This window comes from Rousettus aegyptiacus, unplaced genomic scaffold (genome assembly GCF_014176215.1).
Source record: "Rousettus aegyptiacus isolate mRouAeg1 unplaced genomic scaffold, mRouAeg1.p scaffold_m13_p_3, whole genome shotgun sequence".
In the NCBI taxonomy this organism is placed as follows: Eukaryota; Metazoa; Chordata; class Mammalia; order Chiroptera; family Pteropodidae; genus Rousettus; species Rousettus aegyptiacus.
This window is the reverse complement of record NW_023416306.1, coordinates 151718202-151820237: the sequence shown is the minus strand read 5'-3', so window position 1 is coordinate 151820237 and position 102036 is coordinate 151718202. Positions and strand designations below refer to the sequence as shown.

The following is a 102036-nucleotide window of genomic DNA, read 5'->3' as shown; positions in this document are numbered from 1 at the left end:
GGGTCAAATGATGAAAAAGCATATTGGTTTTCTGCCAAATTTTCATAAAATTTTATAACAACTTGAATGGATAATATGGATTATCTAAAATTTCCAAAACTGAAATTAGGCTATGGGCAAATGATGACCGCAACCCAGAAAGTTCATGCAACTTAATAGAATTTTCTTATGTGCATTCTCCCAAACACTAGAATATGCCATTTATACATGTCTAATTTTTTATATGCAAATCTGAAAAAACAAACTCAGAAAACCTTAAAGTTTAAGGTTAGTGGCAAAACCTGACTTGAACTGACATTAAGCTATTAATGTAAGTAATGGTGTTTAGCCCAGTGACTGATCATTCCTGCTCTGCTGCAGAAATGTTAATGTATGAACTTGGGATCCTGAGGCAAATCTCACTGGAGGTGTTATGCAGTAGATGATGTACGTCCTCAAGGGTTTCAGATAGCGCCCTATAAGTTACATACTGCGAAAGAACAGAAGAGAACAAAGCAAGGGAAATTAAATCTACCTGAATAAACCTTCATGCTAATTTTGGTTAAACAAAAACAACCTAACATGCTTTAGAAGCAGTAATATGGTAAGAGAAGACAGGCATGATAAACTGCTCAAACAAGGTGTTAGGGTGAGGATGAATCTGATAAAAGGCTAGTAAATTAATTTGTAAATGGCAAAGAGCATGTTTCTGAAATTTTCCCTTGAAAAATCAGAATTTATATTATAACACTAAAAGGAGTTATCTCCATAGACATATTGAGTAATCCAAAATAAGGTAATGTCCTTTTTGCCCTTCAGTCACTAATATTCATAAAAATTTAGCCCATATTTTCAAGTTAAGTTTCTAGTATGCACTGCACAATTATAGCATGATGCCATTTATTTAATAAGACTCTGAAAGAATGAGTCCCCAAGATCAAATATATACATTTTTAATATTTGAAATATTTACATAATAGAACCATGTCATGGTCCAATATTAAGAACAGTGTTTTCAAATGTCCTCTTAAGATGTAAAAAAAATCTAGTAACTCAAGCTCAGTTATGCTTTTTAACATCCCCCCCCCTCCACCACCAAATCTTTATTTTTCTTTTAAATAAATACTCAGACATGGTAATAGCCACACCTACTCTGTGTTAAGAACTGTTTAAAACTCATCACGTTTTCAGGTAATTTTGCTCCCCTGGTGAAGTTCTGATCTACAATAAAGAAATGTATGTCTCTAACAACATCAGTATATTTTCAAACTTTGATGAGCAGAGGTAAACATAGTGTGTGTGTATTCACACAAGCACAAGTTATAAACCCTTTATCAAAACAAAAACAAAAAATTAGTGGTAACTGCCTTAAATGATTTACTTTATCCTTAGAAATAAGATGTAAACGTAAAATGCCATGCTGAATTCCTAGTGTATTTTATCAAATTTCCCTAGTCTGTCAAAAGGCCTAATTTTATTTTTTGTTTCTCGAGTTTTTTTGTTTTTTCACTTATGCTTTTCCATTTTTTTTTCAACAAAAGGGGTACACCAAAATTAAGCTAAAGACCAATTAGTGCAAAAATGCATTAAATAAAGCTCTCCGGAATCTAAGGATCTGACTCATCTCTGCACAATGAAATTGGGGCCAGGGGATCAGCGATTCACAGTCCCTTAGAAAGAGAGGCTGAAGCAGCCAGCTATCAACAGGAGAACCCTATGCTATTCAACAGACTTGCCAGAAAAGAATACCATGCTCTGGGAGACTAATAACCTAATTATCCCAGACATTTGGATTGGCACAACACCGTGTTTCCTTTACGATTCTATTCTTCACTTAGGAAATGTTTACGGGAGCCCTCCAAAGCAAATCAGGGCAAAGTAAGACTTTTATATATACATTCACACAAACACATTCATACAGATACAGCAGGAATGGATGGTCTGCTAATTTTTGCACTCTAATTTTAAAAATTAATTTCATGCCTTCATGAAAGTTTGCCAAGTCTGATCAAATAGGGAAGGAAGGACTGGTATTCTTTCAATTAAAATTGTTCGTGTTGGTTCCTTTACAGTACAGTTCAATATTAAGTGCAATTCTGCAAAAGAATTGGGGAGTCATTTTAATATTTACAAGGAACAAATCAGCAGAACAAGATTATATCAGATAGGCTGTGTACAGTAGCTGCGGCTTATAAAACATACCAGTAATTTGTACCTGGTGAGTATAAAGAGAACCAAAGTAGGATTCAGATGTCTTTACAACCAAGAGAGTACACAAGGCATCAACAAATTGGAGGACAAAAAAATTCACATTTTCTACATTAAAAAAAAATTACAGATCTTGCAAATATCTTTGAAGACAAAGAAAAATTCAAAGTCCTTTCAAGGATGGGAAAGATGGTATCTGAAATGGAACTCTTAAGTGTAAAGAGAGTTTTACTTCACAAGACCAATCTTCTTGGCTTCTGTTTCATATATCAATAATCTCCACATTTTCACTATAAAAACTTCTGCTTCTTCATCAAGTACCTAGAGAAAAAAAAAAAAACAGAAACAGTAACACATGTAAGATAAGCAATCAGCATCCCCTAAAAGTGACTGATCTTGAAAAGTATTTACTTTCAATATGACTTGAAGGAAATCTGTCTAGCATGAGAAATGTATTAAACAGTATGTGTAAATTACCCCCCACCAAAATGCATTCAGCAAAATTCCATGGCTTACTGAATATTGACACCACAGTACATTTTTGATCCATCCAACTTTTATTATCTTTTAACTTTACAAATACTACATTTATACATGTCTTGGAAAACTATTTCCTGAGGAAAGCAAATGTTTGTTATAATGAACATTGTAATTTTGGCAGAACGAGTTGTACAACTATATAATAACTTAATACAGAGTATCTCATTTACCCCTCTAAGAAACAACCTTATAATCTTAATAATTATGAATGTGGCATTTAATTAAATATTAAATGAGAATATATGTAAAGCATTTAATACAGTGTCATGGATACAGTAAACAGAGTAAATGAACACTACCACCATGATGAGGGACACAAGACCACGGAATTAAAAAAAGGTCATTTCCCCTCGGCAAATAAATCATTATATTTCTACCTACTTATGAGTTAGGTGCATCATGTCCTAACCACTACTCCTGCCCTCATCCCACACACATGTTTGGCCCTCTATACCAGAGCTGTAGTGAGGTAAAATGGAATAATCATGTTTCCTTCTACTGGAGGCAGCTATGACTGAGCTTCAGGATATCACTGCCATGATGATTTGTGGCCTAATGTTGCCAGTACAGGTTAGGAATTAAGGAAACCGGATCTTTAGCCAGACTACTTGGGTTCAAATCCCACTTCTGCCTCTTACTAATTACATATCCTTGGTTGGGTTACTTAACCAATGAGCCTCAGTTCTCTTATCAGTAAGATAAAGAAAATCGATAACATCATACTGGTTCATAATTTAAAGTTAATATGTACAAAGTGCACAAAGTGCTCTGAAAAGTGCCCAATACCTAAGTGATCAGTAAGTAAATGCCTAAAAGGAGCCAGAAATTTTGATTTTCATAAATTTCCCTAAATTTCCCAATGATGATATTAATTAAAGAACTTCTAAGCAGACTTCTCTAAGCCACACTTGATTAGTCGTTCAAAAGAACTATGCTGCAACACTAACATGGACATTGTAACCTGAAAATACAGATACAGGTATAAAATGCAACCAAAGTTCATTAATTTATGTCAGATGAGGAAAGGTACAGTTTAAAAAGGTCATATTTTTAATAAGAGCAAAATTTTATTTGGGCTAAAAATTCCATCTATCTATATGAGAAATGTTTAGAGGGTCCATAAGCTTTTATCGGAACTGGTTGAAAACCTAGCTCAATTGGTCTCCTTCTCACTATGATCAATGAGACAAAAAAATAATCAAAACCATATAAGTGATTAGTAGAGTCTAACTAGTAGTATTTCAAACATCAAAATATTTGAACAGATCAAAATAGATTAACGCTGACACAAGGAATCTTCACTGACAGTAATTAGAACTTTGCCAAGGCCAAAAACCAGAACACTGATTTTTAAAAAAGAATTTCTTAAGTCTAACTGTAAAATCCTCTCTCTACCTCAAGGATCACCTTTTAAAGAGGCTGAAAGTTTAAGGAAAGTTTAGATTCTATCTCCAAGGGCTGGGATTTATTCATCTCTCTCCTTTTATCTGAGACTCAGCATTATGAAATCAATAAACTTTTTACAAATGTTTTATCAGGAAATCTAAAAAGCTGTATCAGGCTGGGTGGGCAGTAGAATTATCTGGCTTTAGATATCATATAGTGCCTGCACATAAAGTATCTCAACCTTACAACTCCTTTTGATTAGGCATCCCCCTATGTCCTCCCTAACAACTTTGCAACGCAAAATCAAGTTCCCCCAGTCACCTGTCATCTTGTATTAGCATGCTTGGTGTATCTTCCTCCCTGACTCGTTTTTCCATTGCTACCTTCCCACTCTGCCCTTTGGATCACATTCCACTTAATACTATCCATCCTTAGCTTCTTTTATTATTGTTTTCATCTCCTTACCTTAAATAAAAACCTGGTATGTCCCCTAAAGAACCTGAGTGACACTCCAAGAGCCTTCTCAGGAGGTTCCTCACTTTTAAGCCTTAGCTTTCAAAGAAAGGAGAAGCTACTGGATCTTAGCTTATTTCCATCCTTGTAAACAATATCTCCATTGAGGTTAATGAGATTGTACAAAACCACTCTTCCACTCCATCAGCAGCTATCTAGCAAATGCCTAGTCTTTCACTCACATTAGAGCAACAATTTGGCAGGTGGTTCCTATTTCTCTCCAAACATTTCCCAACATTCGGTAATTTCAATTTCTATGTATTATCACTAAAGCTTAAAATTAATTAAGTCATGTTAAACAATGACATTGGCTCTGCCCCAGAAACTCTCTCCCACAGCCATATTTTGCACTTTTCATCATCATATGGACTGATCCACCACTTGTATTCTTAAACATTCTACTCTCCATAACTTTCCCAGTTGTCATTCTAACACACCTCCCCCAACTTCATTGGATCCAGCAGTCTTTGACTCATTTAAACCATCAGCTATTCTGGTATTATCCCCATCACCTCCAACCGGGGTTCACTGCGTCTGATTGCAGCTACACCTCCAGCAGGTTAAGTGAATTTGGCTTGTTTACACAGCCACACCCAGGCCCCCCCATGAACTCCAACACTGGGTGCAGGATCCCCTTGTGATCTCTGGAGTGGGGACTCACTGCTTTACTCACCAGGGGTCTGAAGCCCCTGCGAGCCAACCCAGGAAACCCTTTGTGTTTGAGTGCTTTTTATTAGCAAGGAACAGACTTTTCCTCCTAATTTGGAATTCATAGTCCATTCGATCACTCTCTCACCTTACCATCAATACTCTTCCTCCTTCCTTTCCTCACCAAAATCGCCATAGTAGATAAATGCAACTATTGACTCTAATGTCCAAATTAAATGCAACTGGAAATTTGATGTTTAACCATTGCTGACCCAAGAGACACCTGTCCAAGCAACAAAACAGTTATACAATCTTCAAGTCTCAGTTTAGATGGTAATTCTTGGATGCATTCACTAATTGCACTCAACACTGTCAGATACTCTATCTCCTCTGCCCCAATATCTTTTTAAAATATCTCCATTATAGCAAGTATATAAGAGTATAAATATTGGTACGTTTTTCTTTCTGATAGTTCGAATGTTCCACCTTTTTATGCTTCTAACACATCACTCTACAAAGTAAATAGTTAATGTTTTCTAAATGTATTAATAGATCCAGGACTTATATTTATATTCACACAAACACCAAAGGTGGGGAAAGAAGAGATTGGTAAAAAAAAAAAAAGGAAAACCCTAATTTGTGTTGTCTAATGATATCTTGCTGCGGGTGCCTCTATTTTCTTTAAATCCATATTCAAATTTTAATTCAAACCCATAAAAAGATTTTGGAACCAACATAGGTAGAAAATCAAATTCAAAGAAGTTTGTTCACATAGATATTAATTAAAATATTAGTAAGAATGAACTTCTAACTCACCATGGCAACATCATCTAAAATGCTCTGAGGTGAACTATGAGCCATAACCTAAAAGAAACAAATAATTGTCATTTTGAAAATAAACAAAAAATTAGCATTATAGTCAAGAAATTTCAAGGCACTCTCTAATAATATGGAAATTTCTTATGGCCTAAGAACCTTTCTGTAAATTTCTTTATTCCCCAAATTCTACTCTCTTGAATGGAAATCTGACACCATAACCTAGAATCTTAATCATTATAGTATCTATTTTCTAATTCAAATCCAGACTTAAAGTTTTAATGCTACAATAACTATAAGTGGAAAAGGCAGCCTAATCTGCTAGTTCTAATGTTAAAAGAGCAGTGCTGGTGGAAAAACAGCATCCTTAGACTGCAATTTAGTTACTACTTTACAAAAATATGGTGCTTCTGTTACAACTGCCTTATTAAAGACAAGACTTTGTCTTCAAGAGACAATAGGAGGTAGTATACCCTGGTGCTTAAGACTTCCAGTTTTACAGACTTGACTCTGCTATTTATTATGTGACTATGTTCAAGACACAATCTCTCCCTAAGCCTCAATTTCTTCACATTTAAAATGGGGATATTATTAGTAACTTATACTTTCTAAGGTTGTTGGGAGGTTTAAAGATAAGGTTCTATAAAATGCTTAACACAAGAATAAAGCCTGACACATTAGTAATCAACCAATAAATATCAACTATTACCATGCTATGAAAGAAACTACTTTGCTCTTTAAAAGATGGATGACTGACAAAGGAATTCATGAGACAGGCTATTAGTTGTCTCTAATGTACTGCATTAGAAACTGTACTTCAACTGTACTTTAGCAGCATTATATCCATTAAAACAAGAAGAAAGTGGCAAGGCATTCTCAGGGGCAGGGAGAGAGCAAAATTGGCAGCAGCCAGCAATTCTGTCCTCCTTACTCCTCTGAAATGAAAGTGTGGGGGGTCTGAAATAGAGTAGAGGGTTCATTTAAGTAGCTATGAATCTCTCAATTGAAACTAAACTATCATGGACTTGGCTCTGGAAAACTTTATTTTAGAAAGTATCTAATACGTTAAAGTTTCAATAAGTTTGGGGGTGAAGGGAGAAAAAGACTAACCTTAGAACAAACAAAATCAACTAATGTAGCTTCTTCTTCACCTATGTATTCTATAATTTTCTTATTAATCCATGGTCTAATTCGTCGTTCCATCAATATCTATAAAATAAGAGATTTTTATTACATCTAGTAAAATCAAGTCTATAATCTTGTGATTTTCCATGATTAAAACATAGTTGAACTAAGACAAATATGTATCAAAATATAATTATTTGCTTCCAACTTATGAAGACTTCAAAAGTACCACCAAGATGTCCCCAGTGATCTATAAAATCCTTGGCCAGTCAAGATTCTAGCCACATTATCATCCTTACTTGTTATTTATAGAATCAACTAAGTTTGTATGCAATACTCAAAACCACTTCCAACAAAATGATGAAATACAATTTGCTACTCACAGAATCCACAATAGACCAATCCAGGGGATACGCAAAGAGCTCTGGTTTGGCTGTGGGGATTTTCTCAATGAGACTCTTAATATGTTTACGCTTTTCTTCAGTGTTTACAGTGCCTTTGGCAGCATTTTTATCATCTTCACCATAATCCAAGGGAACCAGTTTCCTTTTACGAGGTACATCGTCACTGTCTTCATCCTCAAATTTGTTAAAGACACTATCTACGGGGAGTTTCTTTCTCTTCACAGAATTAGGCTGACCAGGACTATTGGAAGCACCTATAGTAAAAACACTGTATTAGCATAGTGACTTAATTTTCCAATGTTACATTTTATTACCCACCATCCCTTGAAAGCAGTGCAAAATATACTTCAACAAATCTCAAAGATCCCAACTGTAAAAAATAACTCACTACTCACAAGTGCTAGAAAATATAACTTTTCACTTCTTCTCAGAACTCGAGGCAGCTGCAGATATAGGAGCACTAGTAGAACTATGGAAACAATAGTGAGCTAGAAAGGCATATTTGAATATTCTTCTATCTACCTACCAAGAGGCATTTATTTTTTCCGTAAGGCAAAATTTAGGTATTTGCAGGAGGGAAAACAAAGGAAATAAGGAAGGGAATGCAAACATACCCAGTTTAAGACTTAGTCCTATTTTTGGCCTATGCTCCTCAGGTTGTTGTTGATCTGGCGAATTTTCGTGAGGAATAATAATACCACAGGGAGACTCATCCCCAGGAGTGTTGGGGGTTGCATTGCCACTGGCAGAGGAAACAGATGGGGCAGAACTGATGGGCCTCAGAGTGGGTTTCAGACAGGGTTTCTGCTCTGGCTCTTCTTCCTCTTCCATGGGTTCCTCTCGTTTTTCCTCTTTTTCTTGTTTTTCTTCTTCTTCCTCCTCAGATTCTGGTTCTTGTTTTATTTGTGGTTGTCTGCGCCTCTCAGCCTCTTGTTCCATCTAAAACCAAAATAATCTGATAAACTCAAACTACAATCATACTCAATTTAGCTGGCTTTTTGTTTTACATTATCTTTCATAAAATCCAACTTTTCTTTTATATTAGGAATAATGAAACACTGCCAGCTGCTATAATCTGAAAGCCAGGTAAATCTGTAAAGTATGCTTGGGTAATCTGCAAAATGTTTTTAAATATTTTACATACATAACCATTCTTTAATGGCTTGTCTAAACCATCTAGATTAACAAAAGTAAATATATAATACCTAATTCAAATTGAAAAGTATGTTTTCATACTTTTAGTAAAAAATTATAACCTGAAGTTTATTTTAGAATAGTGTGGATAATACATAAAAGGCAACTCAAATCCTCAGCATGGTCATACACAATTATTTGTTCTTTCTAGGCTGAGATGGTAGTCACTTTTGTGTTCATGAACAAAAGGAACAGGGAGCAAGAGGGAATTTAGGAGGCAAAGGCCTATAACAAAATGAACATTATCCCTGAAATTATTTCTTAAAAAATCATAAGATTATAAAAACTTATTTGAATAGATCAAAATTTTTCCTGACCATTAAATAAACAAAAATAGAAAAAAATACATCCTAAACTACTTAAAAATCCAAAATTTCTGCAGGACATGGCATAATACCATATAACCACCAGTTCTTAAAGGAAATATAATGATCGTTAAACAATCAGTAAAGCAGGCAAAGCCACCGGTAGAGACTTAAAAACATCCCCAACCTAAATGTTACAATGGTATAGATTTTAAAAACTGATAATAGGCCATGAGGATGAAAGTATGAAAAAAGATATAAGGGCTAAAATTTGGTAAAATTCTGGGTGGAAGATTTTACCTAATTTAAAAACACATCAGAAAACAACATGCAAATTATAATTTCACTTATAAAACTTATGTGTAAGGGGGGTATATGTATACCTGTATACACATATATACAAATAAACATCTATACCTGTGTGGTGACAATTAAAAAATAACCGCACATTTATAATGATAAGTGGCTGATAGAGATCAGATAGTTTTTAATCTTATTATTATATTCTATGTTATCTGAACTTTCTCTTTCCTCATGTATGTACTTATTTTACTAAAAGAGAAAAGAATACTAATTCATTTTGAAAAATAAAAGGGACCTATAAGACATGGTTTCTGTTAACAAACAGTATATAACAAATTTTAAAAGCTGATATAAAGAGTTTATAGCATTATTAGGTTCAATGACGTATTTAGAACTAAAAACTTCTTAGAAATGACACTCTATTTCCGAAAGCAAGAAAGGAATATGCCATGTCCTGACATAATCTTTTCCTTTTAATGACAAGATGTTCATGGAAACATCTTTATTTTTAAAGCAAAATATTTAGGAAGGTAGCGAGAAGACCTCAAACCACAAATGCACACTGTAGAAAGAGGTTTCTAGCAAAGTTTCATTAAAAGACAGTCATTTAACTTAATACTTCACAGAAATAATTGAGCAAAATATTTGGAAAATGTTTAGAATAATTAAAGTTGTAAATTGACTAATATTGATGATTTGTGTAATAAAGAGAAAGTACTAATAATCTCTCCCAAAACAGCAAGAACCATGGAGCATAAAAGTGCATTTCCCTTCTAAACTATAAACTAAACTACTCAGAGCTGGCTTACTTAAGAAGACATAATAATACTCTAAGAATATTATGAATGTGATAGTAACCAACCCTCTGGAGCTCTGCATCTGGATCCGGATGCCCTTCCGCCAGAAGGCGCTGCCTGATTTCCTCTAGCTCTTCCTTCTCTCTTTTCCTATCCCGTTCATCTGCTTCCATTTCCTTTTCCCTATCACGCAACCTTTTCTGAAGAGCACTTCCTCTGCAAAAGAAAATAACAGGCCTTATTTAATACTCAGATCATCGACTACTACACATGATATCTCCAAAAGCATTTTCTTTCAATATTAAAAGATGCATGCTAACAGACTCTTAAATGTTGTGTATCTGTAGAACACTCTCTAAATGTTCCTGTTTATTAAGTGAGCATTGTCTTATCATTTATCACCATGCGCCATTGTTAAATTTTTCTCAGTGTCTAAACCAAGTAGAAATAGCTTTCAGAGAGAAAAAAGCTCTCATTTTGTGCCTATTCCATAGGGAAACTCCAACATGTAACTTGCTTTCTAGAATGCCAAGTTGTGAAAAATTAACACAGGTAGTAATAACAATGCAAAAAATAGCTCTATATCTTCCATTAAAATCAATTCTTTCTCTCATGCGAAAAAAAAATTCCAGAAGTAGTACAGAATCAACAAAAAAGCAGAAATTCTATCTAGCAGTTTATTATCAGAATGTTAAAATTATGAACTGCTATTTTATGATTCACTAATTTTACTGCTGTTTTTCATTTTCTCACAGTCAAATCCCTGGCATTCTTTCAAGTTGCTAATTCCAATGTTTTTATTGTTTTGCCTCCAGTGTATTAAATTTAACTATACAGTAAATGCCTTTACTGCATGCCTAAATCATGTGAAGCACATGAGACATTTTTTAAAAAATCAAAATATTGCCCATATCCTCAGAAATTATAGTTTGGAGTAGAGGGGGCAAAACAAACAATTTTATCATGGTGTCCTAAGTGTTAGAATGAGAATAGTTTAGAAATGCCAAAGGAACAAAGAGATGAGGGATGGCAGGCTTCGCAACTCTCACTTCACAATATCAATGGGACGCGAGGGGATGTTTGTATTGCTATGTGACGCTCTTGAAATATTTGAAGACAAAAATGTCTAGAGTACTTTGTTATACAGATTAATTATAACTTGCTATAAAAGTTGGACCTCTTTAAAACACGAAGAAAAATTTGGTTATATTATTAAGGATTTGCACACCAAAAAGATGCATAAAATTGTTGATCCTTTTCAAACAGCTCTTTCCCCCAATGTCCAACCCTTCTGAAAACAGTGTATCAACTATGGGGTGATTACAAAATGGAACATGAAGATCTCTTTCTTATTCTAATATGTGAACTTGCAATGTGACAGACAAGGGGAAATAAAGCTACTAAAAAGCTGAAAATATCAATTCAAAAAACAAAGATTCCTTACCTGTAATATTTGGGATCATCTCTATCATCATCATAATCCTCTAAGAATTCTTTTAGCCGTTTAGCTTCTTTTGCCTTTAATGAAATGAAGGACAAAATGTGTAAAATTAACGTAAAAGTCATTTAGATTTAGATTACCCTCTCTTCCTTTCCTGAGATTTTTCTTATCCATACCACTTGAACTTTATAATTCTCATATACTTCATATTAAATGTGAACAACGGTAGATATTTTTCTTTTACTCTAAACAAGTTAGATTTAGGACTTAACTGTGAAATAAAAACCACATATAGTATGCTACAATAAATATCCTCTCTGAATATAATCTTCGAAGTACAGTAATTTTCTAATGAAACCTGAGCACACCAAGAAATAAAACCGAAAGTTATCTTATTGGATCTGTTAAATGAACAAAAATATTTTACATTTCATTTGTAGGTAGATGATGCTACAAGTAGTAGTTTTTATGAAACATAGGACTGAAAATTTACATCATGTTCATAAATCAATCTAAAGGTAACACCTACCTCTCACTTATGAGTATACAAACCATGAAAGTACATGAACCTTTTCCTCCTACTTTTGGAATTACAAAGATAATATATACTTAATAGCAATTATTTCTAAGAATTGTACATGTATAAATATGTAATATATAAAAGTATATAACCTACATCTATATCAATTATATCTACAACTATTTTATCTACGTACAAAGCAAATAACAGGTTTCTGACTACGGGAAAAAATTAACACACTTCCTCCCAGTTCAAATGCTACCTCTGTAAAGACTCAAAATCTAATCATCTATCCATGACCAATTCTTCCCCTAGATAGAATTAGTTATTTTCTTATCTATTCCCACAATACTGTGAACATATCTTTATGATACCTTAAACACTCTCACACATGCTACAGTACCTTATCTTTTTGACAACACTACCCACTTGTTTCAAAGTTAGAAGCATTAGTATTCTTGTATGCCAAGTGTTTAGCACAAGGCTGAGATATAATATACACTCGAAATTTGTCAAATGAATGAAAAGCAGGCTGTTAGGCAGCAATGACAATACTTACAAATATCTAAATAAAACACAGAAAGGCCCATAGGTATATACAAAAACATAAAAATAAGTTACCACTCTTGAAGAGCAGAAACTTCTATTTTTATATCAGGTAATTGTTACTTGAACATTTTTATAATAAGCAAGTATCTGTTTTTGTAACTGGATCTTTTTAAAGTTCTCAAAAATTAATGGGAAATTTATCTCTAGAAAAACAGGTTTCAGATCTGCTTGTAGGAAGCAGGATCATTTCAAATCTATTCCACAATGTTGTTGATGGCAAACATTTCTTCAAATAATTATGTCTCTTTCGGTGTTATTCTCTCCTATTTTCTAACCATGGGATGAAAAAAGAATTCTAGAGTGGGAGCTACAATCGAGGAAAATAAAAATTATTTAAAATAATTCTATGACATTAGAGGACATACTATCCAGAAAGCCCATACTATCTATCTAGTTGCTGCATGCACCCTTTTGGTTACTTACAAAAATTCCCTCTATGTTTCATGTTCAAAAGCTATTTGAAGAAGATTCCTAACTTCAGTGAAGTTTTTGGAAGAATAATCTCCAAACTGGAGATAAAGAAACTTTCATGAAATTCTGGCAAAGACAGAACACATGGAACATACTACTGAAGCAAATACTATGATAAAATATATTTGTCATTTTACTTAGTAACGACCTGTGCCAACTGCTTCACTGTTATAGTTTATCAAACAATAAAATGTAAAAAACAATATGCATTATGATTATTATGTAGTCAAAAGAATAAAGAATCACCTAAGGAAAAACTATAATCCATAAATGTTAAATACGGAAGACAATAATTTTGATTTATAAAACCAGCGGTCTTCTCATGACACTATTTCCTCCCTTCAAATGTATTACACCAATACAGAGTAACATTCCGGTTTCCTCAAAATAAAAAATGTTGCAGATTTTTAATCAAAGAATGTTCTATAAATTCTCATATTATACATTACTCTGTGACAGATTTATTTTGAAACTATGCCAAAGAGATAATTTTGTTTAGTCAGCAAAACTGTGGAAAATAGAAAAAAATTTTGGTGCACTCAAAGTATCTCAAGGTTACTAAAATATATAAACTAAATTATCTATACTAGGACCTTGTACATTTTAATTATAAAGTTACTTCTAGTTAACGGTAAAGATTTGACTTGATGTTTATCTAAAAATCACTTATTTTTAACCTAGAATATTACCATTTCTCTTCTTCTTTCTTCTTCTCTTTCAGCCTCTTTCTCATACTCTCGGGTTTTCTTCCGTTCTCTAATTTCCCAATTCTTAAGGCGCTAAAAAAGAAATCACCGCAACTTTAAAAATGTGTACAAAGTGTCCTAAGATTTTTGACTAAGTTGCTAAGTATCTAAGCCTTAAGAATAAAAGAGTTTACTCAATTTACCTCTTGATAAGCAGCTTCTTTCTCTCGAAGTTTTCTTTCAAGTTTTCTTCGCTCATATGCATCTTCTTCATCCTCTTCTCGGTCTCTCTTCTTGTCTTTCTCTCTCTCGCGCTCTCGTTCCCTTTCTCGCTCTCTCTCGCGCTCACGTTCTCTCTCTCGTTCTCGTTCTCGCTCTCTTTCTCTTTCCCGCTCTCGTTCCCTTTCACGATCTCTGCTCTTTTCTCTATGGGGAAAAAAATCTGTCAGTCTTTAAAAAACAAAGAACGACATGTATTAAGAAATATACAAACTCACAAGTCAAAATTTAGCATTTGATTTCTGCAGAATTATAAATTCCTTTATATGCGGCAGACAAACAAAGGCTATAATTCTAGCCTCAAATTCTGAACGGTATTCGAAATTCAATGTTAATGCTTACTGGTATCTCAGAAAACAAACAAAAACCCTGTAAGAAATACAAAGCACTAACAAACATGTTAAAAGATAGTCTACTCCACTAGTGATCAAGGAATAAAGGTGTTGGCAACGGAGTGAAGAGCATTTTGGCATGTTCCATGGATAAATTAAAACCGTATCAGCAATGAAAAGTTCTCAAACATTTAATTTGGAGCGATAAAACAAAACTGCAGTATATAATATAGTATGATGCTATGGATCTAATTAAATACAAATATATATGTAACAATATCCAATTATGAATTCATAGCTATAGTAAAAGTATAAGAAGACTGATTTTACACATGTCAAATTCTCAATAATGGTTATTCAAAAAGATAATTGTTATTCCAGAAGAGGAAGGAAGGGAAGGATTTTAATACCCACTAAAGATTAAGAGCAGTGAACTTCCAGTTCCAGCAACTGGTGAACTGACCTAAAGTGAACCTCCCTTTCAGCTACAGTAAGGTGGAATTTCTGTAACACAGAAATGTATATTTGAAAACTAGCAGTGTTTTCTATAAATCTTACTTTTTCTCAAAAAAACAAACAAACAAAAACATGCCCACTGGGCCACAGAAACAACAGAGGATCTTGTCTGTCCAGAACACTGAGCAGACAGCTGGTGTGTTCTGGGTCTGTGTTAAACATCACCTCAAAGAGAAACTAATCCTAAAGTTGGAAATTATTATTTTAATCAACATTTTATGTGTGTGAGAAAGCAAGCGGGGCATGCTCTGTGGCTAAGGAATTTCTGTTAAGGGTCCTAGAGTGCTAACCTGCAGTTCTATTAAAGCTTTCAGGAAAACAGTACCTTCTCTAAAGCCTTACCTAGATCGACTCCGATCCTTATTTCGATCTGAGCTCCTTTCACGATCGCGGTCCCGATCTCTCTCTCGATCCCGATCTCGATCTCTCTCCTTCGTCCGGTCACGATCCCTATCCCGTTCTCGTTCCCGCTCCCGTTCCTTCTCCTTTTCTCGTTCACGTTCTCTTTCCCTTTCTCGTTCCCGTTCTCGCCTTTCTCGTTCCCTTTCACGCTCCCTCTCTCTTTCTCTCCGTTCTTTCTCAATTTCCTGTCTTTCTTTTTCTTTTTTGCCTTTCTCTTCTTCCAGTTTCTAGAAACCAATAAAAGTACTTTTAGAGTTAATTCTGTAGCTCCAGTATTCAGATTTTTCCCGGCGCGATGCCCAATATTGCAAACAACAAAAAAACCCAAACCACTGGTACTTTACTATTAAATATGTGGTTTTACTTGACAAATTAAACTGAAGCAATCACAAGATTAGATAGATTTCGTGCAAACCATATATTCTATACAGACCAGGAATCTCCAATCTTGGATGCTGGGAGATTGTGTCAAGTGTGACTGGCCAACGATTATATAACAAAAATAACCATGAAAATGAGGATTTATAATGATTTCTAGAAATACAATCACTTGACTAAAGTGTAATTCTTCCCATTATAAGTTTCTGTAAATCAGAGGGACTACTGATACTAATTATAAGCCCAGACTGCCCATTACCTAAAGGTTATTAGTTGAATGTTTTCAAGGGCAGATGGAAAAGGAGAGTTGGGTCACTGTAACACAACTAAATAATCTCCCCTCTGGTTTGACCACCAGACCAAGGGGAATTCCGCTAAGATCTGTCTTATCATCTATGGAAACATTTACTCCCACCATTACAAGATGGACAACCCACCAAATACAGAAAGTTTGAAAACCACTCACTTCAAGCAAAAATGTAAATAACTCATATTTTCATTTAACGTAATTGTAACAACAACATATTTATGCCCATTATGCCTATAACACAATAAAAATATACCAACAGTGATAAATCCATCCTTGGAAGGAACGATTACATATTAACTTACAGATGCTGTGCTAGGACATGGATCGCCAACACTGGATTAACCTTGCCTACAAGCTATGTTTCTGGGAGGAAGAGCAAGTACATGGTTCACAAATAAACCAAATAACAAAGTCAGACCAAGTTTGTACCCTGACAAGATTACCAGTGTTATCACATGGTTTCTACACAAACTCAGAAAAAAAAATAACCCCAAACAGGAAAAACAAAACAAAAATAAAACACATTTATCCCTTTGGTTCCATGTTTAGAGTCACTGAAATAAAATTTAAACTGTAATTATAAAATGTGCATTTTTTCTTTTCTCAGTCATGTAAAGCATTTAAAACAACTTTAAAAAGCAATCTTACCTGTTATACTTTTTTCTGTTGCTCATGGATCAGAGAACTGATAGAGGATTATGAAAGAAAAGCTAATGCATCAGAAATCAATATATTCAGCTGCTATGCCAGTCTATATCAAAGTAGAATGCAGGCAAAGCCAATACTGAATACATTGAAATTACAAAGGAAAGAGAAAAGAAATGGTAGAAAGAGGACAGAAACTGCAAGCTATTTAAAGGGTCAAATTCTAATTTCTGAAACAGTTCTAATGGAATATAAAAATTTAAATTGTAAAATGAGGCTAGACTACATAAAACTTACCTCAGTATCATACACTTATAAAGAAATTTGTATATTTCTGAGATAATAGATACTTACAGATTATTTTAGCTGTTCCAATAATAATTTCTTTTGTAGAATTCCTCAATTTTTTTACTCTTGCTTATTGCGCTATTAGGTATAGTTTCACATATGTAAATAATAATTTGTTTAGGAACTCATTTCAAAAGTTTTGTTCTAAGTAAATGAAAAAGTGAATGAATCTGGTCCTGGTCCATACTAAATGCATTTCTAAAAGATTATATATGCAGTAAATAGATACACACACACACACACACACACATATATATATGTAATTTTAAGACAAAAACTGGAGAGAAAGAAGATATGAAGTAGGTCTAAAAAGATGTAAGAAAGTAAAGAAATAATGAAAAGGACAGGAAAAAAAAAATCATAAATCTTACCTCATTCTCTCTTCAGACTCGTCCGTGCTGTAAATGGACGCCCCCTGCCACGCTGATACCCTGACAGTCTGTGGTTATTTAATAAACTCATACCAAAACATGCAAAGGTTCACTGAGCTCATTTTTTGTTACTCAAATTTTAAACATTTCTTTTAACCATACCACCCAATAAAAAGAACAGTTTTTCTTTTTCAGAAATTCAAAACATTCCCCCCCACAGTGAAAGAAGTCCAAGGCAGTCAAATGCCTGACAGCTTCTCAAACTCTGAAGCAAATATGTTGAATTAATTTTTAAAAACACAATTTCCTCATACTTTACCAATGACATGACAGAGTTTAACAAATAACAACAAAACAGGGGTAAACCACACACACAACTATATACCATTTTCAAGCTTACTCAGACCCTGAAATTGAGTACTGAACCTAACCAAAAGTATTCCTCTCTAATGACTTCCCACAGACTACCCTATTAACTCTCAAAATTAATTTGGGAAAACTGTATTTGTGCTTTTCGATATGTAATTCCTGAAAAAGCACTGTGTATGTGAGCTAGGGCTGGGCCTGGATAATAAGTGTTCAGCAGCACTGACTCAATGGCATGAATTGTCAACTTGGAATTTTGAAAGCAATAAGAATAAGATTACATAAAAGAAAAAATGAACACTTAGCATTTCACTGAATAAAAGGCCACTCAGTCTTATGAGTAAGAAACAGCAACATAATATCTTTAATATCAAAATACTTTTCATGCAATGTCTATATTTCCCCGTCCATAAGCATCACCTTCAACGTCAGCGAACATTCACAGATGCACTGTCATTGAGAGAAGCTTTCAATAGGCAAAACTCGTGAGTGGGATTTACTATCACAAATACCCATTTCCAAGCCAGTTACCCCTTTGCATATTTTTCTGAGGGGGCATCCATAAATATAATAAAAAACAGAAGCTCATACTTACATCCTATTCCTTGTTACTTTCCAAGCTGAGTGTTTCATCTTGCATTAGTCACCATATGATCTCTATCATAATGGTGGGGGTCAATGAATAGATTAGCTTTATGGGCATTTACAGTTCTTCCATGCATCTAAAATTTGGTACGTCTGGTAACCACTGACCTACTTTTTAAAATCTCCCCCTCTCAACTTAAATCTATACAAATATAAATCTTAAATTTTAATCTCAGCTCTAAAGGTTTTCCTAAGATTAAGTTAAATAACTGCCCCCAGAAATACACTACATACAGTGTATGTTATTCTCTGCCCCCTTGATCTAGTTTAAATCTGACCTTGATGTTTATGTTGAAATCTAAAAATAAAATTAGCTCTCATTCATATTAAAGTGAGATGACTGCAGAGTAGTCAGTAACTGAAAAAAACTAAGTATGATATGTCAAGGACCACTTTAATATGGTATTGGCCTTCTACGGTATTGATCTTCTGTTTGTTTCTATCTAAATATCAATTAAACCTATAAAAAGCATTTAAAATTATATTCTAATGTAAGGTGATTGTTTTTGTCTGTTTGCTTTGGATTCTGTAAAAAGTCTAGATTGGTATCAAGTGAAAAAACAAGAATACTACCTTGTGTGTGTCTCTGAATTTGCTGATTTCTCGGGATATCAGGTCTCTTTTGTCTTCTTCCATTTCTATAGCATTTATATCCTCCTAAAAGAAAAGGGGGACAGAAGGGAATGCATAAAGATCAATCTAATAAAAAAGGTTAGGTATTCTGTACAGATCTTGCAAAATAAAGACGTAAATAAATAAAAAGATCTTATATAAAAACAAATTTAATGATCTAAGTTAGTGAAAAATCAGATGGGAATCATAAATTTTGGCAATTAGCAGTAAATATAATTATTGTCAAAGCCTACAATGTAAACAAACCTTAGTGATGAGTGGATAAGGGATCAGTGGTGCCACCGGAAATCTGCGGAAAATCTGCGGAAAAATCCACAAAGACTTTAAGAAAAAAAAAACAGAGGAGTTCATTTTCTGCAAAAACAATGCTCTATATACTATAAGCAATACAAGATTTTTGACTTTTGATTTCAAATTACTTAATAAAAAAAAAGATTTTACTCTCTCTATAACTCTTCCCATTAACGCACACCTCCTCTCCTTCTAACACCTGCAAGCAATGGAATAAAGAGGGGTCTCATACTAGTGGGACTGTTCCCTTGATCCCTTCACAGATGTAGGAAACAATCGTACCAAGAAAATATACCAATAATTCCTGCCATAGAGCAGGATTTCTTTGATCCTATCCTCCCAGCCCATATCAAACAAATATCTAGTTATTTTCTCCTTTACCATTAATGGCTGAGAAAGAACACTCTACAAGCCTTGATTAACCTGTACCTGCCTAACTCTCCCAATTACCATTCCCACCTATCAGCATTTCACCAGACAGGCTTTTATGACCATATGAAGAAGAACGAGCCAAGTAATAATAAAAATGTATTTGGCCACAAAGAAAATTGAAGATGGCCTACTATGGCAATGAAATCCAAAATAATTTGAACCGTAACTGCCAGTTAAATCTCATGTTTTGTTATTAAGTCACGTTCTGGAGTACTTTATGGTATATGCAATCCATGCACATAACATACTTCCAATACTTTTAAAGAACACTCATCATAATTTTGAGTATAAGAAAACCAAATATTTTCTTTTAACATGGACTCTCTGTTCAATTAGTTAGGCCTAACAAAGAGTGGTGATAATATAATACACCGAGGAGGAGTGTTTCATCTAGTGCTGCTCTTTCAGAGTCCTCCAGTTGTGAATTTGAAAACCATTACTGTCCATAGAGGGGAATGAGATACGGTTTATATCCTCAATGAATGAGACCAGCATCCTGCTTGAAGCAGAGACAGAACAACGATAATTAGGTAGTACGGATATGAAGGGGTTGGCATTGTTTAGTATAACAAAAACAAAAGCAAATATGAAAATATTTTACTTTATCCCTTCATATCAGTTCCTACACTTCATCAATCAAATTTTTTTTCCTTAATTTGAATCCACAGGTAAGCACAAGCTTCCATGACAGTGCATTTCAAACAAAGAAACAGGAATGTTTTGGTAACAAACTTAGCAGTTAATTGGTAAAACATGGTCAATTTAGGCTTAACATTATATTGTTATAAATACTAGTCATTCTGTTTTCCCATCAAAAGTTGAAATGTAAACAGCACAAAAGTGACACCATAAAAAGTAAACTGTAGAAATGACTCTTGTCAGAAATCAGTAACACATACGTCCTCCTTCTTTTCCTTTTTCTTCTTCCTGGGATGAGAGTCAGATTCTTGTGAAGGGGCATTGAGCTCGCTGGAGTATTCTCGTATTAAAACTTCAATGGCCCCTTTGATCATTTGATCTCTTCTCTTAGTTTCTTCATCTAAGGCTTCTTCATCATCATTAGTGACAGTTTCTGGCCTGGCATTCTTAAAAAGTAATAATAACAACAAGGCAAATTCAGGAGTGGGAGAGGGGTAAATCAAACAAGAATATGAAAATCATTCTAAATTGAGTTAATATACAAAACAAACATGTTTTCTCCAAAACAGCACTGTAGTCCTATTAAACACAGATTTGATTTTGCTCTTAACTTTATAAAACTAGACTTGTTTTTTCTTTAAATACTGATATTTCATCATTTTCTTTTCCTTTCTTCCCTTGATAACTAACAGTCTAACCTCTAACCAACTACAGAAAGATTAAATCACAGGACTAGCATACTGCACAAAACATCTGTCGAGCTTTCACACTTCTTCTGATTGTCTTGCTCAATACTTGAACAAAAAGACTTTTACCAAGTAACTTCTTCAAAAGTTGAAAATTTAAGTGGAAAGAAGCAAAATCCAGTTTTATGTATACTATGCTATCACTATTTGAAAGAAACAAAAGCACATGTAGGTTGAACAAACAAAAAATACTAGACAGCTTTATATAACAAAATGCAACCATGAGCTAGGTCAGGGGCTGAAATGATGCTTTTCCCTCCTGCTTCCTATAATTTCTAGTGTGGGAATATCATTTATAGGAATCATATATACTAAAAAGGAATCAACTCAAAGCCCTGCTCAAGTCTTTCATGTGTAACTTTATAAAATAAAAAATACAAAAATCATTTTATAATGCTTCCCACAAATAAGCACCTGACTATAAGACCTCATTTTTTTTTTAAAAAAGTCAATTGCTATCTGCGTTATTGTGGGAAAAAATTACTAGCTTCTAATGTGCTATTTTTCTTGTTTCTAAGTTTTGTTGCAAGTCCCCTAGTAAAGGAATTAGCCTGGTTCAAAGCAAATATTTAGAAAATGACCTAAAAACATTGGATAGTTTCCAGTTACTCTCAACCCCCCTCTTCTTAAAACTTAGAAAGGTAGAAGAGTATGACAAAGAAGCAACAAGATAAACATAAAAGTATATGTGTATAAAAATGTCTAACTATATACACATGCATACCCAAAAGTATTTATCAATTTAATTGGTAAAAGTATACCATACACATTTTCAGATATACAAACATGAACAATGCTCTTCTGCACAAATGCGGGCTCCTGGTCACAATTCTATTCAAGGTGAGTTTCATGCTCTGTAGTATAAGCTAGGAGTGATTTCTTAACCACCAGCATTCTGAAAGCTATCTCCAACGAATACTTATTCAACAGCATTTATTTCTTAAATAACTATGCTCAACAAATTTAGTGACTACTGTGTGCAAGATTCTATGTTAGAAGGCAAAAAAATTCAAAATTGAAAAAAACCTCTTTGCCTCAAAGCATTTAACAAAAAAAGCTAACAGGTTATGACATAAATAATTTCATTTAGGTCACTGAGATATTATAAAACTAACCACTCTAAAGAGTTCCTTACTTTCTCAAAACTGCTGCTTCATCCAGTCTTCTTGTAGCCAACTTTCTACTTGGCATCTTGGATAAAGACAAGATGCTTTATCCAAGGACTGTAATTAAATTGTTAAATTCACCAAAAATGTTGTAAACTATAATTGCGGTGGGGTGTAGCTTTCTTACTTTAATAATATATCACAATAAGGTCTTTATGAAGCTTTCACTAAAATACCTTCAGTAAAACTCTTTTTCTCTAAAGGTTTAAAATTAAAGGATGAACACTCCAGTAATGTGTCACTGAAACCGCAGGTGCCGAGATGCATGCTGATGGCTATTTCAGCCCAAACCCTCAGCTGCTGAGACCTAAATTCTTTACTGTGACAATATACTTTGAGAGTATCCAGTCTTTCTTTAGCTTTTCCCCCTTACATTCTAAACTTCTCTCCATGAACTCTCTCCATCTCCATGCTCTTCTAAGGATAAGGATAAAGTGGGGTTAAAATTACAAAGGGAGGACAAGGTTCCATAGTGTAGTGGTTAGCATGTCTGCTTTACACACCAGAAGGACCTGGGTTCATGCCCCAGTAGAGCCATGGTCCATGGTCTACGGCCATGCCACCCTGAACAAGCCCGATGTCTGATCTCGGAAGCTAAGCAAGGTTGGGCCTGGTTAGTACTTGGATGGGAAACCACCTAGGAAGACCAGGTGCTGAAAGCATAATGAAAACATAGGCCTACTCATCTAAAAATATTTACAGCCCCTAAATTCCTTACTACTACCAGCCTAAATTAAAATTTCAAAATTAGCAGAGCTGGTCTTACCTCAATTAGAAATACAGTATTTGAAATGAACTAATAATTCATACTACCTTGCAAATGACTATTGCCCTCTGATCTCTAAAGAAAGTGTACATGTTTAGAAGGAAAAATTAGTCCAAATCTCTGATGGTTACTGTAAGAAAAACAAAAATAGACAAATATGTCATGGAATGAAAAGTTATTTTTGGTTTCAACTTGCTCTATCCCTGGGTCCTCAACCATAAACTTTTTCCGATTTCCAGTCTCTTCTTCCACTTAATAAACTGAAAGCACATTCAATAATACTGAGCAGTAAAAGGTGAAGAACAGGATTACAGAAATCAATTGAAAATCTGAGATGTTTGTGTGGTCCCTCCAGTTTGTTCTTTTCAGAGGAATTAAGCTTCAAAAGTAAAGCCACTGGTTGTAAAGTTGAAAAACAGATCTTCTAGGGTCCCTATTGGGCACTGACTTCCAGAGTCCAAAATAAAAACTTTTCTGAAAACTTAATCATATGCAGAGCTGCCCCCACTTTTTTTTTTTTTTTTTTGAGAAAATGTAGATTTAGCCAGACTAATTTCCAGGCAAAGATGTGAAAATGTTCCTCCCTACAGCCATCTGTCATAAATTAAAATGTAATGTAAGCAGCTCTTTCCAAAGATTACCTGTACTTCCAATATTTGCCAGAATTTAACAAGTAGCTCTACCTCTACTGCTGAATAGCCAGAAAGTAACAGAACATGAACTGATCAGCACGGCTACCCCAATGAAAAATTTTTACTAAAGGTCAAAAGTTGCTTCTCCAAATTCTGCTAATTCTAAGAAACTTCCAATCAAGCCATTAAACAAGATACATAATTCCTCTTAAAATCCTAGGTCAGGAAAAATATCTCACTCTCTAGATAAGCTCGTGTTTCTTTTTCGGTCACAAAGAACTATACAACTTATTGTGTTTTCTCTTCTGCCTGGGAGTCGGGAAAATGCCTAAATAAATAACATACAAGTTTCTCAATGTCTCAATATTATAACCACCTGAAGTCACTATTTTCTAAATTTCTCCAATGAACCAAGATAAAGGAGAAAAAAACAATCTCATATTTTATCTTTTAAAAAAGACAATTCTTCAATCTACTCCACAATATACTTATTTGAAACTTTTTTTTTTTTTAATCTAATTGTTGCTTAACTTTTTCTTTTTACCAATATTGTTGAGGAAAATTGACATTCCAGGGAAACACGTCATGTTTGTCTTGTGACTTCAAGCATCTGGGCAGCATGCCAAACTATACCTAGCTGTCATGTCTTTTAATGTTCTTAAATTTCATTTTGTCTGAAACAATTGTTGTTTTTATTATAGGTGGTTACGACTCCATTCTTAAAGAAAGATATAAATATTTAAATTGTGGTTCCTCTAGCTAATAATTACAAATAAAATCAGTCACAAATTATGCATTTCCTTATTTACATAACTATACAGTGAAGTGATTTACTTCATGTTCAGAGTATACTATCAGCAAATGCTTGAAATTAAAACACCTCACAAGCTAATGATTAAACATAGTAAAACAATGAGCCCCAGGAAATTATACAAAAACATTGAAGATATCGAATCCATGCTTTTTTAAAAATAAGAATTCAGTTATTATAGCAAAGAAAATCTGCAAAGTCTCGTTGCAGTTGTTTTTCTTAAGGTTTTAGTAATGTGAGAGGCAACAATGCTGATAGATACAATTTGCACCCCAGAGAAATTATATTTTATTATTTCCTTATAAAGCCAAGAAAGAACAGTAAGATTATCTGGAGGTCAATGTAAATTACAACTCTTAATCAATAAATGTTCATTCCATTCTTGCTATGGGTAAGACATTAACCTAGGTTCTATGGAGGTACAAGATGAAGGGACATAGTCTGTGAACTTACTCTCCTATCTTACGATCAGAGATTGGTGGGAGGATGTGAGAATGAATGAAATGGTAGAAGGGCTGTGAGAGACAAAGAGATATAAACAAAATATACTACAAAGCAGATCGACATTAAAGCAGTAAAAACCTGCTTGATATAGAAAAGAAGATTTAATTCTGCCGGAGAGGAACCAAGGGGTAGGATTGACACAGGCTACATGAATCAAGTAACATTTTAATTTAACTAACACTCTCTCTCTCTCTCTCTCTCTCTCTCTCTCTCTCTCTCTCTCTATATATATATATATATATATATATATATAAAATTTCAACAGGGAGCTTGTATAGGCAACAAGGACATGAGATGTCAGCAGAGCACAAAGGAAGTTTGTATGGATACATGACTGAATGGAGGGGAACTGATGGGGGATGCTAGAAAGGGAGACTGGAGCAAGCCCTGAATGCCATGCTAAGAATATGGGCTTTAAACTGTTAGAAACTCAAAACCATTAAGGATGTATGAGCCACGATGTTTACATAATTATACTTGTTTTAGAGATATAGGCAGTACTGTAAGTCAGATGAAAGGAAGCCAAACACAGAATAAAGTTAAAATATTATTGAAGACCCAAGGAAAGATAGGAAGTAAGAAAAACATACCCCATTAGAAGCTTTCTTCTTTGCTTTCCATTCATCCAGTTGTGCCTTTGTCTTTGCATCAACTTTAACAAGTAACTTTTTCTCTCCAATCTGTAGGTCATGCAATAACCTGAGTGCACGGAGGGTAGATTCAGGCTCCTTATACTCACAGAATCCGAAGGCTAGCAACAGATGTAAAGAATTAAGTGAAATATCAATACAATTATGAAAAAGAAAAATGTTTATGAAAAATTAGGAGATCAAAAGTTAGAATACTGTACAAAGTATCATTCATGTTGTCACTCCTCCCTTTCCTTCAATTGCCTTTGATAAGAATTTCACTTTTACAGAGAGAAGACAAAAAAAGAGAAGACAAAAACAGAGGAAAGGAAAAAAATTCACATCAGGCAAACTTCTAAATAAGTGCTGATACGATAGTTAGCAAAATCACCAAATTTCATGATTGAGTCTGTTTTACTTTATGAATTCATCTATCCAAACTTAACAGCTACAAATAAGTGAGAATAAGCTGCTCGAATGAAAATAAAACGCTTCTCTGTGACATTAAATTATAAAAGTAATTATCTTTTATCCTAATTACCCATCTAATTTTTCTAAAGGTTTCATTTTTATAGTCTCACTATTATTACCAGGGCTTTAAATCAGAGCTATTAAACAAAATTAAATTTTAAGTGTAATCTAAAAATTGAAAGTAAAATTAAATTAATACAACTATGTATACAGTTAATAACATAGCTGCACACGAAAAGAAACTATTCTGAGTGATTTTAAAATAGTGAATTTGACCATACATTTTTATTGTGATATATCCTAAGGACAAAAAGATCTGTCAATAAAAAAATTTTGTTTTTCAGTAATCATATTGTTGATGATAGTGTTGGTGTTACTTATCTGAAATTGTATATGAAATGTGTGGTGAAGCAAGTCAGTAATTTTTTAATAGTCTGTCATCTCAGGGGTCCTCGAAACTCAGGATTCCCAGTGTGGGAGAATGGAAATATAGGTATATGACAGAAAAAGTTAAATAAAAACCTTTTAGTCCTGAACTTGAATTAGCGTACACTAGAAAAACATAAAAGCAAAGACCAAACCGCTCTTACGATGAGTATACCCAATTCTCAGATTATGATTTTGAAAGCAGTTTCCCATTAAAAAAAACCCCAGAGCTCCTTGCAAATATGGCTGATCCCAAGTCTAGGGCAGAAAAGCTACTTGACTGAACTTGGAATATTTTATTGTTACAGATTAATGAAGAAGATATCAGAGGCATTTAGGACTCTGTCTAAACTACTGGAAATTCAACTTGCAGAGGCAACTAACTTACGACAGCTGAAGCATTACTAGCAATAACAATAGCAATTAATCCATATTAAATATAACAAATTGAAAATCCTTCATTCAAGTTCATATAAGTTCAAAATAATTCTTAAAAAAAAAAAGTCATTGCTAGAGGATGTTTAAGACACAAGCTCATTCTTTTGAAAAATGAAATGAAAACCAAAGCATTTATCTTGGTTTTTTAATATAAATTATAACTCTTAGTAACCGAAGAGTAGATGGAAGGGAAAGTTTATCCTTATAGAAGTATTCTAATAAGTGAAGAATATTTATTCTCCAATGAAGGAATGATAGAACTCTTCAAAATAGAGTACTTTGCAACCCCCAAATGAATGAATCAACCTAAGCGTTGACAATCAACAGCTGCTACCATAAAACAAAGATGGCCCAACATGTGTCTTTATGAAAGAAAGCTACCTTTAGGGTTTTTTTTTTTTTTAACAAATAAAAGCATCAACAAAAATAATAAACTCCAATCTGATAAAGTCTCAAGATACAACTAACAACCAATTTACATAAAATACAGAGGGTAGAGATACACGGCACATTATATTACTGGAGCTGCAACCAACAAATCCAGACTAAAGAAATATGATGCAAATGACCCAATCTCAACACATAACTGCTGGAGAAAAGAAAAATTTTAAAATTAAGAGATTTAAAAAAATATGTCAACTGATTGCAATGTGTGCATCTTATATGGATCCTAAATCAAACAAACTATAAAAGTTGACATTTGAGGCAACTGGACATCTGAGAGTTGACTGAATATTGACCCGATGTTGGATATCTCAATACTGACTTAATAACATTAAGAAAAATAGTTAATTATTTTAGGTCTTATAAGAGTATCATGGATTTTTTAAAAGCCCTTATCTTTTAGAGATGCATACTAAAATATTTATAGACAAAATAATCTGGTGCTTAAAAATAATAAAAGGAGGAAATGGGTAGGGTACAGGTTAAGCACAATTGGCCATGAGTTGATAAATGTTAAAGCCAGGTGATGACTACATGGGAGTTGACCATGCTATTCTTATTTTACATATATATAATTTTTCCATAATAAAAAGTGTTTAAAAAATGTGATTTACGTAGCTAAAATGACCTCAATAAATAACAAAAAGTATGTTACCTTGAAGTTTTCCAGATGCACCTTGTACTCTCTTCCAGCTTAAAACCAAGCCACATTTCTTAAAAAGGAAAATATAAAATTGTTACTACTTAACAAAATAACTTATAATGCAAATAAGAGCACAATTATGTTCCCACTAGGGAAAAAATAGAAACAAAAAAATCATACCACAAATAAATTTCTGAAAATTCTCTCAATTCCCACAAAGCCATTATGATAGAAATATATAACAATATTTTTAAACATAAATTTTTACTGATTCTTATTTGCAGAAAATTGTCTTTTACAGCATTATGTATTAAAAATAAATAAAAACCCCAAATGCCCAATAGTTAAAACTATAGTAAATTCAAGTAAATAGGAAGTCTATAAAGATGTTTTAAAATACATTATAAAGGATTTTTAATGACATGGGAAAATGCTTGATATGGAATGCAAAAGCAACATGGGGCATGAAAATTGCAAATATACAGGAAGATTTGAATTATATAGAGAAAAAGAATTTTCATAAAATGATGAGAAATATTCCAAAATGTTAATGGGACAGGTTGCGTGAAAGTTGGGACTTTATTACTACTTGCTTACTTTCCACTTTTACAACATTATTTCTAATTATTAAAAAACTAAAGGTTAAAAAAATTATCTGTGGAAAATAATAACTAAAGATTGCCTGTCAAAGACCAGAATGAAATTTTCAAATCTCCCTTTAGGGAAACTACTTAAATAATAATCAAAGACTATGAAAGATAAAAAACCTTAAGGTCTGATATAGCATAAGGAAACAACAGAATTCTACAAAATTGTGAAAAGATAAAAGACAAATGAATGGATGATAATTCATTCAACAAAACAAAGAAAGCTGTAACTGCAAGTGTCTACAGAGGTAGATACTTATGAAAAAGAATTTGTGTAATTGATTCTACAAAGCTAAGTGGATCTGGACTGGAGGTTCAAAAAAAGGGTACAGTGGAAAATGGGGCTGAAACATGAAGCTGAAATCTGGATAAGATACAGAGTAGGTACTGAGGGGAGAATGCTTGAACTCAGTCCTTCACTCCCAACCCATACATGAAACTGGGAATTTTTCTCAAGAGGCCAACCAACCTCAAAGGAAAAAAAAAAAAAAAAAAAAGACTTCCACATATTAGTATTTAAAACCTCTGGCTGGTGGCTAGATTCCCCTATAATGATGCCCCACATTTTACAAGCCCAGCTTATGCACATGAAAGCTTTTTAATCCCTAACTTGTAAATATGAACAGACACTCAAGGATCACCAGATATTTAAAGGAATTCTTAAAAGTGAAAGAAATAAAAGGAAGGTAAGAGATAAATTCAGGAATCTAAAGAAAGCTCAAAAACAAATCACTTTGTTGCATGTATAAATCAAGAACTGGCTTTTAAAATGGGTGTTTCAAATTGAAAAAAATACACATATCCACACAAAAACTTGTACACAAATATTCACAGCACCATTATTCATAATAATCAAAAAAATGGAGACAACCCAATTGTCTTATCAACTGATGAATGAATAAACAAAATAGAATATTTGGCCACTAAAACAAATGAAATATCATTGCAAATACAGATGTACCTTGAAAACATTATGCTAAGTGAAAGACAAAATAAAAAAGGCCACACATTTTATGATTCTGTTACATAAAATGCCCAGAATAGGAAAACCCAAAGAAACAGAAAAAAATAGTTGCCAGAAGCTATATAGTGAAGAGAAAATGGAAGGTGACTATTAATGTTTACAGGGTTTCTATTTGGGGTGATGAAAATGCTCTGGAATCTGTGATGGTGTTTTTACCACTTTCTGAATATACTAAAAACCACTGAATTGTACATTATGAAAGGATGAATTCTACGGTATAAATTATATCTCAATAAAGACATTTTAAAAATGGCGTCCTAATGTCCACTTTGGGAAAAATTTGGTATTGGCTTATAAAACTGAAGGCAAGCATACCCTATCTTAGAAATTCCACTTCTAAGAGAATACCTTATAGAGATTTTTTCGGGTTCACCTATGAAGACATGGTATTACCAGCAGTAATATTAAAGCAAAACGTATTATCAAAAAAAGGAACCAATTTATATGATCTTCAGTTGAAAAGTAACAATTTATGGTGTATTTCTACAATGCAACGGTATATAATAATCAAAAGTAAATAGAGCTACATATATGTTCGGTGAAAAAAGCAAGTTATGAAAGAATACAGAATTAAAACTTATAAATTATAAATTATAATGAATATAAGTATGTAATTATAGAAAAAAATATGCACGGAAATGATAAATACAACATTGAGGATAGTAGATTACCTTTGAGGAAGAAATGGAAACTGGGGACTTCAATTGTAATGTTTTATTTCTTTAAGAAAAAATCTAAAGCTAATTATCAGAAAATACTAAGATCTGACAAAGCTAGGTTCTGTGAACGTTTACTTTCCAAATTATTTTTTAATGCAAGGATCACATAATTTACAAAACAGAAATGGTAATAATGTACGTTACTTATAAAATCAAGAAAGTTTAGAAATGACTTCTCTGAGATATTGTGGATATTATGAAGGGAATGAGTACAGACACTGTCATTTTTCATTATAAAATCAGTATTCCTTCACTTAATAATGTGTATATATCACTAAGATAAAATTTTCAAAACTAAGACCAAAAAAAAAAATCTATGACTTCAAGTAAAAAGCATGAAGGAACTTATTATTTATGCTCATAATAAAAACTTTAAAAAGGAATCATTCGATCGTTTTAAAGGTTGCTGGGAAAAAAGAACTCATAGTCTCCAAATACTAACCCAGAAATTAATTATTAATGACAAAGGGAGAAAGATCTCACAATGGAGAGATTCCATCACCTTAACCAAGGAGTAACTAACCACCACCAAAAGGACGAAGATATCATGTGCCTTTTGCTATGCAGCACTGAGAACATTACATCACCCATGAAGCATTTTTGCAAAAAATGCTTAGTCTGAATATAACTATAAGCAAACAATCACTCAAATTCAAATTGGAGAGATATTCTGGGACTCTTCATTCAAAATTATCAATGAAAGACAAAAACAAAACAAGCAAACCAACAAAAAGCCTGAGAACTGTTGCATTTAAGAAACTTTCTAGAGAGGCATGATAATTAAATGCAACATATAATCCTTGATCACATATCCGAAATAGAAATAGCTATTTGGCAAGTTATTGGAAAAATTAAATAAAAATTATAGGCATATTAGTTAACAATATTATACCATCTTTAAATTTCTTAAATATAACAATGATTTAGTGATCATGTAGGTGAATGTCTTTGGTCTTAGGAGACAAAAGAAGTATTCAAAGGTGAAATGTCATGCCACAATTTATTCTCAAATTATTCAGAAAAGGAATATGCAGCATGTGTGTATAGAGAAAGTCAATGTAACAAAATGTGTTACAAGGGTGCTCACTGTACTATTTGAAATTTTTCAGAATAAAATGGAGAAAATAATCAGCATCCTCTTTCTGCTTTTCCTAAGTTTTAAATTTATAATTTAAAAAATTTAAATAAAAAAGTTTTACTTACAGCAAGGAGCTGTCTTATAAGCATGTCTGAGGCTTTCTCAGAAATGTTGCCAACAAAAACCGTAGTGGTGGGACCACAGTTTTCATCATTTTCTTTAGTCTTTAGGCCTGGATGATCTTTTCTTGCTCCCAAATGCTTTCCAACCATGGACACAGTGGGTACTAAGACCTAGAATGAAGTAAGGCAATAAAATTGGATCTGGCAATTAAATTTCCTATTACGTTTAATAAGATATAGTGGAGATTATGAAGGAAGTGAATACAATAACATTAAGCTAAAAATATTAATGTTAAAGGTAGTAAAAATATAGCACATCATTAATAAAAGGTCTACATACTTAATCAAAAGCTCCTAAGGCATATGGGATTTTTCATTAATGACAAGTAAATTTCCACTACTAGATTACCTAATAGAAAAAGCAAATAAAAATAACTTAAAAACTTTTTTACATTTAAGACAATTTTTAAATGTTTAAGACATCAATAAATTGTTTAAAACTATCAAATATATCCAGAAGTTTCTTCACGACTGTACTCTGTACTAGTTTAAAGACAAATTTCCATCATCCCTCATCCTTATGCACAATTTTCAAATACTCTCCCCATTTAAATTTTACCTTTTATCAGTTTATCAGTTACTTATATTTCTGTCTTATTTTCCCTTTATAACTTTCAACTTCTCAGAGGAAGGAACGGTCTTACTAATCATTTTACCTGGAATTCAATTTAGCAAAATACCCACAGTAGGCACTGAATAAGTATCAGTGAACTGGGGCAGCTGCTCCAAACTCTAAATGCGAAAGGATAAGAGTACCTGTCATGTGGAACTTTTACAAAATAGCCAAACAGTGGGTGTCCAATGCAAGAAAAGCTGACTCCCACTTTGGTCTACAGAACCATATCTTCTTAGTGGTGTGCTTCACGGCAGATTTCTGTTTGCCCACGCATCTCCATTTTAATGTGAATAAAACCATTCCCCTCCCTTTTCCAAACCCACAGGCAGGAAAAAAGTTTTAAGTATTGAGATCTACCCTCTCTCACAGTGGAATTCCAAATGAAATATGATATTCTACCAATACTCAAAGAAATACAAACTTTAATAAATGTGGAGAATTAAGACTCAAAATCCAAGACTGAATAATGAAACACTTCAGCAGAGGAAAGGCTTCAGTAAAATTTGACAAAACTTGAAGGTATCATAGTAAGGAACAGAAAAAAATATAGCTTGGAAGAGGCTAAAAATTAGGTAGATAGGAGGAAAGAGTAGAAATATATTCAATATAAATTATGTTTCAAAATTTAAATTTCTGCTAGGGGAAAAATAAATTAAATCTAAAATATTAAGTTAATGAAGAGTCCGGAGATTAAGAGAAACACCATAAAACTATTTAGAGAGCATATTTTAGGGACAACTGAATATATGTATGGCTGAATGAAAATATCACTTAATCGATAAATCATTATGGTATAAATGGATGCTCACTTCCTATTATTCTTTTAAATACTTAAAATAATTTATCTAAGTTATAATATTTTTTAGCTTTAAAAGCAATATCACTACTATATCTCCTAATTCGTCCTTAAAATTATACTTACAGTTGGAGCAGGAGCCATAATGCTCATTGGTACAGGAATCATTGGGGTTCCTAAGAGAAAAGCATGAGTTAGTTTTAAGCATACAATTATATATGACTGTATCTATATCAACTACATGCCATACATTCAAGATACCATCTTTAACTCACAGTTAATTTAAATGGAAATGTAAGACTAATGAGATATTAATGAATGCCTTATTCTCAAGAGCAATGTGATATCCGGTCAATCTATATAAGCTTACGTACAACAAACTATTCTCAAAGCAAAAAGGCTACCACAACATGCTTTTGCCTTAAGCAGTATAAAATTCTGTATAGATATTGATTCACGTTCATCTGATCCAGTAAAATTCTCAACTAGTTACTTTCAAAAATAGATTCACTTATGGGTGAACAACAGTATTAATGAATCCTTTAAAAATAAAAAATCCTTTAAAAGTTTTTTAAGTATCAAATGAGAAATTAACCCAGAAACCTAGGAAGAATCTTATTATTCCTAGTCTTTAATAAAAACAAAAATCATACAAAAAATAAGATAAGTAATCTCAGTCACTGTCAAAAAGAAAAACTTCTAAGACAAGCATCTGCTGCTATGAGGATTTAGGAGCTGTCAATGGGCTCCTACTGACATCTGCATTTTTGTTTTCAACTACATTATTTACTAATCAATACCTTAAGTACTAAAAGTACTTGTGTACATAACTAATGAAGAATTCTTACTGTTTGAGGATGAAAAAAATTTTGAAAGATCTGTCTACTTTTCCAATATAAATTTAAAAATGCATCTAAATATACCCCAGTTCTGAAACTGCTCTTCAGTTCAAATTCAGCATCTGTTTAAGATAACTATCCAAAACTGGTAATTAATTCTTAAACATTTAACACTATCGATTTATTTTCCAAAATAATTTATTTAAAATAATTTCAAAGTTTTCTAAAAAATAAAAAATCGAGATTGCTATCAATAAACCTACAAAAGATTGTACAAAATAGAAAAAAATAGGCTTCAAAATCAAACTTAGGTTTAATTCTTAGTTCTATCACTTTCAGTTATGTAACCTTGGGCAAGCTGTTTAACATCAACTCAGTTTCCTCATTTCAGAAGGCCTGTAATATTATCTGAGATCATTTATGTGGAGCACTTAAAATACAGTGTATACTCAAAACTACGATAATCAATCAGTTCATAGCTAAATTTTTAATTTTGCAAAAACAAACAAATGCTCCTCATCCACAGATAAACTTTCTATTAAACATTCAGAAAAAAAAACCCTGAAATTTTTTTTCCATTTTTAACAGTTACTAAAAGGAACTCTCAGTAACTGTGAGGAAAAAACTCCCTTTTTCTACATGCACGCATATTTTTTTAAGGAAAAATTATGCTCATTTTTCAAATTTCTTTTCTGACTTAATATCTGTGATTGCCGCATACATAAATCTCACTCAGAGTTCAATTAATTGTATTTACTAGATAGGTATTGTAGTCTTGAATTATTATAGTGGTTTAGAACAGTATTTCATTTTTTACCTTTTAAAATATTGATGCTGCACACAGAATTCAGGTAGTGAATGAGCTGCAAGTAAAATCTGATTTATCACCCATGTATACTTCCCTAAACAGAAATAATACTGTGTGCTATTAGAAATGGAATCAGAATTGTTTAACAGCATTACCACTCTAAACAAATGCCTCTATTAGTATGGCACTGACCAAACATACAAAGAGAAATACTGAAAATCTGGTTTTGAGGTTTGTTGATTCATCTTAAAAACTAGCAGGGAATAGCCTTAAGAGAAACATGTCCCATTTATCTTTTACTTCTATTTAAAATTTGGTATAGTGCTCATTAGAAAATATTACATTTATAGTATTCTTTTAAAATTGAAAGGATTTAAAATCCTGTCTATAAAACAAATCTAACATTAAGGCGCTGATTTTTATTGTCCCCTATAGAGAATAAAATATTCTTCTCTGTAACTTTGTAACATAAGTGCTTTTTAAAAAGTATCATGGTTACTAGTAAGGGCTATCAAAAAATTGATCTCATAATCATGAGAATAAATTTATGAAAATCAAATGAAAGTGCTCAGGACACTGTCCTTAATCTGTTTGATGGTTGACAACTAACTTTATTCAGTTCTCTGTTAACATTATTTTCTCAACCCCCTTTTCAGCAGAAATTCCTTTACAGTCTATTAGAGAGCATGTAAATAACTGTTTCGTGGGATAATAAACTGATAGCATTTTAACTTTCATACCACACCACAGCAGGCGGTTAACAAAAACACATCCATGATTATCTAGAACAGCTTAAAACATCCTGCTATAAGCATAAGTGTATTAAAAACTTGTCCAAGTATTGTATTCAACTACATGATATATGTTTAATTGTTCTGATTTTTTTAAATCTAGGATTTACCCAAATTCTTGAAGTTTTAAATGACATTCCAGAAAAACTGCCATGTTTATCTTGTTGCTTATCACACCTACTCCAATTCTGCTTTGTACTTGGTCTAGGAGGTCACCAAAGCTGAGCCTCTGTATTGTACATATGAATTAACCACCTATCACATGAGCCAAATGCAAAGTATTTTTGATTTTGTGACAGTCAAGCTCTTTAGTAAAAGACTGCAATTTCAAATAAATAATCCAATAGTTATAAATTGGTCCCTGATGTAAAACTTTCCTTAAACAGAAATATTTCTGGATGATTTACAAGATCATTTAATGATGCCAACCTGAATTACATGAATTCTATGTTGAAATATTTCTAACAAGTGAAATAAAAAGAGCTCTTAGATACTACCTTTTGGAAGGGAAAATGATTTTATATGAAATGTTATCAACCCAGTTAAAATAAAAATACCTGAACTATCATCCATAAACCAAAGGAAAACTTTCTCTGAGGCCAAGCAATACTAATTACAGATCAAGATAATGGTTCTCAAATGTAGATTCTCTTAACTATGGTTAAATGGGTGCCTAGGAATCACCTGTGAACTTGAAAAATTAAGATTCTTGAGCCCCAATTTCTGAGGATCTGATTCAGTGGGTTGAGGTTGGGGCCTGATTTTTTTTTTTTTTTACCTCACGGAACTTTGGAGAGAAGTGTTTATACAGTGATTTGGAAAGCCTTATATACTGTCAAATATTTTTAAAAAGTAGGACACAGAACAATATATCTATGTGAAATTAAAAAATGTTAAAAACTAATGGATAAAAAAATATATATATACTTATAGAGGCTTATAATATGCATCAGAAAAAATCTGGAAAGATAAATAAGAAACTAATAACCCTGGCTTTTCTTCCTTTCTTTCAGTAAGGAGATGATAACAACAGCTATATGGGACTACGATGAGAAACTTTCACTGTAAACCTTTGATTTTTTAACCTTATAATACATTACTTAGTTTTTAAAAATAAAAAATTTTAAATACTTCCAAAATGAGTTTGATATTCAGCCAGATATGAAAACTACTGCTGTGATGAAATTGAAACATCACATTTCCAGATGGATGCTAGCAGACACCTTTGCTACTAACACAGTCGCATATATCATCTTCCTAAAAGTAATACTGTAAAGACTAAAGTTTGTGATTAAACATAATTAACAAACTTACCTGGAGGTACAGGTGGAGGAAAGCCAGGAAACTGTGGGGGTGGGATCCCTGGTGGGAGTGCTGGGATTCCCATGGGAGGGCGATTCAAATGAGGGGGGAAAGACATTCTTACTGCAGCAGTCTAAAAAAAGAAACAACAAATCATTTTATTTGAAAACTTTACAATTTGATATGCCTGGTTTGTTTGCCTTCATTTTTAGAGTATCTGCAAAATTCTAAAGTTTTCTTACCCAAAGGAGTTGGCAAAGACCCTCTTTTCTCTGTCTGTCCATTGAGAATTTTTAAAACTTAGATCTTTTCTAAAATAAGTTCCCAAAATGTACACGATCTAAGTTCAGGATAGACTCCTACAATCATATGGGAATACATATAAAGGAAGAAAAAAATTTTGAGGTTCAGTTAATATCCAAAAATTAAATACCAAACATCAACGATCGTTTTAAACCAAACTCAGAATCCAGGAAGGTATCTAACGGTTATTTTTAAAAAGTGTTCTGATGCATTCATTTTTTAATACATATCAGCACCTTTCAGAAAACTAACGAAGTTACACAGTATTTTTTGATTCAATGTTGGCCATTTCCTCAAATACCAATGACTGTCTCAGTGAACTATAAACCTGAGGGGGAAAATCTCACATCAGGTTACATATAGTAACCACTCAAATATAAAAAGAACATAAATTTGAGACAATGAAAAAAGTCATAATTTTTCTTAAAATTAAAAGCAAACCCCTTAATCATTCTTGAATGAAATTTGATAAACGAATGAAATTCAAGAATCAGATGCTAGTATTTGATGTATTTAAAAACACAAGAACACACTGAACTGTTTCCCCTGGTTTGTGACATTACTACTTAAAAGAAATTTATTTTTCACTTTGTTAAACAAATATGTTTTAAGACTTTTCCTCCCCCCAAATTGTATATTTTCCTCAACATATTTTGTGGTCCACATCTATTAGAAAAGTAGAAAAACAATGGTAGGATGTCCCCAGTGGATTCTATGCACCATTTAAAAACCAGCCAAAGTAAGTGGCCTGATCACATAAGCAGTGATTTGATCAAAGGAGATATTTCTGCTGGACACTAGGAAAAAAATTCCCCCACCTATATACTCTATAACTGAAGGAGCTTAGAGTTGTTAGCAGCTTTTAAAAGATGTCTCTACTATTTTCTTTTTTGTTTTATATTGTTTTACTCACCCTTCAGAAGAGAGAAGATAAAAAGTGCATGTCTTCCACTTCCTCGCCCCCTAATCCCAACAGTTTGGTATATATCGTTGCATTCTTCTAAATATCTCTCTATACACAAACTAATATATAATCATTTGTGTTTTTCTGCAAACAATATAATCATACTATATTGTTATGTGCATTTCTCCCTCCTTACCATTAACATCTTTATGTCAGTTCATAAAGTTCTATTCCACTCTTTATAAGGCAGTTAAATATTATAATATAGACATACAATAATTATTCAACCAACATTAATGGTTGGCTCCACATTTTACCCCTTACAAATGCTTTTGGACAAATTGGACATGTAACTCTATGCACCTGTCCAAGTAATTGTATAATACAGATTAGTACTGTATATATCCACGCTTTACCTCTGAACCATCCTTAAAAACTAGTGTACAAATTGATATTCCAACCACCAGTATATGTGTATGCCCTTTGCTCATATCTCCACCATTGCTGGAGTAAATCGGTATTTAATTATAACAATATGAGAGGTAAAAAAGACTTTCAGTTTGCATTCCCCTAATCACTTATGAGGTTAAATATCTTTTTACCTGTTTATTAGCTATTACTTTAAAACGGTCTTAGAAAAGCATGTTCTTCATGCTCACAGATGTTCTTCTGACTTAAGTTAGGGTAGTAAAAAATATTTTATAAAATCTAAACTTCAATTTCAGAAAACACAGTAACACTTAAAATATTTAGAAAGTTTTACAGGTAAAGTAAATACCTAGGATAAGTTCATATACTTAGCAAATAGGGTACTGGAAATGCTTTAAAAAAATAAGTAGGTATTAGCATACATTAGAAATGGAAAATGCGACCAATTTAAGATTGTAAACGTGTAATATTTTAAAATAATTATTTTGTAATACTTTATGCTCAAAAATAAAAACAAATACTCTTTAAGGAGGGGGGCAGAAGTCTATCTCCTTTAAAACAGAGAGGGCTACTGTCCTACTTACAGCTCTTGTATTATAATACTCTATCTCAGCACTTTCTTAGGAGGACAGTTGGTATTAATACCTGTTGAATAAATGAATGAATCAGTAAACAAATTAACTCTGAGGACCTCATTAACCAAATTTATTAAGAAGCTCCCATGCTAGCAACGGATGACCCAGTGCCTACCGTCATAACGGTTATCAAGATTAGGCCATGAATTCATCTTTAGAATCACTTTCCCCCAAGTGTTAGATATAAGTATTTTTTAAACCCTCTATATTCTTGATGTTTAAACAATATTTCATTGTTTTTAACTGTATAAGTCATTCTGTAAAGAGTTAACCAGATTATATGTTTAATTTTAGTTTATGCCAATATACCCATTCCATTCACATCTAATTTTTCTATGAAATATTTCCCTTTTACTTTCAATCATTCAAAACGTGCTTATTCATAGGCTGAACTCCAAAGGGGAAGGTTATCTTAATAAGGTAATGATTTCTACGGAAATTCAGAAAAATACTTCTGGTGATCTCTGATAAAGATTAGTGTTGACTCTAAACATCCTAAAATGAAAATATCAACCACTTATTTCAACATAAAGTTTTATATATTTTGACATATGTGAAAATGATTAAAAATAAACTTTAAAATCATAACAAAGCTTATTAGATTTTACCTATAGCTGATAAATTGTAAAACTCTTTTATAACAAATTATATAGATATTCCAAGTTGGTACTTTGCAGAATGAAGTTGAGAAGAGAGCTAGGGAGCACATTTATTTAAATACTGTGGTCAGGGCTCACCAAGAAATATTTGAACAAAGACTTGAAAAAGGCTGAGGTAGGAAGCCCTATTCATACCTGGGGGCAATGGCCTCCTAAGCAAAGGAAACAGCAAGTATAAAGAGCTTGAGATAGGCATGGAATGTTTGTTTGGGGAGGAAGAGCAAGCCCAACAGGTAGAGCAGACTATGAGAGAAAAGTTAGAGATAAATGTTGAGTATTACTTGGGGAGGGAGTTCAGAGAGTGTAGGGCTTTATAGGCCACTGTAATATTTTTGGTTTTTACTCTAAATAAGATGGGAAACATCTGAAGGCTTTTTATTTGACTTACATTTTAATAGTGTTACTGGCCACTGTTAAGACTGGAGAACAAAGGTAGAAGCAAAAAACTACTGCAATAATTCAGCCAAGAAAGGGTGGCCTGACACAGGTAGTAGTAAAGTGTTAACAAGTTTTGTTAGAGTCTGGATATACTATGAAGGTAGTCAATTGCTGAGGGAGTGTGTGTCGGGTTTAAGAAAAAGAGATGCAGTGGTTATTTTTTTATTATCATTGAAATGATTTAGTAGTGCTTCACTTTTAGAAAGTTCAAAGCATTTTTACCTTCTAAGAATGACACTTTATGGCCCAAAGCAACAAAAACAAGCACCTATGATGGAAGCTCTAATGCTATCTCTAGTATGGCAATGGTCATACAGGTTTATGGATTTGTCAAAGTCCCCTGAAATTGGGAGCATTTTATTACATATATAAATTGTATCTCAATAAATTTAGTCCCCGCCCTCCAAAAAACTTCTAATTGGTATAAGTAGTCCTCCATTTGGATTTATTGCAATAGAAACAAAATATTGTACCAAGAATGGATTTACAGGCTAACCGTAACAGGACATTGTGTGCCAAATTTCTGAAATTGTAAGAGGCAAATGAACCAATGGATTCTCCTCAGCAAACCCTCATATACAACTTATTCATTCACTCAATAAACATAGCTCTGATTATATGTCAGATTCCTTTCAAAGTATTATTTTTATTAGCTCTGAAAGAGCAAATTTTACATTATTATATAGTTATAAACCAGTCCATTTGCTCTACAATGAATATAAATGATCATTAGTGTTGCATGCACTGTTTCCTGCTTTCCTTACAGCCTAGAACAGGGGTCCCCAACTCCTGGGCCTAAGAACTGGGCGGCACAACAGGAGGTGAGCAATGGGCTAGCAAGCAAAGTTTCACCTGTATTTGCAGCCACTCCCCAGTGCTAGCATCACCATCTCAGCTCCATCTCAGATCAGGCATGAGATTCTCATAGGAGAGTACCAATCCATGGTGCCAAAATGGTTAAGAACCCCTGGGGTACAAGGGACTGACATAGCTGCCTCAGCCTAAGCAGAGCCCTTCGAAACATCATTTCTCAAACTGAATTTCCAAAAACCGAGTCCTTAGAAACTATTTGTAGGAAAGTGTTCCATATCCAAATGAGAAATGATTAACAAAAAGTGCCTTTCACAGGAAAGCTTTTCAGATGTATGAAAATGCTTAACTGTTTTTGAGTTTCCAAAAAGGGAGCTGATCTTTTTCTGAGATTTTCACTTTGCTGTTTTACCATTCCAATTATTAAAAAAGCAACATTATCTATAGAGAAAGATTAGTAGTGATTGTCTGGAGTTAGGGTGACTTGCAAACAGGAAAAAGGGATCCTTTTGGAGTAACAGTTGCACAACTCTGTACATTTACTAAAAAAAAAAAAAATCACTGAATTGTACATTTACAGTGACTGAATTTTATGTCAATTACGCTTTTTTAAAATGCTTTTTAAAAAAAGCAATACCAATTCAGTAGATTAGCTAATACAGTATCAACATTAATTTCTTGGTTTTGATCATCATACTGTTGTCAAAAAAATGTCCTTGATTTTAGGAAATACACATTTAGAGGTTAAAGAAAACCACCTCTGCACTGGCTAGCAAAACATTTCAGAAGAAAACTATGAAGAAAAAGAGAAGAGGATAAAGCAAATTGGTAAAATGTTAAGATTTGGGGAATCTGGGTGAAAGGTATTTGAGAATTCTTTATAGTATTCTTGTAACTTTTTGAAATTTGAAATTATGTCAAAATGAAAAGTTAAAAATATGAATAATTCTGGTTAGTAGAAATCTGTTTTTCATTTTCAAAAATGAAGGAAAAAAGCTATTCCAAAACTGTGAGGAATTAAAATTTTTATGAATGGAAGCAGTAGTATAAGACTATTAAGAAATTTTTAAAAATACACAGTATATTTTTGTAAGGTCTTAGAAGATTCAATGATTACTTTTGCTCCCAAAGTTATAATATAGTTAACATAATTTCTCCCTGCACATGTTATTTTTACACATGCATTTCGTAATTGAGAAACGTATATAGCTAATTTGTCTGCAGCCCAAAAACTTGAAAATCCCAAACTTACATTAGGTCAGAAGTAGTTATCCAATGTTAAAATGGACTTATTTTAAAAATATAGAGCCTTAACAAAGTGGAATAAAGATAGCAAACCACAAAATAAAATTAGTCAAAACTATCCTTAATATATAATCCCTACATGCAACAGTGAAACAATAAAAACATTTTCTTCCTAAAAGTGCTTTGATACCTAGCAAATAAAAAACCTACAACAAAAACCCACTCTGGAGACCAAAATAGGGAATTTGGTAACCCCAAGAAGATGAATTATTTAATAAAAATAGCAACTAACACTTTTATTTACTTTCATTTACAAAAGCTTTCGATATACATTATCTCATTTAATCTCTCAAATTACTCGTGTATATATGTATTATTTTTTTACAGATGAAGAAGCTACTTTGTCCAAGAGAACACAGTAAATGGGTGGGGACTCCAAAGTCCCCGACTATCCTTAAATTACCAATCCAAAGGATAGCTTTTCACTGTATCACAATGCCTCTTTCTAGTAAAAACACACCAATGAGAAACTTCTTATTAAGTATTAACTCTGACTTTTAAAAGTCTATTCAGACTACATAGGAAGAAATTTTAGAGTCAGAGTTAGGCTCTTGTGTACTTGACTGAAAATTATTAAACAACGAACATCAGGTTAATGTGTACTAAACACTGTTATTTGGGTACTGCACTAAGGATTTCACAGACATTTTTCTCAATTCCCAATTCCAATAGCCTATGAGGTAGATACTATTATAATCCTTATTTTACAGATGAAAAATACAACAAAGGCTTTAATTAGATTCATTATAACATATATTATCTACCTGAATCATGAGGACCTGATGACCAACTGAATGCCTTTCTAGGCTTCTCAATGTTTTTGGAAACAATCTTTTAAAAATTAAAGCCCCCCAAGACAATATAAAAATTACTGATACACTACTACCCACTACCTAATTCACAGTACTTCACACTATAGCAGTCTGGTGCAAGAGAAGTCCAATCTCTTCCCTCCTTTTGGTCTGCTCCACTCTGCCCAGTATCAAAATGGCTTTTCCATGGCAATTTAAATCCATAATTACATAACTTCAAAGTTATCTTCATATTCCTAGATCTATTTTGAAAAATGTATTAAGAAAGTAGTATTTAAGATCAAATAAGGATGAGAAAGAAGTAACACATTTTAATGTGAATCTAGTCATCGCCAAGAATGAATGGGGATATAGTTTACTGTAACCTCCAATGGAGGAAGGGGCAGGACCACAATACTCATCATTATCTTAGACAAGCAAACCAAGAGGGTGCTTAAAAAAAAAAAAAATTAGGCATTAGCTTAATTCGGAGGGAGGGAGGAGTTCAACTCAGCGATGGGCTCTAAATGACCAAAGAGGAAGGGGAAAATATCCGTTGGTGGCTAGCAGCTCCCTAAAGAGTGGGTGCTGGCTGGCTTCTAGACAGAACCTAGGCCAAGTGAGTCCTAGGCCCGGAAAATCCACCATAAGGCTCCGCAGGCTCTGGCTAGAAAAGGGCCTCAGAGAAGGGCTCCCCGGGGGCACACCTATCGTTTGGTGGCAAACGCAGAGCCCAGAAAGAACGGAGGCGATTCACTGTGCTGGCCCGTGAAAGGAAAAGGGAAAGTGGGCAACAATGCAAAGAGAAAAACCTCTGGCAATAGGTCCGGCCTCCACGGGCTCCTTCTGGGCCCACTGGTTTTCGAGGCCTTAAAGAAGTGAAAAAACCCAAGCCTCGTGCCCGTCCCCTCCCCCACCCAGCCCCCCTCTTTACCCCCATCCCACCCCGGCCCTTTCGGAGCCTCCCCGGCTTTCCTTCCTCCCCTAGCCGAGGTACCCGGTTTCCCAGTTTTCACACGCATTCAGAGGCGTGAACTCACCTGCCGCTAAGGAAACGGTACTGTCTTCGCGGCCTTATGGGCTCCAGGTTACGAGTGGGTTCCACCGGTTCGGGGTTTCTGCGCGCCGCTCGCTGGGAGACTGGTTCCGAAGCGACTACTCGCACAGGCCGCAACGCAAACACAGCCGCGCTGCGCGGGGCGCTTCTGGAGGTCTTCCTCTTGCCCGGCATGCACTGCGGCTGGGGGAGTAGAGAGGAGACTCATAGAGAAGAACGCATATAGATAGTCTTCACTGTTGGCTCTGACTCACCACGCCCCGACGAATAACCATAGAGAAGGAGTCCTGAATGGGGACTAGAAAGGCTCGAGCTGTAAATTACGACCCACCCTGCCATTTTTGATTGGAGCTGATTGAATCTTGTGACTATGCGACGCCATCTTGAGGTCAAGGTTCCGACTGAATACGGCGCTGAGGATGTTAGAGGATTTCTTATTTTGTAGTTTGTGTTTCGGAGACTGGAACCTTGCTCTTTGGTTCATGGAGGTTCGGTGAACTGATAACTGGGTCTCCACCAAGCACCTTAATAGGAACCCCAAGAGCTGATCTTTTCCTAGAAAACACCTACAATTGATCCCAACAGACCTGACCATGGTGGGTTTTTTTTTTAAGTGCACATGCACAAAAGCTTTTGCGCACTGTAGGGCCAAAAAGGTAGATGTTTGACATAACCTAAACCGACCTCTAAAAACATTTAACATAGCTTTCATTCAGGAATGTAAAAAGCTAAAAGGAACCTCACAGGCCTTTATTTCCCAACTACTTGTTTTTCAGAAGGCTTATAATTTGATCAGTTTAAGTATTGCCTTCCTAAGTGACTAGTGCTAAGTGCTGTGAGGGTAAATGGGAGTTAGATTTTATTACTTTCCTGGCGGAGCTGCAAACAGTGCAAAATAGTTGACAGTAGTTGACGAATTCTGACCATTGTATGTAAAATTAGAACATACCTCTACGATCCCTGTCTGCATTCCCTATTTAATTTTACTCTACAGCGCGAATTACTATCTACCATACTACATATTTTTCTTATTTATTTTATGGTCTGTCTGCCATTATTCCACTAAAATGTCAACTTTAGGGGCGCAGAGATTGTTTTGTACACTGCTGTATCCCCAGCGCCTAAAACAATACCTGGTACATAGCAAGTGCTCAATAAATATTTGTTGAATGAAAGAAATTATTACATACTATGAGTATCGGCAAAACATAAAATACAGTGGGAGACCAATGGGTAAGGGTATATCATTCCTATTCCTCCTATCTAAAATTTACATTCATATGTATTTCTGCTTGCTAAGTTTCCTTACCAATGAGGAAGACTAATAATACCTACTCCCCAGAGCTATTGCATGGACTAAATTACCTAATGTATATGAAAGTACTTTGGTGAAGTGCTAGACAAATGATAATTACCTCGTGCAAATGAAAAGAGCAATTCGTGCTTTTTTGTTTTTTTTTTAACCACCACAGGCATAAATACAGAAATCCTCTCAAGTTACTCTGTATCCCTTTGTATTGTTAGAAACATTACATGAATTCACTTGTATAGTAAAATAAAATCTTGAGAGAGAAGTTGTCTGAAGCAGCAGTTTGCTAACTTTCCTGTAGTAAATATTTGTTATGTTGACCTAACATACATTCATTCCCTGTCTTAGGTAATGACACTCCAAATTTCTTAAAAGAAATGATCCTTCCACTACTCCAGATATTAAGTAAGTCCTAACCCTAGCCAGATCCCTTAGGAGATGATAATAGACTTATAACCCAATCAAATCCCTGTGATTTAACCCTTAAATTGTACCAGGCACTATTTAAAGCATCTTGCAAATATTAGCAACTTTAATCTTCACAGCAGCCCTCCAAAGTAGAAACTATTGTTACATAGATATAAAGAAACTAAGGCTTGGAGAGTTTAAATAAGTTGCCCAAAGTTATATGAATAGTAAGTGATGGAGTCTGGTTCCTCAGTCCATGCTCTCAATCATTACTCTATGCTGCTTCATCAGGAATAACGCTAAGAAGAAAAAAAGAAAGATGGAGGAAGGGGGTGGCCATCTTTTCCACTTCAACGAGGGAGATGTTAAGCTTGGAACTGGCGGCGGTGGGAAGGACGGTAAATAAAAAACCATCACAAAATGAAGCAGAGCTAAGAGAAGGTGGGAGGTGGGAAATTTTTTACAATATCATTTAAGAACATGGTTTTAGTCGTTCTTGAAGCCAGATATGCTTCTAGGCTTCTTAATATCTAAGCCAATAAATGTCTTTTCCTAAATCAATTTGAACTAGGTTTCTATCTTTTCAAAAGAAAGAACCATAAATGAGACACTTGTATATACTTGTAAAAGGCCAATTTTCCATATAAAGTGATGAGTTAGACTATACTTTTGGTTGTAAAGATGAGATATTCAAGTAGCTTAAAAATGGAGGGTTGTTGAAATATAATGACAGAAATATTCAAAATATTGGTAGCAGCACTTAGTCTAGCCTGTGGATCTGAGGAAGTCAGGGAAGCCTTCCAGAAGGAAGCATTATTCTGAGCTATGCTTTAACTAGGACTGCAAAGTGCGGACAAATAATGAATATGCTCCCCTCCACTGTAATCATAGAAATGCTAATACCATAGTGAGATGTCATATTAAAGCCATTTTACTGGTGCAAATTAAGAAGTCTGATGGTACAAGGGTATAGAATAATAGGAACACTTAAGCAATGCTGGCAGAAGTCTGTATTGGTACAACTACTTTGGCATAGCCTAGAAAAATAAAGCATGATCCAGCAGTTCCACTCCTACTATTATGTAGAGAAATCTTCACATATATGGACCAAGACACATGTTCAAGAATGTCCATGGCACCATTATTCATAAAGGAAAAATGTCTGACAATAGATAAACATGTTTTCAAAAAGTCACCTATTTATATCAAGATGGAATGAATAAACTACAGTTAGTTACACATGAGATGTTGAGTGAAAAAAGCAAGTCAGGAAAAAAAAAAGTCAGAAATCTATGTATCTTATGATATCATAATGATTAAAAAATTGGCAACTATTGTTTGAAGAAACACGCATATATGGTAAAACTATATATGTGTAAAAACCGAAGAAATTATTTATTGAAAATTCAGGGTAGTGGTTACCTCTTGGAGTTATTCTCTCTCTTTTAGAGGGAGCAGGGGTGATGAGACTAGAAAAGAACATATATAGCCTCAACGTTTTTGGCAATGTTATATTTAGTTCGTCAATTCAGTGGTGAGTTTACTGGTTTTCATTTTATTATTATGCTTCATAATTTACATATGCATTATATACATTTTCAATGCAGCAAATGTTTTAAATTAAAAATAAATTATGCAACTATATCCACATATAGAAGCATATTTTATTTTGCTTTTTAAATTTTTACATAAATGGAATCAGTTATTCCACTTTCACCCAATAGGGCTATGTTTTTTTGTATGTTAAATCCATGTATAATCATTTATGCAAACATAAATCCATGTATGTAAAAATCATTTTTTTAAAAACAGCTACATTGTATTCCATAACATAGTTGTGTCATTGTGTACAGATTGGAAAGTTTTCAGAAGCAAGTAACGGACAACCCATGTGAAACTGGCTTAAATAGTAAGAAAACATATTGGCTCATCCAGCAGAAAGACTAGCTAGGCTGCCCTTCAGGGTTGGGTGATTCAGAGGCTCATTAATTTTATCAAAAATAAAGTTCTTTCTGTCTTGCTTTTTTCCTATCTGTTCTACCAACTACAAATGTGGACCTCATTCTAAGGCTGGTTCCCCTCATGGTCACAGGACGGCTACACTGAGCTTACATGCTTTTTAATTCAGGAGAGAGACTAAGTAGATTTCATTCCCAGAAGATCAAGGGAGAACATTCTAGAAACCCCAGAAACCTGAATTGAATCATGCCCTAAGCTGAAGTTCTTAATCTTGCCTTAGAAAATCATTGGCGAGATAGATGCAATTACCCTTAGTCAGGTCTATCCCTTGAGCTAAGGGTAAGGTCAGTTTCTCTGAAACCCAAAGTCTGCTGGGGAAAGGTGGTTATTTGAACAAAATTAGAATTGTTTGAAAACAGGAAGAGGGAAATGAATACTGAGGAGGCAACCATCGTCCACTAAACAGTTTATTTAATCAGTCCCTTTTTCATGGACATTTGTTTCCAATTCATACACAGAAGGATATCTAGGAGTGGAAAGGCAAAGTAGAAGGGTATGCTAATTTCTAAATTTGAATAGATGTTACAAAATAGCTGTTCAAAAGGGCTATGCCAAGAACACATTTCCGCAAATATGTATATCACTCTAATGGGAGATAATGACGTTTAATTTACTGTAACTTCCATTTCCCTGATGTCAGCTAGTGAAGGTATTTCTTCTTATAGCTGTGTATCTGAACCTGGTCTCTCCCAATCCAGTGAAACTACATCTACCTTTTTTGCTAAATCCAGTGTACATTTCTCAGCCTTTATCTTATTTTACTCCTTAGCATTTAACACTTACGACTATTACACTTTGACAAATCCTCTGTCTTCTGTGTCTCACACTCTTGCTCCTACCATTCCACTTCCTCCTCCTCAGTGTCCTTGGGAGCTTTCTCTTCTTATGTTCATGCTTTAAAATGTTGGTCTTTCCTCACGGTCCTGTTGCAAGTCTCCCTTTCCTCTTACTCTAAGTGACTCCACAGTTGACTCATCTACTTTTAGGGCTTCAGCAACCATCTATTTCCAGATCTACATCTTGAGCTTAGATTACTTGAGTTCTCTCTCTTATTGGCCAGCTACCTACAGGGGTTTTTTTTTGTTTGTTTGTTTTTCGTTTGAAGTAAATTTACATGAAATTCACCGTTTAAAACATTTTTCAGTGTATAATTTAGTGGCGTTTAGTACATTCATAATATTGTACAACAATCACCACTAATTCCGGGACATTTTCATCACCCTTAATAGAAACTCTGTACACATCAAACAGTCAGTCCCTATTATCCACTTCCTACAACCCCTGGCAACCATTCATTGGTTTTCTGTTACTATAAATTTGCCTATTCTGGACACTTCCTATAAATGAAATCACAGTTTATGTAGCCTTTTGAGTTTGGCTTCTTTCACTTAGCATGTGTTTAAGGTTTATTCATTTTGTACCATGTGACAGTACTTCACTCTTAATTATGGCTGGATAATATGCTCTTGTATGGATATGCCACCATGAATAGTGGTACTATGTACATTGGAGTACAAGTTTGCGGGGTTTTTTTTTTTTTTTTTTTTTTTTATTTTTTCAATTCTCTTGAATACATGGCTAGGAGTGGAATGCAGGATCACATTGTATTTCCATGTTTAACTTTTCAAGGAAATCACAAACTTTTCCATGGCAGCTATCCCATTTTACATTCCCATCAGCAAAGTTCGAAGATTCCAATTTGCCCACATCATTATCAACACTTATTCTGTTTTTCCTCTAATTATACTGGTCCTACTGGGTTTGAAATGATAGCTCATTGGGGTTTTTATTTGCATTTCTCTAATGACTTAATGAAGTTGAGCATCTTCTGATGCACTTATTAGTATTTGTATATTTTCTTTGGAGAATGTATATTTAAATTATTTGACCAGTTTTAATTGGGTTATTTGACTTTTTATTAAGTTTTAAGGGTTCTTCATTATTCTAAATATTAGACATTTATCGGATACATTATTTGCAAATATATTTTCTCCCATTCTGTGGGTTGTCTTTTCACTTTTTCATAGTGTACTTTGAAGCACAAGATTTTAATTTTGAAGAGGTTCAATTTATCTAGTTTTTCTTTGCTTGTGCTTTTGTTGTCTGTCATATTTAAAAAACTGTTAACCTAATCTAAGGTGTCTTAGTCTGTTCAGGCTGCAAAAACACATTGGGTAGCTTATAAACAGAAATTTATTGCTCACAGTTCTGGAGGCTAGAAGTCCAAGACCAGGGTGCCAGTGGTCAGGGGACAGCCTCCTTCCAGGTCAGAGTTACTGTAGTCTCACATGGTAAAAGAGGCAAGGGAGCTGTGTGGAATCCCATTTGTGAGCATTCCACCCTCATGACCTGATCACCTCTCAAAGGCCCCATCTAATGGTATCACCTTTGGGATTTAGGATTTCTTTTTCTTTCTTGCTTGCTTTCTTTTATTATTATTATTATTTATGCCTACAGCACCTGGTCTTCCTAGGTGGTCTCCCATCCAAGTACTAACCAGACTTGACCCTCCTTAGCTTTCGCGATCAGACAGGATCGGGTTTGTTTAAGGTGGCATGGCTGTAGACCATGGACCGTGGCTCCCCTGGGGCATGAATCCAGGACCTTCTGCGTGTAAAGCAGACATGCTTACTGCTACACAATGGAACCACGTTCAGGATTTAGGATTTCAACATACAAATTTGGGGGAAACACAAACACTCGCACCATACCACATGGTCATGAGGATTCACACCTATATTTTTTTCTAAAAGTTTTATAGTTTTAGCTCTTACATTTAGGTCTTGGATTCATTTGAGTTAATTATCGTATATATTGTGAAACAGAGGTCCAAATTCACTCTTTTGCATGTAGATATCCAGTTATCGCAGCACCAGTTGTTGAAAAGACTACTCTTTTTCCCTATTGAATAGTCTTGAAACGCTTGTCAAAAATCAACTGACCATAAACGAATGGGTTTAATTATGAACTCTCAATTCTATTCCATAGATCTACATTTCTATACTTATACCTGTTTTTGATCACTATAGCTTTATAATCAGTTTTGAAATAAGGAAGTATGAGTCTTCTAATTTTGTTCTTTACAAGATTGTTTCAACATTGCTGTTCAGGGTCCCTTGCAATTCCACATAAATTTTAAGATCAACTGTCTGTTTCTAAAAAAAAAAAAAAAAAAAAAAAAACAGTTGAAATTCCCCCTCGCCCCCAAATATTTTAAATTTGTGGTTGGTTGAATTCACAGATATGAAACAGGATATGGAGGGGCAACTGTATATACATGCAATGAAATATTATGCAGCCTTTAAAAAGAGGGAAATCTTGTCACATGGCACAACATGAACTTCAAGAACATTAAGCTAAGTGAAAAAAGCCAGTCAGAAAAGGTCAAATATTGTATAATTCTATTACTATGAAGTATCCAGTAATCAAAATCATAGAAAGAAGTCTATGGCCATGCCACCCTGAATGAGCCCAATCCCATCTGATCTCAGAAGCTAAGCAGGGTCGGGCTTGGTTAGTACTTGGATGGGAGACCACCTAGTAAGGCCAGGTGTTGTAGGTGTAAAAAAATTAAAAAAAATTTAAAAATCATAGAAACAGACAACAGAGGTGGTTACCACAGGTTAGGGGAGAACTAGTAATTAGAGGGTATAGAGTTTCAGTATTGGCAAGATGAAAAAGTTTTGGAGATCTGTTACATAACTGTGAATATACTTAACTGTACATTTAAAAATGGTTAAGATGTTACATCTAATGTTATACACTTTTTTACCACAATTTAAAAAAAAACTCATAAAACTGTAAAAACATATAACATGACTAAAGAGGAGTATATTAGGAAAGAGAATGAGTTCTTGAAAAGTAGTCAAAATGAACAGTTATGGAAAAGATTTTAATTGTTTTTTTTTAAGGAATGAAGAAAATGATGCAAGTTTGGACATTATCATTAGGACTATCCTTAAAGTCAGAATACACATGCTCTGAAAAGAGATATGAAAGTCTAGGTAGGGAAAGCGATAGGTGGGGATGAGAGTATTAAGATCTGAACTTCTGAGACCAAAAATTGGGGTTCAAACCCAGCTCTGCTTTCTCTTCTCAGGTGGGTGATTTTGTACAAGTCACTAAAGCTCTCTGTTCTTCAGTTTCCTTATCCAGGCCCTGGGATTTTCATGCTGGTTCCATCATCCAGGGTGCTTTCCCCTTCTCCAATAAAGTGATCACATTTGGCCTCCAACAGGAGAATCTGACAGAGACCATTCTGGTAGTTTTCTAACATGATATCTTCGTAAAAATCCTTCTGAGTGAGGCTCAGCCATTTCCACCCCTCCTGGGAAAAGCAGATGGCCAAATCCCAAAATGTCACTGGTGCCTTGGATTTAGACTTCTGAAGTGCAGCAGACATCCTTTCCTCCCTAACGACAGTCTGCCTCTGGGGAAGGGAAGCATGCTGGGCAGGTGAGGCAGATAAATACATTGCTTGGCTTTTCCCTTCCGATTCCTTAAGTTAAATGTATTGCTCCCAGAAATGGCATCATAGCAGTCCTGTGGTTTTTCATAACTGTTTGCGCTCAGTTACGCACCCAAACTGGAGAAGCATGATTTTTGTCCACGAAATCACTTTCTCTGAGGAACTGAGCTCCGCAGACACTGATGCCAAAAGCAGCTGAAATGTTGATAGAAAATTCATTAAATATGTAAATCGATCTGGGGATTAATTACAATCATAACAATATTGTCTTTCAATCCAAAAATACAGGATGTCTTTCCATTTGTTTATTTCTTCTTTAATTTCTTTTAATGTTTTTATAAAATTTTATTAAAGTGCAGTTGACATACAATATTATATTAGTTTCAGGTGTACAACATAGTGATTCTACATTATAGAATCACCATAAGTCTAGTAACCATCTGTCACCAAAGTTTTTACAATATTATTGACTGTTCCTTTTTTGTAATAAGGCTCATAATATGGCAAAAAGGTCATCCTACTCAAAACAACAAAATATGTTGGTAAAATATTGTAGTCAACAAGAAAATAAGGAATTATCAGACCAAAATCTAGGTGAAGGTAGGATCCAGAGAGTAAGTAGAACAATGCTGTCACTTTTTCCCTAGGGTATGTACCTTACTTGGCAACTTAAGCTTGGTTTTTCTAGGCTTCATGGGGCAAGTGGGACAGAAGACAAGGCCCAGGGCCTAGTGGAAGAGGGAAGTCTAAAACTGGAACCTCAAAGAGCTCTAGTTTCAGTGTAAGGGTGACTTGCAAGTAAACACACTCCCACCCAACAGACTGGAATGAAAGTTGTCTTGGAAAAAAGAGATTTCAGGGAGCTGTAGAGGGGGCACTAGATTCATATGACAGATCTTCCAGGAATATATAATCTAAATATACACCTCCTGGTGGTTAAAAAAGAAAAATCCGAAAAAGTGAATATGGTTTAAAGTGGTCCCTTTCAGCAGAAGCCAAAGCAAATCCTCTCTGAAGGAATACCTCTATCCTAGGCTTCAAAAAATTCCCAGAAATAATTTTCCAAAGAAAATACACCTCAGTTAAAAAAAAAAAAAAAAAGCACGCAAATGAGTGAAAACAATCGACAACAGAAACAGCTCTGATAATTCCAATCTCTTAAAAAAAATAAACTTTATTTTCATTATTATTGACATATTACCTTTACATAGAAAAAATTTCAGGAGTACATAAATGTTTAAATGAAGTCTTCCTCACCTTACTTATACTCCTTAGAGGCAACCTTTTTCATAGTTTAAAGGATTCTTATTATAACTTAAAAACATATAGTTTTGAATGGTTTTTGTTGGGTTTAAAAAGAATTAAATACCATTTGTTCCCAGGAAATGTTAATATTCTCATTTTTTAATTAGAAGTATGGAGTAAATTATTAGGGCTACAAAAAATTAGAGTGGTAGTCTTAGGAACAAAACACTCTAGGGAAATTTTATGACAGGCCAGCCAGTCTCAGGAACCTAACTGAAGACCTGTTATCTCGTTTCTTTCTAAAATCCTTTCCTCTTCTCTCTTTAAAACTATGAAGTTTTAAAGTGCTATAAATAGCTTAGTTCTTAATATCCTAGTTTGTGATGTGGCATAGGACAAAAATTCTGTCATGTTATACAGCTAGTCCAACGACTGTCTATCTACCCAGTCTTGAAAACAAAATTTCCAGCAATACAGTACTCATACATGGCTTTCATTATTACGTAAATTTGGTTTTTACCATTGGTCTAAATATGTCCCTTGAAACATAAAGTAAAAGAGTATATGAATTAGGAGATGGGTTCTTGTCTCAGCTTGGTCAATAATTTGCTGTGTGATCCTGGCAAGTCATTTAACCTTAGTATTCTCTCCTGGGTTAACAATTATCAAGATAAAATCAAAGAACTTTAGAATTGGCAGAGACTTCAGCGTTTACGTAGTACAATTTCTTCATTCCATGGAGAGGTGAGTGACTTACCCAAGAGCTTTCTGGAACAAGGTTCCAGTCTTTGACATCTTCGACCATTGCTCTTTTCATTTCATCAGGCTTTCTTTCAGTGTTGTTCCAAGAAACAAACAAAAAAACAAAATGAAAACACTAAACAAATATAGGCCTCTTACATAAAGCCAGGTAACACCGTTAATCATTAGCTTGCTCTGTAGCCTGAAAGCTTATCTGAAAATATACCCTGCCTAACCTAAAGAAGATGTAAAATCCAGGAGTTCTGAAACTATGTAAGGAAAAGTCAGAAAAGTAAAAGATAGAGAAAAAAGTTAATAGTTGACTTGGCGAATACTTGTAAAGAGAAAACAAAACTTACGCAAGAGTATTTATATTGTTAACAATTCTTTCTGGTCTTTTCCTACTTTGTACAAGGTAAAATTAGGGAAGTGGAGACTGCCTGTTTTTACATATTTCCAAATGAATGGTGTGTAACAAGGGTTATTTGAAATGGAATTACTTATCTCGCCTTCACTACACACTACAACAGTTCTCTAATTTAGCGCCATTCCTTCTCCGGCCACTACCCAAAATAACGCGCTGAAACCTCCGGAAACCACAGTCAATGCAAAAACTCCCAGCCCCGAACTGCTGGACGACTTACCTCCACCGCATCCTCGCAAGCGCAGTCTCTTCGGTCCTGGGAGTTGTAGTCACTCAGGGTCTCTACTTCCGGGATGTGGGAGAGGAAGCGCCTTACGGGAACTACATTTCCCAGGAAGCGGTGTGTGCCCTTCTCCGCCTCTGCCGGCGTCGGGCTCCACCCCGTCCCGCTCCTCCCTCGCTGGGCTGCCACTGCTCACGCCTTCCTGTTAGTCCGACCTGTGAGAAGTTCACTCTGATCAGCTGATCCCAACTGACAACAGGAGAGGAGGAAGCCCTGGAGGCAGCGAAGGAGGCGGGGGGGCGGAGATGGAGATGAGGATGGATCCACCGGTGCCCTGAGGAACAGCCCCCGTCCCCAGCAGCGCCCCGTGGTACCCCGACGTCGTTTGCCACGGCCGAGCTGCTCCGTGGTGGGGTCCCCGGGCTGCCGCGGTCGGGGAGGGAAGGGCACGGCCCTAGGCTGGGCGAGCGATAGTCCGGGAGCTCTGGCTGTCCGGGGAGAAGGGGGGGGGCGGGTGCGGCTGTGGTGGGGGTGGGGTGGCATAAACAATGGATTCGGCTCTGGCCTCTGCCAGCGCGGGGGGATTTTGGGGGACCTTCTTTGTTCTTAGACTCTGCTCCTGCCCCCTTGGGTTGTGGTGGTGTTGCCCGAGCGGAAGGAAGGATGAGGAATCCCTGGCTGGAGAGAGGTGTCGAAGTGGGGGGCCGAGTGGGCAGATTGTTTGCTTGGCCTGGCGGGCGGTGAGGTTTTGTTTTGAAGTCTGATTCCGTATTTTTATTCATTGTGACAAATTTTGATTTTTTGTTTCCGTTGTGGGAGCTGGTTGGGCACGTCTGAGGTTAGTGTGTAAATAAGGTCTTCTACTCACTTCCTTTGCTTTCCTTATTTATCTGAAAATAAGATTGATAGATTGATTACTGTGGGGGAGGAGTAGGGAATAGCTAAAATGAGGGCTTTGCATTTCGTGGGGGCGTTGGAATGGGCATTCAAGGCTATGGAGAGTCAGGAATATAATTGTGACAAAAGCCCCTTTCCTGCCCCAGTTATGCCCCAGTTATCTTTTCGTCTTCTTCTTTTTTTTTTTTTTTTTGAAGTTATTTTAAGTTTTTGAGAGCAAGAGAAAAATTGTTTTAACTCACTGCAGGACTGGCTTTGCGGTGGGTCATAGAGGAATTCTGTCTCCCCTTGCTCCTTTTTTTTTGGCAATTAGAGAAGGGACAAAAGGAAGTACAATAATTGTTTTTATTGTTTTCAAGCATGAAATGGTGACTCTTGTTTCCAATTTTACAGTCTTTCTTAGGCATCTGTCTAGAGTTGAAAATATTCCAGGACTTTAATGGAGCTAAAGTTTGTTATTATTATCATTTACTTAGCTTTTTACAGGTTTTTTATCTCCATGTTTCCCAATTGTGGGGTGCAGGTGAGGATTCAGAAGTTGTCCTTCCAAATATATTTGCTCAGTGATTTTGATTCTGAAATAATAACTGAGTGCACAGAGATTTTCAGCCTGGGAAATAAAGCAGCAAAGTCTCTTAAATATCTTGGGTCTAGACTAGTGGTTGTTTTCAAAAGGGCCCTTGACCATGATTTTGAGAAGAAATTGCTAGGATCAGAATGAGCCAGTGTAAGTTTTACAAGCAAGAGTGAGATTTCTCACAGGAGTTTTGGTGGCTTATTTAATCACAATTTTTTTAAAGGTGCACTTCTATTTTTAGATAGTGAAATTCTTTTTCTTTATCCTAGGTATCCCCTGAAATATTGACTTGAGGTTGGATTATATTGAAAAGCTCCTGACCACTCTCTTCTATTACCAAAACCTCGTGCCTGAGGCCCACCTCAGTGAACCCATCAGATCTCTTTCAGATAGCCATAAAAAGACCCTTTCAAATTAATTTTGACCACATATTTGCCTGCACTTTATGGAGGATGAAAACATCAAACCAAATCAACATTGCTTCTGATACAAGAGTCTTGGAGACAGAAAATTTAAAAATCGTGTGTGGAGAATTCTAATAGGACACCCAAGGTTTTTTGCGTTTTGTTTTTCTTTTTTTAAGGTGTTCAGAACCCTGTGGTATTTCTGTGCAGTCTTCAGACTCAAAGCCTTTGTTGTCACTCCTGGGGAAAGCCCAGTGACCGTTACAGGGTGGGCGATTTCCTTACCAATCTGAGTATGAGTGCCCAGACATCCCCAGCTGAAAAGGGCCTGAATCCGGGGCTAATGTGCCAGGAAAGTTACGCGTGCAGCGGGACTGACGAAGCTGTCTTTGAATGTGATGAGTGCTGCAGTCTGCAGTGTCTCCGCTGCGAGGAGGAGCTTCATCGGCAGGAGCGCCTGAGAAACCATGAGCGGATAAGACTCAAACCTGGCCACATCCCTTACTGTGACCCCTGCAAGGGCCCTAATGGGCATTTGCCAAGTGTGAGGCAGAGGGCTGCTGTGCGGTGCCAGACGTGTAAAATCAACTTGTGCCTGGAGTGCCAGAAGAGGACTCATTCTGGGGGTAGCAAAAGGAGACACCCTGTTACCGTGTACCATGTCACTAAGGTCCAGGAGTTACTAGAAGAAGAAGAGATGGATGAAGAGACCAAAAGGAAGAAGATGACTGAGAAGGTTGTGAGTTTCCTTCTAGTAGATGAAAATGAAGAAATTCAGGTAAATGTGGGTATAGTGGGATTCATGTGGCAGTGAAACAGATCTGTCTTTGGAAGTTAGCTCTCAAAAGGAAAGTCTAGGAGGAATCCAAATTTTAACTGTTAAAAGGCAAGACCCATGAAAGCTTGCATTACAAAGAGTCAGATTTAGTTACCAGCTGTGTGAGCTTGGGCTGAATTACTTTACTTTTCTGAACCTTAGTATTCTTATCTATAAATGGGAATATTGCCTACTTCATTGAGTTATTTATTGTAAGGTTGAAATGGCACAGTATTTGTATAGCCTGTTGCATAACAAATGTTCAGTATATGATAGCTGTTATTAGTATTATTATTAGGAAAAACTGATTTAGAACAGTTTTCTGAATGAGAGCACTTTGGCGAGTTGTGGATAAATGTGAATGATGAGGGACTGTGTGTGTGCAGGGAAACACTGACAGTGGGTCCCATGGAGAGGGCTAGGCAATAAGTCATAAACCTGCTTTCTCAGTTTAGAGAGACGGGTCTTTAAAAAGTGGCATTTGATATAAGGATAGTGTTCTCACTAGATGGTCTCTTCTTATTTCCATGTGTAGGCTTCTGATCAGTGAAAGCCAGTGAAGGCACCTGAGAGTACAGAAGGACTAGAGAACATTTGCTTCGATTCCAACGTGGGGAGAGGATAATATATAATAGGAACAAGTCACGGAGATAGTGGTGTATGACAAGGGTGATTGGGGAAGGGGTAGTATAATGTTTATACTTTACAGTGAAGGTAGTGTAATGCCTATGCTTTTGAGTGAAAACTGAATTCACATCCCGGCTACACCACTTACTGGCTGTATAACCTTGGCCAAGTTATTTAAGGACTGTGCCTCAATTTCTTCTACTACATAGTAGTTGATAGGATTCAAAGAGAATAGGAATGGGAAAGATTTATCACAGGGCCCAGCACAAAGTGTCCACTACTAGTCTGTTGTTTTTGTCAGTATCATGCAGTATTTGTGGTACATGGACTCTGTACTTTTAGCGGTGATGACTTCTCAAGTCTCCAGATTGGTATGGTATATAAGTTAACTGTTTGAAAAACTACCCAATTACCCACTAAATATTTTTCATTTCTGTCTTTTTTCCTCTCTGGATAAGCTTATGGAAATGGATTACATCATGATTCCTATGTACAGCAGTCCCCCCTTGTCTGCAGGGGATATGTTCCAAGACTTCCAGTGGACGTGGATAGTACGGAACCCTATATATACTGTTTATTCCTATACATGCATACATACCTATGATAAAGTTTGACTTATAAATTAGGCCCAGTAAGAGATTAACAACAATTACTACTTATAAAATAGAACAATTATAACAATATAGTGTAATAAGAGTTACATGAATATAGCCTTTCTCAAAATAGTACTATATGTACAGTGTGGATATGCTGGACAAAGGGATGATTCCTGTACTGGGCAGGACAGAGTGGGATGATGCGAGATTTCATCATGCTACTCAGAATGACGCACAGTTTAAAACTTATAAATTGTTTATTTCTGGAATTTCCCATTTAATTTCAGACCACAGTTTATGGTGGGCTACTAAAACCATAGAAAGTCAAACCGTGGATAAAGGGGCTCTACGGTAGTTCTCTTGTCAGCTACATACTTTGCTACAGGCTGTTCTTGATTGGCTGAGAAGAACTAATAGAGTTATGGAAGAATGACCTAGATCCCATTAGGCTTCCCTTGTTAGCAATAGTGTTCATTACGAATTATGCTCTAATTGGGCAATGGTGTGGGTTAAATATTTTACAAGTGGGGCAGTTGGTTTTGGATGATTCTTGTTGGTTCTGCCACCAGTTCTCTTGAGTGTCAGCTTTTGGAAAGTCATATTTCGGATTGTTGTCACTTTCATAAAGAGAAGATTTGAGATGAACCAGTAACCTTGTCACAAAATATATTTTTTGAAGGGAGGAGGTTGTGTATTTTTTCCTATTTGTAGCATCGATACATGTTACTTAATAGAGAATTAGGAAAATATAAGGGAGTGTAATGAAAAAGACAAATTCAATTACCCAGAGATGATGATATTTGTCCACTTTTTTTTCTTGTACTGTATAGTATGTATATAGTTGGGTTGCACAGACTTTCTCCCTTCATAAACATTGACCAGTTCCCAGGAGATAACAGTTTATTAATCGCAAGCAACATTGGTTGGGACTAATGGATTGAACATAAAATTTTATTTAGTGGTGATTCATTCTCATAGAGTCATTAGTGGGAAAGTACTTTGAGAAAATATCTGGTTCAGTTTTCTAATGTGAATGTCCAAAACAATTAGATGATTGTCTGATAACAAATCTAGATTATGAATTTAGCTAGATTGTAAACCCCTCGAGAGTCGGACCATTGTCTTATGCCCTGTATCATGTACAATGGTAGGCACATTGCAAGGCCATAAATACTTATTGATTGGCGATATGTCACATCTCAACTTTGTTTTTCAGAAAATGTATATCATACACTTAACTAGTAAAAAAACCCTAAACGTTATAAAAGGGCATACAATAATAAGAGTTTCCCTCCTACTCCATACCCTTAGTCTCCTTTCTTAGAACAATCATCATTGACAATTAATGGCATTCCTTTCTAGAAATGTTTTTCATGTGTACTTATGAATGTATGTATCCTTTTAATTTTTCAACAGAAATAGAACTTAGTATACTTGCTGTTCTGTGCTCGGCTTTTTTTCACTGAAGGATGCATCTTGTAGAGCTTCTGTGATCAGCACATTGAGATTTTACCTCATTATTTAAAGGCCGCCTAGTATTTTGTTGAATGGTTTTTTTGTGTAATTTTAACCTAATGGATATTTGAGTTATTATAAACAGGAATGTATTAAATAGTCTCAGAATCTGTTTAGATATGGAATCTTTTTTGGTCAAATGATATGTATGTGCATTTTAAGTTTGGATTGATTATGCCAAATTTCCAAACCTCATTTTATTAGCCTCTGCAGTACTTCTGTGAGTCTCCCTTGGGTTCTGGTCTTATCTCCTAACAGCTAAAATTTAAAAAGCCCTTAACTGTGGTGCTAGGAACTGTTCTTAGCATTTTACAAGTATGAGCTCATTTAATCCTGTTGATAACTCTGCGTGTTAGCTTCTTATTGCTGCTGTAACAAATTACCACAAATTTAGTGGTAACAAATTGCCACAAATGTAGTGGCTTAAAGTAACACATATTTATTCTCATAATTGGGAGGTCAGAAGTTCTAAAAATGGGTGGATAGGGTTGTGTTCCTTCTGGAGGCTCTAGGGTATGATTTGTTTCCTTGTCTTTTCTAGCTTCCTGAGGCTGCCTGAATTGTTCGGTTTATGGCCCCATTACTCAACTCTAAAGCCAACAGTGTAACACCTTCCAATCCCTGTCTCTGTCTCTCTTTTATTGTCACGTTGTCTTCCATTTGTGGCCCTCTGGCCTCCCTCTTACGAGGATCCTTGTGATTATACTGGCTCCACCTGGATAATCTAGCATAATCTCCCCACCTCAAAGTCCTTAATTCAGTCACATCTGCAAAGTCTCTTTGCCACATAAAGTGACATATTCACAGGTTCTGGGGATATGAAGTGGACATTGTTTGGAGGGGAGGGCATTTTCACCCTACCACACCCTATGAAGTAAATTGTACATCTTAATCAGTTTGGACTGCTCTAACAGAATACCATGGATTGGGTGGTTTTTAAACAACAGTTTATTTCTCAGCTCTAGAGATTGGGAAGTTGAAGATGCTGGCACCAACAGATTGAGTGATAAGGGCCTGGTTTATAGACAGCTGTCTTCTCATGGTGTTCTCACATGGCAGAAGGGAACTCTTGGGGTTTTTTTTTATAATCCCATTCTTCAGGGCTCCTCCCTAAACCTAATCACCTTCCAAAGGCTCCACCTCCTAATGCCATCACATTCACATTGGGGTTAGATTTCAATATGTGAATTTTGGGGGAGGAGGCAGAATACAAACATTCCATCTATAGCATTGCATTTTATAGATGAAGACATTGAAACACAGAGTGATGAGGTTAACTTGCCAACAGTGAGTTACATTTAAGTGGCCAAAGATTTGAGCATAGGTTATCTGGCTCTAAGATCTTTGCTTTGCAACACTCCTACTATCTCTGACCAAGTCATTTAAACTTTCTAATTAACTTTCATTATGGTTAATAGTATCAGCTCACCAGTTCCTCATGGCTGCTGTGAAAATCAAACAGCTCTATAAGTATACAACTATTGTCATTGAAGAAATGTTTCCTCATAGCAATAAAGATTCTATGAGTTAGGCTCAATCTTTGTTTTTCTTTTCGGGTTTCTAGGTGTTTGTAGGATTTGATGATTTCCATTTTCGTATGTAAGGATTATTTTAGCAGTTCGTAGGCTATTAACTAACGTGTGGTTTCCTCAAATTTTAGAGCTGAGAGCTTCCTAAGATTTGCTTATGATTTGAGTATTCAGTTTCTTTGGGAAAACCTAAAAAGATAAAAGTTTTCTTATAGAGGTGAAAATTTTGTCATTACCTGTTGTCATTTGAGTATATAGTGTTAATCATTTGAGTGTGTAGTAGAATGATAGATTTGAGGAGAGACTGACTTGGTCTCAGAAGCAGGAGCTCATTTGTGGCCTACTAGCCAAAGCTATTCATGACTTCAACATATTTATTATATGTTATGTACTGGACACTTTCTAGATTCCAGAGATACATGGTTAATAAGACTTGTTACATGCTGTCATAGAGTTTACCATTTAAGTGGGGAAAGCAGAGTTTACACATGTAAAACACATAAAAAGATGGTTCACATATAGTGAGTATTATTAAGGAAGAGTGATTTAGAAGCTACAAGAAGGTTTTATTGTAGAGGTAACTTTTAAGCAAAGACCCGATGGTTAATGCTACCTAGGGAAATATACCTGTAGATAGGAATGGGAACAAAAAGCAGGTCGACTGTCATGTTTGAATATAGGAAGAATGCCACTGTGGCTGGAGTGAGTTGCAGAGAGTGGTAAGGAAAGAGATGCAGAGGTAAGCAGGTGCCAGATCATGTGGGGCCTTGTAGGCCTTAGAAATAAGTGTGGGTTATATGTGTAATAGGAAGAAGCATCAGTCTGCTTTATGCTAGAAAGTTACATGACCTGATAGAACTTTTTAAGAGATGGCTCTTGACTTTAGTGTGAAAACTAGATTACAGTGATTGTAGGGGGGCAAGAGGGAAAGCAGTGAAGCCACTTAGGAGAATATTACAGAAGGTGAGGTGAGAGGTGGCTTAGATTTGGTGTTATTTACGTGGCGAGATGGAAAGTTAATGAATTTGGGACAAAGTTTGGATGTAAACAGGAATGCTGATACATTGGGTGGAGGGGTGAAGAAATGAGAGAGTTCAGTTGTGATCCCAGGGCATTTGGTTTATGCAAATAACACCTGCTTAATACTCCAGATTTTATTGAATTGATAAAACTAACCGTCTTTAAGAACTCAATTTGAACAATAAAGAGAGCTAAACTCATCTTATTTGGTATTATCTAAGACTGGTTCTCAACCTGCAGTGGTTTTCCTTCCACAGGGGGCATTTGGCAATGTTTGGAGTCATCTTTGGTTGCCACAGCTCGGGGGTGGAGGGCATGTGCTACTTGGCTAGTGGGTGGAAGCCAGGGTACTGCTAAGATTCTTACAGTGCATAAGGCAGGCAGCCTCACCGCCGCCCCGTCCCCCCCGCCCCCCACCAGAAAATATTATCTAGTACAGAATGTCACTAATAGTGCTGAGATTGAGAAACTGATCTAAGAGTTGAAAGTTTGGTTGAACAGGAGATCTGGATTCCAGTGAAGTGGAAAATATATTGGGAACAAAAATTTTAGTCAGTACACCATTTTTTTCTCTTTTTGGTTCTGTTCACACCTCAGAAGTAATCTAGGTAAAATTAGTATTTTGGCGTATTTTGTAACCTTGCTAGTGAAATGTTTAGACTTCGTGGGTTATATTCATTGATTTTTCTGGGCCTCAGTGGAACTGTACCAGGAAAACCAAAGAACTTATGGATTCATTTTTTAGAGCCCATAATAAATAGATGATCCACACTAACAAGTCATCCATAATCTCAAAGTTAGAGACAACACCCTTGGCAAATAACTCAAAGGTTAGAAGAATAAAGTACTTTAATTAGAGTTCTTAGTGGTAAGAAGAGGATATTGTTTTCTTAGTTGTTGGGTCTTGTGAGGAATTCAGACATCTTACCAGAATATCTATTTGTCAGAGGGTAAAAAGGTGAAAAATTAAGTCATTTTTTTCTTCATTCTTATGTACATATATATTTAAACCCCATACAAGGTGTTTTTTTTTTTTTTTTTTTTTTTGGTCCTCCCCCCCCCCCCGCCCCCAATCATCCCATTCTCTCTGTCTCTTTTCTACAAACTTCCTATACTGTCCGCTCTCCAAAAGAATAGAGCAGCAAACCGGCAAGAAATTTCGCCTTCTTGCTGACTGGCCCCTGACTGGGGCATTAGGAGAGCCAGGAAGCTTTTTGTGCCAAAAGACTCCTGAAATTAAGCCCCCTGATGCCAAACAGGCAGGGTGATAAGGAAGTCCTGGAGTGGTCAATTCTGAGAAGCTAAGAAAGGCTCTCCTTGACTCAGGAATTGACAGCTGTGGTTCCTCTCTAAAATGGGAGGCCAAGTGAGTCTTCTTTGTCATTCCCTCAGCAGAGTCAGTGGTGGACCTCATCGCACTGAGTCCGTTCCTTTAAGAAGACCCATCACGTTGCTTGGCTGCTTCACTTGTTTACAGTCCCAGAATAGTGTGGCTCAAAATACTGGGACTTGGCTTTTTTTTTTTTTTTTTTTTAATTGGCTAAAGGAGACATAATTTTAATGGGATCCAGGAATGGAAAATAGCAGAGGATGTTTTTGGACTGTATGGGAATTCTTGACCACAAACCAGCTGTGTCGGTCTATCCCATTTCTGTGCTCCTGTCTTAGACTCATCTGTTGGTGACCCTTGGGCCCTGTCCTCTGCTTCCTGGTCTAGGGTACCTTGATGAGGCTTGCTGTTTCTAGGCTCTCTGTTTCAGAAACCCCTCAGGACTTAATTCTGGTCAATAAGTCATGAGTCAGGGGGATCATAATCTTCTAAATTGTGGAACTTCCCCACAATTTCTTGTTAGATGGCCAAACTCGTATAATGTAAGGACTAATTTTGATGCTGTGGCTGGATAGCCCTTTGGCAATCTCTGGTCAGAACATGAATATATTTACTGTTGGTTCTTAGGAGCCATGTTAAAAAAAAGTAACAAAAAGCCATAGATCTGCTTAGGAGCTGTCTGTCAAAATAATAAGCAATAATTGCAGGAGTAGCAGAGGTTCCCTCCGCAGTTGCTGCCTTTTACTCCTAGAAACCCAAGTAAAAGCCCCTTTTGTTTAGTAATAATGGTGGGGGGAAGGGCATTGTATGGGATTACTGGGAAGTGCAGGGTAGAGGATGACTCAGACAGGCAGAAAGATGAAAGAGCCCATATTATGTGCCTTCTGTTTCTGCTCAGCATTTTCTGAGCTTTCCCAGCCTTGGGCTGTTTTAACAGGCTCCTGACATTGAACCTGGGAGGCCTTTTTGTTTAGTACTGGACTGTTTAAAATTTGACCCATATAAGCCATCACTGTGAGTCAAAATCACTGTGAGTCAGCTTTTTAGGGAACCTATCTTTAACTATATTTCAAGAAACCTCCAGTTTATGTGATTCTGTTTTTTCCTGGACTGTTACTTCTTTGAAGTGATTGATTTTTCTGGAATTGAGCAAATATTTGGCTTTTTCAACCAGGGGTCAGGTAATGGGAGGATTTCTTATTAAGCTGACTTTATATGTTTTCCTTATGGATGCATCTCCTGGCTGCACCACCCTGGAATTTATCCTGGAGATGTGTAGCACGAAAGGGCTTCTGATGGCTGGCTAAACTTTTCTGGGGAGTCGTGCTTGCTTTGGGAGGAGCTCCCATTAGACCATTTCTACCTAGGGTTAGAACTGCTAAATGTATTGAGTATGTTTGATTGGCGATGGGAAGTTAGAGGAAAGCCAATGGATGAGACCCAGAAGGTAAAGAAAACAGGATTATAAAAAGTTCCAAGTGAGAAGAATTGGAAAGACCTATAGGAAGGGACACAGAGGAACTTTTGGAGGCAGGAAAGGGTGGTTGCTTCCTTGGAGGATGTTTTGTTCATTTTGCCTCTGTTTCCAATAACTTTTGGCTGGCAATTAAGAGGCTCTGTTTGGCCTGTTTGTGTGGTTATCTTGGTAGAGGCTGGCGTTCTTGGTCAGAAGAGTGTGTAAACCAGTCATATGGAAGCCTCTGACCTCTGGAGGGTGATTCTGTTTTCTGGTAGGTTCTGGAAATTTTTGTTCCCCTTCCTGATTTCTTCTACTTGAGGCTGAATTACTGCTGTCTTTTCCAGGGAATTTGAGTCTAGACAGTGGAATATTTGAAAAGAACACATAGATCCTGGTTCTGGCATATAGTTGCAGACACCCGAAGTTCAAGTTTAAGAGAGCAATTCAGCAGTCGTACCGTATTCTAGAAATTCCTCTAATTTCCAGCCCAATTGCTTCTGCCCAGTGTATATGTCATCTACACGGCTAAACTCTTTTCCATAATTTCTCATAACCTTTTCTTTCAGAGAGCTCAATTCAGTTTAAAGGTATCATTCAACAACAGGCATAAACATTGATTAAGTGTCAATTTTGTGCCTTATTAGTTTGAGGAATCTCTGAAATATCTGCCACTTTCAGAAGAAAATAATTTTCCAGAACTAAATATAAATGAGTTTAGAGTTACATACTGTATTGGACTGTTCATGACATTCATCTTCTTTTCATTACCACATGAAATCGAGTTTGCTGCTTTTTTTTTTTTTTTTAAAGGATTGATCTAAAAAGGTTTTGGTGTTAAAGTGCAGCCCGCCTTGACCCCCATATTTGCAAGAGCAACCCCTGTTTCCACCTTGTAGTCCTAGTCCCCTCTCCTGATTTTTCTTCACACTGCTCATCACCATTTGACATGACATAAAACAAAAGTACATGACACAACACATGTACTTTTAAAAATCAACTCTTCATGGCATAATTTACAGAGTATACACATTTTAAGTGTACAGTTCTATAAGTTTTGACAAATGTATGTACACATGTGTAACCACCACCACAGTGAAGATATAGAACATTTCTGTTTCCCAAAAAGGTTCCCTTGTGCCTCAAGTCAGTCCTAGAAATCACTGATCTGTTCTCTACAACTAGAGATTTGACTTTCATGGAGTTTTATATAAATAGAAACATGCAGCACTGTTTTGTGTCTGGCTTCTTTCACTCACCATGTTTTTGAGGGTCATTCATGTTGCTGCATGTCTCAGTTCATTTGTTTTTACTGCTGGGTAGTATTCTATTTGTTCATCCATTCACTGTTGTTGGATGTTTTATATATCATATATATATATTAATTGTTTGACTCTTGTCTTTTTTTTCCCCATTAGAATGTAAGCTCCATGAGAGCAGTGACATTTCATTCATTGGGGTGTAATTCACATAACATAAAATTAACCATTTTAAAGTGAACATTTCAGTGGCATTCAGTATATTCACCATATTGTGCAACCACCACCTCTGTCTAGTTCTAAAAGATTTTCATTGCCCAAAAGAAAACTCCTATACCTTTTAAGCAGACCATTCCAGAGAACAGTGATTTTTAAAAATCTTTTTAATATAACTTTTATTATTTCTCAGCTATAAAAATACATCGACAAAGCATGTTAAAATACTGATACAGAACTACAGAAAAGTAGTAGCGGTATAAAGGATTTTATGATAAAACAAAGCCACTAATATCTCAGTCTTTTTTAATGTTACATTTACTTTTTAAAAAAACAAATTTATTAAGAAATAATTCACATACCATACAATTCACCCACTTAAAGTGTCAGTGTACAATTCAATGGCTTTTAGTATATTCACAGATATGTACAACCATCACCACGGTCAATTTCAGAACATTTTCATTGGGCAGTATTTTTTGCCTCTTCTCTTTGTCAGCATCTCGACAGCGTTTGGCACATAGTATGTACTCAAATAATATTTGTCGAATGAATGAAATGCACCGAGAATGTAATCATTAGTTCAACAAACATTTAATGAGTGCGTACTATGTGCTGGCAACTGAAGGACATACAAAAGGGCAGAAAGACACTGGGTTTACCCTTAGGGAGAGGACAGTCTAGTGGTACTAGAAGAAAAATATATAGAACTAAGGCGGATGATGTCAGCAGTATAGAACGGATATTATGGCAATTTAGAGAAGGGTGATATTGCTGGAGGGGTTACTATTGTTAATTGACTTTAAATAGTTATGTGCTATATTGTTACTTCAGCAGGGCTCCATTATCACATTCCAGATTGTATAGAAACTAGATCCCTCTCAATCCCCACCTCAGAAACAAAAGATCTCCTTATAAGGCTGTGTCATCAATTAAGATCTGCAACAACTATGAGGAGAGCACTTTAGTGAGTCTCTGGTGTAATAATAATTCTTGGAATCCTGTCATATCATTCTTTTGAAAACTTAATGCTTTCTTATGCATAATGTATGTATTATGCCATCTTGTAACAATTATTTTTTTCCCTAAATTGAAAAGATACATTTTGAGGGATGGAGTGGTAAGTATTGAGTAAAGTATCTTCCTTGTCCTATTGTCCCTAATTCTTTAAAGAGGCATTTATTAGAAACTTTCCCTCAGGAAGATTTTTACTTGGGATAATGGAATGAAATTCTGTAGTGGTGGTGATGACAGTGGCCCAGAGGCAAACCAGGACAACTACAGTCAACACTTCCTAGCGTTTAACTACATGACATCACTGTGCTAAGTGCTCCGTGTTCATCTCACTTAATCCTCACAGCATCCCTATGAAGTAGATTGCCTTGTTATCCTCATTTTATGGGTGAGAAAATTGAGGCCCAGAGAAGTTAGTCCGTGAGTGTTAGAGGCTGGTTGAATGAACCATTAATGGTAATACTACGCTGTTCTCTTCCACAGAGAATGTAGCATCTAGACATTTATGCTATGATTATTCATTTATTAACAAATATGTATCGATTTCGTATTATGTGTCAGGCCCTGTGCTAGGGCTGCAGGGGTGAAAACACAGGCCAGACCCCTTGCCAGTGTGGAGTACATTCTAGTTGGGAAGCTCAGAACTGGGATGAATGAGAACATGTTAATAGAGATGGTGCATTGAGGATGGATGGAGACTTTGAGCAAGGGAAGGGTTGAGTAAATTGCCCCTGGTGTGATCCAGGTAGAGGTGAACTTGAACTTAGCTCTTTTGTCTTATGTCTTGCCTGATACTTTTACTGCTAAGTCTCAGAGCCTTTACCAGACTTTATGTCTGTTTTTATAGTTGGCCAAATATAGGTATGCTGTGCCACTTAAAAGGGGAGCTAAATCTCCCATCTGGAAACTCCTTGGAAGAGTCCCTTGAGGATGATGTAGATCTTGAGGATGACTCCATATTTCCAGTCTGTCCTCAGAATTCGGCTTTGCTTTGGAAAGCTTTTTATTCAGATATAAATGGAGAGCTGAACTGGGTGAGGTCAACAACTAATCATGGAGCTAAAAATGATTCTTTTTAAAGAATTCATTGTGCAGATCTTCTCTGCGTAGACATGTTCTCTCTCCTGCTAGAGTAGGAGGAAAGTGGCAGGCAGTGTCTGTGAGGCCATGTGTCAGAAACACCACGGGTAGTTATAAGACATGGGAGGAGAATTCCTGATGTCTCAGGTAATGGAACACTTGGGGGACACCAAAGTGTAAGCAAGTGATCTTTGACCTTACCAAATGTGCTCAATGTGTTTGTGAAGCCAATCTCAACTTCAGTGGTCTTAAGAAAACATTTGATTGAGAAACAATTGTATTTTTACATGAAATTGTTGACACATGGATAAACACAAAGATATACACTTCTTTTAGGGTACAATGAAAAGAAATTTTCTGAACTTGCTAGTTGAGGAGACAGGTTTACTAGAACTTTTTGGCAATAGGGATTTGCTATTGGAATGGAACCTCCCTATCATTTGGACTTTAAAAATAGACTGGCTGCTGATCTGTTTGACACTAAGTCCTGCCTAAAAATTAGGCCATGGACTTAAATCATTGCCTGGAGTTCTTTTCAACATGATGAAAGTGGGTCTGGATTTTTTAGGGAAGAGTTTTGTCACCATCCACTTCTCCTTTCTCTCCCCTAGAAGAAGGAAAACGTTACCTAAGTTCTATATCTGTACTGGTCTAACATCATCAAGTCAGTGCCAGACACTAGATAAAGCTCAGTACATGTCTATTGATTAAATGAAGATAAGTTATAGTTTCCTTTTGGGATAATGGTCCCAGTTCTGATAAGAACAAGAATCTGGTTTGATTTCTTTGGGTTGTGTCTCTTCCTCTGAACTCAGCTAAAAATTGAATGAAAGCAAAATAAACCAGAGGTCAACACAGAAAAGTAATTATAGAAACTTACTTTGGGGATGACTATTGACTTAGGCTAGTTTTAGAATCTCAATGAGAGGTGTAAAATAATCTTTGTTGTCTCAGTGGTGGGATTTATTGTAAAGCAATAGGTTGTGATGGGAGCATCCAAGCTTCCCTTAGCTCTTGCTATTTGGGGAAGGATTTGATTTTTGCCCTCAGCCACAGGGAACACCTTTATAAAAATTCAAAGGACTGTTATGATTGTAGTTGGTACAAATTAGGTCATTTTCATCAAGAGAGGCCAGAACTGAAAGGATTGGAGCTACTTTCTGAGTTACTTTCCTTGTGGTTGTTTGGGGTTTAACTTCTAGACTCTGTGTTTCGTTGAACTTTCCTTTTTCCAAGGCTCTTTACTTCAGTTCCTTTTCCATTTTTTGCATTTCCCTTCCCAGACCTCCTCAGAACAAAGCCCATATGGTCATTTTTCCTGTATGATTCTCTGAGGGCTAAGAAGGAATTTCTTGAGGGAGATTTTCATTATCCTGTTGCTTGCTTAGGTCAGAGGTTGACTGCTGGACACTTTTCACTGCTCTGAATTCTAAATTGGAACAATGGATATCACTGAGTACAGTTATACTTCATTTTAGAAGCTCCACTGGAACTCTGTACAAAGTGAAAAGCTTTGTGGGTGAAAGAGAGATGTACTGTTCGGTTTCTTAAAGATTGGTATGCTATTAGATGGTCACTTTACTAAGAGTCAGCTATAAAGCCAGTATTAATATGTTGTTTTGATCAGAGAGAAAGGAGTCATCAGAAGCAAGCAGCAAGATCATTTTGGGTAGAGTCGGTTTGGCTCTTACTTCATCGCTGATTTAGTCTCCGAATGACTAACTTCTGAACAACAAGCAGGTTCAAGCCCAGCTGCTATTGCTGTGTATCAGGATGTTTTCCCAGTGTCTGGTCTTTAAATAATAATGGGTAATTATTGAGTGCTTACAGTGTTCCAGGCTTTGTGCTATGCCCTTTATGTGCTTTATCTTATTTAGTCCCCTCTGTATCCCTAGGGGTTGTAGAATCTGTTATCTTGTTTCCCTGAGGCTTCAATAGTTAAATAACTTCCCCAAGGCCACACAGTGGCAAAGCCAGGAGTGGAATTCCAGTGTTTCTGATTGGTCTGAGGTCCGAGAGATGGTCTGGCAAGCTAGGGGTGGGGTGGGGTGGGGGTACTGGAGACAGAAGTTGGGGGGTTGGGCAGGCTTTGGTATCACTCCAGCTTTCGATGTTTTGAAAAGGCTGAGGACCATTTCAGACAGGTAGAGTTGGGTGGCCAGTTGGCCTGGCTCAGAGTCAGGTAGCTTATTTCACTCCAGGAATGGAACATAGTGGGATCATTGATAGCAAACAGGCAGAACAAGCAGGGCAGGAGCCTTGTTCCCTTCTGGTTCCTTCTTTTCCTCATCAAAGGGAATCTTATCTTTTCCTCCCCTAACTGAAAACCAGTCTTGCTACCACGTAGGCCTAAGCTGTTCTCTCCTTCTGGTTCATGTAAGGATGAATTGAGTAGTATAATAGGGAACAAGAAATGAAAGGTAGGTGAATTAAAAATGAAGCATGTTTTTTGTGTGCAAAGTATTTTCTCACTTATCTATTTATTTGATTAGCTACCGCTATCCAATCAAGGGAGGCAAAGATGGTTATATCCTCACTTTACACAAAAAAACGCAATCATTGCATGTTCAATGATTATTTAGGGCTGTCAATAGAAAAACTAGCTTAGGGCTTTGAGCTCCTTACCCCAGAATTCTTTGCAGTGAGTGGACTCAGATGCATATGCCCAACACATGAACACGTGTCTTTAACATACCCTAGGACACCAGGTGCCAAAATAATATCCCCAGTTGCTGATATGGAGGGTTTTATTTTCATCCTAAATAAATAGTTAACATATATATTATGTACATCATTTAGTGGTCACTTAATCAGTGTGGGTACTGAGACAATTCTGTACCTAAAGATTCCCATTTGCCCCCTTTTCAGGCACCTGTTCTTACGTATCTGGATAGTAGTTGTCGTTTTGTGGGCTCGCAGATTTATGACAGTAGATTTCCAGGGCTGAAAGTCCCTAGGCCTAGTCATCTTTCCAAGGACTGTTTAAGAAGGTGGATGGCTCTTACAGTGAGTGAGCCACCCTGACATTACCTGACTTCTTGCTGGTAGAGGTTTATGGAGCTTTTGTTTTATTTGTCTTGCTGGCCAGTGTAGCAGCTTGGAACCAGGCTGGCTGAGTGACACTGGTCCAAAATGGGCTGTTATACCCCCAAATGGGGTGTAACTTCTTGCTCTCAGTTGTCTGGGAGATCAGTGAACTCATCGCCAAGTTTATCGAATGCCGCTGCGTGTGGTAAGCCCAATGGATGATACTGGTGAAAAAAAGTGATTAAAATACCTAGTAAAGTGCCTGGCATTTATTTTTATTCATTCAATAACTGGATATTGAGCTCCCCCTCTGAGCTATGTTGTGTTCCAAGAGCTGGGGATGTAAAGATAAAAGTGAAGGACACTGTCACTGCAGTGGGCATTTAGTAAGTTGTTGGAATTATCATTAGCATTAAGGCTTCTAATGATGTAACAATTAGTGAAGCTATTAGTAGATAATGACTGGTTTACCATCTCAATTATGGGAAATGAGGGCTTATATTATCACACCCGTGGTCTGTTAACATTTCTCTAACTGTTCTTTATCAAACCAGCACACTCTTAAATATCAGGAAGGTTTTTTTTCTCTTATGGCTGGAGGATACTTGCTGTAAAGGTTCATCACTCCTTTAGCTGGAATAAAACATTACCTGTTTGGATTAGTAGATTTGATCCTGGGGTTCTGCGTTCTGCGAGTATTGGCCCTGAGCCTCTTTCTGGAGCTCCAGTCTGATATCTCACTGGCACTAGGTTTCTTCCTTCTCGGCCTTACTCTTTATAAGGACTGCTGTGTTCTTTAAACTGTAAACAGAAATTATGGATGGATGAAGTTTGACCAATAATTATTTTTAAATCACAGCTTGATTGAGATGTAATTCACATACCATATATTTCACCCTTTTAAAGTGTACAAACTAAAGTGTTTTTAGTATATTTGTGAAGTTGTATAACCCTTACTACTGTCTAATTTCAGAGCATTTTCAACACCCCAACAGAAACCCTGTACCCATTAGCAGTAACTCCCTAGTCCCTTCTTCCCCCAGCTTCTGGCAACCACTAATATACTTTCTGTCTCTGTGAATTTGCCTAGTGTGGAATATTTCGTATAAATGGAATCATAGAATGTGTAACACTTTTTGTCTGGCTTCTTTAACTTAGCACAATGTTTTCAAAGTTCGTCTATGTTGTAGCATGTGTTAGTACTTTATTCCTTTTTATGGCTGAATAATATTCCATTGTGTGGCTATACCACATTTTATATATCCATTCATCAGTTGGTGGACATATGGGTGGTTTCCACTTTTTGGTTATTATGAATAATGCTGCTGTGAACATTCATGTTTAGGCTTTGTGTGGACATATGTTTTCAGTTTTCTTGGGTGTATATACCTAGAAGTAGAAGTACTAACACATATGGTAACCCTATGTTTAACTTTTTGAGAAATTGCCACACTATTTTCCAAAGTGGCAGTGCCGTTTTATGTTCCTACCAGCAGTGTATGAGCATTGCAGTTTCTCTACATCCTTACCAATGCTTGTTATCATTTTTTGATCACAGCCATCCTAATGGGTGTGAAGTGATGTCTCATTGTGGTTTTGATTTGCATTTCCCACTGACTAATGATGTTGCGCGTGATTTCATGTGCTTAATGGCCGTTTGTATATCATCTTTGGAGAAATGTCTATTCAAAAAATTTTTTTGTTTGTTTAAAATTTAGGTCGTTTCTTTAAAATATTTAATTAGGTTATTTTTTTTCTTTGTCGAGTTCTTTATATACCCTGGACACTAGTCCCTTATCAAATGTATGATTTACAAATATGTTCTCCCATTCTTTGGGTTGTCTTCACTGTCTCAATTATGTTGCTTGCAAAACGAAAGTGTTCAGTTTTGATGAAGTCCATTTTATCTATTTTTTATTGTATGTCTTTTGGTGTCATATCTAAACAACCAGTACATAATCTAAAGTCAGAAAGATTTGCTCCTGTGTCTTCTGAGAATTTTATAATTTTAGCTCTCTCATGACCACTAAGTTCTTATACTGTCTGAGGCTTTGAAAATTCCCGTTAGCTGTTTGCTAGGGAAAGGACTGGCTGTGAGGCTGTTATCCTGGGGCTTCTTTCCCTTGCTTTCTTGGCAAGTCAGTCAAGGACCTTGACTCTGGGAAGCACTTGTTCTTCTTGCACATGTGTCTAGCTATTTTGCCATCTCTCTATTTCATTGTCTTTATTTTTATTTTTTAAGGTAACGAATGAAGAAGACTTTATTAGGAAGTTGGACTGCAAACCTGATCAGCACTTGAAGGTGGTTTCTATTTTTGGAAATACCGGTGACGGAAAGTCTCATACCCTCAATCACACTTTCTTTTATGGCCGTGAGGTCTTCAAAACCTCCCCTGCCCAGGAGTCCTGCACTGTGGGAGTGTGGGCAGCATATGACCCAGTCCACAAAGTAGCAGTGATAGACACGGAAGGGCTTTTGGGGGCTACAGTGAATCTAAGCCAGAGAACACGGTTGCTGCTCAAGGTCCTGGCCATCTCAGACCTCGTCATCTATCGAACTCATGCAGACCGGCTGCATAATGACCTCTTCAAGTTCCTTGGGGACGCCTCAGAAGCATATCTGAAGCACTTCACCAAGGAGCTCAAGGCTACCACTGCCCGCTGTGGTCTGGATGTCCCCTTGTCCACCCTGGGCCCTGCTGTTATCATTTTCCATGAGACTGTGCACACTCAGCTACTGGGCTCTGGTGAGTCGATGGAGTACTTTGTCACAGATTGACTTTTCTCAGTACAGGGCAGCCACTGGGCTGCAGTAGCAACGTGGTGGTTGCTATTACAACCTTATGTCTGCTTAGGAAGACATAAAGAAGTGTTCGTAGAAGGATGGAATGAACCAACCGTGCCAAAATCTGTTTATGGTCAGAGTGAGGATTGAGAATTGCCTAATGGCTTTAGCAAAATAGAGGTCCTGGTGATTTGCATAAGATCTCTTTCCCAGGGATGGTGGGTGTGAAAGCCTAATCAGCGTGGGATTGAGAGAGAATAGAAGAAGAGTGAAGGTAATGAGTATATTCAACTCTTTCAAAGAGTTTTACTGTGAAGGGAAGCAGACAGATGAAATGATAGCTGGAGGCTGGTGTGGGATTTCAAGGAATTTTCCCTTTTTAAAATTTATGATGTGAGGTATCGCAGACATTTGCGTACTGATGGGAATGAGTCACTGGAAAGGGAACAGTGCAGATGTAAGAGAGAGCAGGAGCGTTGGAGTGATACAAAAGAGGAAGGGGTGGCCTTAGGAGCAGGACAGTTCATTTATAACAATGGGAGAGAAGGTAGAGTATACAGACACAGCAGCAGGTAAGTAGGTAGGTGTGAGGGGTGTGTGTGTGTGTGTGTGTGTGCGCGCGCGCGCGCGTGTGTAAGTTGCTTTATTGTTTCTGTTTGCTTAGAGGAAAGATCATAGGCAGCAAGATCATCACCTGAGAGAGAGGATGAGGGAACAGGTGCAGCAACAACAATTGGATGCAGGTGGACACAATAGTGTTGGCCCCTAACGCAGTTACACTATTTATCTGTTTATTCCATCAACGAAGTTTATTAAGTGCACAATGTCATGTGCTGAGCCCTGGAGCACTGAACTGCAAAACAAACAAACAAACAAACAAAAAACACTTCTCACCTTCAGATAAATCACAGTCTAGCTGAGGAGACTGCAGGTGTTCTACAGTAAATGTAGGTGCTGGAGCTGTGTGGGTACAGAAAAGGGACACATTACATGGGATATAGAAAAAGAGGTGACCTTTGAACTCTAGAGACTTGGCTAGATAGAGGAGGAGGTAGAGATGCTGTAGGAGGAGCAAACCCCTAGTGGTTTTAAGGAGCAAGTTGTGTCCAGGGAACTGCAGCTAGTTCTGCTATAGCTTCCCAGATTCCATTCTAGCCCCCTTCAGTGCACCCCCACACAGCATCCAGAGAGATCTTTTTAAAAGCTTAATTTATAATTTAGATCATGTCATACTCCTTCTTGCAACCTATCAGTGGCTTCCCACTACATCAAAATAAAATCCAGACTCTAAACTATGGTGTCCTCAGGCTAACTCTTGTCTTCATCTCTGAACTCTTTCCTCCTTTTTTTTTTTTTTTTTTTAGGTGAGGCAACCCTTGGTTGACCTCACAGATTGTAAGGACCTTGTCAGCTTACAGTCAATCCCTTATTTTTTAATTTTTACACCTACAGCACCTGGTCTTCCTAGGTGGTCTCCCATCCAAGTACTAACCAGGCCCAACCCTGCTTAGCTTCTGAGATCAGATGGGATCGGGCTTGTTCAGAGTGGCATGGCCGTAGACTGAACTCTTTCTCCAGTTATCCTCCTCCGTTCCCTCCCCCTGCTCATTAAATGCTCTCCCCACTTCATGTGTGTACATGCGTGCATGCCTACTCCGGTAGCCATCCTAGCCTTTTCTCTGTTCCCGCCTTTGCATATGCTACTCTTTTTGTCTGGGGCACTATGCTCCCAGCAAGCCATACTTTTCTTTAGTTTCAACTCAACTCTTATCTTGGAGGCTTTGCTTACTGTCTTGTGTAAAGTTGTCCTTCTTCCATTCTACCTGTTGTGCTCTTATTGCATCACCCTGTTCTTTTGCGTCAGAGCTTACTTGATTTTCTTTTTTTTCCCATTAGAATGGCAGCTCCACAAAGTCAGGAACCTTGCCTGTCTTATTTATTGCTGTATCTAAAAAGCTAAGTGCTTAACACACAGTAGGCTCTCATCAGATGTTTGCTGAATGAATAAATGAAGAGGCTCAGTGTGTCCGAAGCATAGATTGTACGAGAAGGAATGGTGGAGATACTCTGTAATCTGAGTGTGGATAGCTTTAACTCAGTCTTCAAGTATGATAGCACCTCCTAAAGGATTTTAAGTAGGGAGTTAGATGTTCAGATCTCTGTTTTGAAAGGATCCCTCAGCAGCCTGTTTCAGGATGAACTGGAGGCAGCCTGTTACATGCCTGGAGGCGAGGAGACCAGTAGGAGGTATCTAGGTTGTAGGTGAGAAGTGATGGGGGCTGAACCAGAGCAGTGGCAGGAGAGAGGTGGACAGACTGGGGCCATCTTAAGGAGTTAGAATCTGAAGGATCTGGGTCTAGTGGGAAGACAAGACATGTAAATGTTTCAGAATGGAAAAAGAAACTCATAGCAAGTGACTGTAAGGTAAGGAGAGGAGGTTGGAAATGCTGACTTTAGGATGCCTCCTGGGGTCAGCATCTTCATGCGACTTTGGATCTTTACAGCTCAATTGAGGGGAAGGTTCATTTTCCAGTAAAAGGCTTTAAAATAACCAGCTCTTAAAAAATAACTTTTCTTTCTTTATCTCTCTTTCTTTTCCTTCCTTCCTTCCTTCCTTCCTTCCTTCCTTCCTTCCTTCCTTCCTTCCTTCGTGCTGTGCACTATGCTAGTTTTTTTTTTTAATAATATGCTAACTTACTGTATCTTTGTTATTCAGCTGAGTCAATAGCAGCCCATTTTACAGATGAAGAAACTGAACTGAGAGAGCTTAAGTTATGTAACCAAGAAGGTTCCAGCTAGTAAGTTACAAACTTGGGATTCAAAACAAGGTCTTCTAACTTCTAAAACCAGATGTTTCTGGAATACCACTCACTGCCTCTACTTGAAACCTTGAGATGGAATTGAAGCAGCCAGAGTTTATGCAGGGTAGAAGGACCGGTGTCAGAACCGTGGGCAAATTGATAATTAAATTTTTCCGTCTTATAGACTTTCTGATTTTGTTTGATCATGTTCCATTTCTGGATAGAAGGTTTCTAGGTGGGAGTTAGTAGGCAAATGAATTATCTCTGCTTTACAAATGAGCAGACCCAAGCTCCCATAATCGTTTGGGAGCAGTGATTATATGTCTAGGGACAAGCTGTGCGATATGGTTTTGAGGGCAAGTGAAGTTGATAAGGCTGACCCCCGGGGTAATGCCTGTTCCTTCCGTCAAAACTTACTGCCACAGGAAGAATTTAGGAGAAAATAGGTTTAGGGATTAACTGCAGAATTTTGGTTACTTCTCTTTGATGACTTGACTCTTAAAATTGAGCTAAAGTCATATCTCCAGTGTTAATAGAAGTGATTTTTGTTGTTGTTAAAAATTAACAGAAATTTAAAAAGTTCTTGCAGCTTTTACTTCCAAAACATTTATTGAATCCATACTACCAGTCCCCAAATTTCTAAGTAATTTTTAGTGAAACTATGGGGAGGTTCGTACTCTCATACATTGGTGTTACTTCATGGCTTCACCAATATAAGACCAGCATTTTCAAAGTAGCTATTTATTTTAAGTGTCATCAGTAGTTTGGTGGTTAAATATGTTCACAGGATGGAAGACTATTTAGCTGTTAAAAAGAACAAGGAACTTCTCAGTATGTCATGACAAGGACAGATACAGTAGTTAATAAATGATAAAAGCAGTTGCATATGCATATTGGTAAGTGTAGGAAAAAAAGTGTGAAAAGGTAGACATTGAATTTTAGTTACTTTCGGGGAATAGGGGGGAGAAGAGGACATTTTTCCTTTTGTATTTTGAATTTTTTATGAGCAGATTAAAAAAAAAGACTCTTCCTTGAAGTATAATACACATACAGAAAAGTGCACATTATATCAAAAATGTGTAATGTGATGAATTTTCACAACCTGAATGTACCCGTGAAATCAGGACCAGATGACATACCAGCGCCCTTCATTGAAGCTTTTCTCAGGCTCTCTTCTAGGCAAGAGTAACCTGAGTTCTAACAGCATAGATGGTTTTACTTGTTTATGTTTTTTATATGGAATTGGACTGTGTATTACTTTCGTAATGAAAGATAGGTGACTTTTTGTTTTTAAAGGAAAGTTACTGTTCATGTACCTGTTTCTCTTTGTCCAGATCACCCATCAGAGGTGCCAGAGAAGCTCATCCAGGACCGGTTCCGGAAGCTGGGCCGCTTCCCTGAAGCTTTCAGTTCCATTCACTACAAGGGAACAAGGACTTACAACCCTCCCACAGACTTCTCTGGGCTTCGGCGTGCTTTGGAGCAGCAGCTAGAGAACAATACCACCCGTTCTCCCCGGCACCCAGGAGTCATCTTCAAAGCCCTGAAGGTCAGTTGGCTCCTGCCCCTAGTGCTTCTCATGGGGGTTACCAGTTGGTGGTGAGAACACTCAGTTCTCCAGCTTTAGTTTGGTGCTAGTGATTGGAAACCTGGCCTGGAAAGAGGTTATAAGAAAAAGGAGCACGTGAGTGCAGTTTGCACCTGTCAAATGATCTCATCTTGCTAGGAGCCACAAATACAGAGGAATCTTGGCTGATAGTTAAAAAGTGACAGGTCTTCATCTTAGAGAAAAACTAGACTTTTAGGGAATAGGAAAAAGCATTCATTTCTGGGTAGTGTGGCTGACTTGGTGTTGAGGCTCAGTTATCTGGACAGCCTTGGTGCTTTTCTTTATATGAACTCTGCCTTATTAATTTATTCAAGAAGGCAGCATTTTATAATCACTATGAATGGAAAACTAGTATCACAGGTAGAAATTTGGCCAAGACAGAAAACAGATACGCAATAAAAATAATTGCTTTTTATTAAGTACCAAAGTTCAGAGGACCATATATGGATTCGTTCATTTAATCCTTATATCAACTCTGTGAGCTAAGTACTATTACCATCTTTATTTTGCAGGTGAGGAAACCAAGGCATAGAGAGGTGAAGTTATTTCACATAGTTCCTAAGTGGCAGCAAGCATAAACCCTGGTCGTTTACTCTAGAGCTCCTTCTAATAACCAGGAAGACTCTACTGCCTCTCAACAAATAAAATACTATGTTATTTCCTCACTTGAGACTGTTGCTCATGGAAAGCTCTAAAACGGGGACTTGTTTTTTCTCTATTTGAAAGGGAGATTAGCAGTAAGTGTTCGGGAGATGCTAAAGATACAGTATTACCTAAGTGAGACTATCCTCTTAACAGAATCTGAAATTTTGAAAAAGAATTGAAAGGAGACTAATTTCTACTGTGGAATTTGATGTTATTCAGTGTATCACTAAAATCATGTTGTGCGCCACCTAAAATTCATCTTGTATACACCATTGATGTGAGGCCTACCTTTTGGGAAACCTCTCTTAAGCATCGTATCTTCCTCTCTTACAATCTTGCGTATCCCAACAGTGGTATCAGTGTATTGTTTTGATAATACACCAAAATCCCATTACAAAGTGCCTTGCTGTTCCAGTTTCCCCTGTCCTGATAATAGATGCTTCTTTGTATCAGAGGCACTGCCACCTAGGTGGGCTGTCAGCCCTTCAACCGTGACAGGCGCTCTAGGATTGATTAATCTGTTGTTCCTTCTTTATCAAACAGCATCTTAATTTAAGCCTCACGGGTATCTATGTAGGTGGCAATCACTGCTGTACTAGATATCATCAGCTCACTACTACAATGGTACAGCTACTCTATCAATCCTACATTTTTATAGCCATCAACAAACAAAAAAATCACTAGAACAGTGCTGGGAACAGATGGTATAATTGAAAACTGTGACTTGAGGTATTACTGATTATTGAAAATTGCCATTTTAGAATTGATTAGGTAATCTCAATGAAATTTTGATGTCTTATTACACATTCATTGGTCAAAGCATTCCCTGGGCCTAGTGATAGCTGGGAAGAGTTTTCCCAAAAGAAATTTAGAAGTTGTTGATATCCTTATGGGAATAAGAATTCTAATTTTGGAAGTTCGTTTAATGATCTATTTATGTTGCATTTGTCTGAATTCATATCCTCTGGCTTACGTAAGTGTAGAAAATGTTGGCTACACAGTAGAGTAGAATGATGGAAACAAAGACCACACATAATAGCCACTGTTAACACTGCCCTTACAGAATGTGTTCTGTGCATTAAAAATATATACCTTTTCATATTATAGATGTAAATTTGTTATCCTTTCCCTGTGTCATTTCATAAACATTTTATTGTATTATTAGAAGGTTTTTCTAAGTCATGTTGATAGTTGTACAATATTTCATTGTCTGGATGTATCAAAATAACAACAATTGTTGGACAAGAGATTATTAGTAAGTTTTCTTTATTGTAAATAACACCACAACTAAATATCATAAAAGCTCTTTCTATATTTGGAATTATTTTTCTAGGTTATATTTTGTTGAAGTAGAAGATTGTGTTAAAGGGTATGTGTATGGAGATATACGTAAACAGTGAATATCACATATCTATCATTTCACATAGTTGGATATAGCATCTAATATTAAACATTTTTGCTTATTTAGTGTCTTTTTTCTATTTTGCTTATTTTAGTATTTCAACCATTTTATTTCAACACAATCTTTTATTTTTACCGTGTTCTTTATTTTACCTTTCTTTGTAATGAATTTATCAAATCGATCCCTGTGAATACTGCTTACTTTTTGTACACACCCCTGTGTTGTTATGGCTGCAGGCTTAGGACAGAGGCACAAGAAAGAAGGGCTTTTGGGGCAGTCCTTGGGGGTAGATGCTCTGGAGAAAGGAGAAGGAAATGTTGACAGGAAGATCGGAGCTGGGGATTTGAGGATGCCTGAAGGGTTAGGGGATAGAGACTGGGACTGGAAGGGGTAAGAGAAGGGGGTTCCCGTAAGGCCAGGCAGGCCCTAGTTTACACAGGAACAAATTTTGGGCACATGTTGCTTTGCTTAATCTATTGAGTTTAAAAGGTTTGCAGTGGGGCACAATATAAACAATTAGTGAATCTGGGTAAATTGTGTATGGGTGTTCCTTGTACTATTCTTGCAACTTTTCTATTAGTTTGAAATTATATATCAAAATGAAAAATTACTCCCCAAAAAACTTTTGTGGTTTTTACATAGTGGTTGCTGTAGGCCAGAAGTTTTTGTCCCCTCAAAATTCATATCTTGAAATCCTAGTGCCCAGTTACATGGTTTTAGGGAGGACTTTGGAGGTAATTGGGTGGAGCCTTCATGAATGAGATTAATGCCCTTATGAGAGAAGCCACAGTGAGCTACCTAGCCCCTTCGCCCAAGTGGGGACACAGTGAGAAGTCCCCATCTATGAACTAGAAAATGTGTTCTCACCAGAGCCTGACCATGCTGGCGCCCAGATCTTGGACTTCCAGCCTCCAGAACTGTGAGAAATAAATTTCTGTTAAGCCACCCAGTTTCTGTGGTTATTTTGTTATGGCAGCCCGAATGGACTAAGGCAGTGGTTGGTTAAAAGCTTGGGCTTTGGAGTCAGACAGATTTGTGTTGGAATCCCAGTTCTGCTTACCATCTGCTTGGTCTTGGGAAATTGTTTGTTCCTTCATTCATTCATTGAACAGATAAATGAGTACATTATGTGCCAGGTAGAGTTTGAGGTGCTGGAAATATAGTGGAGTACAAGATAGACAACAACCATTGCCCTTTCTAGGACTGCTTCAAACCTTTTTCTCATCTGTACAACAGGGGTACTGATGGAATGTTCCTAATGAATTTGAGGTGGGGATTAAATAGAAACAACATACTTTAAGAAACAAAGTACTTAGTATATGGTAAATGCTCAAAAAGTGTTAACTATTGTGAATATTAAGGGGAAAACTATGAAAAATGATTATATTTGAATAATTCATGAAATACATTACTTCTAATTAGAATTTGAGATTAAAGTGTACTTAGATGTACTGGTTACTGGCCTTGTCATGACTCAGGGGACTTAAAAGTGAAGATGGCACCCAAGTATTGCAAACATTCTCAAAAGAAGCTGAATCCCTACTATGTTATATAAAGGGCTATAAATCTGATCAATGTGAATTTTGATGACTAGGCCAAAGGCTGGGTTAATGTTTGAGTAAGACCATCAGGAACACTGAGTGCTGTAAACAGTAATTAGTGCTGAGATTTTACCCTCAGGAGTCTTGGATGGCCTACTCCAGGCCAGTTTGTTAGGCACTTTTGAGAAAAATAGTTGTACTGTATTCTTATGAGGTGATATGAAGCATGAAGCTTTCTGTGATTAAATTGAGCCTGGTCACTTGGAGTTCTGATGATTCTCAGTAACTGGTGTCCTCAGGGTTTCACTTGGACCCAGTATTTTCTATTCTTTGAGGTAGGGGCTGTGCTGTACTGAGGTGTGGGACCCACTGCTTTTGTCCATGGGAAGGAGTTGTCTGTTTAAGCATTATGTTTTAGGCTCTCCCCAGGGAATTGTGGGGTTCTTACAACTTACTCATATCCTTGAAAAAAATTGTTTTTGTCCTTTTTTGGTGGTGGTTTTAATTCATCTACTTCAAATTAGAAGTTGTTAATTCTCTGATTATCACTAATAATAGAAAGCTACCTTTAAGGTCTGTATTAGGCAAATTGACCTAGTAGAGTTTTATTGCTGTTAAAATATATTCTAACTGAAGTCTTCAGCATTGATAGCAGTGTGTAATATGGCTGTCTTTTTCTTCTCCACTTATTTTTAATTTTGTTTAATGTTGTATTTATTTTTGCAAGGAGCCTTGAATCCTTTTTGGCACAAAAGATGGGGATGGGCATAAACAGGTAAATTATTGATGACAAAATAACTTGTTTGGCTTTCTGTTTTTCCTATTTTTTCCTTTCTCTGTGGTATTCTTTACCTTATCCAGTTCCTCACTAACTCACCAAATAAGCACTCTCAGAAGGTTAGGGATATGTTCTAATATGATTTATATGATTTTTTTTCTACAGGATTTTCTCTATTTTAGATAAAATGTACAGGAATATTGTTAGGGATACAATACAAACCTTTTAGGTAAATGGAGAGGCAAATCACTTAAGAGGCAATCAAAACTGTGATGCACACATACAGAAATCTCAACTCTCCTAGTAATCAAAGAAATAAAAATTAAAATCAGACCCATACAAGGGCAAATACTGAAAAGTTTGGCAATAAAATGTCAAAAAGGATACGAAGCAGCGTAAACTCTTATAAACTGCCAGTTGAAGTTAAACTTAGTACAACCACTTTGAAACGTAATTTCTAAATATCTAGTATAAATAAAGATATGCATAATATATATTCTAGTTATATCATTTCTAGGAATTTGCCTTAAAGATATTCTTCCACAGGACCAGAAAGAGACCTATATGAGGATATTAAGAGCAGCTTTCTTTGTAATAACAAAAAAATGCAAACTAAATGTGCAAAAAATAGGTAAATTGTTTTATTTTATGATCCTTGCTACTTATTTTAAAAAGAGAATTGGGGCCATAATATATGTATGTGCAGCTATATTCATTGCTTTTTTTCATGTCACATTGAAGCCTAGCATTTTTTCCATGCCATTAAATATTCTCTTTTTGAAAACATGTTTTTAAAAAAGCTGCATACTATTCATTTATACGGATGGATCATTTTTTACATGTAGTAATTCTGCCCTTATTTTAATAGTGGTTTCCATTTTTCCTTATTATATTTTCCATGTACTTAAAGGTATTGTCCGCATCCCACCTATTTCCTTAGGGTGGATTATAACAACTCCCACTACTACTGCTGGCCAACCTGTATGGATTGCTTTCTAGATGCCATGTACTGTGCTCTCCACTGCACATGTATTAATTCATTCAACCCTCATACCAACTCTGTGAGGTAAAGAAATGGAGGCACAGAGAGGTAATTAATTTGCCTGAAATGACTCATCTATTCAGTGGTGGAGAATTTAACCAGTTAGTCTGGGTCCCAAGTCTGTGCTTTTAACTCTGTGCTATATTCCTTCTCAATAGTTATTTCACTTCTGAGAAGGTCAGAGGATGTGGTCATCTGTAAAGGTTTCTGATACGTATTGCCAATTGCCTTTAGAAAGAGCATTCCCATAAGTTGTATTTGAGTGTTTATTTTAATTGAAAAAAAAGTCATTTTTTGAATTATAAAAGCAATATATGTTCGTGATAAACAATTCAAATAGTACAGAAATGTGTACAGTATGAGTTAAGTCCCTTTTTTTCCTCTCCTCCCTTACTCTGTGATAACCGTTGTTAATATTTTCTTGTGTATGCTTCTAGAAATTCTCAGTGCTACATGTGTGCCTATATATAATGTATATATTTTTCTCCCTAAATAAATGAGATCATAGAGAGTTAAGTCCTTTTCTCCTTTCGCATATTCTCTTCTCATTTTGCAGATAACCATTCTAAGTAGTTTCTCATACATGCTTCCAGAAATTTTCAATGCTAAATAAATACATGTATACACATGTACACACACACACACCTTTCCCTTTATACATGGGATCATACCATTCATACTGTTCTAACTGGCTATTTTTCACTTAATTATGCATCTTGATTATCTTTCTGTATTAGTACACAATATACATACCTCATTCTTTTTAATGCCATTGGTATACTTGTAAAAAGTTATTAGTTGTATCTTATTTATGAGATTCCACCTGATTGATATAGCACTATTGGATTAAAAGGGAGCCCAAGTGCTACTTTTCACATTGATTATGGAACAAGAAATGTGATTAATGAGGAAAGTCAAAGAGTTTGTAGTGTCTGTGTGTGTGTGTGTGTGTGTGTGTGTGAAATAGAGAGAGAGAGAGAGAGAGAGAGAGAGAGAAAGAGATCTGCAGTCACTTTCTGCTCTAGTGGCTTGCTGTATGTTTCCCGATTAATCCTGCTGACCTGATCACTCTTCTGCCATTCAGCCCAGATACCTACAAACAGAGCATACCCCTCAGTGAGCAGGAAATCTATTTAAAGAGATGCCCAGATCCCTGTGAATAAGGGAATTGAATATCGAATTACTGTTAGCTGTATTTACATTTCTAGATAATTTAGAAGACCATTTTAAAGTTGAATTTGTATAGGTTTTATACAATACCTTCTTTTAGCCTCTGATCTCTAAATGTAAAAACTGACTTTCCAATTCTGTCACATCAGGAAGCATCTCAAGTATTTATAAAGTTATATTTTGTTGAAGGTGGCATCAGTGATTACATAAGAGTCTCCATTTTGAATCAGAAAATGTACTGCTAGCCCTTGATGACTGGGGTTAACATTTCAGGTTCAACAGAAAGCTATACTGTTACCAAGACAACTAAAGTTCAAGATCATCTGGTCTCCAGGCAACCTTTTCCAGACTTACCTCAAATGCTTTCCCAAGCTTTTTCAGAAGAGGTCCTTCCCTGCCTATCTCTTATAGCTTTGGGACCTCGGGAGGAGGAGAGCCCAAGAAACCCTGGAATGATGTGAGGTTTGGAATTTTTGAAAGACAAAGTATATGATTAGGTTGATGATATCCATGCTGAAAAGGAACAATCAGGTTATAGAGGAAGAAGGACAATTTCTCCTTGCCTTTGTATCTAAAACACTAACATCAGGTTTTTAAAAAATCAGTTGCTGTTATATTCTCTAACTCTTGAGTGTCCTCCTGAAGCTTGTCAAGGTCTGATTCATTACTAACTGCCAGCTCTTCAGTGACTTGTGAGGGAGATGAGATGTTCTTTGTGTTACCCAGCATTTCAGGGGATGGGTGACCAGCATTTGAAGTGACGAGGCTGGTTATTGTAGGAGTTCTCCTTCTGATGTCATAAGAGGTTACTGTTGCCTCGGCCAGCATAAGTCAACAGTTAATTTGTCTAGGGCAGGCAGCGATGGAGTTTCTATAGCACATGTACCATGGGAATAAGGCTGTAGATTGTTTCCTGCCAAGCCTCAAGATTCTTAGAAATAAATACACCCATATTTTTCAGAGAAGTGAACCAGGCCACTTGAGTTTTGGAACAGAAAGAACTTTGTGATGTCACTATTATTGGGCTGTAATTTTATATTTCCTGGGGAGTGCCCCCCCCCCATTGAATTCATCCCAGCTATTGAACTCATGTTAAATATGATTATTTTCCCTATGATAAAGTAATACTTAGGTTATTCATTTAGTTACCTGTTTAAAAGGAAACACTCGGGCTAAATAAACTCTTCTGTGCTTTTCCTTCTCTCTACCTCTTTCGTAGTTTCTACATTCCTTTGTTATCTCTTTTTTTTTCTTTCTTTCTTGATAAGCATCTTCTTGCAGCTAAATACAGCAGGTACTTGAATAACGTAGCTTTGTTCAACGTCATTTTGTTATAACATTAGTGAGATGCCTTAGGATCTTAACTCTTGTTTATATCAATGAGCCTATGGTAAAATTGGGTTCGTTATACATTGTTTACCTTGAAGTCACAGACCCAATCAAAGATGTTAAGTGAAGAATTACTGTATTCACCCACACATACTAGCAGCCATGAAGACTAATGAACTACCATGAGAAGAAGAGAAATTCTTTTATCTCCTGTGTTACCTGGATTAGGTAGTGAGGGTATCTAAGGAAGAAAATAAGAAAATTCTCAGCATATAAAACAATAAAAATGACAATAATGGCAGCTAATGTTTTCCGAGCTCTCAGTCTATGCCTGGTACTCTCATAGGTAACTTCATTTGATCCTCAGTGACGACCGCTGTTGAGGAAGACACCGCTAGCATCCCCATTTTATGGATAAGGAAACAGGCACAGAGTGCGAAGCTGCCAACCTCAAGCCGAAGTGATTCTGAGGGAGAGGGAGCCTCATGTTTAATTTCTTCAAATTTTCCATTCAGTTTCATACTCTATCCATGTTTGTTTTTTTATATGAAAATAACTTCCTTCCCAAATCTTTCAGTAAATTGATACTTTAGTAGAAAGGTAATGCTCTACTTCTCACCATCTTGCCCTAGAGTTAGTCGCACACCTGTTTGAGAAATACAGCCTTAAGAGCTACCAGTAATTTGGCCAATCAGGGAGTAGTTAGCCTTAAATTTAAGAGGGTCTGTGGCCTGGGAGGAAGCCTGGCTCAGCAGCAGAGCCAAGGTGAAGAGGAGTAGGCAGGGGTTGGAGTGCGCATAGGGGCTTGGTGCTGGGGCTCTTCATTCCAGAGGTCCCGGTTGAGTTCCTGTTGGGACCTTTGCTAGGAGTTAGAGGAAGATACATAGTTAGAAAACTTCTAGTCTAGGAGGTGAGATACATACAGCAGGCCCTTAGCTTTGCATCATTGCTAATTAATACCTAGTTCAGTTTTGAAACAACAGAATTTTAGAGAAGACAGTGTGGTGTGTGCCTAAAGTGATTGGTGGGAAGTTTTCATGGAAGAGGTGAGACCAAAAAAATCCACAAAGAGTGGATCACATTAAGAAAGAAAGGGGACAATGTAGGCTAGTGAGTGATTCTACTTGTCTTCTCATTTATGCTCATTAATATTCATATATATTCATTTATATTCTCTCTCAAAATCTTAATGTTTTCCCTAAGTTACTCTTTACAAAATTACCCTCAAGATGAGAAGACTTATATATGTTATTATTTATCAGACCTTTTTTTCTTTTTTGGTCTGAGTCAAGGATTGCCACTTGGTTGGCCATCCTTGGTGTATGGGGCTTTGCATTTTCCTTGCAGAAGCTGAATTTCAATGCCTTTAGGTGAGCCATGCGCCCTCAGTCTGACAGATTTCTTGCCACTACTCTTGTCTAACACCTGACCTGACTTGACATTGCTATCACTTGCCTTTGTAAACACTTGAGTTTGCAATTTATGGTGTTAAGACTTCACTGAAAAAGGGAAAGGAACTTTAACAAATAAGTTCTCATTAAATGAAATTACCTTCAGAGCTTGAGAACCTTAGTTTAAAACCTAATCTTCTTTTCCACAACTCGTCCTAAAATTTCTTTTGCCTTTTTACCAAAGTAACATTTTATCCTGTTGTTTTAGACTACCTTCCCTTCCTGAGAAGAGTGCCTGGCTGCCTCAGAATGGGAGATTGAAAGTTAGAAGCTTGGAACTATGTGTATTTAATGATTTTTTTAAAGCCCAGAAAGCCCATTTCTGTTTAATTTATGTAACTTTTTCCACTGCATATGACTAAGGGCCTGACAGGAAAAAGAATCAGCCTGAGAAATATTTTCAATGTAAAGCAATGAGTGAAAACAGGATTAGAAACGCAAGTGCCTTTCAACATAAAATTTCAGTTTGCCTCTGCCAGTACTTTATCTTTCTTCTTGGCATATATTTGGGCCCTTTGCTATCATTTAGGTTATTGTAGTTGATTAAAGGCTGCCAAACGCTACAATAATTCTTCCTTGTTTTTTGGCTGATGACATTTGTTTCTATACCGAGATAGTTCTGTGGCCTAGTAAACTCCAGATGCGTGCCTGTGGTTAGAACTGGGATAGAAGCCCAGGAAACTCCCAGCTCACTGCTCAGCTCTGCCCCTGGCTTAAACATGAGCCACCTTCTCCAGTCTTGGTTTCTTGGTCTTAGCTTCATAAGGATGAAGTGGTGATTAGTCAATATCTGTGCTGGTTTTGAATGAAAGACTGAGTATGTGAGGTGTTTATAAGCTCCAAGGTATTAGGAGAGAACAGTCCAGTCACTTTGCTTACTTCTGACCCCTCAGAAAATGGGCTGGTTCTTTCTGAGGTTTCCTGTGGTAAGGATTGGTGCAAGTTGGGCCAAGAAGGTCGAAGGTAATGAACAGAAGTCATTGGGTTTCCTCTTCCTTCCATGGAGCCTGTAAGAAATAAGCCAGCAGTAGAAAGGCAAATAGTGGAAGGGCCAAAGCACAAGGCTGGATACCTTCATGTCACCTTCCCTCCTTGGCAGGCATTGAGCGACCGCTTCAGCGGTGAGATCCCCGATGACCAGATGGCGCACAGCTCCTTTTTTCCAGATGAGTACTTCACCTGCTCTTCCTTGTGCCTCAGCTGTGGGTAAGTGAGGCTAACCGTCTCCCCACCTTGGGAAAAGAGACTTAGAATGGTGCTTCTTAGGCTTCAGTAGGAACGCAAATCATCTGGGATCTGGTGAAATTATACGTCTGACTTAATGATGGGGCGGTGGGACCTGAGATGGTGATTTCCAAGTTCCCAGGTGATCCTGGAAGTCGCAGGACCACACTTTGAGGTTCAGGGAATTCCAGACACGTGGTTATGAAGAATTCTCTTGAAGATTCCAACGTGGTTTAGATGTGAAATTGGCTTCCAGTTTGGGCAGTTTTTACTACAGAAAACTTTAGGTTGCCTATTTTTCTATGTTTCTCTTATCAGGGCTTTCAATTATAGTTATTCCATTTATTCAACTAATGTTTGATAGCTAGCCCAATGTGTGCAAAGAACTGTGGTATCAATCCTAATTGATTCACTATGAGAGCAAACGCTTAGAGCACATTAGGATCATCCTGAGAGCTTTCAAAATTATCCAGACCTGGGCCCCACCTCCAGTGAGCCTGTTTTAATGGATCTGGGGTGGGGCCTTGGCATTAGTGTGTGTAAAAGGCTCCTCAGATGATTCTACTATGTAACCTGAGTTGAGAACATTGTGTTAGAGCAGTGCTTCTCAAACTTCGATCTGTGTTTGCTTTAAATGCAGATTCTGGATAGGCTGGTCAGTGGGAATCTGCATTTCTAACAAGCTCCTGGGTGATGCCTGTGCTGCTGGTCTGTGGACCACACAGTTTGGTACCGCGGATCAGAGCAGTGATTCTCAAATTTGAGCATGTATCAGAAAAACCTGAAGGACATATTAAAACAAATTGTTGGGCCTCACCCCCACAGTTTGAGTTAGCAAGTCTGGTTGGTGTAGGGCCGGAGAACTTGCATTTCTGATCCCGATGTCGCTGATTGAGGACTACACTTTGAGGATCACTAGATTAATTTGAGCTGTTGTTGACCATGAAATCAGTTTGGCGACTTGTCTGATGGAGCCCAGGGGATTTAAATGCAGTGTGTCACAGTCAGATTGTAGTCTCCTTGTTGTGTAGACATTCTGTACCCTTCCACCCCTCACCACTAATTCTTTGCTCACATCGGGACCACTGCCTGTGTCCTCCACATTTGCACGTCTACAGGAAACCTGAGCCTTTTCTCTTATGAATGGGTTTTTTTTTTGTGGAACCCTGTAGGCCACTTGCTGGGCACTGAATTAGTAAAGTCTGGGCTCTGGAGAACTAAGTTAAGGATCGTCTTGGACAGAGGGATGTTGCCAGTGTGACTTAGCTTCCTTTTTGCTTGCCCCATCAGCCCAGCATGAGGGGTTCAGGCTCTGTTGGATCATCACTTTTCCATTCTAACTGAGCCTCACCAGGGTTTCCAGAACTTTCCCTCCTATCATAATGAAATTCTAAGGTCCTGACCTCTGTTTTTGTGTTATCGGGATGCCAGAGCTCACTGTTCATTTGGAAGGTTTTTTTGTCTGGCTTAAGGCTTCTCTTAATGCATTGCCAAATATTGGGGGTTAGTTTTTGTTTGGCATCTTAGCAGCCTGTTCTGGTCAAACTTTTTTTATGCTGTTTGGAATTTTGAGTTTCCTGAGAGCCATTCAGGATTTACCTACTGAGGGGCCAGGTAGTTTTTCTGAGTTTCTTTCTTTCTCTTTTTCTCCTCGTAATAATTGCTTTACTTCTGTAGAGAAGTTGACTGCAAGAGAGTCATGTGGGCTCCTGATACAAACTGTCCTGTCCTGTCAATATTTGGGGCCTAGTTAATAACCAAGGTCTGGTTTGGGCCCTTTGTCTGGCTCAGAATCAGATTCTTCTGCGTAAGTGGCATTGGCTCCTTCAGCTGCCTCACTGTCAGCTTTTGGGCTTCACTTAGGGCTGGATGTAAGAACAGCATGAATCATGGAAAAGAAGGAGTACCTCATGAAGCCAAGAGCCGCTGCAGTTACTCCCACCAGTATGACAACCGAGTTTATACCTGCAAGGTGAGTCTTCTGAGGTTCTCCCCGCTCTAGCAGTTGGCTTGCTGGTCGCACCCTCCTTTTGGAAAGACTGACTTGGGGCCACCTTTGTTGCATCTCAAAGTATTTGGTATTCAAATTGAATATCTCTGGAATTTCTCAGCTCTAGCCAAAAGAACTTACATCTGTTGCTCTGCCCTCCCCCCCTTTTAAAGCTTATTTTTTCCCTTATTCTGTTGAGCTTATATGCAAGGCTCCTATACATTGACTATTTGTCCTTCTTAAGAATAGAAATGCTCTTCATGAATCCGGTTTTGATTGATTTCTCCTGTCTGTGACAGGGGCATAATTTCCAGCTCTGTTTTGGAGCTCAGGATGGGTACACATTCAATTCATGACCATTCAGGGTACTGGCTTCTTTAGAGAAATGAACTTTCTTCTGATGTGCTAACCTTGGGGTCTATAAACTCTCTGCTGGTACGGTTTGCGGGGAGTGGGGCTGGACAGGGATGTGAAGAGGCCAGGGGGTCTGGTGTACAGAGAAGAAGCTGGCAGAGTGCTCCATGTTTCAGGCCTGCTATGAGAGAGGCAAGGAAGTCAGCGTAGTACCCAAGACATCTGCTTCCACCGACTCCCCCTGGATGGGTCTTGCAAAATATGCCTGGTCTGGGTGAGTTTAAATGACATAGCTAAGGGTTGTTTGTTGTGTTCGTCTCCCAGGCGCCTGGCTGGGTAATAGTATCTATTTACATTCCTTGTAGGTACGTGATCGAATGTCCTAACTGCGGTGTGGTCTACCGGAGCCGGCAATACTGGTTTGGGAACCAAGATCCTGTGGATACGGTGGTGCGGACAGAGATTGTGCATGTGTGGCCTGGAGTAAGAGCAGTTTTATTCTTTCCCTTGTGTCGTTCAACTTATTCATGTGTGTGGAAAAGCAGAACTTGTTTAGAATTAGGGTTAAACATGAATTTCAGTAGGCTAGTGGTTTAGGAAGGCATGATCCAGAGAACCTTCTTCTTTGGGATCATTAATTACTTTCATTCTTTTTGTGTAAATATTAGAAACACAACTTTAAATAAAATGAATAAAAATTGAACTATAGTTCAACTGTCTCAGCAAATGAAACTTCAGTTTTTCATATTCTCTTAATTTCCATATCCATGCATGTAATTATAATTTATGTGCCGTTTATCTGCTTTTTTCTTATACCACAATTTTGTTTTATTTCCACATTGCTTCCACTTTTCATGATTCTCATATGTAGTCACTGTGTAATATTTTGTCTCATGAATAGTTCCCTGTTCCCTTTTTAAGCATTCGTGCTGTTTATAAGCTTTTTTTTTAAATCAAAGAAAATGCTTATACTGACCATCTTTATATAAGAAAGCCTTTTTCGTGAGGGGAGGGGGAATTTTCTTAAAGTATATTCTAAGAAATGGGCTTACTGTAGACTTTTTTTAATTTGAATTTTGACTTCGAGATGTTGGAAAAACAAATCTGTTTATGAGGCATTGGTATATTGTTTTCATTCTATATTAAACCACAATTCACACTTGGAATAACCCATAAATTACAACACATTCAAAACTTTTTCCCTTCGTGAAAAAATGATACGCAATTTTCTCTAAAGGACTTACTTGGTGATGTTCCCCTGGCTGGGTGATTCCTAAAGTCACTGGTAGGCCAAAGAGGCCTACCTGCACATCCACCTTTGAGCTTTCCTGGATCCTTCAGGTACCAGAAAACTGACAATTTTCTTATTGTTTCATTCCTCATCTTTCCAGTTTCCAGCCCTGCTGAAATTTGTTACTACAGTGTGCTCTCGTGTTTGAAGCCCACTCCTTTGGCATGATGGTCCAGGCCATCCTTTTCCAAGGATATCATACAGCCTCAAACTAGTATAACTTTCTCACAAGGCTTTTGAATGACTGTCTTCTGTTTTTTGATCTGCATTAGTTCTTTTTTGTAAAAGCTATCATCTTTACAGCTAGGTAGTTTATATTCCAAGAACAGTGATACTGTAGTTTACTATAAGGCTGTACTCCTGATAGTCCGGGGGATTAGGGAATACAGGCTCCTCCTCTTCTGTTCACTCACTCACTCATTCATTCATTATTTCAACACATGTTGAGTATTGTGTGCTCATAATTGAACTAGATACTTACAAAAATACAAAAAATGAAAAAGATAGACTTTTGTACTTAGAGTTCACAATCTACTAGGGAGTCAAAGACAGAAACAGATGTTGCACTTAGACGTGGAGATACGATTCCTGGAGATGTACAGATGTTAGAGGAACTGAGAGGAAGGGCTCCTAACCCAGCCTCAGGTGGGGGGCTTCCTACAGGAGGTGTTGTCTTTACACAAGTGTCTCTTGGATTGCACTTTTCATACATGGGCAAAGTAAGTCCTGAATTGAACAGTTGTGCACCAGGTTTTACAGTCACCTTGAAGAGAGTATATCAGTAATGAGTGGTTGGTGTAAAACTGACTAGAAGTCAGAGGGATTCCTGGTTTGTCCCATTTTTCTCTGCCAAGGGGTTTTATGGTTCTGAGTTGGCCATAATGCGTGTGCAGCTTACCTGAGACCTCTGACTGCCTGTGCTCAGCATGATGGGAGCCTGCATTTTTATTTCAGACTGATGGCTTTCTGAAGGACAACAACAATGCTGCCCAGCGCCTCTTAGACGGGATGAACTTCATGGCTCAGTCTGTGTCTGAGCTTAGCCTTGGGCCCACCAAGGCTGTGACATCCTGGCTGACAGACCAGATCGCACCAGCCTACTGGAAGCCCAACTCCCAGATCCTGGTATGGTGTGGCAGGGCAGTCTGGTATCCCTGGCATGACTTGTTTGCCTTGTGCCACTTCACCGTGCCCTAAGCTTGTTCTGTGAGGGAGGCGTGCAGTTTCTCTCCCAGAGTATTGGAAATGTGGGATACACTGAGGTAGCCAGTGTCGTCTTTGCCCACCCATTTCCCTTTGTGTTATTCTGCAACTATTTTCTTTGTGGTGGATTTTAGTTTCCCTACCTGCTACAGCCCATTATTATTGGTCAGATGTCTAAGATCATAGGATCTGGGGGAAAAGGGTCTTTAGAAGTCACTTAGGGTCATCCTCAGCTTGATACATCTCTGCAGCACCCACAGCAAAGGAGCACCTAGCTTTGGCCCAAATACTTTGTGAAAGGAAACTTGCTCTTCACCAATTTCCCAGAGGCTTTTTTGAGAAGCTGTGAAAAAAATGATTTCTCATTGCTCTTCTGGCTAGAATGAGCCCTTCTGAGAACTCTGTGACTCAGCCAAATGATCTGAGTGCTTTTCCAGGCTCTTCGTGGAAGAAAATGATAATCACAGCTGTGCTTCAGTGGGGGCATTCCGTGTGACTGGAGGTTTTAGGGCCCCTCCATTAGGACCATCGGGGTCCTGCCATTCCAAAATGGTCCTGTGGTCCTCCTCCTGGGTCTCACTGACTTTCTCAGCTGAGCAGACATGAACAATACCTGCTTTTTTTTGTTTGTTTGTTCTGGGCTTGGAACAGAGCTGCAGCAAGTGCGCTACATCCTTTAAAGATAACGACACCAAGCATCACTGCCGGGCCTGTGGGGAGGGCTTCTGTGATGGCTGTTCATCCAAGACGCGGCCAGTGCCCGAGCGGGGCTGGGGCCCTGCACCTGTGCGGGTGTGTGACAACTGCTATGAAGCCAGGAACTTCCAACTAGGTAACACGGGGCCTAGGAGCTGCAGGAGTAGGGGGGAACCTCTCTTCTGGGCACCAAGTGTTGGGAACTGGGCTCCTATATGCTTAATCATGTTCCTAACTGCATCACTCTTCTGAGAGCAGATGCTCCCTTCGTCTTGGCCAGTCATTCTCTGACCTCTGCATTTGCAGAGTCCCGGGGGTGCTGTTCCTCAAGGAGGTTAAACCTGTCCTGTTTACCAGACCGGGTTTCCCTGGAGAAGATTCTAGGTCATGCTTCTCGAACCTTTCTGGCTTACTTTAAAGGAAAGTTATATAATAGCTCCAGAGGGTTGAGGTAAAGGACGTTAGTCATCCAGTTTCAGAGTCTAGGCTGACCTGACTGCAGCCCAGACCCTAGTGCCCATTTCAGGACAGCACAGTGGTACTCTGGGAGGAGAATCCAGACGTGCTCTGCTGTTGCCCTGAGTTTTCCGTTTGGGAAATGACTAAGAGCCGATGGCTTTTCCTTTATCATTGTCTACAGATGTTACTGAGGCACAGGCGGACGATGAAGGCGGGACGCTGATTGCTCGGAAGGTGGGCGAGGCTGTGCAGAACACGCTGGGAGCCGTGGTGACAGCCATCGACATACCACTAGGTGGGCTTGGCAGTGCTTCTCCTGGTGTAGTGTATGTGGGATGAAAGGTCTAGGAGTGCCCAGGGTGTCATTTCGTCAAAGCCTTGCAGACCTAGATTGAGTTGGGCGACAGGGAGTTGACTGAAACTTGGTGGACATTTGCTTACTTACACTTACCTCAGGGGTTTTGTGTGTATCTCTGGAGGCCATCCTCATGCACCTATTGCTGCATAACAAACTACCCGAAAACGTCAAGGCTTAAAACAACCACCGTTTCATCATGTCTCACAACTTTAAGTCAGGAAGGAAGAGTCGTTATTCTGCTACAGGTGGCATTGCCTAGAATTACTACTTGACATTCCAGTGTGGCAACTGGACTAGTCTCAAGGTGCCAAGCGAACCTCAGTTACATACATGCTGGGCTTTGGCAGGGATGCCTGGAGGTCAGGAGAGCTCCCGACCATCTCCATGTATTCACCACATCTCTCCATTGTGGCTTCTCCAGTGGCAGCTGGACTTCTTTACGTGGTGGCTCAGGGCTCTAACAGCTAATGTTTCAAAAGACAAGAGGTAGAAGCTGCCAGTCTCATAAGGCCTGGGCCTGGAAATCGTCACTTCTGCTGAAGTTCCCGGTAGGCACAGAGCCTGCCTAGATTCGAGGGAGGGGCAGGAGTTTCAGAATTCGTGGCTGTCTAATCTACCACACTGGCCAAGCTTTTATTTATTTAGTATTTGAGATAGCAACTCACTTCTGGTTATGAGGGGTATTTGTAACCCGGAGAAGAGGGAGAGGAAGGGAAACGCACCAGTGTGCGGAGGGCTTAGGGGCGTCCGGGCTGCGGTGTCTCCCTTCATAGGGGAGAGCCCAACGACTCCTGAGTTAGTGGTAATGATAATTGCTTCTAACAGAATCACTGGGGCTCATAAAATGAATAGAAGATAAGCTTTTGACCCCAACATATAGGAATAGATAGATCTACCCAGGCTAGAAGCTCAGGTTGCATCTGCTGTCACAGGTAATGGGAGAGGCAGGGGCTGTCCTTGGCACAGAGAACCCGCCAGCTAAGTTTACCAAGTGCTCATCTGCGGTTGTGTCCCAGGCCAGTGCGTTAGACACGTTATTTCTTATAATCCCCATAACTACTCTTAAAGGGTGGAAGGAAGCCAAGGCCCTGAGAAGACACCTCTCTTAATCCTGCAGCTGCCAATTAACTCATGCTCAGTGGAACTAGGATTTGAATGAAGTTACATCCTGACTCCAAAGTCCAACTTCTTACCATTATTCCAGTAGCTCTTAATGAAGCTGTACTTTAGGGTCACCGAGAAAGCTTAATAGAGACACAAATTTCAGCCCCAAAGATTCTGGCCTGGGTGGCATGGGGTGAAGACCAGGCGTCTGCATATTTTAAAGGCCCATAGGTGATTCTGTGTGCAGCTGAATTGCGAGCCAGTGGAGTGTCTGAGGATGGATGCCTTCCTCCCTGATGGGACTTGGGGTGTTGGGTTCTGTGTGCCCCTCCCATTATGGTTCCTTCCCTGCCACAGGTCTAGTAAAGGATGCGGCCAGGCCGGCGTACTGGGTGCCTGACCACGAGATCCTGCACTGCCACAACTGTCGGAAGGAGTTCAGCATCAAGCTTTCCAAGCACCACTGCCGGGCCTGTGGACAGGGCTTCTGTGACGAGTGCTCCCATGACCGCCGGGCTGTTCCTTCTCGAGGCTGGGACCATCCTGTCCGAGTCTGCTTTAACTGCAATAAAAAGCCCGGTGACCTTTAACCCCAGCTCCCTCTCCACGTCCTTCACAATTCCTTAGGTTCTCAGGGTTAGAAACAGAAGTCTCATTGAGGTAGGCCCTCCTCCTGGTCACCTGTTATGGTGTGTATCCTCTCTGCTCATCCTGGGGCTGCTCCTCCATGGTGTGGGGAAGGGCAGATGGCAAGCTGGGGTGAGCCTGGCGGCAGGCCCGAAGGCATAAACCCCTGAGGGCAGGGGACCGAGCAGTTTATAGCAAAGGGGAATGAACCTGAATCCATTGCATTTATTTCAGTTAAAAATAATAAATATATGCCCATATGGACATACGAAAGGAATGTGGAGTATATTCAGGCTGCTGCTGGTTACGAAGACTTACCGTAAGTCTGTCCCCAGCACGGGGATAAGGTGGCAGTGGCAGCAGGTCTTCCCCAAAACCGAGCCAGGTCCAAAAGCCACTGCATTGCTGGTCACCTTCTTTCCAAGCCTTTGAAACCTCTTTTTCCTTGCCTTTTCCCTTTATGCCTCTTGGCTGCCTGGGGCAGTGAGCTTTCCAGGTGCTTGCTCGGAATAGCCTGAAGGGGATCTACCTGGGCCCACCAGCTGGATTCCAGTTCTTGGCCTAAGCCTGTTATAGTTGGAGACCACTCAGCTTAGCGTGCAGGTCACCGGAGTGGTGGAGGGTGAGGGATAGGGTCCTCAGCCCTGAGAGGTCAAAGTGCAGGTGATGTGACATCCTCCTTCCCGGGGAGAGGTTGGAAGGAAATGGGCCTTCTCCAGCAGTGTTTTCTGCTTGTCGCTGCTTCTGTCTGTGCATCCACTTGGCTTTCCCGAAGGCTGTACCCTGCTTCCAAATAGAGCACCTGCTTCCCTCCCCCTCCAACCCCTGAGCCCACCATCTGCTTCTGAGTGTTGCACTAGGATTTTTATTGCTTATTTTGAAGTGTCTTAATTCTTTGTTCCCAGACACATGACCCTTCCTAGCTAATGGAGGGGTGATCATGAGAAATCTTCCAGGGAAACAGAGCACAGAATGGACTGTTAGTTTTTTTTTTTTTTTTAAGTATATATAAATATTTCAACAAATCATTAAGAAAAAATTCTCTCTGGTCCTTGCAAGAGAAGTTAAACGAACTTTTGCTTCTCATCAAGAGCTGGGACATCTGTATCTATCATGACTGGAAAGAGACTATTGTGCTGAAATCCTGTCATCATGGTGGATTTTATCTTCAATGGCCAAAACAGAAGAATTAAAAGCAACATAGTTCTTGACTGAATCGTTGGGGGCGCTGAGCTGCAGGGAGGTACATGGCAGTCATTCCTGGCGTGTCAGTGTGACGTGAGCCCTGGAATGTGTTGGTCCTCAGACCTGCCCCCTTACTGCCTCCTGTGGCTCAGTGGAGAGGCCCACTCTCGTACTGTGTATCATCAAATTCGCCATCATAAAGGAATCTTCCTGCTGAATGTGGACTGTGCTCTTTCCTTTAATTCCACCAGTAAGTCTTGCTCCCTCTTTCTAATTGATGGGAAAGTAGCTGGTGGCTTTCAAAGCAGAATACAAGTGAGGTATATTTCTAGGGTGGTCATATTTTACCTGTAAATACCTCAGTTTATTACTCTAACAAGAATTTTAAAAGCTCAGCCAAATACCACAAAACATTATCACGGGTTTTAATGTCATTGCAACAGGATGTTTCCCCCAGGCTTTGGATAGCGAGCCTGCCCCAGCTCAGTTCGCCTCCTGGGACCAGGAACTCTGGATGTTCCTTGACTGAGTGTTAACTGATAGAGAACGCTTTCTAGTGGTTAGAGGGCTCCACATGTGCTCACTGACCCTGCTGTTCTCTTGTACTTGGGCTATTCACCAGAGCTTTCCACAGAGGGTGTGAGACGAGGCTGTTGTGGAGTGGGGGTACCATGAGGGGGGGCGGAGCATGGAGTCGCAGCCCAGGCTGAGCTACGCCAGTCTGGCCCCGAGTAGGGCCACCGTGTTGGGTGCTGTGTGGTGCTGTGATAGCAGCTGCTTAACAGCTTGTGTTCTCGGGGTTTTCACTGCAGTGGCTGTGGGATCACAGTCCCCGGGGAATCTTCTCTCACAGAAGAGAATAGGTGTTACTAATGACCTGTGGAAACACTGGGGAAACTTTTTCTGTCTTTGTGTCTGTCACTCCTGTCTTCATTCCCCGCCCTGCCTTGTCTGTTCAACTCGTGTCTGTTCTCTGTTCTCTTTCATTCTGTGGCCGTTGACACTCGTCTTTGTCCCTTCCCTTCTTTGCCCCTTTTCCCTCATCTCTCTTTCCTGCACTTGTTGCTTTTGCCCTGATCTTCTGTTTCTTGGGTAAGGGGGCTGGGTGGGGAAGATTTGAGAAGAGGTGTGTGTGGTGGTGGGTCGCATCAGACCTGAGACCATTTGTCCAGTCGCTGTGCAGGAGCACCCCTGAGCTCAAGTCTGCCTGACCACAGGAATGAGGCAGAACAGTCTTCGAAACTTCCCTCCTTCCACCAGTCAGACCAACAGAAGGAAGGGAGCTCAGCGTCCGAGTAACAGGAGGTTCTCCTTACCCTACACATGCAGTCCCAGCCTCAACTGGGGAGGGGCGGGGGAACCAGCTATATACAGGATGAAGACAAAAGCTTAAACTATTAAACTATATATCATGCGCTCACATTTCAGCTTGATTAATTTACTGAAACTGAACATGTACTCGGCTGGCACCCAGATAAAGACAACATAACTGTACCCCAAAAGTACCTAGTCCCTCCCCCAACTGGGAGTACCCACTATCCTGACAGCTTATAGCACAGATTAGTCCCAACCCTTTTAGGCAGGTGCTACACAGAGGCTTTAATAACATTATGATTTAAAAGACTTACTAAGAGATAGTTGCTGAACATAACTGAGAGCTAGGACTGTAAAGCTGGTGGTCGAACTAATTGGTCTCCTAAATAATGGGGCCCGGTGGGGTCCTTACACATCTCTTGGCTTTAATTCTGCTGGTTTGTGAAGCCGAGACTTAACGGTTGGACTTTTCAGATGAAAAGGAGTGAAGGAAAGTTTGAGCAGAGATCTGATGAGGGAGGAACTTGAAACATTTGTGTCCTGAAAGAACCAGGTGGCAGGTGGAGATGGGGCAGCTGGATGTCATACATGACCAAATCTCAAGGCCACACATTTTATTCTGAGGCACAAGAAACCACTGGAACGCAGATCTTTTAGGAAGATTATTCCTGTGGCAGTGGTCGTGCAGTGGGAGACCTAGAGAGGCAGACTTAAAGGAGTGGGCCCAGAGGCTTTATCAATCAACATAGACAAATGAAGAAATGGAAGAAGAAACTGAGTTTAGCCTGCAGGTGTTTTTGGAGACCATTACGTGGAAGTTTTAGACCAGAACAGATCTAGGGCTGACAGGTAAGTAGGGCTAACTTGGCCTACTTGGTCTCAAATTACACTTCTAGGGACCCTTGTTGAGGGATACTGAGGAGGCTCAGTACCCCACCAGGCCATGCTTGCCAGCTGAATTCTATCTAGGGTGGCTACACAGCATCATGGATTGTGAGGCAGATGTTCATCTGAGGGCACTTTTGATAACCAGTATGTGCTATTGTTCTCTCATCTGTTTAGAAGGCTACAAGCAGGCAGACACCAGGCCCCTTGACAAAAAGTTTATCATCGCTCAGTGCTGCTGCCACCATTGC

At 37.5% G+C, this 102036-nt stretch overlaps 2 protein-coding genes, 1 non-coding gene and 3 pseudogenes across 4 annotated transcripts; 3 read left to right on the top strand and 3 right to left on the bottom strand.

Annotated features, from left to right (window-relative positions):
- Positions 1–868: 868 nt before the first annotated feature.
- RBM25 (RNA binding motif protein 25) lies at positions 869–44515 on the bottom strand. 2 transcript variants are annotated; one of them, XM_036218321.1, is made up of 20 exons: positions 44325–44506; positions 37253–37369; positions 37023–37143; positions 33397–33446; positions 31802–31969; positions 28221–28278; positions 25748–25908; positions 20793–20978; positions 19417–19470; positions 19111–19194; positions 15415–15701; positions 14149–14371; positions 13949–14038; positions 11663–11736; positions 10284–10434; positions 8234–8558; positions 7599–7873; positions 7201–7299; positions 6091–6138; positions 869–2508 (listed from the first exon to the last, which is right to left on the bottom strand). In XM_036218321.1, the coding sequence occupies exons 2-20, from the start codon at positions 37292–37294 to the stop codon at positions 2416–2418; spliced, it is 2589 nt and encodes an 862-aa protein (XP_036074214.1). In that variant the 5' UTR covers positions 37295–37369; positions 44325–44506; the 3' UTR covers positions 869–2415. The 2 variants fall into 2 exon arrangements, with proteins under 2 accessions (XP_036074214.1, XP_015990270.1); XM_016134784.2 differs by lacking the exon at positions 37253–37369 and having other exon boundaries at positions 44325–44515.
- LOC118600644 lies at positions 22991–23106 on the top strand (annotated as a pseudogene).
- A 6010-nt stretch (positions 44516–50525) lies between the features above and the next one.
- LOC118600721 lies at positions 50526–50644 on the bottom strand (annotated as a pseudogene).
- Positions 50645–51520: 876 nt separating this feature from the next.
- Positions 51521–51639, top strand: LOC118601451 (annotated as a pseudogene).
- A 3718-nt stretch (positions 51640–55357) lies between these two features.
- On the top strand, positions 55358–99808 carry ZFYVE1 (zinc finger FYVE-type containing 1). The gene is made up of 12 exons (XM_016134770.2): positions 55358–55587; positions 56922–57834; positions 74785–75289; positions 79463–79677; positions 90195–90301; positions 92183–92291; positions 92840–92937; positions 93029–93146; positions 94909–95079; positions 95809–95989; positions 96494–96607; positions 98132–99808. Exons 2-12 carry the CDS (start codon positions 57352–57354, stop codon positions 98362–98364), a joined length of 2334 nt encoding a protein of 777 aa, XP_015990256.1. The 5' UTR covers positions 55358–55587; positions 56922–57351; the 3' UTR covers positions 98365–99808.
- Positions 76771–76889, bottom strand: LOC118600732. The gene has a single exon (XR_004950124.1). It is a non-coding gene; the product is annotated as a 5S ribosomal RNA (ribosomal RNA).
- Positions 99809–102036: the final 2228 nt, after the last annotated feature.

Bases quoted from the DNA above. Each gene is read 5' to 3' on its own strand.
- RBM25 (XM_036218321.1), bottom strand. From the start codon at position 37,294: ATGGACAGACAGAGAAAAGAGGGTCTTTGCCAACTCCTTTGG. The intron at 37,144-37,252 runs GTAAGAAAACTT...TTCTTTTTTTAG, and splicing joins GTCTTTGCCAACTCCTTTGG to ACTGCTGCAGTAAGAATGTC. The intron at 6,139-7,200 runs GTTAGTCTTTTT...TGTTTCTTTTAG, and splicing joins TTGATTTTGTTTGTTCTAAG to GTTATGGCTCATAGTTCACC.
- ZFYVE1 (XM_016134770.2), top strand. From the start codon at position 57,352: ATGAGTGCCCAGACATCCCCAGCTGAAAAGGGCCTGAATCCGGGGCTA. The intron at 79,678-90,194 runs GTCAGTTGGCTC...CCTCCTTGGCAG, and splicing joins TCATCTTCAAAGCCCTGAAG to GCATTGAGCGACCGCTTCAG. The intron at 92,292-92,839 runs GTGAGTCTTCTG...TCCATGTTTCAG, and splicing joins ACCGAGTTTATACCTGCAAG to GCCTGCTATGAGAGAGGCAA.